Source organism: Oenanthe melanoleuca, chromosome 20, assembly GCF_029582105.1.
Source record: "Oenanthe melanoleuca isolate GR-GAL-2019-014 chromosome 20, OMel1.0, whole genome shotgun sequence".
Classification (NCBI taxonomy): Eukaryota; Metazoa; Chordata; class Aves; order Passeriformes; family Muscicapidae; genus Oenanthe; species Oenanthe melanoleuca.
This window is the reverse complement of record NC_079353.1, coordinates 10,147,301-10,291,479: the sequence shown is the minus strand read 5'-3', so window position 1 is coordinate 10,291,479 and position 144,179 is coordinate 10,147,301. Positions and strand designations below refer to the sequence as shown.

The 144,179-nt window shown below is 42.4% G+C and overlaps 1 long non-coding RNA gene across 1 annotated transcript; it reads left to right on the top strand.

The window, feature by feature from the left end:
• The first annotated feature begins 57,779 nt into the window (after positions 1 to 57,779).
• On the top strand, positions 57,780 to 113,206 carry LOC130261478 (uncharacterized). The gene is made up of 3 exons (XR_008841991.1): positions 57,780 to 57,934; positions 58,331 to 58,446; positions 113,126 to 113,206. It is a non-coding gene; the product is annotated as an uncharacterized LOC130261478 (long non-coding RNA).
• The last annotated feature ends 30,973 nt before the right edge of the window (positions 113,207 to 144,179 follow it).

Here is a 144,179-nt window from a genome sequence, read left to right as displayed (position 1 = left end):
TATGTACCACTTAAATCCTAATTAACTCCAGTTTGGGGCCTTTCAGTGGGATTTAATAAATAGGCTTGTGGAGAACCTCTGCACAGGGTTGAATTTCAACCTTAGCAGGGAAAACAGGAGGAGGTTAGCTTACATTAGGCATCTGTGTATTTTGTTCCCAAAGTAGCATTTAGGAAAACGGCCACAAACAGCACATGCTGTGTTATAGCTGGCAATTTAATCTGCAGGCAGGAACATATAAAATCCATGATAGGATGAAGTTTGTGTTGCTGTGAGTGTTTTATAATGGAAGTACTCAACAAAAGCCAGAAGGCTGAGCAACAAGTGGCATTTCAAACCTCTGGCTTTACCACAGGCTCATGGATTTTGCAGGATGGATATTGTGCTTAGGTTTCCAGTATTCCAAATGCTCAAACTTGTCATGGAAACAATGGGGCTGCATTAGCAGGGGTGGAGCCAAGTGGTGTTACTACAATGCAGGAAAAAAAATCAATTTATTCTGTGGCTTACAATTTATTTCATGGTTGGGGAAATATCAGTTTAAGTGATGATTATGTTCCCCAAGCATGTGGTACACTAGCTCTGTGTTTAATGTAAACAATTACTGGATATGGGTTGCATGTGTGGTTATGATGTGGTGGTGTGGTGTGGTACTGAGATTTTATCAGGTCTGGGCTTGTCACATTCCTCACCAATTCAAACTTTCCCTTCAGTCAAATTCTTGCTATCTGTGCAGGTCATCCCAAGTGGATGTGAGCAAAACCTTTACACTGCCAGTTTCTCATCATGAATTCCACTGTTGGCACATCCTGAGTATTACAAATTCAGTGTCTGATGAGTCCTTAGAAGCACCTGTGGGACTCTACCTGGAAGGGTTGGCTTCTTCATTGTCAAAATCCCATGGAATAAACTGTTAGAAAAAAAGAAAAATATCATTTTTTTAAGACTCTCAGGATATTATTTCTTTATAATGTGATTCTCTGTGGCATCTCAAGATTTTTGGCAATGCAGGGACAAGTGGTTTAAGCTCCTTGAAAGGGCCCAGGGAATTGCACTGTTCCACAGCACACTGTACTTGTTACCAGTTTCTGGGTTAGTCCAGCCATCCTTATCATCTGTTTTCTGAATTTGCAAAGCAGAAAAATCAGTTTCAGTGTTTCAAAATGTGGGAAATAGAAGCACTGCTCATTTCAGCCTCACCCCTGGATCCTGGTGATGCATTTGGAGTTGCTGGGTAGGAGCCTCTGTGCCTCATTTGTCAAGGCAGGGAGAAGAGTCAAGCCCTGCCCGTGGTTTTGTGCCCCCAAAGCTCTTCCCTCCCCTGTGCAGCATTGGGCAGGTGAGGAAGCAGGCAGGATAACCCTGACAGGAGATGTGGGTCAGGCATGAAAGAGGCCCTGGCACAAAGTGTGAAAATAGCCAAAGCTCTGCTTGTGGCCAGCTGGGAGCAGGAGGAAAGAGGAAGGGACAGGACAGTGCTCCCTTGCCAGCAGGCAGGTAAGAGTTTCTGTCTCAGCCTGGCACTTCAGCCTTGCCTCTTACTCCATCCCCTCCCCCCAGCCTCCCTTCAGCTTTAATATCTAGGTTTGTCTGATTTTTAAACCGGGTTATTTGAATGTCAAACTTTCAATAACACTTTAACAGAGGTGTCCATTAACCCATGCTAAATTACAGCAGAACATCTCTGGAAATACATGTGACATCCACATGAATACCAAATGAATTCATTAGGATCAGTGCTATTACAATGAATACCAAATGAAACCCACAATGATGGGGACATCATCTCTCTGGGAATAATCCACAGCGCTCCTTTGGCTCCAGTCAAACACATCAGCTGTTTGTTTCCACTGATGAGAGGTGGCAGTCTAGGTTTTGGTTAGATAAACAAATGATGACACCAATAATCACTTAGTTGGTGGCTGTAATGCTTAATAATCACATCCTGATATCATGCACACTAGAAGCAGTGCTGCATTTCTTATGCATAATGAATCCCAAACACTTCATAAAAGGTGATAACTTTCTTTGACCACTGAATATATTATTTATAAAAGTGCTCCCTGCCCCTCCCCCTTCCACCCTTGGAGATCCTTTTACTTTTTTTTTTTTTTATCATGTAGAATACACTGGTAGCATATCTTAGACTATGAGGTCTCTTCTTATACATAATTTATAAAACAATTTACAAGTGATTTATTTTTAGCAATGAGATAAAACATGGTGTGAAGGGTTTTACCAACAGAGATATAGACGGTTTGGGAGTAATACTTGTGGAGGAGCCTGGGATCAAGTGAAAATTATTTTTCCATTTTTCCCTGAGGTGTGAACTTTAAGGAGCCTCCTCTTGCACCCATTTGTGCAGTGCACTAAATACACAGACTTTGCTAAAACTGCATGAAATTGCATGGCACCGTGCTTCAGCTGGCCTTGAGGAATATCCTTTCAGCAAACATTGTGGTGGCAGGTAGATCTTTTTGGGAGACACAGTGAGAGTGTCCTTTCCAGGTGTTGTCTGGTTTAGTGGCTGGCTCTGTCTGGCCCTGCTGAGTGCTGGAGCTGCTGATGCCCACAGAGGAGATCCAAGCCCAAGTGTGTAATTAAGGGCTGGCTGATGAAGAGGAGGGGCTGTGCTGCCTCCCCTGCCCCAGGAGATGGCAGTGTTTAAGAGCAGGAGCAGAGCATTGTGCATGACAGGAGCCTCCTGTCCTTGCACCAACCCTGGCCCTCATCCACCAGGAATTCACAAGTATGCTGGTGGTAGCCTGATGGGAGAAGAAACATGGGTTGACCCAAGGATGGAGAGAGGGCTGTGTTGCAGCAGAACCTCTTTATGCCAGTTATGGTGGTCTTTGATTTGAATTACTGTTTTGGGCTTGTGTGTAGCAAGATGCTCAAAGATGTTGACCTTGCAGTTGCCAGATCCCAGCCTGCAGCTGTGTGTATTGCACTAGGAAAACCCATCTCACTGGCTTTCTCTCATAACAAATATTATTTCATATCAGCCATGATTTTTCACAAAACTAAGAAGTCCATTTCTACAGGAGCCCTGGTAACCAGCACAGCATAAAATACAGTCAGCATCATGGACAACATGTGCTCATCCACTAAACACTGGTTGAGGTTCAGGCCTTCTCTTTCCAAGCCCCTTCAAAGAGATGTCAGGAAAATTTCCTGTTCTCACTGGCTGTGTAGAAACACCAGTCAGAAGTGATCCCTACCTGCTGTGGTCACCAACTGGTAGTTTGGAAATTGAAGCAACAGCTTGGGTTCTCCAGCATCACAGGTGGCACAGCCATTTGTGACCATGCAATGTGCACCTAATAAACACACTGGTGCTCTGCTGATGTGCTTTGAGCTTTACAACTTTGTACATGACTGTGTAAGAGAACAGAGGACAAGACTTCCAGTTTCCAGCTTTTCAGGTACAAGATTGAGCAGGTTCTGACTTCTGGCATTTGTGTGTCAGAGCTGGGGAAATGCACAGCTTTTGTGGGTGTCCAGGTAGAAGCAGGGCACCAGGACTTGTGTGCCTGGAGGAAACTTCTTCCTGAAAGGCCATCTGAAAGGGTAAACCTGCCACAACTGACCTAAAAACTTAATCAGAACGATGTCTGTAGTCATGTTGTGTCCAGAGACTGAAATTCCTGTGGCATGAGAATCCAGAAACTGGGGATGTACAGCCATTTTGGGGGCATTTTCAAAAAACCTGAGGAAGAAACTGGAAGCACAGTCTGGGCTGTTCTGGGTCACCTTGCTGAACTCCTTTTGCATGTTCCTCTCCTCTGTGTCTCTCCCTGCACTCCTGCACTGTCTCTGAGCTCTCCATTGTGCAGTCCTGGCCTTGAAAGGGTTCAGCCTTCCAACTCCTAGGAAACTAATTTCCTACTAATCTATTTGTTTAAAATCAGCATCTACAAAGATAACTCTGTGAGCAGCCTGGACTTTGATTTGGGGAGACTGGGAATGTATACCCCAGAAAACTGTAAAGGCAAGCACTGCTTTCCTTGCATCCAGAATTCAACAGAGCTGTCAGATAACACATGAGAGATGGTTAATAATAAATTAAAAACATCGCAGCCACAGGGAAACTGCATCTCTCCCCTCCCCCCAAACTCCCCCTCTCTTTTGCTTTTTTCTACCCCATGGGCTTAATCAGCATCAAAGAGTAACAAATCCAATAAAATGCTTCCCTGAGCCAGGAACCAGCCTGAACTGGATACACACACACACCAGCCTCTCTCCTCTCCCCCTGACTGCCAGCCCCTTTGCAAAACAGCTGACAGTCGAGGTGGAGATAGAACAAAGGAAGAGATGGGGAATGGTAAATCACAGAGACCCCCCCATCTCTCATCTGGCACTGGAAAGCTCTAACAGGCCTCCCGTGCTTTTAGGCTACCAGTGCAGAAAGAGCTTTTCTTGCTCCTGACTTGGTTTTTATCCCAGTAAGATCAGAGATTCAGGGGGAGGGAAAGGAAGGGGAAAGCACACATACATTTCTACTGATTTCTGCCCTTTTAAAACTGAATTCAGACAACAGCAGCTCCATCAAATTGCAGTAGGCCCTCTGCAGGCCTTTGGTGGGTTTATGGCCATGGTGCTCCTCAAATTCCTGCCAGTGCCTTGCTTGGCTGAGAGCAGGTGATGCTGTGCCAGGAGGGTCCCCAGAGAGGGTCCATGCAGTGGCCCCCTCCCCATCCTGCACCTGCAGCTTTCTCCTGTCCAGCAACATCTCTTTTCAGAGCTGGGGGGAGATATCCATCAGTCCTGAGCAGGAGGACAATGTGGTGGGCTCATCTTCAGGGGTGAAAATAGATGAGGGTCTGTTTGAAGTCAATGGGCTGACATTGTTTTTCTACAGCTGAAGATTCTGCCTGAGGGATCACCTGCCTAGCAGCAGTGTGCAAGTTCTCCAGTAGTGCTTATGGCACCAGGAGATTGGAAAAACATTAAAAAGGGGTTAGCAGGAAGAACTAAGGAGAGCACAGCCTCAGCAACTTCTTCTTTCTGTCTTGCTTTTTGTGGATTACTTCTAGGGGAATGTCTGTGTCCCCTGAAGCTGCAATATCTAAGCACTTCCTAGTCATTAATATGGTGAGTGCATCTTCTCCATAGCCTTGGAGAGAGAGTTGCCATCATTTCTGTCTTAGAGATGAAAACTGGAGCAACAGAGGAAAGAAGCTTTGCTCATGGCCATGCAGAAAAGCCTATGCAGAGTCAAGAAATGAATCCCCATAACTCAAAATCTGCTATATCAGATCATAGCTGGAAGAAAATCCTTGCCTTTGGCCTGTCTGAGCTGTAACACTTTCAGGTGAGTTCAGACATCAAATCTGTGCTGTGCTGAGTCCAGCTTTCTAAATCTATGCTAGAGAATAACCATGCTAAAGGTAGAGATTCCAAGTAGCTGACAAACAGCTCCGTCTGCCTGGCTAATGGACATCTGGACAGCAAGCACTTTGAAACTTGAAAATCCTGTGTCAATTAGCTTTGCACTTTGCCTGTGCACACCTCTTTCAAATGGGAGCCCCAAAGCCTGCTAAGGTTTGATGCACATTGCCAGAAAAATCCCTCGGCGTTTTTCACAAGAATATTTCTTTCCATTTCCTGTTCTGTAAGAATCCTTCCTGTGTGCTGCAGTGCTGTGGGTGCTGTCACTCTACCTGAGAGCTGGATTTCCAGAGACACTCTGTGGGTGTTGTGTGGGCAGAGCAGGTGTAGGGTGAGAGGAGTCTGTGGCTCCTGTGCTGCCAGCTGTACAGGACTGGATCACCCTGAATCCAGCATTAGTCATGAGAGGAGGTTGAGGTGGTGTGCTGAAGGAATTCTGTCACAACACTAGAAGATACTGACTTTTTTAGAGAGCAGAGTTCTTTGGATTCACTTTCTCAGGAGAAGGTGTAGCACTGTGAACTAGCCAGGCTTTAATGAATGAATTCAGAAACTACCAAAAAATTCCTATGGAAATAGAGATGACATCTGCATTACAGCCATAATTAATTAGCCAATCAATTATCATGATGAATGCTATTTTAATGAATCAGTTGCAAATAATTTTTGGTTCTTATGGTTTTCATTCAGAGCACATTAATCATGGCAGGCTCTCTGGGCTGCAGAGGAATGCAGGATGTGAATCCAAGACCTTAGTACATCTTTAACAGAGGTGAGCCAGGTTCTCAGCAATCAGATCCAGATGCAGGTATGAAAAGCTCTCCTCTGAAGGTCAGAGGAACTTCAAATCTGGTAAAATCATGCTGGCATAATATAGACTTTGGCCCAGAGCACGAAAGAAGCAAGTGAGAAATGGCCCAGGACTGGGATGGGCTTTCAAACACTTTCAGATTTGGACTTTGCTGCTAATTCCACTTATACTGGGAAGCAGGTAAAAGAACGTTTTTGAAATGTTGGAAAAACCACACTGGTCTGGGGGTTTGCTTGGTTTGGATTTTTCCTGATATTAGATTGGAATTCTTATCAATTTCTGTAAATTCAATTGGCTTTGCAGTTCTGCACAGGGACAGGAGCTGTCTGAGTGGAACCAGTTGAGGGACTCAGGTTAATGTTGTTCTTCAATGTTTATCTGGACACTGCACTTATTTTCAGTGTAATTTTCAGTTACTCCTGGGGAGAGCTTGCATGGTTCTACCATCTCTGAAGAATTCCAGAGAGTGTGACTCAAGAAACACCAATTTGAATAAATTACTGCTTCAACCCTTGGATATAACCCATCTTTATTTATCTGAGGTGTTGCCAAAACTCACTGCTTGCTCCTGGAATCAGTCAGAAGATGCAGTGACTGAGCTGGGGTGTTTTGTACAGCTGTGCCCAAGGTTCCTTGGAGCTGGAGCTGCTACAGAGAAGTTCAGCAGGTACTGCACAGCACTTCTGGCACTGACCTGGAATGACACAGGGAACACAGGCTTTTCTTCTGCAGGAAACAGTAGATTTGTGATGTGGAGGGGAATTTTATTTCTATTTTTTAATATTTATTTTAGAGTAGAGATGGCTGGGAAAAGAAGGGGTAGTAGAGAGATGGAGTCTTGGATAAAAAGGGTTCTGAACCAGTCTGAGGAGAATTATTGGCTCTTTATTTCAGGGCACTGTGTCGGATGAGGAGAATCAAAATAGAACAAAACCCTAAACCAGCTAGAAAATATGTGATTTCAGCCACAATGTCAGGCTTGAGCCTGAGGTAGTTTTATAGTGCATGTAGCCACATAAGCATTAATTTAGGAATTGATCTCTGCAGTGTACCTGTTATGAATAGCTTATTTCACCTGCAGCTAGGAAATGCATAGATATCCTCCCTGCACAGCTGAGGGAACATCATGGGGTGCACTTTGGATATTTAATCCATGATTTCTGCTCACCCTGTTGGTGTAGCAGCTCAGAATGCAGTAAGAAGAGGTATCTTTAGTGAGTTTAATGGTTTGGGTAGATAACACTGGAAACCTTTTTGGAGACACAGGTATTATTTATATTATTAGTTCTGATAATATGTTTTCTTTCAATGTTTATTATATGTTACACTCTAAAAGGCACAGTTTTGGCAAATGGGAGCTTCATATTTTTTCATAAAGCTATACAAAAGTATCTATTGACTTCTGGAAACCCTTTGAAACTTTTTTTGATGGGATGTGGGCACCCAATTCATGCAACAAATACAAAAGCTTACAAATAGTCCTGACATGGCTGTATTAAAAAATGTGGGGAAATATTTGTGGGATATTTTTTGGAGTCTTTATACTGCTTTACTGGCAATCACATGAATTTTATATCTGTCATGAAATCTCCTGACATTTCCACCAATATGTTGCAAGGAGATCATTAGAACAATTACTGAGATGTGGGAAAAGAAGTAGCATTCCATAGCATCAGTTGCCAGCACTGCCATCTCTAAGCAAATAAAAACCATGAGAACAAAAATTTGACATTTTTCTGGCCTTTGTATCAGGAGGGTGCACCCACATTTGTTTTTGAGGTTTTCAGCATTGCTATAGTACTGGATGTACATTCCTGAAAGAGATGAAGCTTCTTGGGGAAAAAAAATTCAAGTCAAATGAAAAAAAATCATGGAAACTCTTCATTTCATCTATTAGAAATCACAGACTTGATATACATTAAGATTTTATAGAAACTATTAAATTTTGAGGACTTCCCATGGGAGTCAAACAAGTTTTGGTAGAAAGTTTGTTTTTCTGAGGTTCCATCAAATTTTGTTTCAATTGTTTGTGAACCTGAAGCAAAGAGTTGGTCCAATCCAGTAGTCACAGTTGCCCAGAGCCACTTCATCCCTGAGCCTGGCCAGTTCTGGTGGGCTGAAGAGGGACAAGTGAATTTGGGAATATCACACTGGAGTAAGGCCCTGGGGCTGGGGGAATGCTGTTTCTGGGCTCCCATTTCCTCTGGAGACTCAGGCATGTAGTGATGGGAAAAGGCCTGAAGGAGGAGGGAGGGAATGTTTGGATTAGATATTAGGAAGAAACTCTTTACTATAAGGGTAGAAAGGAACCAGCAGGTTCTGCATTCTCTATCCCTGGAAATGCTCAAGGCCAGCTTGGATGAGGTTCTAGTGGAAGGTATCCCTGCCATGGCAGGGGGCTGGAATGAGCTGGTTTTTGAGCTCTCTTCCAACCCAAACCACTCCACAATATCTGTGATTTTAACCTGTTCCCAGTGCCCTGTGGTTCTCACAGGCCTTTGGATCTCAGGGCTCTTTAATTGCCAAATGGCTGTGACAGATTTGAAAATGAATGTGACACTCTTCAACATGGAGTGGTAATGGCAAAATTACTGAGATGCTATTTCACCCTTGCTTGGCAGGGATGGGAGATGCTGAAGCCAACAAAAATTTTGTCAGGCTTGGGCTGGAGCGACCAAGGCTGTTTGATTTGCTGTAATCCTGTAGGAAGGTATTTGGACATCTGAGGGGTTGTAATCCATTCTGGAAATGACATATTTCAATATTAAAGTTGAATTTCACTTCCATGACATGAAGCTGATTTCTGAATCCAGATGGAAAAATTTCCGAAACTTAAATAATTGATACCTGGTTTCCTGACCAGCTCTATTTCTCCTGTGGCAATAAGCTAGAGTTCTTGAGAAAATCATCAAGGATTGAAAGAACTGAGAACTGGGTGTATCAAAAGGCTCAGCCAGTCTCCCACTGTCAATAAGGCACGTAGGATTATTTCCCTGGAGACTCAGAGTGAGCCTTCTGACAGTGTGGCTGTTAATAAAACAGGAAAAGAATATTAGTGAGGTTTGTCCAAGACCTGCTTTGAGTTTGTGGAAACACTTCCTAGTCTTCTTGGATCCAAATATGTGATTTATTCCCCTTAAATCCTAAATTTAGCAGAAAATGAACCAAACTGGGCTTTCCTCACTTGGGAGATGTTATGTTGCTGGACTTTGTTTTTGGGCTGTAGGGACAGGGATTGGTTTGTTGATCACCCAGACTGCATCTTCCTCGCCATGCCTTTGAGGAAAGCCAGGTTTGCCCTCTCTCTTCCAGCAGGGTTTCTTCCCTCAGGTGGGAGCATTAAGTTGGTGGTTTGGACAGATGATCAATCTGCACAGGAGAGGGTCTGGGATGGGTCTGGTACCTCCTGCTGGGTGGGCTCTTGGGCTGGGGGCTGCTGGGTGAGAGGCTGTGTGAGAACACCTGTCTGTGTCTGAGCCAGCCCTGAGCCTTCAGACCAAGCTCTGGGGACTGCAGTGCTGCTGCAGAGGTGATGGCTTGCACTTTCCCAAACAAAGCACAGCGATGTTTCCTGTAATTCGAACCAAAGACACAACTTGCTGCTTTGTAATCTGTGGGTGGGGGAGGCACTGTTGAGTCAGGAAGCCCCCAGAGGGTGCTGGCTTTACTGGTTTCAGCTGTGAAATCAAAACACATGCATGAGTCAGGCCAGTGGTTAAGTTCTGCTCACTTTGAGTCCCTGGCTTTGATTAAATTCATGTGTCATTTTCAAAGGTCCATGTTTAGCTTGGTTTTAGATCATGCTCGCATAATTAGTTTATTTAAACTATGTCTCATGTTAAATCAGATTTTGCCTGTGGACTTAAGTACAACTATGTAATAAGATATACCTATTAAACAGATGTTTAATCTTAATGACTATGTTCTTGACAATCAATTGGAATTGAACATCTAATAACTACATTGCAACTAGGCATATCTCTTTGCATTTAATAAGATACTATAGTAATGTAATTATAGTAATATAGGATATTATAAATAACATATTCATGGCAATATACCAAAGTTTGTATAATACATGCTATATATATATATATATATATATATATATATATGTATATATATATAAATCATCTGAAAAATGAGGAGGCTTTAGCTCAGCTCATCATTTCCCTGAAGGAAGAGAACCAAAAAACCCCAACCCCCCAAGATGTTATCCCCTTGCAGAGGAAACAATTTGTACTGGCACTTTGCTCTGTGTGTCCTGTAATACCCAGTGTCCCCAGGTCATCACCCCAAGTAAAATCCAGAGCAGTGGTGTCACAGAGCAAAACTCCACCTTATGTTCATGTATTTGGTGACTGGTGGGATACTTTTGTCAGACTCAATAGAAAGAAAGAGGACTATGAAAAATAAGGGGAACAATTAGAACAGAGATGTGGAAACACTTGTTGGAAAATGAGTCAGCCAACCCCATCAATCCTTATTGGAACTGTGCTTCTAGCTGAGTGTAAACACAATATTTCTGCATTTGTGCACCCCAGTTTCTGATTTTTGGTTGTGACCAATAAATGAGTCATTTCATTAACAGGTCCCACAGAATATCTGATTGTTCCACAAATTTGATCTGATAGTCCCAACTCCAGAACTTTATATTCTGCTGCCAAGATGTGGACAAATGTATTTGGATAATACATTTTTGTCATGCTTCTGTTCTGAAACTGTACACTGATAAACATTTAAGTATAAAACCGAATAACTTCATAATGTTTTTTTCAAAATTAGCAAGTAAGTATGTGTCAAATAGCCTGTTGATACAGTTGAATATTTGGTAGTTGTGCAGTATTTTAGGATTTTATATTTTTTTAGGCTGTAGCTTGAGGAGGCCTTTAAGCCCTATTTAAATCTATCTTTTCAGCAAATCTGTTGCACATGTGTTCACTATTAAGTGCATGCTAACTAGAAATAAGCTGATTAACTTTTGTCTTATGGTTGGACCTACTCTTCATTGAACTGTGTAGAAAACTTTCCATTGAATCCAATGAGCCCTGAGCTAAACACTTTAAAAACGTGATGGGAAGGCAAAGAGGGAGGGTGGGAAACAGGTGGGTTAAAATTAGCCTGGAATATGTGGTGTCTTTTGGGCTATTGAATATGTATGGAATGGAGGTCTTGTTAATGCAAATTACAAACATGTTTCAGAGTCTGTTTTGTGGCACATGCACAGTGCAGTGATGGACTAGAAACATATGAAAGACATATTGATGATAGTAAACACTAGCTTGGCATTCTGGTTTGCAGCATTGCTCAGAACTGGGGGAAATAAAAAAAGTCTTCAAACTTTTCATGTTCCATAAAAATAGTTATCAAGGTCTCTTTTTGCTCTGCCTTCCAGATTCCTCTTTAAAAACTAGCCTGGCTTCCCTGAGCATCTCTTTACCAGTGTATTATATTTTTCCCATGCCTCCCTGCATTAATTTTTGTTAATATTTTTGTTGCCATCTTTGCACTAAAAAATGCATGAAGGGGAGAGAATTGTCTATATGTTTGTGTTCTCCCTTCCTCTTTTCCTCAGCTAACTCAGAGCTGGGGGGAGAAGACACTTAAAAACTTCCTTCCTTCATGTGCCAGGTTTGCAGTGAGCAGGCAGTGAATCCTCCTGAGGAAAAACCTATTTTGGGGCCTTCTTGTAGCTGTATTACTGGAGGGCACCTCTAACTGACAATGCACTGGGTTAAATTAAGCCTAGAACTTCTCAAGAGACTATGTTTACTGTTGACTTTATTTAACCCCCTTTACCCCCTATTTAGGCTGGGAGAGGATGATGCCCTGTATTTTACTTTGGGTCTTTCTTTTTTTAATTTCCCCATTCTGTTGGTAATTTTTCCACACACCTTTATTAAAGACAGTGATTGCAAACACATTTGACTTAATATTCCACTCACACTCCAAGTTAACAAGTAGTTCAAAGATTAATTACCATGTACCTTGCAGTTCATAGATTCCATTATGATATAGCCCAAGCAAAGGGAGCAGGGGGAGAATCCAGCTGATTAGCCTGTGATTATGTGTTAGCCTGTGCTTGTGGTCTTTGGTTGGTTGTCACTGTGTGATGCAAGAGCTTCTAAATGGTTACACTTTCCCATCTGTATCTATTTTGATGCAGTTGGGGAGTTTCTAAGACTTAAAAAAAAATAGGGGCAATATTTGTCAGGTTAGTAGCATTTCAATTGCTAATGCTGTAATGGGTGAAGTGGATCTCAGGGGTGGATGAGGGCAGCTGTTAGCTGTGTTTCACACGTGGCTCTGTGCAGGGCGGCTCAGCTCTGGCTGGCAATAGTCACACACTTCCCCATCACCCAGGGTGCAGACTGGAGTGTGATCTGCAGAGGGAGGGCTCTTCCCCTGACAAGTTCACCAGACTGAGGGGTGGAAGCCCCTCTTTTCCTCCCAGCCTGCAGGCTCCAGGAGGGACTGTGTGATTTTGGACCTGCACAGTGAGGCCACATCACACTGGTAACCTGGCCATGGTGTCCCTGCCCACAGCTCAGTCTGGAACTAGGTTATCTTGAAGGAGCTTTCCAACTCAAACCATTCAACCCTCTGATTCTATGCCATACAGATACCCAGCTAAGTTAGCTTTGTGTCTGGGCACGCCTGATTTGGTAGTACTGCACCTAAAACTACATTTATACCTCCTCAGACTGCAGCATCTTCTAAGAGTGGGTTTAGCAGTGTGCAGAAAGCCCCAGATGAAGAGTTCATCCCCTTGTCCCCCTGTTAATAGCTGGAGTTCTGTAGTTTAAGATTTGCAAAGTGAGACCTGTCAAAGCTGTGATTAGAATTTTCTTTGCACTCTGTTCTCACTGCAAGCAGCTCACTGTTCCCCTTATTCTAGAGTAAATCGATGAGGACTCAATAAAAAGCACGGGCAGAACCTGCTTGTCACTTCTTAAATGTCTCAGCCTGTTTGGAGACTGTGCCTGAATCCCTGAGCAAGTGGGAGCTCTTCTGGTGTGAATTCCCCACACAGAGTTTCCCTGGCTAACAAGGGAAGGCAATATACATAGGACAGAACAGGTTTCTATTCAGCCGTGGAGAAAGCACTTGTGAATGTTGCAGGAAATGAGATCTTAAGTCAGTGCATGAAACAATCTAATCCATCACAGCCCCTAGAATGGCCTCTCATAACTCAGGGGCTGTCATACCCCTTTGTGTGCATGAAGGCAGTTGTGGAAGAAGTGACGAACTGCACACATATTCTGCTAAATCTGTTCTGGCAGCTGAGGTAATATATTTTCAATGCCAAGTCACATAATTTTACTTTAGCTCATTTGACTCCAGGCTACAAAGCTATTCCAGAAAACAAAGGGATGGTGTTTGAATAATGAATAATAATGAATTTAATTCTGTGGGCTTGTGCTGGGGTGAAGCCTCTAGGAGGTTAAATGCAGATAAAGTAATGGAAAGGAAAAGTTTTACCTTACAAAATGGTGTTGTTTTACTCTAGTTGCCTTGACTTCATTAGACATTGATACATTTGGATAGATGCAGCTGGCACATCATTTTAATATGTTATTAAGTGTGATTTACAGATTTACACCTACAAAACATCATAGAATTACTCTCAGCATCTTTTTCCTGCTCTCTAGTTGGGTTTTTTGTTTTTTGTTTTTTTTTTTCCTTTTTCCTGTCCTGTTATTTTCTCTTGCTTTTGATAGCTGTAGATCTTCACAGTAGTAAGGAAATCTGAGTGTATGATAGATACATATGCACTCTTTTTTTGGTGTTACCAAACATCCTCAGCTGACAATTCAATGCTTTTCAGGAAATGAAGAAGGCAATATTCCATGGACAGAAGTGATGCCTGCCTCTGCCTATACAGCTTGAACATGCACTAGTCCTGGCACTGTTTGACACTTCTGGAATCAGTTTAGTTCCAATGGCAGGTGGGCAGACAAGGAGAGGGGATTCCCCCACAGGGAAATCCTGGAAGGAAGACTTTTGTCTCTGTTAATTTGCCACAGACAGGATTAATTAAATACCACTGTGGCTTAAGAGACTACAGAGCTCTGGGTGCTTAATTGTACCTCATCCCTTTGAAAATCCCCCTTTCCTTTAGTGTTTTGAGGAAGCATGAATTTATTTGCAGACTATCTAGGTTTTTGTAAAGTTGCTCAAGAGTCTCAAAGCTTTACTTGGGTGGATCCAGGAGAGCAGGGCTGTGGAGAAGTGCTGCAGGTGTTTGTCTGGGAGAGCCTCACCCCATCTGGAGGGGAAAGGGAGAAGGGGAAGCTGGAGAACATGTGCACGGGGATGTCATTGGGGTTCCTTAGCACCTCACAGGCTTGTGTTGGGTCAGAGATGCTGTTCCAGCCCAGGTGGAACTGTTCTGTTGCAGGTGTGGCTTTCACTGCAGGTGGGTTGTCAGACCCCAGGGAGGACAGGAGGTACCTGCCCAGGTGCTGCTGTGGGGAAGGGGAACTGAAAGAGGGAAGGCAGAGCAGTAGCTCACACTGAGGCAGTGGCTGTGTGTGACCACACGCCTTGAGAGCAGCAGGGAAGCCCTGCTGAAGGTGGGAAGAGCCCATGGCCAGGGAAAGAGGAAGACTCATTTCTTGCTGGTGCTGGGGTGTGCTAAAGGGTGTCTGGCAGGTCTGGGGGATGTGCTGCTCCCATCTTTCCATCTAATTTGACAGCAGTCATTTCCAACATAAATGATTCCATGCAATGGAAATCACTGTGATACCAAAGGTTCAACATCATTGTTAATTCACAGCAGAAGATGAGATACACCAGGAACGGGAAGTCACCTCTAGAAACAATTTGGTAAGTATTAAAAAGGAAAAAATCCAGAGGCTTGATAGGCAAAGTGGGCAGTGGGGACTCATAACATAAGCAGAGATCTCTGATCCTATTTGAGACAATTTATAGAACAGCTATGTGTGGGATGTTCATTCTTTATCTGCAGCCTGAACGTGGCAATACTTTGTTAATTGTGAGAATGAGAAAGTGAAGCTGATTATAAACAGAAATGAAATACTCATTCAGGCACCATGTGCATGGGACTTCCAGTGAGCTCCATTGGAGGTCCAGGCACTGAATATTTGCAGGATTATGTGTCATCTCGTGGATCTGTTTTCACTGTCCAAGCCATCTGGCATACAGGAGTAAACAAACAGCAGAAAAGATAAAATATAAACTGGTTTTTTTAACTATTTTTCCACCAGTCTAAATACTAGAAGAGCTAAGGAATTTTGATTCCTGAAACAGATTAATTTTATATTACATTTTATATTACATTTTATATTAAATGAAATATAAACGTAACTTTTCCACCTGGCAGGAAGAAGTGCCCTGTTTTTGTTCAGAAGGCTGTGCACATGTTTTCTCCCAGCTCAGTGAGGAAATGGGTGAGCTCAGCCCTTCCAAGGTTACTGTCAGGCCTCTGAACTGATGCTGATGTAGCCCTGAATACCAAGGACTTGTTCAGGGAGCTCTGGGCACAATTTTTGGGGTTAGTTGGACAAGTTATAATCATTTTACTGAAGAATGTCCATTGGTCACCTCTGCAGCATTTCACTGGTGTTGTTTCATAACACTAAGCACAGAATTTCACTACAGGGAGGGAAATCACATTGATCCAAACTTGTTTCTTTCCTGCTATTGCTGATGAGAGTCTGGCAGAAGGGTTACAGCACCCACTTGCTTGAACTCCTGGTGTTGTTCCAGAGAAATAGTATCTCAAAGTAGCTAGAAAGGTTCTGCATTTCATCAAAAAGTCTTTAAAAATTTCTATTATGATTGATTAACAGTACATTTGATTTCATAGAATCAGAGCTCTATTAAAGTAATCCAAATGTGTTTAGTCAAGATCCACCGTTGGAGCTCATACCATTTAATTGAGTACTGCATTATTTAATGATTTTCCTTTTACCATAATCTCATTTTGCAAGAAATTTCACTCAAAAGAGAAAGGGAGTTTCTAGTTTTCCTGTCTATAGAGGAAACCCAGAACATGTCATCATACAGGCTTCCCAATAAAATAAATTAACTTAATAAACTTCAGTTCCCCTATTTTATGGTGGAGAGAGGAGCTCCATCATGTCCATGAAATTACAGCAGACAAGTATTGCTTCTTGCTGTGGCAGCTTTGGAAAGCTCCAGTCTACAAATGGCTGTGCTGAGCTTATCACTTCTTCAGAATTACTTCAAACCCAGCTGAGTTTGGGCTATAAGAGAACAAGGGGGGTTAGCTCAGGTTATGAGAGTGATATTCTAATCCCAGCTCCAACCAAAGGAGTCAGCCCTGCCATCCTTATCCCCACCTGCCCATCCTTGCCCCATTTTTGGTGTACACTGGCATTTCTGGGAGGCAGAAGCCAGGCCAAGGAGGTAAACTGGCTGAGGAATACTGTAGGGAAAAGACCAGTTCCCTATCAGTTTAGCCCTTTGGATCCAAAAGAGGAAATTTATCTACCTTAAGGTATACAAAACTAATTAAAATGGAAATGTTGTCTGCTTGAAAGTGGAAATTTTGTAGCTAAGGTACAGTGAGAAAAACTAACAGTCCTTTCCCTCTGCTCAGTAAAGATTTTCAGGAAATTGTCTTAGTTTTTAGACACTGTGTGAAGTATCCTCCCATCCTAGATGTTTGTCAGAGTTTAAACCTCCTGTAGAACAGGAAAAAGACCAAGTCTTTCAGAGGTTCTTGGTGGTAACTTTGTCCTATCTGTAAGGTGTGTAATGGCTTTCAATATTTGAAAGTAATCAGAAATATTAAAGAGCAGGAATAAGCTCAGGGGGCAGGACTTTTCTTGATACTCTTGGGTTCTCAGGTGCCTTTTTTGTTCCTTGTGTAAGTTGGTGTTTATGCTGTTTGATCTCATTTCCCAAAAGTATTTCCCAAGCTGTGCTCAGACAGAGGCTATGGGAAGGAACCTTCAGTGAAATGGAATCCCTCATTCAAGATGAAATAGGCCTTTTTTTTTTTTTTTTTTTTTTTTTTTTTTAAAGCTGTTTCCTGGCAAGGTTTTCCTGTGACATTTGCTGGGAGGGTAACCCATTAATTTGAATCCAAGCTCCAGCAGGAGCTAATCTGGATGACACTAGATCATGCTTGGCATTTGTTTCCACACTGGTTAGGTGCCATGTGAAATATTTCCAGAGTTGACCCATGTTTCCAGCTTTGGAAGCTGTGCTGGAAAGTGCAGAAGAGTTGTCTGATGATTTGATTTTATTTTTATGAAAAGTCCAGTGGAAATATTGACTAGCTCACAGAAAACTCAGGTGCAAGCACAGTTCCACACCTGTGTCAGTACCAGAATGAGGAACTGGCCCACAGTTGCTGTCACTGTTATTTATTATATTTATTGAGGAAATACTTAACTTCCCCACTGAAGATGAGGATTTCACTCTGTTGTGTCTACAGACACAGCTTAACCTGCTCTTGAACCTCACAGAATTCCTCACCATAGCCTGTTTCAGCATGTAAAGGGCTCCCAGAACTCCCAGAATGAGCTGCTTGAGTTGCAGACCTCAGGGAATGCTGCAGAGCCATGCCTGGAAATAGCGGGTCATGCTCAGAGCTGGCACTCCATGTACTGGTGGGTAGACTTAAGAAGTAGCCAAGATTTAAATACTGAGCAGGAAAATATTTTTAATCACTCTGTTCACGTCAGCAAATAGCTGCTGGTCCACTTCCCATTGAGCTTAAGTGTTCTTCCCATCACAGAGTCAGGGTATGTGATGAGAGAAAGCTGTGAAATTACATGGTTGTGGTTATTACATGGTACCAGTTTCGTGCTTATTCAGGTACAAGCCAGGCTGGTTTGGTTTTAATGACATGATGTTAAGTGTTTTTATGTCTTCTAATTTTTATTCAAATAAATAAACAATTATCAGCAATTTCCTGGGGTGATAAAGGAGGGATGGAGGAATAAATGGCTAAAGCAAAAAAAACGACAAGAAATTTGAATTCTTATATGGAGAGTTGAATATGTGTTGAGCTGGAAAAGGTGAAGAAAAAATATTGGGATTCCAAATTGTTCTTGCATCATGGCATAATTTTCTGTGCAGAATCTTAGAATTACCCAGTGCCAGTTCTGATGTATGGGAAATCAGCCCCCTCAGTTCTGGGTGATTAGCCCAAAGAATGGCCAAGATTTTGAATGAGCAGGTGAACATGCTAGTTAGTTTTGGAAGATCCCTGAAGTATGAATAGAAAAGAACTTGTTTTTACTCAAATAAAGGGAGGCAGGCAAACTGGTTTCCTTTGTATTGCTCCAGTTTGGAATTCATCCTCAGTTATAATCAATGGATTCCCAACACTAGCAGCTAGATTAATTGTAAATTTTTTATTTTTTTTTTTCCAACCAGATTTGGTTGTTTCAGGCCCTGCTTTTTGATATTAGTGGGACTTTTTCAGTTTATTTGGGTAGAAGTTGGGTCAGCCCCATATTAGATGCCTGTCACACTGGTGCCCAAGTGATCTGTAATTCCAATGAGATCTTAGGTTTGATGAAGAAATCTTTAATAAGATTGTTTTTGTGCTTAAACAGCCCATTTGCAAAGGCTTCTTTCCCCACAATAGTAGTTGGATTCCTCAGTATTCAGTTATTTCATTGCAAGATGTTTCACTCTAAGAAAATAATTTCCAACCCGTGTTTCTTTTCTTCTTTTAACTTAAAAGAGCCTCTTGTCTTCTTTGTGGTCAGTGCAGCCCATTTGTAACTGCCTGCTGCAAGCTGAAATCTGTACATTCTTATCTCCCTTGCTTTGTTTTTCTGTACCAAACTGTAAGCAAGCTCTGAATTTTGTTCCGATTTGGGATCAAACACTGAATTTTTATTTCTTTTCCTCGCAAATTCCTAGGGGGGAAAGAATCAATATGCTAATGCTGTTGCATCAAGCTTTCAAATCTATGCAGACATCAATAGGCAGCTGTTCTGTGCTTTTTAGCATTTTGGGCCAAGTTTCTGATTTCAAACAGATTGATGTAAAACCAGAGGAACTTCATAGGAACTTCTCTGGATTTACACCACTGGCTCAGACTAGGTCAAGCTTTTAAATTAATTCAGGAACCAGATTTTGATTTTCGCTGACTATTTATATAATAATTAGAATTTTATTAGGAGTAGGACATCTGTACCTTCATAGCTACTCCCTCAGGAAATTAAGCCATAATTTTGTGACATTGTGTGCTGCCCAATATCTATAGCTGCTGTTACTTGGTAAATGTATATCAAATAGCATTTGCTACTTCGCCAATTTAATACAAAATAAAATCCTTTCGAGTCAGAGTAATGTCCTCTGCTTTATATTTGAAAAAACAAATTAATCCCATGATAGGCTGTGCTTTGCAATAAAGTTGATCAATGGGATCTACCTCCACAAATTGCAGAACATACCATTCACATTGTTTTGAGTAATACTGTTGTTTTACCTTGAAGTACATTGCTGTTGCTCCCTGTGTTCAGTATAGCATCTTAAGACTTTTTAATAGAAAGAAACTAAATGAAAATTGATTGATAAAAGCTCCATCAAGGTGTTTATTGTTTTTTGCCCAGGGGTAAAGCAGAAACTTTTGAAAGCCAAGTCATTTGTATTAGATTCTGTTTTTCAAAGTGCATGGGCAATGGAGATGTGAACATAAAGGTCGGAAATTGCTTTTAATCATTAATAACTTGCACAGGGATCTTGTAGTACAAGGTGGAGTGTCCACCTTCGTGCTGGATAATGAGGATTTGTTGCAAAAATTGGGTGCAGAGGTGTAGTGGAGGATTGTGTATGCAGCTGTAGTACTGACACTGGCATCCAGAGCAGCTTGAAGCATATGGAAATGAAAGAGAAATACCTGATTTACAAGGGAGCTGTGTTATTGTCAGGCACTTTACCAGAAGTGCATCAGTAGGGACAGGATGTGCTTCAGCAGCAGTTGCCTGTAGGGCCTTTAAAGTTCTTAACCCTTTGGAACAGGGCCTGAAACAACTCATCCTCCCCTGGCTCATGGAGTATTCTGGTTTGAGGGGGGCAGAATCCAGATTTTCACCAGCAAGAGAATATCCATTTTCACCAGTAAGAGAATTTTAGTGAGGTTAGGAGCTGTACACTCTTCTATTGTGTAGGGAATTTATACCCAAAGTAAGAATATGGAGTAAGTAACAGGAAAGTTGATGTGAATGGAAGAGTCTTCTGAGAATTGTGGCAGGACATTTGTTTTTTGATATAGTGAAGGGACAACCCACTCCAGCCAGGAGTTTGCTGCATGACTGCCTTTAACCCCAGGCAGGCTGAGCACCCAGCTCAGCTGTGTGTGAGTGAGCAGCCTTGGGCTGCACAAGGGGGCTTGGGGTTTATTTTTTTGCCATACAGAGGTAATTTTTCCCCAAAGTAACCCAAACTGAAATGTCCCCAATTCTGAAGGTACATTAATGTGTATGATCAGAAACTTAGTTCCTGCTCCCCATCACTCTTAGATGAGAAAAGCCCAGTGACTTGCTTCTTTGGCTGCCCAAAATAATTTTGCATTCTCAGGTGTCCATGGGCCTTTTAGGATCATTAAACCATCTTCAAGATCATTAAATGATTTGGTCTGTGCCCACTCATCACATGTTAAAGGTAATTATTTGAAAAGAATATAATTTGAAGAGGGTCTGGCCTCTCTGTGACCAGATAAGAAGGCAGTGGGATGTTGGTGTGGGGCCATGCTTGTCCCAACAAGTGGAGCCCTGGTGGAGAGCTGCCCCTTGGTAGTGGTAAACTGGTTTGTCATGACATCCACTTCCTGACTTGGAAAACCACCAATCTAAACAGAAAATCAAAGCCCCAACTGGAATAGGTTTGGGGAAATGGCAGCTGATGAGACTTGCTCGAGACCTTGCAGCAGCACTGGTGGCAGATCCAGAACTGAGTGCTGGAGCCTGGTGCAGAGGAGATTGCAATGGATTAATCTGCTCCTTACTCAAAAGAGTGCAGTTGAATTTCTCTACTGGTTCTGCTGTGATTTTTCCAGATTGAGAATGAAGAATTCTGTACATGGGCTCCTGGTGGTTGGGGTTGTTTTGTTCTCTTTGTGCAGTAGAGACACATTAGAAATGGCATTCACACCAAGGCTGGCTCTTATTGGGAAGGTAACCATGAAAACCAAGTGGAAAGTGTCTCTGCTTTGCCTTTCACCTAAGATGAAATTCGATTTCTCTTCTTAGGCTGAAGGAAAAAAAAATTGTTGAATTTTGCTAGAAAAAATGAAAAATAAGAATTGTATGGAATAACGTTCTGCTTTTTGTTTGAATATGCTGTAGTTCATCAGATAAATAATTTATGTAAAAAGCACCAAGCTTTGGTTTTAGAAAAGATACTTGCAGTCAGAAGACAATTTAACGAAACTCCATAATCTAAAAGTGAAAACATGAATTCGTTTCCACACACTATATAAATCCATGTAAACTAATAAGATTTATTTCTTTTACATTTGGAGAAGGAAGGAACTATGTAATTGGAGAAAGTTCAAACCCTGCAGTGATAAAACCCACGTTGCTGTGTACATGAGTAGTGTGTGTATGTATAATGTTGTACTGCTTTCCCTGTAGGTAGTTTCTGTGCTCCTTACTCAATGTTCATATATTCTTTAAAAAGAATAAAAGAGAATTAACAAACTTTCATAGCTGTGTTGTACAGCATATCCTATATGACGGGATTTCACTTACTGGATTTCACTTATTAGATATTTTCAGGCACAGTTGCTCAGTGCTTACAAACAGTTGCAGTGGCTGTGCCCAAATTAAACAGAAATGCACAGCTAAGACTAAACTCTTTCAAGGTCAGGCCCTACAAATCCCCTGCACATCAGCTGTGCTAAGAGTTGGCAATGGGACTTGAATGAAACATGTGACAAACATATGGAAAATATATTCCTTTGTTTTGAACGTTTAAAAAATGGATTATGCTCAACGTGCTACTGCCTTTGAGGGCTATAAGATAAAACATTGCAAGGTTCATTGACTTCAAGATGGGAATCCTGGGTACAGCCCAGATGGAAGCCTGATACCAAAAGCTGCTCTTGTCTTTGAACATTATTAGCCCCAAAGAACTGAAATTCCTTTTAGGTTTCTCCCCACCACTTTAAAGCAATATGTGTGTAAAGAGTTTCCACTTTGTTTCGTTTCTGGGCCGACCTGCACTTCAAGCACTGAGGAAAATGGGGTTTAGAAGATTGGCTTACAAGTCCTCTTAATGGCAGGGACACTGAAGGGTTTTGGGAGGAGTAAAAAGCCCATCTTAAACTGCTCCAGGGTAGGTGTTCTGGTACTCCTAGAGAAGATGGTTTAAGGAGGTTGTGTCCCCCAGGGCCCCATTCTCACTGACACCTGGATAATTCTCTTTCCTCACTCTGGCTGAGCTGGCAGTGATTGTTGGATCTGATCCCTGAGTTAGATATTTGAGGTGACCATGTCTAACACCTGCATTCCACTCACCTCTTCGTTTTATGAAGTTTATTTATGTGTGGCATCATTTCGTAGTGATTTCTTAGAAATACAAGTGTGGATGGGAGGGAAGGTGAGTGTGGGCAGTGGTGGTGCTGGTACCAGAATCAACCCTCAAATTACACCTTCAGTATTTTGTGGCATATTTGGAGTCCTAAATCAGCTGTTAACCAGGCTGGTGTTTGAACAGTGGGGTATTCCTGGGTGATGATGAGTATCTCTGGGGGCATGGCAGGGATACACTGAGCTCTGGCAGCCCCAGGAAGTGTCACTGTCACAGGCAGTAGGGTACCCATGGCATTGCAACCCAGGAGACACAGCAGCTTGCTGGCACCCACAGCAACATCCCCTCTGCATCCCCTCTCCTGCCCTTCCTTTGGGAAGCTCCCACTTCCTCCACTGGAATCCTGAGTGGAGGTAATTCAGGCAGGAAAATACTTTATTAAGCTTATTTTCATATTGATTGTGCTCCCTGAAGTGCTGATTGAAGGGGTTCTGCAGTTCATTCAGGTCACCTCACAACTTGCAGAGAAGTGGGACCTCCCTTTTTGGGGTCTGGGTTAAACCACACGTGGGGAGGATTAGGTCAAGTTGCTAAATTGTTCTTAGCTGATCTGGTGGTGAGCACACAAGGTGAAAAGATGCCTTAAACTTCACTTTTTCTTTCCTCCTCGCAGACTCGTGCCAAACAGAGAATGGGGAAATTGGCTCAAAAACCTTTGTTTATTCCTACTCATTTTCTGTTATTTGTTCTTTTTCTTTTCAAGTAGACTTCCAGGCTGAATGCAGTTTCCCTGTGGGAGTAGATGCCGTGTTCTGTCTGTGTTTTCATCTCCATAGTTGACAATAATAAAAATTCCAAACAACTTCCCCCCACATTCCCTGCTTTGCTGCTGTCATGTTTTCTGCTGGTTGACAAAGTCACCTCTGTGGCCTCTAATATCTGAGTACATTTGTTTTGCAAAGTGCTGGGAGCTGCATGGCTTGTTGATGTTTTCAAAAGCTGTTGATACACTGCATGTTGCACGGGTAAGAATTTAGGAATTTTCCACTCCCACTCCCCAACTGTTTTTTTGGATTAGTGTTTATGTTTCTCCAAAGCACCCTGCAAACACCTCCTGCCAGGAGGGGATGGGAGAGAGGCTGAGGATATCAGGAAGGCAGCCTGTCTTTCCCTGGAATATTACTTGTCTACTAGGAACCTAAAGGAAAATCATCCCAGGAATTTTTTACATGTGCACGACCCTTTCAATTGAAGTGAAATCCTAAACCTCTTAGAATGGTTTATTTTGTGGAGTCTAATCCTCTTTTCCTACTCTTCCCTTGCCTATTTCCTCCTTCCACCTCTAGGCATTTCAAAGTATGACTTGCCTGATCACTAATTTGTTTTAACTTTTTGAAGAGGGAAAAAAAAATACCCAAGAGCAGAAAAAAAAAAAGTCACTTGAGAGGTATTTTTTGAGGAATAACTGAGAAAACAAGAACAGGGTTCGCTTGATCCTGCAGCAGATGTGTGGCTGGAAGAGGAGCAAAGTCTCCTCTGGCCAAAGAAGGAAGGAATAGAGTTTGCTCTGACAGTTTATTCTCATGGTGCTGCTGGGACACTGCAGCAGCAAATCACCTGTGAATAAGGAGGGAAAGGAAGACAAACCACTTTACTTTAGAGCACCATCATGTTTTTCATGTGGCCTTTGTTTGTTCAACTGCTTTTTCATGGATATTGGTCTCCTTACCCCACAGTGTTATGTGTAAGTTTTCATCTTGGTCATCTGCTCTTACACACTGTGTAAGGTGCTTTTGATGCTGGAAGAGGAAAGACAAGAGATTGGCTGCATCTTGAGGAGCCAAATAACACAGATCCCTCTAAACATTAACTTCTGTGCTCCCAAGTCCTGATTTTAAAAGATTGCATCTTGCAGAACTGCCAGACCATGAAACTTGCCAAGCATGAGCTTCTACACGTTTCCAAAATAACAAGAAAAATAAAATTGGCTGAATTAACCAATGAACCAGCTTCCCCCTTACTATTGTCAAGTAATAGCAGTAAACATCATTAAAACCATTCACTTTTAGTCAAATATTGTGTGACTAAAAGATATTTTAGACCACAAAATACATTCTGATAAATGGAGTTCCAGGCTGGATGCATATAATGTAGTAGTTCAGAAATTCCCTGGCCTTCATTTCAACCCTGTGCTGTACAAATCAAATTGCAAATGAAGCCTGCTTCTGTTGGATGGTGCCAACCATCTGATAAGGAGATCTTGGCTGACTACTCCTCATATGTCTTAAGGGGATATAAGAAATGAATATTTTTAATTTTTATTACTCTTTGAAAATACCATCTTTTTATGCCTTGTAAAAACTACTTGATCAATTTTCATCTTAAATCAATTATCACATGGCCTTTCTCTTTTCTGCAGAAGGCTTTTGTCTCTCAGAGTTTATCTTAATAACCACAAAAAATCCAATGACCCATAACAGGATTTACATTGTTCCTCATAACATTTTACTCTGTGTACAATTTGGAGATGTGATTGAGAGTCATTTTGGATGGTTGGGGCTTGAGGAATATGAGCAGAAAGTCGGTGGAATCTCTTCATTTCCAACCAGGTCAGCATTTTTCCTTGCTCCAGACCCTAAGCTGCAGTTTCATTTTATGTTTCCCCTGGTGGCTGTTCTGCTTGGACTTCTGTTGTAAAAAGCAAATAAATAGAGGGAATTTTGTTATTTTAAACTTGGCCTGGCAGTGTACCAGTGCAGGGGTGAGGGGATGCTGGGCAGGGGAAGGTGGGTGTTGCCTGTGCTGACTGCACCCTGGGGAATGGAGTGTGAAATGGAGAGAATCATGCCTCCAAATGTTCTTGCTCTTCATACTTTGGGCTCAAGAATCTTTTCTGAGTTGGAAATCAACCCCATTCATGCTGCACTGATTTCTGTGTGGTGTTAATGAGTGTGAATTAGCACAATGCTGAAAGACATATAGTTTGCATCATGTATTTGTTAAATTTCTACTTGGCTTGTATCAGGAAGAGAGATTATTTAGTAAAAAATGCTTTATTAAAAATGTTATTTTAGAACCAAATATTTCAATTTCATAAATGGATAACTGCACTGATTATTAAATTTATATATCAATTCTATTAATGGATAGTTACACTAATTATTAAACGTTTACTTAGTGTCAAAGTTTTCTCAAAGTGTGTGCCTGCCATATGCTAATGGCAGGCTGGTTAATATTATTTATTCCAGCCTACATGTTCTCCAATATGAATTCATAGAAGGAATTTTGTGTGCATGAAAAGTGATGTGTATTCAGAGCAAGTAATTTTTCAGTTTCCCATCATGTGTTGGAACCTGGTTTTGAGAACTGTGTTTGCTTACTGCGACTGCAATCCCAAATTACTGAGTTCCTCACAGCTCCAGAATCCTGGGTTACATAAAGGGCTGTGCATGAAACCTTCAGTCAAGCAGAGCTGGGTCCTTTGGGGGTTTGACACTGCATTTTCTACCACAAGGAATCAAGTGAGAGGGGAAGTAACAAGCAAAGTTCTGAACAGCAGAATTATGGGACAGGATGTCTCCTCAATGATTATCATCATTACCAAAGTGTAATTTATCCAATTAGCCAATTCCATTAAACAAGTTCAGCTGACTCTTTTTCTCCTGCCACGTTTTAATGTGTTTATATCTCAAATGAGTGAAGGATGTATTGTTTGACATGACAGCTTGCTTTGTGTGCAGTTATCTCTTTATTTCAATCCACTGACTGACAATAGGTAGGAGTGAGTCTTTTTGATGTAGTGTAGGGAATTATTTCCTGATTTGACATGCTAATTGATTGGGGATTTCTTATTATATTAAGGAGCATTCATCCTGACTTGCTCAGCAGAACAGCATTGGTGCATTGCAACAGGAGGATAAAAATGAGGGATCAAACAAAAAGGAGACATATATAAGTATAAATTTCTGTGCTGTGATTATTACACATGATTAATAATCTTTTTGCCCTCTCCTCTCGTTACCTTCAACCTTGTGCTTCTGTTTTCTGAAGTGGCTTCAGAGCTTCTGTTGAGAGATAGTTGAACTTCTAAAAACAATTTTAAAGTAGTGACAGTTGAAAGATATGAAGCATATTCATGTAAAAAGTTGACAATCTGCATGTTTTCACTACAAAACTGGAGTAATGATATGAATTTTAGATTTTCCCGTCTCTTTTCAATGCCAAATAACAAACGGTTGATAAAGGAAGAGAGGAGGGACACTGGAGAAGCTCTTTGGTAGCAAAGATCCTGATTTCAGCTGAGAGAAATCTGGTGTTGTAGCATTACTGCAGGTTTAAACTGTGTGATCTGGGCACAGCTTGAAATGAAGATCATGGAATCATAGACTGATTTGGTTTGGGAGGGACCTTAGAGGCTGTTTCATTCCACCCCTGCCATGGCAGGGACACCTCCCACTGTCCCAGGCTGCTTCCAGCCCTGTCCAGCCTGGCCTTGGGCACTGCCAGGGATCCAGGGCAGCCACAGCTGTGCCAGGGCCTGCCCACCCTCCCAGGGAACAACTCTTTTCTAATATCTAGTCTAAACAGAGACTGACAGTTTTAAGCTGTTCCCCCTTGTCTCTTGAAGCCCTTTTAGGCACTGGAAAGTGCTCTAAGGCTCCCTGAAGCTTTCTCTTCTCCAGGCTGTACATCCCTAACTCTCTGTCTCCATAGATGTGGTATTCCAGCCCTTGGAGAATCTTCATGGCATCCTCTGGACACACCAAGTATTCTACTGTATTCTACTGTTGGGTAGAAATAGGAATACCAATGAAGACTAGAGCTGTCAAGATTGCAGGCAGGGGGCAAGCACAGGCTTAGCATAGCATTTAGGGAAAAAAAAAAAAAAAAAAAAAAAAAAAAAGAACAAATGAAGTGAGTTGATTCTTTTCATGGAAATTTTTCTTTAGGGAGGATGTTGCTCTGACTTCTGGAAGGAGCTGGATATTCCATCACATTCCTGTGTTTCAATAAATGGAAAATACAGTGATGATGACGCTGATTGTTTTTAAAATGAAACTGTCTGTAGTTATCTCTAGAGATAATAATCCCCTGCTGGTTTAGTGCTTCCTTGATTTCGTTTGTATAAATCTGGAGGATGAGACATTTCAAGGCTGTGTCAGCTCCCCCATGTCACCTCCCTGAGCAGTCTCACTCACCCACCTTTCAAAATATATTCTCTAAATTAATCCTATAAGGTTTTGCTGGTCTGCTTTAGCTCTCTGATTGTCCAATACTGGACCAAAAGCTTGAACATAGCAAACTTTTCTCCCACTATGTCTTTACTGGAAATTAATTCTGATTTGCATTGCACAGGAGAGTCTGTGGCATGTCTGAATATTGGGAGTTTTAGCATCTCAGAAGGGAAAACAGTGCTCAGGTAGTGCTGTGCAAAGTGGGTGGAGTGGATGGATGGATGGATGGATGGATGGATGGATGGTTACTATTTCTTACCTTTTCTTTCATTTGCCTGAGTGCTCGTGGCTATGTGTCAAGGAGAAGATTCAGAATTTGTAGGTTTATGTTGTTTTTGCATATAGGAGCCTGGATAAAGCAGTTTTTAGTGATGTAACAATTATTCCTTTCTAGCAGCAGTTTGGTCTTGCATTATCTTTTAATTTTTTTAATCAAAATTTCTGATAGTACTTTTCAACCATTTAGATTCATTATTTGCATTTTAACAATATAGGAAATGGGAAAGAAAGTGGGGAGAGGCTAAACATATAAGTCTGTTGCTTATACTGTCACTAGGATCTAAACTGTATTTGCCTAACTCCCATTCTTCCTAGTTACCTTGAGACAATTGTTTTTTGTGCATTTATTTCAGGCATGCATCATGGTTTACCTATGATAATTTTTTTGTAGAAGTTCAGACCGTGGATTGGGAATGGCTGAGAACCTCTGGAATGGGATTTGTAGAGCCCAGATAGAGCTCTTTTATCCAAATTCTGTCAGTATAACAGCTCATTTCAGAGCCTAAATATGACAGTGCTTCATTGGAAAAATATATTACCAAGTATCAGGTTGAAAAGGGTGTAAAGTGTAATGTGGGGGACAGTCAGGAGGAGCAAACCCCCCAGCAGTGAGATGTGTGATCTTGGCAGGGTATGAAAAACCACCAAGGGGTTAATCATCCCCCACTCCATATGAAATGACAACAAGCTCTTGGCAGCTTTCCCCATTCTTTATATAACACTTCCAAACGCTGAAGCTTGTATCCTCCTAGTAATGCTTTTAATTTGTGCTCTGCTGGGGAGAGGCCAAGATTTAATCGAAATCATTAGAATGTCTTTGCTTGAAGTAGCTGAGGGCTTGTAGTGAGCTGGAGGAGGTTACTTCAGAGTAATTAAAAGAAATACATAAGGTCATCATTGGTGTCTGAGCTACTCCAGACACCAGGTTCAAGGGGGAAAGGTTGAGTTTAATGACAACTCCTCTTAACTTAAGTAGGATGCTTGCACAGCCACATAGTTTAATTATTAAACTTTGCCTTTTTCCCTTCCCACACACCTGCCCAAGTGACTTTGTTTCTAGCTTCATCTCAGTACAGCAAGGATGGACTCAAACCAAAATCCAGGAGCCAAATTTCTCAGAGATTCAGGGCTTTGGGGGCTCCACTACCTCAATCCAAATCTCAATTTTCTGGTTTATCTTTTATCTCTAAAATGAGATGAATTTCAATGTGTCTGTAAGCGTGCACATATATGTGTGTGAGAGAATGTGGTGGTGTCTGTGTGAATATGTGTGTGTTTATTCACAGCCTCAGCTGAGATCTGCTCTTGAATTTTGACTCCATTTCAGTGGGACTATCAGAGCACAAGTGCTGCTGCTTTCAGTATATATTGGTGTCCACACATGGATTTTAGTCCTGTGTGTGCCTGAAAGACACTGCCATGCTCAGGAAAACAAACTGCTGGGGTAATTTTGAGGCACAATACATGTGCTAATTGCTTAGTGTAAATTAGAACACACATTTTCTTTGTTGGTTGTATATTAGGCACAAAAAGTACTCAAAGGAAAGTTTAAGAGGGTTCATATTTCTTGCACTGTACAATCCTATTGTACAGACAGAGATGGAGTGAACTGGAAAGTGATGAATTTGTGTGAGAAACTGTCTTTTTTGAGTGACTCTTTATGCCTACATTTGAATACAGCCTCTTACAGCAGAGTAGGTTCAAATAATGAACTAATAGTGAATGTTAAAGATTTAGGGAATTGTCTGTGAACTTTTGACCCTGGGAATATAAGGAGGTTTGCTTTTCAGGAGAATTAGTCTAGCTGGGCTAATGGGTGCCAATAAGGGCTGTAAGCACTGTGTCAGGGACCAAATCTTTTAATTAACCGCTGAGTGAAAAGTAGTTTGGGAAATGCAATAAGTCAGATTCAGGTCAGATCAAGCAGAATAATATGTGGGCAAAGATGAAATTAACATACTAGGAAATGCAAGCTGAAAATCTCCAAACTTTCCTTATTAGACTGATAGAAAATGGGATTTACTTTGATTGCCTCAAGGAAATGTGGCACCTACTTTTATTGACTCATTCTAGCACGGTTTAGATTCTCCTGGCCAGCAACACCTGTAGATGGAAAAGATTAACCTGGAGACACACCATGATCCAGCTTTGAAATTACTGTGATTGTGGGAAGGTTGGCTTGGCATTGGTCTGTGCTCCAGTGGTTTTGCTCAAGTCTGGGATGCCCCACAGAGTTACAAGGAGGATTAAATTGCTGGTGAGCTACTGACTCTTGTCTTTCTTGACAAATAGTGTTGCCTCTGAGCTTCTTTGCATTCTCCATTTTTCTGGGTCTACTGTCTGTTGCTTTGACAGTGACATTTTAACTTCTCCTGGAGCAGTTTGTCTTTCTGCCCTGTGGTTGTATCTTCCCTGTGTCATGAAATCATAGAATTGTTCAGGTTGGGAAAGATCTTTGAGATCATCAAGTCCAACCCAGCAGTGCCAAGTCACCACTACAGCATGGCCCCAGGTACCAGCACATCCACACCACTTCTAAATCCCTCCAGGGATGGTGAGCTCCACTAATTATTAACACAACATGGATAATTACATTCTGTATTGTCTTGTAGATGGAAGGATCTCACTTTTAATTATACCTTATTAACAAAATTAGTAGGATCAGAACTACATCTAGAGAGTTTAGAAGGTAAACCAGTGCCTGTCAACGTATCATTACAGAGCAAGGTTTAAATTATTAGATTAATTCACATCTAATGGGATTTTAATCCTATTCTGATTGTTCACAGAAAGTATTATTTTATAGGAGGGCTGTGCCTTAAATTTTGGTGTAGAAAGCTTTGAAATTAATGGGAAAACTCCAAGTAAGTGTAATGAGCTTTGAATTGATCCATTTTGAGTCTTTTCCATCAACACTAAAATTCAGATATGCTTTGACAACTGTGGTTGTGGGTCCTTAATTTCCTAAGTATCATTATCAACAATGGTAATGTGGCATCTGATCTGTCAAATAACTTATTCAGACCTCCACTTATGTCTCAGTCATCACAAACTACTTAAGTAATTTATTTAATTGGAACCTACACACACTGCAGAGTAGTGAGGGATTCCATAAGATCAGAAACAACTTCCCAAGCCCCATTGCATTTCCTCCTTGCTTTCTGACTGCCTTGAGAGTTGCAAAGGTTAGCTAGGATAATATTTTTTTTTCTTTGCAATTGTTGCAAGGTGCACTTCTTGCCAAAAAATCAAAGGGCTAAATTCAATTCACTGACTTAAAATCAGTCCTGCTGTCAGCTACGACACATGTATAATTGCTCTGTCTCTATGTTGTGGGGCTGGAACAGTTTCAAACAATCTACCAATCATGAGCAGGAAAAAAAAATCAATAGAAAATCAATTTCTGCTTAATTGAAGATCTTTCTTCCAAATGGGAATGAAGCAAGATTTATAACCTCGGATTCACTGACTGTATAATGATGGCACTTGAGCTTGTCAAGGATTTTGTTTGGTGGCTGTGGCATGGACAGGATTTACTTTTGCACCTGCTGTGGGTCAGCACAGTGAGCACCCTGTGAGCAAAGGGCTGAGGTATGAACTGGGTGAAGCACAAGAGGCTGTTTGCAAATCCAGGGTGGGAAGTAAGGCATCATACAGGGAGGAAGCATAACAGCAGAAGGGGATTTCAAATACATGATTTATTTATATATTTACCCTAAGTGCTGTGGAAATTGCATTGACTGACTCTTGGAGACATCCCCTTGGCATCTGACTGCTGATGCCAGCTGTGAGGAATCCTGCATCCCAGTGCCCTTGGGGTGGCTCATTCTCTGCCCCAGAACAAAGGTTCACAAACTCCTGTCACTATTCTGGATGAGACCTTTGCCACTGATTTCAGGAGGATCAGCATTTCACACTATGGAAACTCATTTTCTTCTGTTGAAAACTGAGAAAAATCACAATGTGGTTAGATGGCAGCAGGCAAGGAAAGCATAGGAAAATGAAAAACTGATAGGAAAACTAGACTTGTGATTGTAGATCCTTTCCCCTTCCTGGTTTCTCCTGCTGAACTGGGAAAATGCAGCTCCAATCTCATTTAAGTCCAAAATGAGTGGAAGAGAGTCATGGTGTAAATACCAAGCAATAGCTAAAAGTGAATTTACCAAAGTTCAATAAACATAAAAATGATGAATTTAGATGTCATATAATTAACTCAGAATTACATGAGCAATAACCAAGTAATTACACCTTTAATAATGCATTAAACTTGTCAGGAATACTTAGTCATTCAACTAGAATTTAACAAGATAGCCTATAGCAAGTTACAGTAATTAGATATCACTACTGAAAACATTGACAGTTCCTAATTGATACCTTTTATTATCAAGTTAAATGCCAAACATTTCTTTTGAGTGTATTAAGGAGTAATATTAGCTGTGTTTAAGACCATACTGCCTACTCTAATAAATTATATACAGGTAAAAAAAAAAAAAAAAAAACCAAAACAAAAAAAACAACAAAACAAAAACCAGCAACAAACAAAACCCTAAGAAAAATTATATGCCAGCTAAACCTATCAGTCACTTACACAAATGTGGTTCAGGTTCTCAGTCCTGTAATTTAAAGTACAGCCCAAGAGTGTCTGTTCCCTGGCAGGTCTGTCAGCAGCAAAGGGAAAAGAGAGGTGGAAGAAAAAAATTTGTGAAACAGGTAAAGAAATAACATTTACATCACCTGAAGGATGCAGGTCTTCATGGGAATCAGGAACTCTGCAGCCTTTGCTAGAGTAGAGCAGGGAAAATAAACAACCTCAGGACTTTGAAAATTAGCTTTAAAAGCAGAACTTGGGCTTACTGAGTACTAAATCAGATTGTTTAGACTACAGGAGAAAGGGTTTTGGAGAAAGAGATGGAATAGAATTGAAACTATGTGTTTACTTGCTGCTTCTAAATGTGGGAGATGTTTCTGCTGGTTTTATGTTGTTCAGTCTATACAGTTGGCAAATATCATTGTAACCATGCCAAAAAGGAAATTTTTTCCAAGGGAAATGGAAAGAAAAATGCAAAGAGAAAGTAAAAAAGAAAAAAAAAAATTCAACTTTAAATTTAGTTTTTCTGAAAGTAAAACGTATTGGTTTTTTTGTATAAAAAATCCCTTTTTTAATTTACAATTTTCATATTTACAACACTAATACCTACATTTTGCCTGAATTAATTATGATTTTTGTTTTTCTAATGTTCACCTCTTGTAAATTTCTGAAGAGACAAACTATGCAATCTTATTCTGGATATGTACTGGAATGGCTGGTGCTTATGGACCCATGTGTACTTTAAACCAAACTGAGCAGAGATTGATGGTGTCTGTGTGAAGCAGTAGAGATCAGCTGGAATCATCACATACATCTTTTGTCATTTCTTTTTTTCATCTGTATAATTACAAAGTCTTATCAAGCTGCATGCTGAGCTATGGCTGATTGTCAATAAGACCTGTCTTGATTGCATGGTACATAAATATTCCATGTCAGTCTCTCAGGATGCAATTCCAGGGGCCAAACAATTGCACCTTAGTCCGTGGATACAAGGTCCTGGCCTTTTTTGTTACACTGATAGTAAAATTAATTAATACCTAAAAGGGAGGCTCACAGATACCAAGTGGTTAATTCCCCTGCACCTTAATGCTGCTCCTCTGCTTGGGTCTGTGGTGGCTCTGCTGAGCCCCTCTCTCCAGATACATAAGATTATTCATGAAAATGAAAGTACTGCATTTATGTTTACATGATCCTCAGCCAGTTGCATGGCAACTGGAATTGTCTTTACTTTTATGCATATTAAAAACACTCAATAGATACCCTTTCAATAATTAATTGGTAATGAATGTAAAGGCTGTAGAATGCTTTATCCAATGTGTTTAGGCTTTATCCAGTGGTTAAACTGGATAAACAAGCTTTGTTTTCCTTGTTAGGGCTTCTTTCACAAAAGATGCCATTCACTGTCCTCAAAAATACCAGGCAATAAACAAAACCCAGGAGGAGCAGAGTGACCTGGGCAGTGTCAAGGCCAGCCAAGTGTGTGTTTGCAGGGCACAGGACAGAAACTCTGGGGCAGAGCAGACTGCAAAATCTACTGTGAGGGAGGCAGCAGCGATTTCCAATCCATTTTCACCACTTCTGATGCTCCTGACACCCACCCAGTGCCTGTCTCTCTCCTTGGACTCCCCCAGTGTGCAGGTTCCTCCTCAAAACTGTTGACACCAGAGCAGAGATGCTGAGGCTTGAAATAGCTCTGCAGGGTTTTCTCTCCTCTCCTCACTGACTGTGACATAAAGGGTTTCCATTGCATGGAGAAAGGCAGCATTTGTAGACTCAATAAATATTTGTCTTGTTCCTTCTTGCTTTTTTCCTGGCCTGTTCCAAAGGAAAAGAAAATAAAAGGTCAACTCAGCTGTGTCTGCATCACTTGGCAATTTCACCTCCCCATCATACCTTTGGGCTCCTCTAGCTAGAAATTTGGGATTCCAAAAACTGCACTGGCTGCAACTGGACAACCTTTCCTCCTTGTTGGGAATGTGGGCAGGACTTTTTCTAAAAACAAGACAGAGGCAAGCATCTGGTTTCTGCACGGTTTTTACACTTGATTTAACATAAGATGAAGTAGGAGGTTTCTTCACTCTCTGAAAGTCTCCATTTAATGGGACCAGATGGATGCCTGTGCTTTGAGGAAGAGTTGTGCTCCTGCTTGTTTGGCCTTGCCAGTGCTTCCTGAATTCCCAGTGGCATCAGGCACTGCCTTGCTTGTCCCCTTGTCTAGAGCATAGCTGGAGTTCCCCCTTTGTCCTGCTGAGGATCTGCTCATAGATCTGCACATGGGGAGTGGGGTCACAGAGGAGTCCTTGCTGACTGTGAGCAGCAACAGCAGCACGTGCAAAATATTCAGCTGATGCTTCTTCCTTCCTGTCACCACTAATGGAACAGAAGAAGTCAATCCCATTGTCTAGTTTACATAGAAATACTCTCATGTGTGCATTTATATCCTGTAACACACACAAACCCCTTGGCTGCCATGGAGACTCTTCTGTCAAATGTGACTTTGGGGGTTGAGGTTTTGAGGTGCTCTCAGCAGCTGGGATGGGAACCCACCAGGAAATCTGCACATCTGTTCCTGCAGCCCCTCAGGTGGGGGCACAGTTACCATGGCTGCAGGATGCAATCATGGCAAGTCAGATAAATGAAGGACACTATTGATTGTTCATTTTTGCACACACCATTACATGCACACACTTCTGAAAATAAGGCTCGGGGCATAATTGGTTGCCAATGGAGCTTCACCAAGTTGGCTGCATACATTTGGTTTCCCTTATTTTTACATTTTAGTGAGCTGTTCATGCTGATTCACAGAACCTGTTCTTAGGACCTTGAATTTCCTCCTGGATATTTCTCTCTGCATAGCTCTTGTGTTATGTACCTAAAATAGATGATGTGGTGAGCATTTTAGATATGCTGGCAGTGCTCTGCTTTATCTCTATAAAGCAAGGAATCAAGTGTTCCCCAAAAGGCTCCCAAGTTTGTTCCCAGAAACAAAAACACAGGAATTTTTTGAAAGCTTGAGACAAGATACGTGTGGAGGCAAATTTGACAAAGTAGTCGATGAGATTACTACTGAACAAGTTTCTGGGGAAAAAACGCAGCTCCTCTCTGGAAAGCCAAAGATTACACAGCATATTGAGGACTCTAGTGTTGATCCTGAGGGTGGGCAGCTGCCCTGGGTGATCTCCTGGGCTCTTCATCAACGTGAGCAGCCTGGAGCACAGAGGCACCTGTGCTGTTGCAGTTGTCCCAGCTGCCAGCTGATGAAGTGACAATGGGGTGTGATAATTTGCCAGCTAGTGCTGGATTTACAGAGCCACTGCAGCCCATTAACACTTCCTGACAATCCTGCATGGCTCTGCTTTGCTGACCTGAAAGGCATTAGAGTAAGGACTTAAGAAAGCTGAAGCCCACGTGAAGTCATGAGTGTTCCTGGAGGCTTTCAGATATTTTTTTGAGCCAGTTTGAGGCTGGGAGACACATGTCTAAAGGATTTTGTGCATGAAAACCCAGCACATTGTGTATGGGCTTTGCTGAGGGGAGAACCTCTGGGCTGCTGCATGAGTGACCTGCTCATCTTCCCTGATGTAGAGAGGAGAAGGTGTACAGTGAACATGGGAGTGATCCAAAGGAATTAAGAGACAATGGGGGACAGAATGTCTTAATTAAGACATCCTTCCACTTCTATCGTTGCAGTCAAGAAAACGGTGCATAGAAGAGTTTCTCTAGAGCTACCAAAGTTAGTCCATAATTTCTGTCATATATTACCTGTATTCTAGCTGCTGCATGAATTATCCTTTAATGATGTGCACTGTATAATAACCTAGATAGATAGATACACCTTAACTATTATCTTTTCCAAATGGTGCAGGAGCACTGGACCGGTGCATTACACCACAGCTGAAGCAATCAGGCTGTAGATGTTTAGTCTGGAAAGGTCCAGAGAATGTATTTCCCATACCACCTACTCACCACAAAATGTTTCCAGTGACTTACTTAAGATATAATTAAAAAGATCAAAAGGCTGTGATACACTAGAAGAAAAGAGCAGGAGAAGTCAAAGTCATCAGCAGTGTCCTAAAGCTTGGGAACTGCAAGTAACTTGCTGAAATTCTCAGGAAATCATGGGATGCTGGTAGTGCAATTAAAAAATCTTGAGTGATTGCTATCAGTAGGGCTTGGAGGAAAGCTCTGTCCTTAATCCAAGATCTTGTGATAAACTGAGCTCACTGCACACAGGTAAGATATATGAATGAGTAAACAGCGGCTTTAATGTTACTGTTGGTCCTGATTTGCTTGTCTTGGTGTCCTGTTCTAGTTAGGGATCAGGAGAAAGCAGTAAAAATCCTGAGTCAGTTTTCTCTCCTTTGTGATCTTGTGATCAGCAAAGCAGTGGAAGACTTGAAAGATGGTTTAACCCAAAGTTAAGATGAGGTGGGCATGCTGTGCAAAGATTTAAAGTAGCATATTTATTATGTCCTGATTGAAAATATTAACCTTTTGTGATAGGATGAGAGAAGTGAAGATGACCTGGCTGGTTTATAGCTGTGTAAGTACACAGTCTGTACAGATATCCCTGCTTTGGATAACAATGGGAGTTTTCAGAGTCCACCAAAATCTAAATTTCAGTCTTTGTTTTATTAAAGCCCTGACTCAGCAGATCCCTTCAGCATTGCTTTGCTTTCAGTTACATTATGCACAAACTGGCTTAAATGCTTTGGACTCCCCAGTTTGATTCCAAGCGAGATACAAAATGGCAAAATGTAGAACATGGAACCAATAGGTGCCCTAATCCCCTGATGTCTTTGGTGCCAAGTTGCGTTTCAAATCTGGCCCATGTGCAAAATATCCTCTTCCCTTTTTATAGTTCATTTAGTCAGGGGTGTTTTTGACAAAAACCAGCAAAATATCCTGGAATTACCTAACGTGCTTGCAAGGGATTGTCCAATGGTTTGTGCAGCGTTCCCATGCAGGAGTTATATAAAAATGTTCTGTTGCTATGTGAACTGGAGGTTTGTTTTGATGTAGCATCAATACCCAGGAGGGGAGAAAGGGGTGGGGGGAAGGAGGAGAAGGGAAGACACTGGCGTGGTGCCAATCTCTGGAGTTTTTTGTCATGATAAATGGCTCACAAGGAGTCAGCATGACCCGCCAAGTAAAGCCAAAAGCTCTGGAAGAGCCGTGGGCTTCAGATACTGCTGACAGACAAGTACTCCTTATCAGCCTTCTTGTTTAAACACACAGGCACACGTAGGTCTGCAGCAGCCAGGAGAGCCAGGCCAGCAGAGAGAACTGCCCTGGCAGATGATGTCCACCCAGATGTCCACAGCTGACTTCCAGCTTGGACTCCTGCAGAAGCTTTGCATTTCCCCTCAGCTACAGACAGGTCACAGCAGATCCCCTCTGCTGCTGCTGCCTGTGGTGGATGAGTTGTGGAGCACAGCAAGGGCTTCTCTGGTTTCTGAAGGGAGGAATTCACATTCAGAGCGTTTCTCTTGTACCTGCATCAGCAGCAGAGCTTCTCTGCACTTGGGTTGGTTTCTGTTTTGTCCTGCTTTTCGGTTTTCCGTGTATTTGACTCAAGTGAAAGGTTTGGGATGTACAGCTTTGAAAATGGATTTCATATTTATTACTGATTTTTTTTTTTTTCCCTTATCCACTCTCTCCTAGAAAATGTCAATTTGTTCTGATGGGCAGGTCAAGGCATGAGCTCAGTGGTGGTTTGGGGAATGCTTGTGCACCACTTAAATCTCCTGCCTGATTTTATGGAAATCTGTTGTGTAAGTGCAGCAGTGCATCAAGCAGTCTTTTGCTAACAGAGACTGTAATGCACTCAATTTACACTTGCAGGAAACAACTACAAGGACAACCAAAGGTATAATTAATGTGAAAGAAGGATTCCCCAGCAGAATGGTCTTAGGGAATTGATGAAGCTGAAGAAAACTACTTTTCTCTAGTTACTCTCAGAGGGAATTTCCAGCAATGGAAAATGTTCAGGAGAGTATTCAAATATAAGAAGACACATTAGAAAGATCCTACCCTTAGCTGAAAGTGAACCATTCAAATCCTCTAAACCTAAGGAGAATGAAACAAGATAGATTGAGAAATTAAAAATGTCAACCAGAGACAAAAGATAAAGGGATTGAATCATGAGTCTTCTGCTGTTTGGGTGAGTGTAATTGTCTCTCCCTTATCCACTTTGCTGTGTATACAAAGCACAGGCGACGGGGGAAATAGGAAGGACATTATGAAGCATAAGTAGTCACAGGACATTTGAAAATATGAAGTATTTTAATAGTAGCAACTGTGAGCAGAGTGGATTGAATAGGTGCTTTGGTGAATAGCTGAGTTAAATGATCTGCAAGCCCAGAGCAGCAAAGACAGAGCCCAGGGCTCTGTGGGCAGCAGTGAGATGGGGTGAGCTGGCAGCAGACATCTCTCAGGGGAGGGAGGGCAGCAGAAGAGACTCTTGGAACAAGCTGTGCCCCTGAGACAGCTGGGGTGAGCTGGGGCCTGCACAGTGCAGTGAAGCTGTGGGGAGCAATGCTGGTGTGGGCTGCAGGACTGGTGTAGCTACACCAGCTTTGTGCCAGGATGGATTGCCCAGTGAGCCACTGGGGTGGTTAGCATGGGCTGGGGAGGCTCTTCTCTTCCTGGGCTGCAGTGAGCTTTGGCAGAGGTAGTGAGGGGGTTTGTGCTGTCCTTTGCTAGTAAGGTGTTGGTGGGTCTTGAGGGCTTGGCCATAAACTTGTGCTCAGGCTGAGTCCTGTGTGGTTCCCATAAAGCACATGGAGTTAATGGACAAGTACACTGTACTTGTGGCAAGTACAATGCAGACATGAGAGTTAATGCTTGCAGTCTGTGCCTGGCTTTGACTTGACTGACTTTGTTGTGACACTTTATTTATTGCCTTGTGCATCTGCAAAATGAGGAGAGGTGGCAGCAGGTATCACCTTTCTGCATGATTGGAGAGATATGGAAAAGGAGAGTCTAGGAAACAGGTTGACATGAGTGGGTGAGGCTTCCAGGGATGAGGAGGTGGCTTATCTGATGGGATAACCAATTGCTTCCTCTCTACTTAATTATTGTTGCCATCAATGTGAAGACCCAACAGCTGAAATACATATTTGATTTTGTGAGTGGGGCTTAAGTAGACAGAAAATCAAATTGGAGCCAAGAACTAGCCTGAAGGCAAGCACATCCTAATGCAAAAAAATTTTTAAAGGGATTTGAGCATTCCCTGTGGCACAGCTTCCTTGTCCCGCTGCTGCTGATGCAGCATGGACTGGTTTCCCCCAATTTCCAGGAGACCAAAGAAATAAAATACTGTTCTGTCAAAACCAAAGTGCCTCTGGGCAGCAGATGAGGAGGGTTTGGAGCTCTCTATCTTTTATTGTTTTTTTTTTTTTTTCCTTTTCCATCCTGCATTTGCTCTTTAAGAAATTGTCATTGAGGGGGGAGAAGACAAACAAAAGTTGACTTTTGTTAAGCGGTGGAGACTTGGCAGTTGTGTGGAGGTCATGGTGCTCAGTCAGTGTCAGCCTCCATTCCCCAGAGTTGTATCCTGTAATGTATTTATTTATCATTACAGACGGCCAAATTTTTTTTTCCCCCTTTCAGTTTGTTCTGTCCAAGGCCGCAGGGTTCCGACAGAGATCAACAGCATTCCCGCAGTGATGAAGCAGCTCGTCAAAAGCTGAATTAGATGTTAAATCTTTCTGAAGTGGGGAGGAGGAGGAAGGAGGGGAATCACATTGTGCTAAGAATTTATCATGTGTTGTTTCCTGTGAGATAATGTATAGGAGAAGATTTGTTATGGTGCAAGTTTCAAACTGCTGTTTCAGGGCTACAGTGTCTGCCAAGCTTATGATGTATTTGATCTTTTCTGAAAGTCCTTCTTTTCCTTTACTACCTTTTAAGCAGACTGTCTTCCAGGTAGGTAAACACTTAAAATGCTCCATCTACTGTAACATGTACGGGTAAACACCAAAATTTGCATGGGTAAGAGGAATAAGCAGAAATAAACTAGATTAGACTGTGAGGCACAGTGAGGCTCCAGCTCTGGACAGAAGGCTGGGTGCTCAAGTCATCCTGAGCTTTGCAGGTGGATGAGTTAGACAAGCTGTGCAGGTGTGCCTTCTTGTGGAAACCTATGAATTGTGGTACAGACCCTGAGGAAAGCAAGGTTTGATTTGCAAAGGTGCTGCAAAATGTGCCCAGCATTACTTAGAGCCTGAAGATGCAACAGCCTGATGGTGCTTCTGAAAACATTTATTGAGCCATTGTGCATCAGTGACCATCTCTGACACTGCAGGTCACTTTCTTGAGCCTGTGTACTTGTTACCTGGTGGAAATACTCTTTGTGTTCTTTCTTCATGCTCCTTTTATCCTCAGAAGGACACAGAGCTGAGCCTCATTTATGTTTTCTGATATAATAGTGCTTGCTATGTGCAGTTGATGAAAGGGCAGTTTGTGTCCCTTATTAATGGACTCTAAAATACACCCTTTTAAATCTAAATTGAGAGGGGAAAAGTGCCCAGAAGATTTTTCTCTCTGAGTAAGTACACTGGTGTAAGAACATTTGAGGTAAAATAGCTTTGCTCCAATTCCTCAATAAAATGTCAAGTGCAATGATAGATGAACAGGCAATCCTGAAGTTTGCTCAATATTGTTTTGTTCCCAGTATCTGGGTCAAGATATTTCTGGTTTGTTTGAATCAGAGTTTCTACAGGTCTTAAATGACACTGTTAATATTATGAGTGGTTTAGTTATCAGGCAGGAAGGAAGCTTATTGATCAGCAGGAAAAGCACTGTGTGCATATGAGCCATCTCTTCCTGCCTGGCTTTAATGAATCTGAAATCCAACAATCCAAGGGAAGTCCCTGGTGCTGAGGGGTGTGGGAAGGAAGTTTGTAACACACTTGCCTCAGCTGCTTGCCTGGTCTTCACCAGAAACACCTGAATTACCTTTAATGAAACTTTTCCATAAAGCAATCCTGAAAGTATGATCTACTCTGTGCTTTGCTTAGGAGGGAGTGAGGTACAGGGGGAAGTCAAAAATTCACCCAGTGTTGAATGAATCTGGGCTCTGACTTTGGGTTTGGACCCAATTTTTCTGCTATAGAAGTGTTGGTTTGGCCTCTGGGCTGTGAATGTGCTTGTCAGATGCTGGTTCCCTCCTGAACATCCACATGGGGAAAACACATGGCTGGTTTAAGCCACTAGGCTCAGGAAACATGAGAAGATACCAAAAGTGTCAAGGGTGAACAATACTTTGTCCTAACTTCATCCAGGGTTTGGGACCTCAATCAGCAATTCAGGTTGCTCAATTTCAGTACAAAGGACTTGAAGGAAAAATCCAGGGGAAAAAAATGTTCTGACTTTCCTAGGCTGACCTAGAAGGAGCTTTAGTCCATCCTAGTTTTTGGAGGTTTGTGATGTTGCCAAAGAAGTTCAGAGTAACCTGTCTTTGCTCAAAGCAGAAAGGTACATAAGTTGTGACATCATTTTTCTTAAGAATGGCTCCCATCTTTCACATTATATTATTTAGAGAAAATAAGGTAGTAGCAGGAATCCCTGAGTGAGCATCATCATCATGAGATGAAAGAAGATCATGGTGATTCCACTGCCCATTCACTCATTGAAACCTGCACCCTTCCTTTGAAAACAGCAAGGCTTTGACAGGAGGAGAGGTGAAGAGCAGGCAGGCAGGGAATTGCAGCATCATTCTGGGATATGGGAAATATTAATTTGAAGCCCTCTGGTTGAGAAGTGGAATTTCTGTGGGAGTACAGGAGCTGCTGGGAAATTGAGTGAAGCAGCAGTGGCAATTCTGTGGTGTGGTTTGGCCTCAGAGGAGGCTGCAGCACTGGGCTCTGAGAGGAGCACAGCCCACCTGGGAGTGCTTGGTGCTCACCTGCAGCTCCTGCAAAGCACTGAGGGAGATGAACACGAGCTTTGTGGAGTCCAAGCAGAGCTGGGCTGAGCTTGGTGTGCAGCCCAGCTCAAGTGGGGACATGCCCAGATGCTGAGCTGCTCAGGGAGCACTGCTGATGGAAACAAGGATGCATAAAGGGTTGGGGATTGGGAGCATTGCCTGCTCCAATGGGAAGGTTGTGCAAAGGGCTCAGCTCACTCCTGTCAAGGAAGAAGTCTCTCTGTAGCACCCAGCTCTTGGTGGAGCTCTGCTGAGCCAGCTCACCACTCTGAGTGCAGGAATGGGGAGCTATCAGAGCAAGCATCTCGTGGGACTTCATCCTGCCAGGTGTTTGCAGGTCACAATGAATCAGAAAAATGAATCCTCCTCCTCCAAGCAGTTTTATTTACCATGTGTTCCTCTTTGCAGTTTCTGAAGGATCTGGAAGAAATTACAAGAGTGACAGTTGTGAGAGGGACGTACTCCAGATTGGCAGGGTTGGTTTTGCTGTGTTACCACATTGCCTCTTCCTAGCAAAATGGATGTGCTGGTGGTATTCCCGGATTTCTTCAGCTCTCATGCTAACTCTGGCAAGTGTGTAGAAAGGGAATAATGAGCATCATACAGGAAATAGCAGTTTAGGGGTTTTTTGTTGTTGTTGTTTGTTTTGGTTTTTTGATTTTTTCAGATCTGTGTTTCAGGCTGGAAAATGCCCACTTGGATAGGAGTGTTGTATTGCTTTTCCTGGTTCTTTATTTGTTCCATATTCCCTTCTGTTGTATCAAGCTGCCCAGCCTGTGCTTTTGGGAAGGATCTGGTCCTGGCTGTGGCACTGCAGGTCACACAGCAAAGCCTCCCAGTAAAGGAGTGCAACTGTCACAAGAATGTGTTTCCAGTGCACAGAAAAGAAATCCAATAGAAAAGTGACATGATAAAAGATAAGCTGTGTTAAACAAAGATGTTTTCTGTGTATCACACCCAAACATAATGTATTTCATAATACAGCAGAGCATACTTCATCAGAATCCCAGGGAAGAAGCAGACCTGCTAAAAGAATAACATTTTGGTGCCAGGGAAATTATACATTTAATAGATCTCCACTGTATTTTATAGAGAGGTTTCCATCTACATTCAGTCTTGGCTAAAATGTGATGGCAACATGTTGTAGGAGCCAGTTCCTCCTCAGGGCTTCCTGTTACAAGAGTGGAGCTGTAAATGGTGTTTTGGAAGGGGCAGTGTCAGAAGGCAGCAGGATGTCACTGCAGCTGGGAGGTGCTTTTGATGAACTGGCCCATTCCAATGCTGAGTTGTCCAGGAGAAAATCTGGTCAGGTGGATTTTTAGATGCTTGGAGGGGAGGAAGTCTGACTGTGCTCTACATGCCTTGTTGCACTGGATCCTGACCCTGGTCCTTATCCAAATCTACTCTGGCCAGAGCAGAGCCTCAGGGTTAGAGCTCTTTTTCCTGCATGCAGCCTCCCTTCACCCCAGGCAGCTGCTGATGGGATGCAGCTCTTGCTGAGAGGCTGGATGGATGGAAGGGACAGGATTGTTGGTCTTCCTTCAACCCATCCCCTACTGGCAGTTCCTGTCCAAGAGAAACCTCAGCTCAATCTACTGAACAGAAACTTTCCCAAAAGTTGCCAGTTTTGAGTGAAAAACCATGGATGTGGTGTTTTGGTTTTGCATAGAGGATTTGAAAAATATCACCTACAGCAGGTCAGAGTGACAGCTGTTTGCAACCTTTTGGGCACTTCTTTCTGCTTCATTCAGAAGAGCAAAGAGCTCATCCTCTGTCACTTCTGTGTTTACTTTGGAAGGGATGTTCCTCTAGGAGAACTGGGACTTCTCTGAAGAGACCAAGCTGTCACTGAAAGATTTGTGCATTCTGGCTACATGAGGAGAAAAGCCATTTTTACAAAGATTTGTCTCACTCCTCTGTCCCTGCCTTCCCACACATACCTGTCCCCACTCCCAAAGGAGACTGAAAGGAAAGAGGCTGCTGAGTGGGACAGTGGATGATGCTCTTGGCTGATGCCAGCAGTAGAAAGACACACCTGGTCTGCAGGGACCATCTACCTTGTGGTAGAAAATCCTAATGGATTCATTTTAATTTAGGCTTCAAAGCCAATAGGTTGCTTTACTTTTCCACATTCTACTCTTTGAGTGATAATTTTACTATTTTCTGACCATGAAAAGAGGAACAGGTTGGATGAAATGACTTCACAATGTGTGAGTGGGAGAAATCCCTGTGCCAGGGCTGGGGGGCAGGTGCAGTGTGAGGAGGGGGGCACTGGGCAGGGTGGATGCTCTGAGCCCATGGGGTGATGAGGGCGAGTTTCCACCCCCAGCAGTCTCCACTGGTGCTGCAGGACCTGCCCTGTGTCTGCAGGCTTGTGGGGGAGGCTGAAACAGATTCTTGGCATCAAGTCTTGGATCTTGGAACCTCTTTGCTTAATAGATTGCTCTGTCTCCCTAGTGATACTGCTGCAGCTGCAAGCCACAGAGGCATTTTGGCTGAAGTCCTCCTGGTTTAAAGGAAGGAATACTGGATAGATCTGCTCATCAGCAGCAGGACTGAATGCTCTTTCCACCCTGGCCTGGGAGAGTCCCAATTCTGCTGACCTGAGGGACACATCTCTTCATGTCCCAGGCTCTGGAGATGAGAGAAACAGTGTCTGAAAAAGTTTTTGGTTTATATAGAAAGATTTGAGGTCTTTGCCCAAGAGATTTTTTTTGTGCCTTTTTTTTTCTTTTGAAAGTTACTAAGTTTATTTTTGTCTGTGTGAGTTGGCCTGGTTTTTTTTAATATATGGTAAAGGTGGCTAGAGTCCTGCATAGACACTTTTTTATATTTTATATAAACCTAAACAAATACACTCAATAAAGGTCTTTTCACCTTCAGCTTGATGGTTCAAATCCAATCGTGCTTGGGAACAGATATGTTCAAGCAGTAAAAATAAAACATCTCCTGATTTATGAATAGAAGTGTCAAGCTTTGACTTGCTGTGATTACTGGCATCACATTATTTGTGAACATTCAGACAACTGCCAGAAATCCATGAAACACATTTGTGAATCCCAGAAGTTTCATAAACTTCAGCCTGAGTGTTTATTTGCTTTCTGGTGGATAAGTGGGCTGGCTAGAGTTGTGTAAGGAGGCCAGCTAACTAATGCCCAGGTCTCAGAGAAATAATAATGAGTGCAGAGCTCTTGTTCCTGTTACCCAGCAGAAGGTAACAATTCTGCTCCAGTTTACAGCAGACAATTGCCATTTGCTCTGGGGAGATGTTTGGTTTGAGGAAGCCAAGGAAGAGGGGATGCAACCTGACTTTCAAACCTTACATTGTTTGCTGGGCCAGCTGTTGGGGAAGAAAAAATCAGTTACTTGCTTCAAGGCTGAATTGTTCCATTGGAGAAACCACAGCAGTGGCAATGCCAGATAATGCTGCAGAGAGCAGGAGGTGGGAAATGGGGCTGTGGTTCAGGGCTCTGTGCAAGGCAGAGAACATCAGCCCCTCTCTATATTTGTACCAGTGTTCAAGTGCCTTAACAAGCATGAGAATTTGGCAAACCCATATGGATTTGACACTGGGAGAAGAGATTCCACTATTGAAGCCTAAACTCAAGGCAAAGCTATGCTAAGGTGACTCTCCCCAGCAGCCCCTGCCATGCACCTATTTGCTGGGCATCCAAAAGCAGTGAGTGAACCCCAGGCTGTGGAATCTTGGCTCAAAGCAATGGCAGTATTGCAGAACTACTCTGGGACTAATTGTACATGATATTTTAAACAGTTTTAAAGTGTTCTTTTCCTTTATGTGAGTCTTTACATTCTCCCACTGCTTTCTCTCCATCTGCAGAAAGTAAAATTTAGAAAAGGTTATTATAGCAGCTTTGTCACAATATATGGTACCTGCTTGGGGAAGTGACAGGTTAGGGACAACATGGTATAGTTGGCTTCTGCTACTGCTCTGCATATGTGAGACTTTCAAACATTATTTGCAGTTTCTGTTGGTATTATAAATAATAGATCAGGTCCACAGTTTATTTGCTGGAAGTTCCAGCAGTGTAATTAACAGACTGTAGTCATTAGGTTTTGGAGAGAGGGTGACATATCAATTTTTAACTGTTTTTCCGCTCAGAAACACATCCAAGTAGTGTTGCCTCCAGAGGGATCTGCACATGGATGGATGCACTTTGTGCATGCCATTTTCTATACATTCTCACTTTGCTTTCCAAGTATGAACATGTGTAAATCCCTTTGGCATGTGCAGATACGTGCAAGTGGGCTCTGCATCCATAGCATTTATTTGCATATGGGATAAGTCATATGTGGAATTGTGTGCACTGAGTTACACTTGCACTGAAGCCCTCGGAGTGTTTGACCTTACAAAATATCTCTTCAAACCTGCAACACAGCAATTTGGTTGCTTTTGCCTCAAAAATAAAGGCAGGGTGACTTTGGGGAGGAATCATGATGTTATTTTAAGAAATAAACCTTTTGAGGTGTACTGCTCAGCTGCCTTCCCTTTAATAGAGTAATATGAAAACCCCAGAAGTGGAGAAACCAGTCTTGGTGGGACAAGTGCAGGTGTAGCTCAGTGGTGCAGGTGTTGAGCTGGTACCCAGATTGGGGAGATTGTTCTTTCTACCCACACAAACAGTCCTGTGGCTGCATCACAACACCACGAGCTCTTTGCTGCTGTAGCTCTCATCTGCTCAGCAGACTTGTCCAACAAGGGTTGTAAAACAAGAGGGAGACTGCAGTGCTGTGGTGCCCATTCCCCACAGCAATGCAGGACATGGCCCACAGGGGTGAATCTCACAGAGGTGATCCAGGACCAGAATTATAACCAGCTTCTGGAAATATTAATACATGCATTTGAGTTTTGAGGCTGGTTGAAACAGAGAAAAAAAGTTTTGAGAACTGCTTTTGCTTTACATTTTAACAGGGCTTCTAGTGATTTTGTCCAGTAGCTCCTAACTTCTGCCAATAGTTCTATTCTTCGTGCATGGATGTAAAGGTGATTACAATATCTGAGACCATCTCCTTGAAATGCCAGTTCAAAAAACCTGAAAAATTTTACCGGGGATACTGATGAGAACCTTTTGGCAAACTGTTGGGTTTTCTACCTCTAAACACCTACCACTGATCACTTAAATGATGGGGTTTTTTTAATGATGACTAAATGAGAGTACTCCTGATTTCCCCCATGTAGGCTGTCTTGCCCACGTGGATTTTTTTTCTATTCTTTTGGAGAAATCAAATATTTCATTCTGTGTCATATAGAGGCTCTAATTCAGGTTCCCTACTGTTATATCACTTTATTTAAGGACAGTGCAGGAGGCAGGAATCTGAACTGACTGCCTGATGCTTAAGAAGGTGAAAAATGACTTGGAGAAGACCTTGTGTGTATCTTTTGATCTTTGGGCTTCAGACACCCCTTCACCCATAATTAACTCGTGTGTTGACTGATCACCTGAGTGATCAAGGGAGACTCAGCATGTCAGTGGGAACCAGGGAACTATTACTCTATGGCAAAACAGCAATCAAGCCAGCTCTTCTATGATACAAATCAGATACCTGCAAGAACAAGCCACGTAATGGCAAGCTGTACTGGAGATGGATGATATCCTAAATCATTATCTTCAACAGCATCAATTATGTTTACAGGGTAAGCCCATGCTATCTTCATGGCAAGCCTTGTATCCAGATAGCAGCAGCAGCAACAACAAAAATTAAAATTACAGCATGAATTTCGGGAGGGGCAGTGCACTATGCACGACTGGCTAATAAATCAAGACCATCCATGGATTAGATGGAGGGGAATGGGAATGGTTATCATTCTGTTGTATAAAATGCACAGCTTAGGCTCTGTAGATCATTTAAAATATATATGAATTTGAAATCAGCCAAAAGATATGTCAGGCATTTTTCTTCTTAGAATAATGGCATGTTTTTAAAGCCTAAGTGCTTTTCAGTACTAATTTTAGCATGTTTTGCATTCAAATGAAACATCTACTCTACGTGTGAAGCCCTTGCACACACTGCCTGTAGAGGTGGAGGAAATCACTGGATTTATAGGTTCTTTTGCACATTCTGTCAAAGTCAGTTCTGCCTAATGGAGCCCATGGAACAGGAAAGGCTTTCATTGCACAACTTTCCATGAAAGAGATAATGTTTGCTGCCTGACACACTGCAATGCCTAAACAAAGACCCAAAATCAGTTTGTGTTAAAAGAAGGAACCTCAGCTGGGAAGGGATTCAGTTAATAACATTTTCTGTAATGTCTTTATCAGCATTTCTTTGGCCAGTTTGTGACAATAAACAGGGAAAAAAAAAAGCTCATGCTGGAGATGGAAGTAAATTTCAGGCTGATATGAGTGATGTACCTCATAACCAGTTATAATTAGAAGGGAGGCTTCTTACAGCACTGCTCCTCAATAAATCACAGCAGATATTACCCCAACTTGTACAACAACTATGAAATATGCTGTGAAATTTGAAACTCATGAAAAATAGGTTCTTTTGTTGTGATTTCATTCTCAGAAAAGCTCTCATTTGATACAATCTTGTGCCTTTTTTGACTGGTTTCTTAAAACTAAGACAACGAGCCTTGATTTCCTAGAGAACTGTTAAAATTTAAATTTAGTAAAGCTTTTTGTTTCTTTTTTTTTTTGTTTTTTTGTTTTTTTGTTTTTAATAATTGCGGTTTGTGCAAGATGAAAGCATTGAATGTTTTTGCTACAGAGTCCTTACTTGGAATAGTCAATCAAAAATATTTAAGCAAAAGTTTTCTATAGCAGAAGCTTCTTATCAAGCACAATTTTACTCTAAAGCAATCAGAAGTACTGGGTGATAACTAATAGATGTGTATTTTCCTCTTCTCTTCTGACAAAGTCAGTTTTGACCTGGCCAGGTGCCCACCTGCATTATTCCAAATGTGACCATGGAAAGCCCACAGTGAAAGCAAGCCTAGGGAAGAAGGTCTTACAGGATTGATGCTTAAAAACAAGCTAAAAATCAAGTAATCTCTTGCACTAAGGTTTAAGTCCTTTTCCTCTGATATTTTAAGAGAAAATGGATGAGTTTATTTTAGAAATGTGTTCTCTGAAAACTTATGAACCATTCAGGACTGTTGGCATGGTGGGGCTGTAGCTGTTTCTATTGATCCTAATTTAAAGCTGTAATTGCAAATAAAAACATCATTATATCCCCCAGATACCTTAACTGAAAGGATTGATTCACAGGAGCAAAGCATGGTGAGAACTTTTATATGGGCCAAGTGCTTATGGCCATTTTAACACCCTTGTTTTGGCATGGCCTGGGTTTATTCTCTTCCAATGTCTGAACTCATTTTCTGGGCTCCACCTGAAATAAAGCAGGAGACTGCACTGGACTCTGTGGGCAGCAGGAGGGTCCCTGACTTGGCCTCCCAGGTGTCAGAGTTGCCTGGAGAAGCCAGAAGTGTCCCTGGTGTGTGCTCTAGTTGTGTGAAAAAAGGCTGTGACAAGAAACTGTGACTGGCTGTGACAAGAGTGAGATGTCTTTGCTCAAGGGAATATATTGTCAGGCTGGGTTCAAACATGTGGGACATGCTCAAAAATAAATTAGCATTTATAAAGAATTAAACACAACTCTTGCTTATTAGGTGAAATTATCAATTGTATTGTCTTCCAGAGGTAAACAAAGAGCTGAGGGAGTCTCAGTCTCTCAATCTTATGACCTTATGGTTACTGTCCAAAATAGCAGCAGTGACGTTCCACACTGGAGAGCTAAGGAGAAGAAAAGCAGATACTCAGCAGGGTTAGCCCAGTGTCTTTCCAAGTAATCCCTTATTTTTACAAAACATTTCCATATGGGAAACTTTATCACTGAGCAGATGCACTGAAAACAGTGTGGTCAGTGTTTTGTGTCGATGCTGATATGGGCTGTTGAATACCCAGAACAGTTGAGAGGCTTCAGCAGAGCTGCTCTGCATGTCTCAATGTAAAACTGATGCCTGGGGCTGAAAATTGATCTGTAACATTAAACTCCAACCACAGAATGGGCATCACCACTTGGAAGGAAGCAGATAACTGGTATTAGCTCATCTGGTAAAGATGAGTAGCTGGACGGGGTCTGAAGAATTCTTGCAGATATGAAACCCTTACCCTGAACTTTGTGGAAAATTGGTTCAAATCACAAATTTGTAGCAGATACTTATTTATATAATATGCCTGAGATGTAGCCCTGAATCTAAATCCTTATTTGCAGGGCAGAGTTGAGATCTGGCTCTCCACTGACCCTGCAGGACAGCCTGTCTGCAGTTCACTAATCCTAGAAAGCAGACAGATATACTCTTAAAAAAAGCCTTGCTTTCCCCTTCCCCTTCTTTTTTTTTATTTTTTTCTTCTCTTTCTCACTCCCTCTTTCTCTTTCTCTTCCTTTTTTTTAAGGGAAAATTTGTTGCAATAATACAAAGCCATCATGCTCTCTCCAGTCACAGCCGAGTGACACTACATCAGCAGCAGAATACGTACAAATTAAACTGTAACAACGCACCAAGGAGAGGCACAGCAATATCATAAAAATTATCCACAGTGCAATATGACTAATGTTGTGTGAAATGCATTCATTGGCCAAATGATGTCTAGGTGTTTCTTAAGGAGTTATGCTGATGGAGATAATGGTTATAGAAGAGAGATAAAGGAAGGAAAGGCGAGTGAAAGACAAAAGGTTGCAGCAAGGGCAGCCTGGCTGGGGAGGATGCTCAAGCAGGTGAGATGGAACAGGAAAGCTGAGCTGCTCTGGAATGCAGAACGATGTGAGAAGAACTCAGTGGCACCTTTCCTCCTCACATGTCTGATGTGGAGGTGTGCTGCTGTTTCAGGCACACACACACATTCCCGTGCTCCTTCTCACCTCTTTTTATGTGGGCTTTTGCAAACATTTATCTAGAAGCACAAGCTGCATATACATTAAATATTCTCTAGCTCTGTTGCCTTTGTTTCCCCTTTCTAGACACTAAATACCCACCAAAAATCCAAAGAGAAGGGACTGATTTTATTAGCATGTCCAAAACCAAGAAATGAACTCAGTCATGGCCAGAGGATGGCTAGAGTAAACACATCATTAAGGTGCACTCAGAAGTTGTCATCTCATTTCTTAATCTGAGAGCCCTTGTGAAATGAATAAATGTTTTGCCTGAATAAGAAACTTGGCTATTAGTAAGTCAATGTGATTTTCCTTTTTGTTAAACATAGATTTAGAAAAAAATATCTGCCCGGTGACCCATTGTGCCATCATGCTTATCCAGAGATGTTTATCTAGACATCAACATTCTGTTTTCAAAGGAACTTAGGGATTACCTAAGTAAATCTTATTTTATATCTAAATTGCATTTTCCAAAACATCTCAAGTGAGCCCCTACCTCACTGAGTGTCTCTTAAAAACCTAAGTTCTTCTTAAAATTGGCAAACTGGTCAGCAAAGTGGACTTGCCTGAAATAAAATCAATCTCTGTGCAGTTAGTTGCTGAAGTTCAGGGCCTGATGCAGTCACAGCCTCTCAAATTACTAGAAAAATAGAGTATTTTCATGGTATTCCTGATTATTTGTTACCTAGTTGGTTACAAAGAGATACCCTAGGCCAAAATCATGCAACAGTTTTTTCTTATGTGTGGGAGCCATGTTAGCCAGGTTTTTTTGTTTTTTTTTTTTTCCTCATTTATTGATATGTACAAGGATGGGAGGTAGACTCAGCCAAAAATGCTGGGATCCAACTATTTTCAAAGTCCTGAGATATCCAGAATGGGGAGTTAATTTTGTTTTTTGCAGATAGGGGGTCCCCATGGAATATTTCAATGGGAGGCAAAGCTCTCCATGGACATGGGGTATGCTGGGCTGAGCATTGCTGTTCTGCTTCAAAGGCAAAGGAGGGAGCGCTGCGATAAAATCCGTGTTTTCAGCCCTAAACCCGACTTGGATCTGGGGGTTCTTTGTGAACCTTACAAAGCTTTTTCTCCAGCCAGCCACCTCCACTCACCGCTGAGCACGAGCCAGGAATTCCCTAGCAAAGGCAGCTGCCAAAAGGCAGGAGTTGAGATAGCTCCGTGCTATCACATCCATAAACCTCAGCCAAGGCTGCTCTTCCCCGGGCGGGAGGGGGCACGGCGTGGCCAGAGCCGATAGCCCAGCCTCTGCTATTGTATTCCCTCTCTGTGCTGCAGCTTTGTGTTTTCACAGAAGAATTTCTGCATTCCCTCTTCATCTGGGAACAAACTTGAGCCATGTACTCCGGGGGCAGGAAAGCACTTCTCTTCTCTCTGGCAGGAGGGTGTGCAGAACACAGCAAGCTCAGCCTTGAGAAGGGGGAGAGGCACTCCGGGACCCAGGCTGGTTTATATCTCAGCTGATTCTCCTCTTTCCCTCTTCCATATCCCCTTAATAGCTTGACAGGAGAAATATAGGGAAGATACAGCCATCTGATTAACAGTGCCGGGGGCTGGGGATGGATGACAAGCAAAGGGAGCGCAGCGTGGCTACCAGCCAAGTTCCAGCAAGAAACAGAATATCTGGCTTCCTCTAATCTCTGGAGGAAAATTAAGTTACAAAAACCTTTAGTGGAAACTTTGCATACATTCAGTACCATTGCCATGGCTGACAGAGAAGGAAAAAAAAAACAAAACGCTGATATATTATTTAGTTTATAGTTACAGTATTAAAGGTGCAAGCTTTCCCACGAGGAATAAAGAAAAAAAATCCTCTCAAAAACTAAAGACAAAACCCTGTAAAACCCCTTGAATGTTTTGTGCTGTCAGAGTTCTTGAGAAAATCTCCTTTTTGTGTTAATGGATGGTTATGTGAATTGTGTGAAGATGTCTGCACCTCTTCCCAATGAATTTTTGCACTCACATGTAGATCTCTTCTTGTTTTCTGAGCTGTTTGCTCTGCCTCCTGCAGGAGCAGTGAAGAGGAGGAGAAGGTGGAGGTGAGGAAAAGGCTCCAAATTGCCCTGGGCAGACACCACTGCCCTAGGAAAGGGCTTGGGCTGTTCCTGCCACACTGAGCCCAGGAGCCACAGCCTTGCTGTTCATCAAAGGTGTGTGTTACACACAGGGAGGAATTCCTCCCCCACCTCCGTGTCTGTCATAGATGTGTTGATGAAAAATAGTGGAGTTTGATTTTAAAAAAATAGCTTAGGTGTTAAGTGAGCAGCAAGCTGGGACCTGTGCATATGAGAGAGAGTGCTGATTAAAATGAAATAGCCTATTTATTGACTGTTACATCTAAAGCACTTGGAGTAACCATGATGAAAGTATTGCATGTTACTCAGCTTTATGTGAGGGGGAAAAAAAGTTAGATTGGCTAGTTAGAGCTTTTCTTCATTAAGTCTTACACTATGCTGATATATGTACAAAGTGCAATTTTTTCATGTCAGAAACATGAACCAAGGCTCTGAACAGCCATAGCCTGGCTCAGCACCATGCCCTCCCCCAGCTGGCTGTGCTCTCCTCTTGCTGGCTATCCAAGCTAGTGGGAACCTGCCTCTGCTTCCTCCAAGAGGAGAAAGCACAGATAATTCTGTAGTATTTCCCTCCACCTTGGTGCAAGCAGCTTGCTCCCAGCCTTCCTCATGTGATTCCTTGTGTGAAGGGAACACTTTCCATGCAGAGGAACCTAAGAGCCGTGTTTACATGCCATTTCCCTTCTGAGGGTTTTATTTCTCTTCAGCCTCAGGGACCTCAACAGCAGCCAAAACTCAATATGGGGCTGAAATTGTACCCTGGCTGTCCCAGCCCTGGGCAGCCCTGCTGGGGACAGAGGGGTGTGTTTGTGTAAGTGTGCACGTGTGTTGTGTGCACACAAAAACAGATGTGTGCCGTCCAGAATAAATGAGCCTATTCAGAGTGTCACAAAATGGACAATTTATGGCCAGTTTCAGCAATTAGTCAGACCTAAGGAGTGAGGTGGGTCAGTATTAAAACCCTTACTGTGTTGTTTATTTTAAAAAAGCAACAGGGAGTTCCAGCTGATGAGTAAAGATACTGAGAAAGGGTAATTAAAGAGAAACAATCTTTGATGTTTCTCTTATTACAGTTTCTCCTCATTTTGTTGTGCTCCCCTTACATGGTCTTGAGAAACAGAGCTGCTGCTTTCTTTTGGGGAGGATGGTGTGGGGGTGGCTGCATGGGCAGTTCTGCAGCAGGAATTCACCATTTGCTTCCTGCCAGCCTCTTGCACCTTGCAGTGAATTCAGGTACTTCCTGCAGAAGTGCTGGCACCTAGCAGAAATTCTAGGTATCAGCCTACAGGGCCATCCACTTGTGGGACTATTTTTGTTGTGCTAATGGGGGACAAAGTTCCCCTGAGAAATATTGACAGCTTCTAAAATACTCCACCAGCCCAAGCAGCTTAAACTGTGTAAATCAAACCTTGAGCATGACCTGCCCCCATAGTTCCCCACCTCTATTAGTATAAATATTCTGTTCCATTTGGAATAAATATTTTTTTTCTTACTTACTTCTTACTTTTCTTTTCTACTCAGGTCTCAGTTCCTCTGCTTCCAGCACTTTGCTTTGTGCCACAGTCATAAGATTATGCGTTTCAAATATGTTGTTGAAAACTCCTGAGCAACCCAAATCTTTGTCCTGTATGGAAGGTTTTTAAGTTCAGGTTGTACAGTAAGAAGGTAAATTTTGCAGGATTTTTTGTATTTCCTGGCCCATGGGCAGCCTTTTCTGATTTGTGCATCGTGACTGTGCTCAGTTGCAACATGGTGAAGCTGGCTGCTGCTCATGGATGCTCTTTCATTTATGGCATGACAGTGAAAGATGAAAAGTGCAGTGGAATGGTTGGGAGTTATTTAATCAAAGTCTTTCAATGAAATAAAAGATATTTTAATATGTGGTTTGATTCACTGCAAATTTTTGGCAGTAGATGGGGCCCTTACTGTAATAAAATTCCATCGAGTTGGGAAGTCTCTTGGAGGTGGTGCCCAGATGCAGAATATTGGAGCTGACTCCTGGAACATCATCCCTGACCTAACTCTTTGTTTTCTCTATGTAAATTCTCATGAGAAAAAACCAAAAAGGTGGGGAAGGGGAAACAATGTTCTTATTCCTCTGAGCCCCAACTTTTCCCTGCACTCTGTCCTAATGTTTTCTTTTACTGTCTTTCTTTCCAAAAAGCTGCAAACCCACGGGCTCCCTGATCCTGACCACACTCAGGACACTGCCTGAGATCAGGATGAGCAGGAAGGGGAGCACACCCGTGGAAGAGCATGGGGCAGAACCAGAACCCCACCTGCTGCCACTGTGAATTCAACATTCACTCAAGCAAACCTGCATTTCCTGGCAGAGCTGGGGCTGGCCTGGAATCCAGACCTGGTCTGCTCAAGGTAGAGCCATTATCCTAAAGTGCTTTTATTGATCTGTTGACTTTCTGTCTCCCTCCTTCTCTTCCTCTCTTCACCCTGCCAGCCTCTTAGAGACTCATATCTTGTCTCATACAACCAAGGTATTTTAAGGGGTGAACAATGATTTTGAAGTCACATTAGACAAACTACATCTGACCAGTAAAAGCAGATATCCCCTGAATGATATCTGAAGAAGGATCTGTCTACATTTACAAATGAGTTCCTCTTTCTCTTCCCTTTTATTTTTTCTCCCTCTGTCTATGTCCTGGTGTTCTTCAAACAATCAATTCCAAGGGCTCATACATCTCCTTTGTAGCAGCCTATCCCCCAAAGTGGCAATGCCACATTGTCATGCTTTATTTTCTGTTGGTTAAAGAGACCTATAGTAGTAAATCTATATCTGTGCTGTGATATCCAGCAGTATTAAAGGCTGAGATTTAAAGACAGGCCTGAAAGACTTAGTAGTTGATGCCTGTAGAAAGCCAAGAAGAGCTGTGTGCCTTACTGGAAATTTCAGACACAACGTGTTAGAGTGCAATATATTGCAGTGACCTGAGCTGCAAATCCTTCTGAGATGGAGATAAAGAGAGAAAGAATAATACTGGAGAAAATGTTAACAACACTGCGTGTTACCAAATACTAAGAAAGGGCCTGAAGTTGGTTGATCTCTTCCTTATTTCTCATTTCAGAGTTTTCTCATAGTTTGTCAGGTTTTTGGAAAACTTCAATTTCTAATAATATTGCTCATTAACTAATTGGATAAAGTATGAACACTTAGTCAAAGGTCTGAAAAATACACAGGTAGATACAGAACAATCAGAAAAGGCTAAATTTGACTATAGAAATGCATTAATGTTTTAAAAATATGAAGTGCAGTGTCTTTCATACAGCTGAGTACATCATTGTTCATGAATGCAGTATTTGAAAAAGAAAGAAGTTATCAATAGTTCATAGTCAGGTAAGCATAAATATGCATACATGCTTTATAATGCACTCTGATTTTTAATGTTAAAACAACATAAAGCATATTTGAGTAAAAAACAAATTCACATTGAACTCTTTTGATAGGCTGGATAGTACTACAGTGAAAATAGCATGAGTGTTTTCACTGGGAAATAATGGGATTAAGGACAAAAGCTTCTGTAGTCACATCCCTTTTCTATTTTATTCATATCAGCATTAGTTTTCTTTTAATGGAAATTCACAGAAAGAAGATAAATTAATTTGCTCTGGTCAGTAGCTGTCTGTGCATTATCAAAACTCTCCTTCCAAGAGTAGCTACAGTTCTTGCAAACCAGGAGCAGGAACAGCCCTGTGTGTCTCAGGTTTGTGCAGGACCTGTCATGGGTCACGCCTGGTGCTTTGGTCAATAATCCATCTGGAGGGTTTGGAAGAAACCTGCTGGCTGAAATATGCTCGTGTAAAGAATTTATCTAAGGAATACAATTATAGTGAAATGTGAAGGCAAAAGAAATAAATGAGGAAATGAAAAAAAAAATTGGTAGTCACCTTCACAGGCCATGGGATCGCCACTTAAAGACACAGGGAGTGACCCTTGATCAGTTTTAGGATTTGTGTGATGAGAAGCAGTTCACAGTTCAGTGCATTGCAGATGACTTGGCTAATTATAATACTGTGTTAGTAACAGCAAACTTTCCTTTTGAATCACAGACAGGGAAAAGGGAGTCCTGGGTGGAGAGAATGCCTTGGCAAGCACCCCAGACATTCACCTTTCTGGAGAAACTACAGCAGGACCACAGCTACAGCCTGATGTGCCCTGAGCTGCATCTCTGGAGAGGGAACAGCAAATACTCTGTGTCCTGCAGTGAGCTGGAGGTAAGAGCCAGAGTTGTATTTCCTTCCAGAGCTTGCATTGATGCTGCTGATGGCAAAAAACATAACCCAGTGCATTCTGAGCCAGGCACAAATCTGCATTTCCCGATCAAAACTTACAGATTTTAAAGCAATATGTTTTTGGGGAGATATGTTTGCCCAGTTCTATAGAAATCTTGATCAGAAAAGCATTGGCTCAGCCTGTGAGATGCTCCTAACTACTGCTATATGTAGACTTTGAAGTTTGTTTCTGTGTTTCAAAACCTAATTGCTCGGTGAAACTACCTGAGTGAACTGGTTTCAGGGCCAGAAAAGGCTCATAACTATGTTTGTCTGGTAAGAGATCATACAAAGACAAAGCTGGCATTCATTCTAAAAGGTAAATTTGTCTTTTTACAGAGCAAGGTGAATTTGTGGACTTTTCTCCTGGGAGATGCTATCAGGACAAGCTGTGAAGTTGGATATCTGAAACAGATCAAGCCAATTTTCTAAACACCAGTACACAAGTAAGCACTGTAAGTAATTTGCAAGCTAGAGAAAGTGAGCCAAAAATCACTTCTTGAGACATACACTAGTCTGAGCAGAATTATGTGAAACTCTGCCTCTTCTGACAGCAACACTGAATGTGTGTCACATCCTGAGGTGTCTCCTTAGACCCGAGATCACCTCTGGAGGACATGCAGGTGGTCTGGAACCCAGCTCTTTCCAATGCCCATCAATGAGAGACTGCAGGAGGCTGTTCTTAGAGGTTTTCATGGTTGTTTATTGTTGCTTATCTCAGGAATGCTTTGTCCAGCGAACAGCAGTCTGCTCGCCAGACGTCCATGGCAGAATCTGCCTGGCAGAGGCAGGACTTATCTTTTATAGTCTAAACTACGTACTAGGTATTTACAAATGACCCCCAATACAATACAATCTTGTTACATGGTCCAGATTTGTTCTCATCCAATCTAAGAGTGCCAGCATGTCACCCAGCATGGATGACACGGAGAAGGAGGAAGAATATCCACACCCCCAATTCTCCATGTTGGCCACGTGTCCCTTATCACAAACATTTTAGAAATCTGCTAATTCTACATTCTAACAGTCCAATTTACACTCCATTTACTTTTGTGGCTTGCATTTCTTCTCTCAATGTTGGCAAACTGCTCCAAGGAGCCAAATCCAGCCCCCGAGACACCTGGGTCCCATTCCAGGGTCCTTGGGGACCCCACCAGGGGGGTCTTAAACCTTCCAAGGAAGCCAGAGGAATACTCTGGACCCCCACAAATGTGGACAAGTGCATTTGTGATGTGGCACTGCTGAGCATGAGGCTGTTGGGAGGCAGGAGCTCAGGCAGGTGAGCTGATCTGCTGGGGAAATTCTTTACCAATAGCAGTACTGTCCTTGTAGTCTCCAGGCTTTGCATTAGAGAACTGTCCTGTGTGTTAGAATGTCACATTTGGTGTGTTGAACTGCACAGGAATGAAGGCAGTCCCAGGGAAGGGGATAATGAACTGGCTGTTTCCAGTGAGTACCTGCCAGCCAGGGGAGCCAGGAGCTGCAAGGCTGGTCTGTGGGACAGCAGATAAAGCAAGAGGAAGCAGGAAGGGAAATATTCTCTGGTAATTCAGGGGAAGGAGAGAGGCAGAAGGAGCCCCATGCACCTTTCAGCAGAACAGTTGTGAGCTGTTAGGTGTGAATCCCACTGAAGCCTGCTGTAATTAAGCATCCTGTAAAGGTGAGGAGGGGGGTGAGCACTGCAATAAGCTCAGCAGCAGCATCTGTACTGACTCTGCCCCCTCTGGATACCCTTTGGAAACCTTCAGCGTGTTTTGTGCTTGTTTCAGAGCCAGAAACAAATGCTGGCAAATGCAAAGGTGTGAAATGTTGGCCAGCCCATCCTGGTGTGCCCTACAAGGCACTGGAGGGAGGCTGCTCTAAGTGGATGATGAGATCAGCTCAGAGGATGTTAAGTTAAAGCTTATTACCCTCATTAAGAGATGTGTGCAATGTGGTTTTGGGCTCATGTTATGGTAAAACCAACATTTTCCAAATGTTTTGTTGTCCTGTCTGTTATGCTTGGAGGGGATACAGTTTCTGTTTCACACTGGGTCAAATTTGGTGTGGAGATGAGATTTCCTCACGGAGTTTAGAATTTGGGATTGCCTCTGTGGAGGCTGAGGCTGTGTGGGCAATGTGCTTTGTCAGAACCAGGAGGGAACAGAGGGAAAGGAGGAGCAGGGTGCAGAGAGGCTGATGCCTCTGCTGAGAACCAGGGCTGTGCTGAGAGCACTGGGGATGAAAGTTCCAGCCATGCAGGTGTCCTGGCTGTGCTCCCTGCATGGCAGGAGATCAGGCTGTGCTGCTCCCAGCAGGGTGTAAATGAAGAAGGATGGCTCAGGTTTAGCTTTCCATGCAATGTAATAAGCTCTGGGGAGCACCGAGGTGGGGTGGAGTAGGATCAGGGAGCAGTTTGGATTCACCAGGTACCATTACCTCGAGCTCAGGGCTGACCCTGCAGGACTGGCCTGGTTTGCACAGTAAGATCTGAGTGTCTCTGCCATGTGCTCCTCATCATTTCCATTATCTGTGTGCTGCCTTTATCTGGGGTACCACAGCTCCTCCCTATGATGCAGCACTGGCTCTCCAAGCAGCTTTAATCTCTGGCTGTCTTGGGAGGGTCAGGTTGGGAGAGATTTGAGGTCCTCAGCCCTGAAGTGAAGCCCTCCCTGCTTTAGACAGGCCTGCAATTGAAACCAGCTGATCCCAAGTCCTTTGCAAACATTTCCATTTCAAACCACTGAAGTTTTATGTCTTTCTAATAAATTTTTTTTCTTGAGCCTCATAAATCTCATAAAGATCTTGAACAGCTAGTAAATTTGGCCATTCAGATGCACGTTTTCCAGTAAAGAGGATAATGGTTGCTGTTCCTGATGCCACCTCCCCTCCCCACCCTTCAGCTGTAGGAATTCACCTCTTGCTGCCTGCACACAGCTTGGGCCATGCTGAGAAAGGTGCAGGTCCTGTTTGCAGGAGGGATCAGGGTCTCTGCCAGCTTGGCCACTGCCCCTACCTGTGACCTGAGCAAAGTCATTCATTCCCCCACAGGAGAGGAGTGTTGTCCTCTCCCCTGCTCAAGGGGTTGGGAATCTTGCTCTCTTCAGGCTGGAGAAAATGTTCTAGCCACTCTCTTAGGCTTGGATTTCCAGGTGGGCTTGAAAGGACAACATAAACCCAACACTCCTCAGACTTTGTTTGGAAACACCAGGCAGAAGTGCTGAAGTTTTCTAGAAAAATATGCTAAAGAAATAGAAAATTGCAAGCATATTTTCCCCTTCATTTGTTGTCTCCCAAATTCAAACAAGCTTATTTCCTTTCCTGCAACGCTGTTTTTGATAATCTTGTGCCAAAGGCACTGAATCTGTTCTTATTGCTGTCAATAGCAAGATGCCTGTTGCTTTTAATGGTTCAGCTATTAAAACACCACATCCCAGTTGTCTGGCTGTGAGCAATCCCAAGCTATTGCAGTGACAATATGGAACCTTTTTCCTCTCTGAATGTTTCTCTGCAAAGTTTGACCATTTTGGCTGGGGTAAAACATGTGTCTATCTGGGATTCTTTCCAAGGATGAGATTTTGACAGCTGTGCTCATGTTGGCAAAAATCCTGACATCTTGTGCTTCGTTGAAATAGCAGATTCTTAGTGGAGAGGGGTGGGAATCCGATTTCATAGATGAACACTTATGAATTGAGGACTGTGAGCCTGGCTGAGCTCTTTTCACTTGGGGGAAAAGGTTGAAGGCATCCTTTGGGAGCAGGGTGGAGCCTGCCTTTCTCCCATCCCCACCTGTGGGCACAGATGGCCGCTGGGCAGTGGGGTGGGAGCTCCCTGTGCTGCTGCCAGCTTTGTGCAGCAGTGTGGGACATGCCTTGGACTGCACCCACGGAAGAGGGAGTCAGCCTGCTCACAGCCCATGCATAATGATTTTCATTTACACTTTGGATGTGGTGGGTGGTACTGGTGTGCTTGCAGGGAAAATCCACCTTTGCAGCCCTGGTCAAAACTTGGCCTGATATTTCTGCCAGAGAGCTGGTGAAAAACAAAGCCTTCTATACTCTGAAATAGCCTGTTTTGGGGGTTTTGTTGTCACTATTGTGATAAAGTTGATTGAGTGTTTTTTGTTTGGTTTTTTCCCACTGGAATCTCCATCTTGAACTGGAGAAATATTTCCCACAAACACTGTAATTATTCAACGCTGATATATTTTTGCAGTAATGTTCAATCTGATGAAGTGTCACTTTTCTGAGGAAGAATCACTTATTTGGAGACTAGAATTCCTATTATCTCGACAAATAGGGAGTGGTGGCACAGAAAATTGTGTCACGAGGTCAACCAAGAACTCCACATCAGAGGCAAGGATAAACTGGAATGAGTCTGGTGGAAGGTCATAAAAAATTTTTCAGAATGTATATTGCAAATATTCAGTTTATTTCAAACTTTCCAGTGGCCAGACAGTTCCTTTATATTTTACCAAGAAAAAGAAATTTTAAAAAATCACAAGGTTTTAAAATTATGTCAACAATTATTTTCTATGTCTGGTATTTCATTGGAAATTAAGGAAAAATACTTTTAAAAATGCAAACAAGATAACAGTCAAACACAAAACCCCAAATAAAACATGCCTCCTGTTGAAAACAATTCAAACAGTTTTGCTCAGGAAAGGATTTAGCTTAGGGTTAGGCACACAGAGTCAGGCATTCCTGCCTGCATCCATGGCAAATGTGAGCTCTTTTATGCAACAGTTAAAGGAAAAGCAGCCAGTCAGTCTCACATTCATCCTTGCTGTGCATTAAGTGATGTATACAGAGATTTATCATCCATCAGCCTTCTCATGAGTTTAATCCCTCAAGCCTTTTCTAAGGATTTGGGAAGCTGCTGAAGGACAGAGGAGTCAGGTTTGAATTTGTAAAATTTGGGACAGTCCCAGAACAAGAAAACGTGGATGTTTGGGGTGCTGCACAACAATCAGGTGAGCTGAAATGAGCTCTGGGCATGGATTATTTATCTTTGCACAGCCTGGCCTTGTCAGCTGAGTGGCCAAAACAGTGATCAGGAGGTACAAAATTAAATGGGGAAAGCTGCACCTCCTAGAGTTTGTTTATGGGACAAAGGACACTGTTAATGTGTGGGAGGCTTGGTCAGCAGGACTGACCCATGGCCTTAGAGGCCCTTCCAAAGCCAGGCCTTAATGACAAGCTCCTCCTCTCCCACTTGTTTTTTTTGGAAACTGGGGCAAATATTAGCACAACTAATGTTGGGCTGTTGTGTTGGAGTGCTTGTAACCCGTGTTAGCTTGATTAAAACTAACCTCACTGTTTCTATGCTGAGAAATTCCAGTGGCGTGCCTGCCATAAATTAAACTGAAATTCCAACTTTAAGTTGTCTTCTAGTTCTGCAGCAGATCTGTTTACTCAGGAATAGCATAAGGCAGATGTCTTCATCTTCGCTGATTCTTAACAGGTCACAGGCATTGACTTTAAATAGCTAAAAGCCTTTAAAATAATTTAAAAACAGGCTTCCCCCTCCCTTACAGACCTTAACCTTTAGTTGTCCTTAGCTAGAAATGCCCAGGATAACATGATCCTAAAACAGACCATATAAACCAAGGAGCAGCTTTAAATATATGATGTGATCATTACCTGAAACCAGCAAAGAGGTTGGAATAATTATTGCTCATGTTTACACTTCTGCATTTCAGTGGGTTGTGTTCAATCCTTTAATGATGATGATTAAAAACATACTGGAAACACGCAGTAATTAAAGAGAGCACTTAACCGTCATTCTGAACAGAGGCAGCTTTGAAGTGGAACTGGACACAATGTCTGTTGCCAAAACATTGCAGGAGTTGGAGCACCAGGTAATTGCAGGTACCACACCACATCTGTTTTGGCACCTGCAACATCCTCCTGCAGCAGCAACCTCAGAATCCTTCTTGTACGTCAGCGAGGCTCCTGCAGCCTCAGAAAGGGCTGGTTGATGGTGGCTGAGGGAGCAGGCAAATACTCTGCTTTTTGATTTTTGCAAAGCCAAAGCTGAATTTGGGCTTGTTTCTTCACTTTCTGAAGGTGAGGCAATGCCTAGGCAGAGGGCAGGAGGAGGAAATTTGGGGTGACAGCAGAGAGTGGGCGCTGGTTCAGGAGCTCTGCCCTGCCAAGGCTTCACTGTGGGTACTGACATCAAAGGGAGCTCTCAAGCCACAAGCTCCAAACCTTGTGTTTTAGGAGTGATTCTGTGGGTGAGGGAGAGGGGCATGTATTGCAGAATGGATTCCTTTGTTTGTTTTGCCCATTTAAAACAGCAAAAATACTCTTATTATGATGGGTGCAGAAGGATGAGTGATGAGGCTTGTGCTGTAAAATCATGTTTGCTGGAAAAGTTGTCCTGTTTTCCATTTCTTAATTTAATCTGAGAAAGGAGGGCATGGAGGCTGGGGAGAACACAGCCACTTTCTTGGAAGTATTTCCCAGGAGGAAGCAGTTTAACTCTGTGTAAAGAGAACAGAGCTCAGAACAGCTCCTAATGTTTCTTTGGGGCTGAAAGGGATTCACTTTTGGTCATTGTCCTTAATTCTATACTCCATATCTTTTTTCTCTGCAAACCCAAATTCAGTTTCTGCCCTTGTGCTGGTGCCACAGACACCACCTGCTTGCACCATGTGAGTCCCACTCCCGTGGTGCCCCTGTCCTCCCCAATGTCCCCTTGAAGAAGACCAGCTAGCAGCTAACTCTCAACGTGCCTCAAACAAGTTTTCCCCCAGATCTCTCAAGCAATATGGACATTATTATGATCACTCAGACCCATGGGTGTTATCTTAGACTCTTGTTTCTAGATTCATACCTGCAGGCAGTGTTGAACTCTGGCTAAATTTTTCTCTGTAGCCTCTCTCAAATATTGCCATTTCTGTCCCCCCTCCTGGCTGACATGCTTGCCCAGTTTGTCATTACTGTGCTGCTCAATCACTGGAACAACACTGCTGATTCTGGCCCTGGCAAATCCAGTCTCACCCTGTTCACACATGTTCTTTCTGCTCTAAAACAAATCACTCGCCTCTCCTGCCCATCACCCCTCTCTCTTCATATCTCTTGCACATGTCTGCTCTGGGTCATATCAAACATCATCTGTTTGGTTTCTCCCCCCAAAAATGGGACCTTTTTCCACCCAATAAAATATTTTTGTTTTATGGTTAAGATGCCAGTTTTGGACACTGTGCCACTCTGTGTCCCCACATGTTAAAATCTAAAAGCACCCTCATGTGTTTCCCTGTGCTGTCAAGGCAGCTGCATCACTCTCTTCCCAGTTTCTCCTCAAAACCTCTTTTTCTTAGCTGGCTGTAAACCCTTCAGAGCAGTGGGGCTGTTGGTGTGATGAGCTCTGATGGCTGTGTAAGCAGAGATGGGGCCCATCAGCTGCCAGGTTTTGGGCTTGGTGTGAAGGCTCCCTGGCTCAGAACCATCTGTTTGTGCTGGCTTTGTGTGGTGTCTGCCCCACAGAGGGGCTCCACAAGTGCTGTGCTATTATGAGATAATAATAATTTAAAAAGCAAGTATTAATAGCACTGTATTTGTTGTTGCCCCTGCAACACTGAGCAATCATTGGTCCTGAAGGAAGTTGTTGGATTTTACTTTTTTTGGGAAAAAATGTGGTGGGGAGAATTCCCACCCCTACTCCACACCTCTTTCACAGACCCTTTTCATTGCTCCATCAACCACTGAATGAAGGACAAGGCTTAAAAAGCAAGATTAGAGGTGGTAGGACCAGCACTATGCAATTCTTCTTCTGTGTCTTCTGTACCCTCTGTTCACAAATCATTGCTGGGGCCTTTCAGAAAGTGACTTGGAGTTTGTTTGTGAGAAGAGACAGGGGAATGTCATTGATCCACAGCTGATTCCATTCCTTTTTTCTTGTTGGGGTGTTCCTTGGAGAAGCCTGACATGGTACATGGAGTGCCCAGGACCTTGGGCTGTGTAGGACAGGAACAAATGCACACTGCTGGGGCTTTACAGCACCTTCTGCAGCTGCATTCCAGCTCAGAGTCTCCTGAAGATGCCAGCCAGGTGAAACCAGAACAAACAATGCTTTTGCCTGTGAAAAATAAAAAAAAAATCAGATGCCAAAATGTCAGGCTGCAAACCCAGACTGCCAAGCAGTTGTTCTTCCTGTGAGAAGGGAGAACTCTGAAGAAAACAAAAAAAAGAGAAAAATCCAGCCCTGTATGGGGAACAAAGGTCGCTGCCTCTGCAGCAGCCAAGTTTGTAGCCCAAGGCCAGCCAACATCTTGAGCCTTCTCCGTGGCTTTGGGGCCTTTTACAAAAGCTGGGCATCCTTCCAGCCCTGAGCTAGGAAGGACAGTTGACCCAGGTTGCACCTGGGCCACCTCAGCCTTATTTCATTTTCACATAAAGCTTTGTCTAGGTTTATTTTATTTAATGGGCTGTTTGCTTTTTGTTTCTTGTTTTTTTTTTTTTTCTGGTTATACTGTCACAGGAAATTCTCACTGTTCTATTACCTTTTTCCTGTTGGAACCAGCCTTAAAATAAATTGAATAAATAAATACATATACATACATATAAAAATATGCAGACAGGAAAGCCATTCAGATCTGCAGAGGCCTTGATAACGCTGCTGATGAGGTTGCCAGCTTTCCCCATGTCTGAGCTGAACAATTCCCCACCACCTCCCCAGCCCCTGGGAACTCAAGGGGAGGTAGTTGTGAAGTTTCTAATTCTGACTACAGGTGTCTGGTTTGAAAGACACCACATGCCTTGCTGTAACCTCATTTAGGAAAAGGGCAATTAAATACAAATACAGATGTGTTACAGTCACAGTTCCTGAACATCTGAAATGCCCGTTGGTTTTAAAACAGTAAGGGATAAATCTCTCTAGAGGAGCACTATCCTCTCATCTGTTGTGGTATTATTCAGTATTAGTATTTTAAATAAGAAAAATGGTTTTGAATGTCAACATCTGCTCTTAACCATCTCTTTACAGCAGGAACATTGTGTTTGAAAACAAACAAGATTGGAATGCCTAAACTCCCCTCCTTCTTCTGCTCTGCTTATCCAAATATTCCTGCCAGTGTTTATTTGTTGCACATTCTGCTCCATCATTTGGTGTTTTTAAGGTGCTGTAGATTATCAAAACCAAAGGAGTTATTAAATCTCTCAGCTTTGTCATAACAAATCAGATAGCCACTGATCTTACCCTTTGGAATCATTAGCTTGAGAAGTGTAAATGCCACTATATTCTGGATAAATTGCTTGAAAAGATTATTTTGAAAAAGATTAGCCAGCTTTAGGATGGACTGTTCCCTGCTCAGCAGTAGTGATGATGATAGTAATGATAACAATAAACTAACTGCAGAATTCAGCTGGTCTCAATCCAGTAAAATATTTAACCCCAAGCTTAACTTTGCAAGTGTGTGTGCACCTCTGCAGCAGGGCTGAGCACAGGCTGCAGCTCTTTGCTCTATTGCTGCTTAACTCCAGCATGTGCTGCTCCTGTTGTTTATTGGAGTTGGGCTGTTCCTGGCTTTGTCTGTGGAATAAACCTTTGGGATTAGCAAATACTGAAGAATTGCTTATATATTAAATATCCAGCATATTCAGGGGGCTGCCACAAGAGCTGAGTGGTGTTACTGTCCTTTACTCTTGTGCTGCCTGAGGGAAGGAGATCCACAGGAGAATTATGGAGGTACCAAGCCTGGTAGTACTACTGTGAATCTTACTGTGAGCCTTCCCAGAACTGCAGGGGGTTTTCCTACAGCCTGAATAGTTGTGCTTTTTCTTTGAACTCTCACTTTTATTATACCAAAAATATACCCCAGTACCTTGCTTCTCTAGAGAGGTGCAAACCCACACTAATTTCCTAACCATTTCTAGTTCTAAAAACAATTTCTAGTTTTCATGGTATGGTGGAAAAGAGGTTGAAACACAATGTGGTTATTTTGTCTTAAATAAAAAAACCCACATAAAAATCTTCTGTATTTCTTAATAATTTTTCAGGAATTTCAAGCCAATTTCAATCCTTTCTGGGGTCTGACAGGTCCTGAGCACTTAGTGCCTGGCAATTCCTTCAGCCTCTGAAGCTTAGCTTATGGGGAATCTCTATTGAACTTCACAGAAAGTTCATCCTTCCTTGCTGTGCTGAAACACCACAGGAGAATGGGTCAGGGCTTCCAAGTCTTTGCCATTGAAATGACAGCCAGAGACCAGGAACTTCAACTGCAACAGGTTTCATCAGCTCAGGCCCCACTTTGTAGAAGCAGAGCCCTAAAGCAGAGATGCTGCCAGTCTGAGCTTCAAGGCTGTTGGGGGATTTCTCCAGGCTTAGTCCTCCACCCCTCTATTTGCAGCCATCTGAGAGCACCAGCAAGCAGGAGGGAGCAGAGATCCCCTGAGAGTACTGGCTTTCCAACTGCACTCCTTGGGATATTCTGAAGCACCTACAAAGTACATGAGAAGCTCTTAAACAGAGGATATGCCATTCTTCTTTTTTTCCACACTCCCAGAATGCTCTTAAAAGAAAAGGAAGGCAAAAAAACCCCCAAGTAAAACCCAGACTTAAAGTGTGCTGTCCACTTTACCCCAACAGCCAGAGGTGGAAGGGATGGCCAGCCAAGATTAGAATCCTAAGCTTTATGATTTCTCTCTGAGTTACAGCTGCTTGTCAGTAGCAGTAAGTAAAGCAAAATGCAGTAGCTTGACTGGTGCTCTGTTCAATTGCCTGGGGCCCCAACTGAAATTTAATAAGCAAATGTAAGATTTTAGTGCTCTGGAATGGAAACTTTATGGTAACTTCTTTCTGCAGCCCCTGTTTAAGTGATGTATCACATGTATGGCTTGTGCAGTGCACCTTGGGTGAATCCAGCTCTGCTGTTGTGCTGCTCCTCTCCCAAGCTGCAGCCAGGTAAATCTTCAGGTCACAGAGCAAGTACTGAATACAGTTATGGCTGGGATATCCTCCCTGCAGCTCCATTCACAGAGACTAGGAGAATCCTAATGTCTGTGGCAGGTGGGAAAACCTGGACTGATTTTTTTGAAGTCAGATATTGTCTAGTCATATTTCGGGTTGGCTTATAGAGCATAGATATTTAGGTAATTCTTCAGATTTGAAAACACAAAAATCTTCTTTGGGATCCTCTGAAAATATCATTCTTTTAAATTATTTTTTGAGACACAAATATTTATCAACTCACTAGTGAGGATGGAGAACCCTCTCACGGGAAAACGAGAAAAGTTCCTTATTTTAAATATCCATCACTTCTGTTTCCCTGCTCAGGAATGGGTGAGCAGTGCATGCTCTCCTCTGCTGCCAGTTTCTGTTTTGCTGTATCTGTTATTTTACAGTTTCTTCATTATGATGGCTCACAGAGACTTGTCAGCTGTTCCTCATCTCTCTCCAAGCATGAAAATCTAGTCTTGAGGGGTGTGTTTAGAATCAGATCATATCAGGAGCTGTTGGCAGGAATGCACTGGGATGGCAAGGGGAGCTTTACCCTTTCCCAGCTCCCTGCTACTGTTTCCCATTAGTACCAGCTGGCACAGCCCATTTGTCAGGGATTTTCTGCATGTTACTCAATACCTCCAGTATCCATGGCTGTCTTTAGGAGATGAGAAGGCTGAACAACTCTCAAGAAGTGGTGAATTCAGTCTAACCAGGTAAAAATAAAAGGATTCTCTTAACCTCACACAATTGACTATCCCAGCTTTGTCCTTCCAGCACGTGCAGAGGATGTGCAAAGGGCCAGAAAAACATGGAGACCTCTCCCTAGGGAAACACATCAAAACTAGCCATGGTCTTTGTGCTCCCTGGTACCTCTAGCATGGTTTTCCTGGCATAGGGCCCGAGTTGAGGCTCACTGTGCATGCACCGCCACTGAGGGCAGAAATTACACAAACTCTTTCAAAACCCATGTCTCTGTTTCAGCAAAGTCTTTCAAGTTCAGTCTCTGAAAGGTCCCCCACGATAATAAACCCCTGTTCATTCCTTTTGCCTTCTCTTGTCTGTGTTTATTTCTGTTTGCTCCTTTCTTTTTCGCAGATGGCAGATAAATCTTGTCACTGCTTTTTTGGCTTTGCAGCCTTTTCTCAATCATCTTTCCTTTTGTATCTCCAGCAATGTGCAAATCTGGTGGTTTGCTATTTCTGCTAAGTGTATTCCTTTTCCAGCCTGTCTCATTGTCTCAGTCTTGTGCTTTTTTGCTGGGTGAAAGAAGAGACAAATTTCCAGTAGGCAAAAAATAAACCAGCCCCAGCTCATGAAAAAAAATGAACCCTTTTTAATCACTGCTATAAAATGTAATGATTTGATGCAAGTTCCTTGTCAAGGTTGGAAGACTGACCAATAGGTCCCAGAGAAACATCTTTTGATCTGTCTCCTGGATCAATTGGAATTTTATTGCACATGAGGAGAACAATACTGCACGAGCCCTTGAAGTGAAGCGAACACAGATGACATTTTTATTCATTCTCAGCCAGATTGCCTGGTATTGTGTACCTTCTGTGAAAAATGACACTCTGGCAACAGGCCACTGACTGCAAAGCATCTTGGCATGGGCCTCCTGTTTGTCTCAGCCTGAGCTGAGCATCACCAGAGATGCCAGACTGTTGGCCACGAGCTGAGGGTGTTAAAGCACCATCTCTATCAGCACCTCACTGCCATTTTTGGTGGGAAATACTTGAGGGAGGAGGGGTAGTTCCTGGCTGTTTAGATATTTGGTGGCATCAGCAATGGTTGGACGAGCAGCTCTCCTGGCTGGCAGTGACCAGCACACTTGTCACAGTCCAGCCAACCCTAAAAAAATAATCCTCAGAGTTTTTCTGAGTCTGTTCTTCCCATCCTCTTTTTCTTTCCTGAGCTCTCAAGTGGAATGTCTAAAAGCCTTCAAGTGATTAGGAAGACAAATCTGATTGACTTCCAGTTTTGTCTGAGCCATCACAGTTACTGCAAGAGCCAAACCCTCATGGATTTCTCTGGCTTTTCAGAGGGGAATCCCTCAGTTTGCCTGATGGAGGTGTCGTGGAATGTCTGGGGACAGGTGACACTGAGCTGTGGGCTCTATTGTAGCAGGACTCTTGGCTGTCAAAACTGCTGAGGCATTTCCATCATTATAGCATAGTCCATATCATAAATAATTTTTCTGATGTCCCAGTTGAGTCTTTCTGCCCTCTGAGAAAGGAGTTTAAATGGGAAAAGTGGAGGAAGATGTTCTTCTTCCAAGCACAATAGTTTAGCCCACCTGGACACATTCCTCTGTAACCTGCTCCAGGTTAGCCAGCGCTGGCATGGGCATTGGACTGGCTGATCTCCTTCCAACCCAACTATTCTGTGATTCTGTGAACTATTAATTCTGTAGGGTCCCCAGATTTTTATACAATTTAAATATTTTTTGTTCCATCCAAGTAGGAGTGTGGCAAGGTGTGCAACAGCCACACTAAGAGACACTGGACTGAAAACTGGGTATGAATTTGTCCTGCCTGCTGGAACCAGGCTCCCTCTGTGCCTACTGCTGTGGAATGGGTATCTCCCTAACTAAATATTTGCATTTTTCTGAAGGAAGGACAGTATCTTTGCCTTCAGCTCTGATGCAGTGTGACATGTACCGTAGGACCTGTCATCATTCATGAAGTCAGTTCTGTTTCAATGTTAATAAGTCCTTAATCAAGTCATTTGTTTCATACAGGATGTCACATTTAGCAGGGAATTGTCAAATGCTTGTGGAATCATAGGAGCACTGTTTAATGCTAAATGGTATCTGCATCATATCTGAAGCTGGAACATGCCAGGAAAACATCCTTCACATTCTGCACTAATATTTCCAAGCTCTCAGGACCAATCACGGGCTGGCTGGGTATGTACATTATTTCTCTCTGTTTATGTGTGGCATATGATTATATCCTATATTTAGTATCTCATTCTCACAATGCTTATCTGTTCCTTTTGGTTTTTTTTGTCTGGTTCTTTTGCTTTTTTAAATAATACTGTGCAGCATTGGACCAGTCACTTGAAACCAAGATTGACACTCTCAGTCCAATAGAAAATAACTGAAATTTAAAAGTGGTGCTCCTCATTCTAGTCTGTTTGTGATATGTAAAGAAAATGAAGAGGCTTGAGCCAAGCAGCTGCTGGGGGGATTAAGTGGGAAGCTGTCCAGAGAGACCAGGTTTATGGTTATCATCTCCTGTTCTTGATGTTGTCTTCAAGAGGAACAGAGCTAAGGGCTAAAATTGTATCTCTGATATTTAGTTCCTGTAAGTCCTTTCCACTTGAAAAGAAGAAGAGGAAGTTATAGTGAACTCATGGCAAATATTGTCCCAATGAATTTTCCTTCTTTTATTTAAATCACATTTAATAATGTGCCTGTTTCTGTCTGCAAATAGGTACATCCCAGTGTCAGTGGTAATAGGAAACACACCTGTACATGCCCCATCTGTTGCTAAAAAGCAGTATCATTATGTACAAAATATCTGCAAAGTGGAAGATTGAAAAGTCTTTTTTTTTTGCCTTAGGAAACCGTTTGTATTTATATTTTAACTCTGCTGTGCTGTTGTATTCTTGTGAGCCAGACCCCTTGTGGTAGTTCTGTGAAGAGACAAAAGGAGTTCTGGTTGTGTCTGTGGGCAAAAGAGTTTGGTTTGGGGTTTTCCCCAGTTTCTGTCCTGAAATACTCAGTAAAGAATAGTTTAAAAAAAGAATTATAAAATACTCCTGCTGATTATATTTAGTGTTTCCACAGTCATTCCTGGTTCCAATCAGTTGATAAAAAATTCTGAATGTATTAAGGCTCCATATTTTCTTTCAAAAAATGTTGTGTTCTCCTAAAAGCTCTTTTTTCCCTATAAAATGTTCTATTTGAATTTAGTCCAAGTCATAATGAATGCTGGAGCAATTAAAGTATCAGCCACTATAAGGAGTCTTGGGAGCACAGGAGACAGATAGGATCAGGGTTTAAGCTACTTAAATACCTTTTATGAGAAATAAAGATTTCACAAACCTCAGTTTCAAACAAAATAGTTGACATATGCTAAGCTCAAAGCACTAAACTTCTTCTCCTGCCCTCTCCCACTAAACAAATAATGATCTATGAAATATTTAAACTTTATATCTGCAGGAAGAAAGAAAACACTTTATTTCTATTTTAAAATTTTTTGGCAGGTGCTCAGATATTTATGATAATGGGATCATAAAATGACGTGGAAAGGTTAGTGGGAAGGTGCAGTGGGAATTCTGAGTGTGACTTTGTAAAATGTCACATTTGTTAGATCTTACTCATGTTGTAGCCAGGGTGTTTGTTCATTTACGTGCCCTAGTATGGTTTTTGTGCATTAAGAAACTCTTAAATCAACAAAGTGTTTGTGTGTAGGGCTGGATCATGCCTTCACATGCTGCAATCAGTTAAATTCCTTTGATTTAATTCTTGTAACCATTACCCTTAAAAAAAAAAAAAAAGAAATAAAGAAAAAGCCTTTTAAATATTTTTCATTAACACATACTATTAAGTGGGTAAGTGCCCTAAGTATATTTTAATTTAATTTAGATTTAGCAGCAACATTTTTCCCATACTAATTAAATGCCAGTTTGTTATTAAGAAAATATTTATTGAAGTTGAACTTGGTGATAGATACATATCTATCACATCACTGTTAAACCTCATTAAATAGTGTTTTAATTGCAATTTGTTTTTAATTACCATTCATTAAGCATATTATTAAATCTAAATTGCATGCTTATGAAAGACGGGTTTGCCAATACAAGTGGCTGAGGCCCTTAACTACTGCCTTGCTTTTAGGTTCCCATAATTTGAAGTATGTAGGGTGAAAGTTTGATCTATTTATATTGTTTCTATTATTATCTCCCTCACTGCCCGTGTCTCCCATCTTTATTAACAGAATTAATAACATCTAAGACAGTCAACAGATATAACAGGAAAACAGAGTATGGAAGTGGTGACAGAACAGGTCTCTGGGCAAGGAAGCACGAGGAAGCAACAGCAAAGAGGGAGCACAGGCAGGGAAAACAGTTAAAGCAATTATCTAAATTGGGAGAAGGAGAGGATGGGACTGGGAGCCTGAAGGATGCAGAGGGATGCTGTTAATGGCTGGAAGAGCTCTTTCTCTTTGGCTTGCCATGGGTGGTGTGGGCAGGGTCAGTCTGAGACAGCCCAATGGCTTCTCAGCTAAAAGGTTTGCTGCTCCCAGCCTGGACCTGGCACAGCTGCAGTGTGGGAAAGGCTCATCCTCAAGATGAGGACGGAGCATTGTGCTGGTGGCTGTACAGCATCAGCTCACAAACTGTAGTTACAAAGAAAACCCTTTCAAATTTTCCAAATTTTTGCCCATAGGCAGCACTGTCCCCCTTTGGAAATGCCACCCACAGGAACAACCACATGGGCTGTGTGAACTTGCTTTTCTTAAACATGTTTGCCAGATTTCTTAGTAGTAGTCCATGAACCTAAGGTAAGCTGAAAAAAATCCTGAGATAAGAGGCTTTCCTTTCTAAGGACATCAGCTTTTTCAACAAAAAGACCCCACTGAGTTTGGTTTTTAAAAACCGGGTTTTTTTTTAAATCTGAAAATAAAAGAGTCTTTTGGGGCCTTTCATCTCGGAATGACACTTGATTTTTGCCAACAGGGAGGAAAGGCTGGGAAGAAAGGTGTGAGGTTGTTGTTCTGCTGGAGACCAGCTCAACATAACCACTTAGCAGGCTGGAGAACCATTCCCAAGGGAGAAGGAGAGGCAGAACTGATAAAAGCATGGGGTGCAGTGTTGGCATCCTCTATTATATCAGTGCCTGACCCTACCAGAGCACTCAGGCAGGAATTAATGGGAATGGGGGCTGCTGGACAGTGCCACAGGGGAGAAATTGTACATGGAAGCAGCAGAAGCAACCTGATGTATTGCCAGCTTTCCCATGGGCTGGATACAGAAGGACAGTAAAACTCTGCACATGGACACTCTCTGGCTCTGGCTCTGCCTGCATTGAGGATGGTTTTGTGCCAGGTTATCTCCATTGACTCCAACAGATTATCTCCAATTCACAGTGCAGTTTAAATCAGAGGCAGGACATCCTTTCTTCTCTTTCCAATTCATGAATCTCTTTCAAAACCTTCTGTACCAGATGTTACAACTGTAAGCAAATTATCCTGGCAAACCAAAGCATCTCCTCATGAGTCTGTGTCACAGTAGGCCCTGGTGCCTCTGTCTGCCTCTGGATCTTCTGCCCATAAACCATTAGTTATACGCTTTTTTTGGCAGATGGGTATCTCCCATGAAAAAGCCATTTCCATTCCAATGCAACAGTGCTTTCATATGGCCTCTTTCAGTCCCTCTTGCACAACCTTTTTTGCACAATGATTCATTATTCTGTCTTTCTTCTTGATATGCTGAATCATGGGATGACACTTTGCCAGCTGCCTTGTATGCCAACAATAACTTGCTCGTGTTTCAAAGATAGAGCAGGCTGCAAAATCACAAATCACTGCAGCACAGGGAGCCTGGACACTTGGCTGAGGGAAGTTCTCAGCAGGCAATCAACTCCACGAGGATGGGGGAGTTACCTCTCAGCTCCTGCTCTCTTTGGATGGCTGTAGGGAGGTGCATCTGCCTTCACTGGTCTTTACAAAGCTGGAGAAGGCTCCTGTTGCCTCTAAACTGATGGCAGCCAGCCTCTCCTGCACTGTGGCTCCTTAGCTGAGAGGACATAAATCAGTCCACATCTCCATGGAGCATCTGCACTCAAAGGCTTGGCTAAGCAGAAATGTGGAATGGTGGAGATGACTTCAGAATTCCCCATGCAGACACATCAGGTGTCTCTGTGGGATTTCCTGACACCATCTCCGACATGTTGATGTGAGGAGGCAGCTAAAATGATCCCTTTCCTGCTGCAGCAGCCTCAGGAGTGCACATTGCCCATGTCCCTCCATGGCTCCTGGGCACAGGGGTGCTGGGCTGCAGCACAGCTGCTCGCCCTCCAGAATTCAGGACTTGAGTAATGATTTTTAACTTCTATTTAAAAATTAATTTGCTTTTGCCAGTGATGCACAGGATCCTTGCAGAGGCAAATAATGCTTTCCCTTGGCCATTTTAAAGTTCTTTCTGATTTGTCTTTGCTAGGAGATTTTAACTGTACCTATTTATCTGATCACAGAGAATTCAGAGTCCGTTGGGTATATTCACAGCTGTTCTGAGAAAAGTGACAAGATTTTGGTCAGAAAGGAATATATTGAACTTTTTGAAAGCAGGGATTTTAAAGGAAATGCTCTTGTGTTTTTAATTTTTTTTTTATTTGAACTCTATATTATAATTCTCACAGCATACTACTATAGACCTTATGCACTTCAGACAGTCATTTGAAACACCCTTGGCTTTCTTCTGAAAACAGTAAACCAATGAAAAAGTCTAGATTAGGAAGGTGCTGTCCCAAAAGACCTTGAGGGTACATTTGCACATCTATTTTTAGGTGTAATCATTACCAAAATTTCATATACAAAAGTACCCACTATTTTCAGGTGTTTTAACCTGAGATTTCTATTTTCCTCCCCCTGTGCTTATTGCATGCTCCTATTCCATGAGAATCTGTCCAAGGGCTTTGATGTGAGATACAATAAAGTTCACATTTTAAGAGCAGTGTGTACATAATTGTCTGACACATGGATGTATAGAAAATGTCAAGGGACTTAGTGTTTTTATTCAGGGTATGGGAAACATGGAAACACTCTTCTGATGGATACTACATTTCTATAATATAGTAATATAGGATTTTAATTTTTTTTTTCTTTGCTACTCGTCTCAGCCTCAAGCATCCCGCATTATTATTCCATGTATTTATGAGTTTATTAGCTTGTGTCTTTACTCCCTGTGCGTCACCTCCCAGCCTTCTCTCATCCCCAAGTGGCTCTGTGGGGCTGCCCTGCCACAGAAGTGGGTCAGCCCAGCTCCAAGGGCTGCAGAGTGCTTGGATGGGGATCCACCTAGCAACACCACCACACTAATGCCACATTGGGAAATTTGCCCTACAGGAGTTTGTCTTGATTAAAGGCTTCGGTCTGTCTTTGCAACACAAACACAGGAGCCCCCATGCTGCTCTCTGAAATTTACAGCGTATTTTCTTTTTACTCAAGCATATTGAAGCAGAACAGAAGAAAGGATCAAAGGTACCGTAATGTTTCTATAAACAAGTACTACTTAGTTTGGTTTTTTTTATCTTGGGTTTATTTTTTTCCAAACAAATCTTCTAGGCACATTAGGCTCAGATTACATTTTATTGCCAAATCACCAGCTGGCAACAAAATCACATATGTCTGTGTAAATACAGTGGATGAGAAGCTGAACAGGAGATGGGGAGATGATTCAAGCAGTCACATTGGCTTCTACACCTTAAAATTTGACTGTTTTATCTGTCTATTCAGCAATGTCCTGTACATACCCCATTTCAGCATGAAATACTAAAGTCTCAGCTTGGGGTAATTCTGTCTGTGGTTTTCCTCTCTTCTAGTGAATTTACAGGAAAACAGATAATTCTCTGGGACTATAACTCAGAAATTCATTTTTTGTTTGCTCACCAAGTGATGACTAATCCACTCCCTGTTACTCAAATATAGGTGTAACTCTTGTGATGACATTATTATGAAGCATTTTCACTTTGAGGGCCAGATGATCCTTTGAAGGTAATGCAGTTTTGCAATTTGCTTAAGGGCTCTGTTGCTGCCTTTTGGGTACATTTGGATTCACTTGGCAATGGAGCCTCAACATTGATTAATTTATCATTAAGGTCAGTGTTGCTGTACAGCCCTTCTTTATTTGTAGTTAGTCATTGGCATGGCCACTTCAATTTGCAAATTCAGTTTCTTGACCATTATTAGGCAAACATATAAAAAAGTTAGTAATCATCAGTTTGCTTCTAAAAGCAGATGAACTAGAACACCTTTCTGGACCTGAGGTATGATACAGAGTTTTCCCCGTGCAGTCATGAATAATGGGTTTGTTTTGGCTAAAATTATGCTCCTTTTGGGTCCCAGGTGTAAAGAATATTTGAGTCTCATCAAGGGAAGATGTTCCTTGACAGAGCTGGGTAACAGGACTCCCTTTGTCAAAACAGCAGCACAGAAACACTCAGCAGCTCTCAAGGATCTGTTTGAAGGGGCAATCTTGCCTTCAGTCCATAAACTCTAAAAGACTTTAATTAATGAGCAAGGAATGAGCTCCATTATCTGGGAGGTGAGCACAGAAATTAAAGGGGTTAAAGAATAAATGGGTTTTGTTTCTTGCTAAAACTTTTTAACCTTTGTTCTCTAACATCCTTCTCTTAGGAGATTTTGATCCCAACTGACTTCTGGAAGCTCTCAGCCCTACTACAAGTTGTGTTTTTTTGTCAAGGGATCCTAGTCTGATCTTTTTTTCCCAGTGTTTACCTTTAGTTTGTAATGCACCCTGGGCTGTAATGTGGGGGAGAGGGGCTCCAGTTTTGGAAATAACTCCACTAGCTGATGCTTTTCCCAAATTGGCCAGAATAGAGAATACTTCCTGCCCCATTCAGAATCATCTGCATAGAAAGATAAAACAGGAGTTAACAAGGGTCAGGTTTATGACAGGGAAAGAAGGCTGCTAATGACCATTATCTATGCCACAGGTTTAACTTCATTACTTTTGCATTAAGTTCTTAATGCCCAAAGCAATAAGCAAACTGAGTCCTGTTGAACTGTAGTAACCTAATCTTCTCTCCAAATGAAATAGAGGGGAAAGCAGAGTCATTTGGCATGGCCTTTATTTTGTCTTCTCTTTCCCCATCCCCCAGTCACATATTAGGCCTGTTGTGTGTTTTCCTTCCTTCTCACAGCCTTTTTCTTTTATCTCTTTTATTTCTTTCTGAGTTTTTCTGAGTGTCTGAAGTGGTATTTTGTGCAGAATTTCATGAGAGGATTTAGGCCTTCCATAAAGTGTGTCTGGGGCTTGTCACAGGGATAAGTCTCTCTTGAATATTTTTGAAGTACAGAATAATGCAAACTGTGTCCAGAATAAAAAGCTTTTAATTCACAGTTAACAAACTTGAGCTGGCCATGACATTGGGGGTCCCAGTGAGTCAGATCTAGGAGAGAACATTTGCTGGGTGTTTTGAAGCGTCATCACACTTTTGGATGACAAGGACAGTGCTGGATGATTATAACCCAGTGTGACTAGTTGGCACATATCAGCCTGGACTCCAAACATTAGTTCATGTTCTGCCCATTCTCCATTTGACATTCTCCTGATGACAATGATGAAGTGTCCAAGGCCAGGCTGGATGGAGCTCTGAGCAACTTGGTCTAGCAGAAGGTGTCCCTTTCCACAGCAGGGGGGCTGGAACTAGATGATATTTAAGGTCTCTTCCAATTCAAGCTGTTCCATGATTTCATGATTTATGGCTCTGAAGTTGTACCACCAAATGTGTGAATATTTTAGGCTCAGTGAGCAGAGAACAAACACCAACAAAGAATTAAATGTTATTTGTGATTTAGAATGAGATCAGCATTTCTGTCATTTCAGTTAATTTCCTACTCACCCTCAAATCTGACAAATAAAAAATAATGAATTTCCCTCTTCTGGTATGACCTGCAGACCCTTACTCTGTAGCCAGGAAAGGAAATGCTCTGAGTAAGAAGAGGGAGCAAAACTGGATTTCCTAATATGTGAGATTCCCAGGCCAACAGCCTCAGCTTTTGGCAGAGGGTGAAATCAACAGTTCATCTTTTTAGGATTCCCCACCAGAATGAGAGGGAGCTAACCTGTGCTGGCAGGTAACTGGTGCATCTGTCCAGTGTGTAGGAAAAAACTACTGCTCCTAGAAAAAGGATCCCAAAGTGAGAAGTGCCTGAGAAACATGCTGGATTGGATGGATAGATAGAAGAAAATAATATAAACTAATATAAACTATGTGAACACCTGTGTAAAAACTCTATCAGGAACACAAGGTGATATCTTACACTAATCCAGTATTAGATGGTGACCTCCATAGGAGAACCTTGCACTCTGAGAAATAATGCTGAAAGCTGAACATTTATCTTATAAGTTGCTCCCTGTTTGGAACAATCAGGGTTACCAGATACTTGGGACTCTGAGAAAATTGTCCCTCTGTAATAACATTTCCCTGGCATGCAGTACAACAGGGTTTCATTTCCTTGCCCCTTTCTGACTTGGCAAGGACTTATCAATGTGATTTTTCTGTATCCAGGCAGCTGTGGCTACAGTAAGGTCCATGGCATTACAGCTAGGCTTGATGAATCAGTCTGACAGCCAAAATCTGTTTCAAGAAGTGGTATCTCCTTTCCTCATGTCTGCTTCATGAATGCTTGACTTGACTCTACAGCTGCTTTTTTGGCTTTTACTGGGTACAGGTTCTCCTTTAAATCAACAGATTTCTCACTATTCTCCCAAATGAGATATTTCCTGTCCTTTTAAAATGAGAGTCAAGCTACAAGGCACATCAATTCAAGCTGCTGGGAGTGCCAGAGGTAGGAAGGAGGGAATGGTGATACCTCAGGTACGTGTAAATGGGAGCAAATGAAATGGTCTCTGCTGTGTCTTAGATACTGACTTACAAAGCTTTGATGGGAGGGAAGGGAATGCACTTCATCCCTGCATGGGATAAGGAACTCCAGTGTCTCCCACTTGGATAAGATTCTAGCCTCTCCCACCTCACATTTTCTTTGTGTTTTTTTCTGATCAGGGTCTCCTTTTGGACATGGGAAACAACTTTGTTGGATGCCAAAGTGTGTATTTACTCACTAAACACCTATTTTTTGAAAAAACAAGCTGCCATAATCTGAAGTCCAGGGTGAAGAGGGCTTAGGGAGAAGCAAAACTATTTTCTAGTCGCGCAGAACAGATCAGGAGCCCCTGTGCAGTGAACTATATCTGAACCAACACAGCCCACAAAATTAAATCTTGTTCAGCTTAAGCATTTAATTACTGCAGATGTTCAGGAGATACTCTGAGAAGCATCACCTACTGGGGCCTTTTGGACAGATGCTGTTTGCTTTGACACTCCATCTGTCACTTTAAAATAATCCCTGAAGCTTCAGCTGGCATAACCCTGCAGGGCTGGCATCAAGGCATGGCATGGAAGAGGTTAAAAATGAGGCCAAGGTCACGGCATGCCATGTGTGGGAGAAGGTCAGTGGGTGATGATTCCCAGCTCTTGCTCTCCTTGATTTTCAGCAGAGCACTGTCTCTGCAGCATTACACAAGGACTTGGGTTTTGTTTCTGGAGGATATGTTAATACCAACAGCATCCCCTTGGCTTTTTACATCCTTATATCCAGAGTGTACTTTGGAGGTGAGCAAGATATAGCAGCAAATAATGGGTATGGCCTAAACCAAATTAAAAACTTGGTTGTTTTATATCAACAGAGATTTGGGATACCACTGGGACCTACCAAAAGAACATATTTATTAACCAGCCTCAGAGAAGCATAGTGCCTTGGGAAGGTTTATTAGATTCCTGCAATTTGTTAGTGTGGATCAGTTATTTGGCCAGTACCATCTCTCCTCTTGGCTGGTGGGTTGTGGCAATGTGGAGTTTTTGGCAGGATATTCACAAACAAATCCTGGTCACATTTGGGCAGTGAGATGTTTTCACCCATCTGAATTTCCCATAACACTGTCAGAAAGCTGAGAGCTTTTCAGGGCACCAAGTTTATGTCATTACTAGTTTAGATAGTTTGGTATTGCTGCCTCTAACAAGACTCATAATTAATTGTACTTATGGTTGTTGCCTTGTTGTCAAGACTATGTTGGTAGAGGTTTTCCCCAGCCTGGTAACTTCTCTGCCACCTTGACACATTTACAGCAGGGATATTTTGCAGTTCTAAAAGGATTTAGAAATGACCTCTTGTGAGGGACACCTTGAGGTTAGATTGTCTTTTCATTCTACACCTGACAAATAACCAGTTTTTGTATTAGTCACCCTGGTTTCCAGCAGGATGGGAGGGAATAACAACTAATATCTCATTTTGCTGCTTTATCCAGGTCATCAGTAGGAAACATTTAGGCTTTTTTGTTTTTTAATTGTCCATTACTTGGTTATAGGTAAATATATCTTTTCCACTCCTCATTTTCTTCTAAGATCTAGGCCCTGTCTAAGTAGATTATAAACATTGATTTAAACATTCAGTCATGCAAATCATTCTACGAGGCTCAGTAATAGCAGCTAGGTCAAATTAGTGCACATAAATGACTAATTCTATTTCCTCTTGTTTATTACCCAGGCTTTTGGCATTGTTGTATAGTTAATTAAATAATTTCTTCTTCTCATCATCTCTTTGCATTCAGTGCCTTCCTGACCATAGTCTCCAACAGAAATCTATCAAGGGCAGGGTGCACTGGTGCAGCAGTTTGTAAATGGTGTTTGGGCTCTCCTCACCTGCCTGGGTCCTTCTGAGTGAGACTGAGCATTACAGCACCAGCAGCTGTTGCCACCTCTGCTATTCCCCTCCTGCATCCAAACAGAGATGAGGGATGGAGCTCAAGGGCTCCCTTTTTGTCCTGTAACAAAGAATCCTGTCTCTGTCTCTTCTCTGTTCTTCAGAATTGACACATTATTGTTCTTTGTAATTTTTTTGTCCCTACCCCTGATTGAAAGTGATGTCTGACTTCAAGGGATGTGCTTTGTGTCAGGAGATCAATTAGGTTTGTTCTGTGTCTCTTCTGGAGCTTCTTTTTTTTTTTTTTTAGTATCCCTTTTTATGCTCCCAGGTCTGATTTCTGTTGCTGCTTATCCTTTATATAGATTTTGTTCCCTTCCTCATCTGAAGGAGAATCTTTTCCCTATTAAGTGGCGGCTGCTGCTACTTCTCATCCCAGGATTTAAATAACCAGCATTTTTCCCTGTTTTGCCAGCACTAAATTCACACAATATAACAGAAAACCAAGCCCTTAGACTGTCAAACAGAGACACTCCCACAGAGTGGTGACCCTCTTTCTGTCACCTGCCATATTTTTCATGCTCAACCTACAGCTGTGAAAGTGTTTTTCCCCCTTCTCTTTGAACAACAAAGTCCAAAGAGCACTCCTCAGTTTGATGCCTGTCACAATTTGCAGAACATCCTCAGACAGAGATGATACTGCTAATAGTGAGGGAAGAGTTGTTCTGAAAGCAGCAGCAGCAGCTTTTCATCACCAGCTCTTCCAGTGGGTCTGAGCTAATAAGAGCCATGCTGCAAACTTTATTTAATTTGTATGGGCCTGGTCCAGAGCCTTCCTCTTGACTCCAGGGCCATTGGATCAGGCTGCATGGTAGCTACAGCTTTGCTTTATGACTCAGTATCACTGTCTTGGCTCAGTCTCTGCCAAATCAGTCAGTTTTTCCATTAAAACCTTCTCCAAGGAGAAAAATGAGTGTTCAGCTAGCTGTCTGCTAACAGAAAAGTCTGATTTTTCACTTGTGTGTTTTTCCTAAATAACTTTCTCCTCCTCTATGAGAAACTTCTGGGCTTCAGGTGAGACAATTCTTTGAATGTCTCATAGACAGCTGAGAATATCTGCCTGAATCTTTACCAGCTTGTTTAAATGTTCCATTTTGCTTTCATTACATTTCCATGTTTTACCTGAGAGGAAACTAATTTTTTAGGAGTAAAATGTGCAGACCATACTTCCTATTAATCTTCTGTGACAGCAGTTGCTGTTGTGTGACTAACTGACTGTGACTAAATAACTACAATAGTAAAATAATTTCAGCCTAACACCATAAAAACAAAGCTAAAACTCTGACTCTGTAAAGAAGTATTTTTTATGAGCTGAGTGTATACTCCATTAGGAAAAGGAGACTTTTTGCATTTCCCTGCTACACCATATACCTGCCTCTTTCCATGTGAGTGAACTCCAAAGATGACTTGTTTAAGCTTGTCCTTTTAGGCTTGTTTTTTTGCTTTGCTTTTATTTTTTTATTTTTTTTCCCCGAGGGAGAACTAGACCTGGATTTTGTAGTTGGATTTGTGTTTTATTTCAGTTGTTCTGTTGCTGGAAATGATGAGGGCTGTGAAGTTAATCCACCCAAATAACACACCTACAGCCATTCTGATTCAGTTCTTTACCTGCTTTCAGAATTTAGTTGCTGCTCCATCCATACCCCACTCAAGGCAGTTTCAGGCCCAGGAAGGAAGGGATTTAATTTTTCTATATGCAGATATGATACAATTTAATTCCAGCCTCTTGCTTTTTAACAAGCAGGGACATGTGCAGACCTTTAGAAGGACTTCAGCCAGCTGGTGAAAATGTGGTTGTGGATGTAAGAGCAGTGACTGGAGATACACAAATGCACAGAGAAGTTATAGAAGGAAATAACTGCTCCTGGAAATTCTTGAGTCATCTGATATCCATCTGACTATCTTGCCCCCTAATGTAGGGACAGATAAACACAGGAAATTATATACATGAACATATCTTTATTGTTTTCATGGGAATCATGAAGCCCCCTAGAATGCAAAATTTCATTTCTGAGATGGAGCTGGGTATGAATAGAGGAAAGTTGAGATGGATGGACTGAAGTTACAGAGGAAACCACCACACACCATGATCAGAAGAAGAAAAAAGAAGTAAACCAAAAACTATTGGCAGTTTACAATTTTGCTGTTGTCTGTTTGTTGTGTTGGTTTTCTTTGTCTCTGTTCGAGGAATTCCATAGCAGTGCTATAAAGAATAATCAATTAATGCTTAGAAAGCAATTATAATGATTCCCAGTTTACACATGAATAAACAGAATGAAGCTTAGGTGACTGAGTCACAATCATTTTTGGAGTCTGATAGGGCACGGGCAGCAACAAAGAGCCAGCTCAGCACTCGTGCTCTAATTGCTATTTTGCCAGAAAAGTTGGGGCTGGAGATCAAACAGACAGAAATGAGTTGTAAAGCTCCCTGAATGTAAATGGTTGTGCAGTGTTTTAAAAAACACTAAAAAAAAAAAAAAAAAAAAAAAAAATCACTGCATGCTGTAATGATTTCATAACTGCTACACAGCTAAGACAAGACTTGCCTGAGGTCTCACAGGATGACCATGGGTCATACCAAGGACAGGATCCAGATGTGATTCTAGTGCTGTGCTTAAGCATGAGACCTTATTTTCTTCTTCTAAAAATTTGATATTTGATTATAGAGTTCCTTACCATGCAAGCTCATATGTGATACTTTTTCATGTGTTCAGCCTAAAACATGGTTAATATAGAAATATCCTTTTTCTGTGCATCATAGCTCATGATGTCTTGCTTTTATGGGCAGGTTCACAGCTTAGCTCAGACGTGTGGCCTGGTGCAGGGATTGCTCACTGATGTTACTCACAGCCCTGTGTGTGTGCACTGAGCCTGTGGAACTGTGTGTTCAGCACAGGAGATGAGGATCACTCTTTTCTCTTCCAGGCATGAAGGTGTTACCATGATGTAAAACCAGGTCATGGTGAAGTTCTCCTTCACATCTGGGGATGTATTTTGTTACTTGAAAACCCACAGAGCCCATATAACTGCAGAAGAACAAGCACAAGCCTTGCTATCCTACTTCATACACTATCAGCCAAACGAGCAAGCCAGCTTTGAGTCCTCCAGGGTCATTTTATTTTTAGGGCTGTTGCCTCAAGCAGGAAGAAAACAGCTTGAGCTGTAGGCTCTGCTTTGAGCTTCCAGTGCTGGCAGCAAAAAGCAGGTTCTTTGACATGCAGGCTGAGTTGAACCAGTGGAACAGTCTGTATGGGCCAGGGAGTCACCGTGTTTTGAGTGGTCCTGTTCCGAGGCACAGCACATCTCCTTGTCTGTCACAGAGCTGATTTACTTTTGGTCTCTTCAGCCCATGGTGACATTCCAGCTGGTTTGCTGTCTCTTTATTTAATGGCAGGCTTTTTCTCCCCATGCTTTTCCAGGTTTTTCATCTTTCCTTGTTTGTCTGAAATCCATCTTGGAGACACTTGTTGCCCTGTTCTCTGATCTGTTTTGAGCCTCTGCCAGCTGCTGCTTCTGCTGCCAGTGGATAAAATGACTGAGTCACCACTTTGTGAATTTTGCATTTGCTTGTAGGGTGGCAGAGCCAAGGCCATCATGACCATATCAAGGAACCACAACAAACGTGCAAAACACAAACACTGGGACTTAACCTCAAAGCTTGTTCTGGAGCCTGATGAGGTGACAGCCAGCAAGACTCACACGAGGGATCTCAAAGCCTCACCAGCCTCAGCCTGACTTTAACCACATCACAGGTGCACCTCACACAGCTCTGGATCAGGGGAGGGGGTATAAGGGAAAGGTAGAAGTGACAAAAGGACTGTTTTCCTCTTCCCACAGTAGATGTATCACAGCAGATGTAAAGAACAGAAAAAGAAAAATATGCCCAGGGTTATCGAATCAGCAGAGCTGCAGTGGAAGAGAGCAGCACTAAGTGCACAAGGGAAGGCAGACTGGCTCCCTCCCTAAACCATCTTGTGTGTCTGAGCCAAAATGCCTGTTTTGCCTTGTTTCAGCTGGTCAGGATGATTGGCAGCTCATTCCCCACACCAGCACCATCTCTGTGGTGAAGGCAGTGTCACCACACACTGCCTGGGCTTTGAGCTGTGCCTGCTCTCATGGAATGGTGCCAGCACGTGCTGTCAGTGACTGCATTGCCCTGCTTCTCATACATTCTAAACATTCTGCTTTTTAGCCTCAGAAACTTTCTATCAGGAAGAGAACTGTCTCTGGTTGACCAGAAGGACCACTGTGTTTGGGCTTTTCACACCTCTGTCTTTGGGAAAGAGCTTGCCAAAAGGTCATTTATACCCAGTTTGGTGATTAGCTAAACACCAGGTGATCACAAGCATGGTGATGCTGATGCTGGTGGAAGTTTTGCTGCTTAATTTTAGTTTGATCAGGGTCATCCCTATGCTGTCAGAAGAGGCATGGGGGTATTAAACACGACTTGGGCATCAGAGCTCTGTGGCTACCTCCAGATTTGTTTGGCTGCCTCTGGGTTTGTTCACTTTGGCTAATGGCATGGGTTTATTTTAGGGATAGACAGCAGAAAGGCTGAAATGCACTCATCCAATCTTCAAGCAGAGGACGGGACTGTATCAGCATGTCTCTTAAAATATCCTGGCCTGTTTGGCTTGTAATAGCCTTGTAGTAAAAAGATTTTTCATTCTTGGCCCTGATGCAAAAGGGAAATGGGTTCCTATTTGCATTATCCCCACAGTGTTTGTGTAATTAATGTGTGTAGGGGTTCTCCCTCCCCCACACTCTCCCAAGGTAAAAAATGACCTTGTCAAAACTTAGATTACAAAATCTTAGTAACTAAGCAATGGGTAGGGCCCCACTGGGATGGCATCCCGGCTCCTGAAATGGTATGTATAGTAAAAACTAATAAAAATGGTGTCAGAGGCTCTCAGGCTTCCAAGTCCCCTGCTGTGTGACCCCCTGATCCCAATTTATTAGCTGAACCCAGGGAAGCAGACAAACCTTTCTGGCTCCAGACTGTAGGCTCCAAGAAATCAAATAATGTGAGCTCCAGAGCAGTGGCTCCAGAGCAGGAGGGAAGGAAATCCTCATGGAAAACAGGGCTGAGAGCAGGGCTGGAGGGAGCTGCTGACAGGAGCCATCTGAGCGGGGAAGGAAAGGGAAACCCTGTGATATCTCAGTACCTCGGCACTCGGATGCTTTGAACATGTCAGGGAGGAGGAGAGGAAGGGGGTGGGGGGAGCAGGGCTTGTAGGGAGGCACCCAGCCAAAGTTGTTTCCTTTCATGTGCTAGCAGTGCCTTTGCTCCGAGATCACCTTGTGCTGGCGACGGAGGATTTAGCAGCTGGGGGTGGCAGATGGATGTGGCAAAGAATGTGCCCTGTGGGGCAGAGGGGGATGCACCTTCCCCCTTCTCCCCAGCTGCAAGAATTTTCTCTTGAAAGCAATAAAGGTGGTGCAGCTCATCATGCTGCTGCTACCCCGCTGGATTTCCTCTTCCGTGTGTGATACACATAGCAATTAAAGCGTGTTGCACAGGGGGACTGGGATTTTTTTTCCTTTTTTTTCATCCTGAAGAGCTGCCAAAGTAAAGTGATATTGATGAGAAGGGCTTGCTTCGATTAGCGGAGGCTGGCTGAGGAACAGCCACCTCCAGCCTGTTTCTCTCCCCCTCTTCTGCCTTGCACAAGAAACTTCAGTATTTTCTCTGCTTTCTGCTGTTGTCTGTCTGTTCTGCACCTCTAATCTCTGTCCAAATCGAGCTCAGGTAGGGGTAAGAAGTGTAACAATAACTCTCCTTGTTTAACACCAGCCACAGCGTTTGGAGTGCTTTGGCTTCTTGAGGGTGATGTTATCGGGAGAAGGCACTGCACTTCTGTAAAAAATGATTATTCAATAAAACAGCTAATGATGGAAAGGAAGGGATGAAGACCATGTGGCAGTAGAGCAGGCTTGTCCCATTTGCCAACTCTTTATTCAGGTGCAATTTGCTGTTTGGAAATGTGTTCTGGGGCTCCTGAGCAGAGACTGACCCACTGTTTCTCCTACTCAGTGACCTAAATGTTTGTGTCTAAGAGCAGAGTAAAAGACAGGCCCATAGCTTTATCTGCCTTCATGGTCTCAGGCTGGCAGGAAAAGGGCTTGTGGTTTTATTCCTGCTTACCTGGAGATATCTTGGAGAAATACTTTCTGATGTAAGACCAGTACAGATAACAAATTTGGGGGCTGGAAAAACACGTGCGTACAGGCAGGTTTTCTCCTTCATGCTAGGAAATAAGGCTGCAGCTCTATAAATCTGGGGTTTCCTGGCTCTGTGTAGTTTCTTTTTAAATCACTGCCAGGGTGATCAGTTTAAACACCCACATAATTTATGTTTTCCATAGTCAAACACAGGGATTTTTGGAGCATTGTCTAAAGGAAAAAAATATAACATGCTCTTCCTCTCACTCCTTAGCTGTGATCAGTGTGAGTCTGAGAGCAAGCAGAAGTCCTTGGTAGAGGATCAAGAAATGCTTTTTCCCCTGGATACACACTACAGCCCAAAGCTTTCTTCAGGCTTGGCTCAGGTTTTGCTGTTGATCCATAAAGGAACCTGAAATGTCCTTGGTGATCTGGACCTTGGTGTCTGCCTCTGCTGTGCAGTGAAATAGGTGGGATTGTATTGAGGGAAAGGTGGGTGGTGGGGGGCTGCTGCCCAGGAGCAGAGCCTGGGCTGAAAGATGCTGCACCTGCCCTTCCTGGGCTGGGGTTTCCTCTCTTCCCAGTGAGGCTTTGCATGCTGTATCTCCTACATCCATGTGTCTATGTGACTGAAAGTAGAGGACAGTCCCAGAGAGGCTGACTTCCCTCCTGCACAGGCTGCAGTAAGAAGCAGTCTCAAACCTGGACTAAGAAGAGTCACTCTGCTTCAGGGCTCGTGTTGGTGATGGTGTGAGGCATCATCTGGCTGCTCTGGGGCAGTTGCACAGCACAGCCATGTCCTAAAAATGCTTTCTGAGGCTTGGGAAGGGGAAGGGAGTTCCTTTGGATGAGGACTATTGTGCAGTTTGGTTGTGTGGGTACTCAGTATCCACAGTTTAGGACAACAGATCTTTTGCCTCCTTCACCTGTGTGCTGAACCAGCCTAGGGGTGGAGAGTGAGTTGTCCATAATGTGGATCCCCCATAACCTTGGGCAAGTTGTCCTCACTGACAGCCCTCACCATTTGTGGCTGAGCTATCACTTTTCTCAAGATAAGCTGGAATTGTGTGTGTTGTTGGATGTCTTTTATCTTGCCATCACAGCCAGTGTGCACTTTCAGTGTCAAAGGAACTGCTTTGCTTTATAACTTGCATGTGAGGAGGGATTATTTTGCAAGAGGTCATGGGAGAATGAGAGAAGGTATGATCAAGTTGTGCCCTCTGGAATATGCTGTGGGATGAAGATTTGGAGAGTGATATTTTCACTTTTCTTCCTTTCCCTTTTTTGATGTTGATTCAGAGAAGAAATGACCTTGGTCATGTTATGTCAGCAAAGATGCTGAGCAGATCTGAAACAAAAGGAGAAAAGCAAGTCAGTGTTTCAAGTGCACTTGTGGTTCAGTTGAACAAAAGCCAGTCTTGCCAACTCATGATTTGATCATCAGTGCTGCAATGCATAGTCCTTTCCTATAGCTCCAGGTCTTGAGTTACAGAAGGTCTTAAAATATATTCTACTCACCACCATCCCCCCCTTTCCCTGTAGGTTTCATGATTTCAAAGAAAATATAGGAAACATGACCTCAGTGCACCCTCAGGACTGAGGTGGTGGAAGGCAATGGATTAAAAACTGGCTCAGACTGTGAAGTGAAGAGATGGTGATATACAGGTCATAAAAAAAGATTTTTTTAGCAGGTCAAACTTTCAGCAAAAAGAATTTCATGGATCTGGGATCTGAAAAGGAGCTTCAGGTCACCCATTTGTATCTCCATGGATTGTGCTGTGTGGGTGGGAGTTGAGTTTGCAGAAGTGTCATGGGATCTGCAAGGCAGATGTGAAGGCAGGAGAGCAGCTTTTGTAAATTTTTACCAGCACTGTGGTCTTGGCCACATTTGTATGAATCCAGAAGAATACAGTTTCCTTGTGTAAACCAATGATTACTTACTATTACCAAATCAAAAAATGTGAAAAGAGATCTTGTGTTTGCCTCTAACTTAAAATGACAGTAAGATTTTTGGATTTTCTCTCATATTTTCCTAATTTCTTTTTGATTAAGCAGGGAAGGGAAACCTTTAAATCTCTGTGCATAGTGGGACACTGAATTGTCCTTGCTGACACCAAATTTGGTCTATGTATAAATGTAGGGAATATTTTGCTTGATACTATCAATGCTGTTGGATATTTGTGAGCACAATGAACATCCCCACATAGAAAATGTTAATTGATACATCAGTTACTACTTAAAGAATTTTGAAAATTGCACATGGATTTGGAACTACAGCAAATGCTGTAGTCAGTCCTACAAAGCCAGTGAACAAACTCCAGTGGGATTGAAAAATTTCCTACTCCCATTCTCGACCTTGAGAACAGGTTTGGGAGCTGGAAAGTTGTTTTGTCTTTTCCTGCTATGTCAGTTAGTCCAGTAAAGAGATTTCCTTGGGAAGGAAAAAGACAAATTCTGTAGCCAGTAAGTTATGGGCTGGTTTCTGGAGGGCAGTGAAGGGCAAGGCTGGGTTAGACTCTATCAGGGATACTTGCCAGGCTACATTTGCTGACAGTGATTGGAGCTGTCAATGAGAATGACACTGGGGAGTGCCCACCAGTATGTTTAAAACATGCTCTATGAATTCAGATGTGAAGGAGGCCAGAGGAGATGTAAAAGATGTGGAGGGGACATGGGAGCTCCTCCCTAAGGTGAGATTTTTGGATGCAATGACCTGTTTCTGTCAGGCTGTGTTAAAGTAACTAGGTTAATAACTGGTTTTGGTTTTGCCATTAATCCTGCCTTTGATTAGCACTTACATTTACCATATAGTTAGTAACCAGTTAGTTACCATATAGTTAGTTACCAAAGGACTGGTCAGAGGTGAATTTAACAAAGAAAAATAATTATTTGGTGAATCCACCCTAATTTCAGTGTAACCTGATAGATTTTGCAGGAATGTTGTTGCCACTGCAGGGCCAAGATAGGGTTGATCCCTCCTGCCAGGGTGTGAGGCAATGATTTGGGATGTGGAACAATCAGGTGTGGTGCTCCTGTGATGATGGGGTTGGCTCCCAAGTGCTGCTGAGTTCCTGCAGAGCACATCCTGCTTTGTGGATGCCAAACACACTCTTTTGCTTTGGGGTGAGTGGGCAAAGGGCTCTACCCTGTGCTGGGGAGTTTGTTTCTGCTGCATTTTTAGTAAGTCTAAATTTCTCTGTTTTAAGAGAGAACAACTGTCTTGCTTTAGTTGGCTGGGTTCTCTTATATTGAACCTAATTTACATGGAGATAAGGAATCCCTGGCCTATGCAGCTCCCTCTAGTTCAAACATAAGGGATAAAGCCAAAAGGCAAAGCTGAGCTTGGGGAAGGCAGAAAAGCAGTTTCAATGCCATCATGTTATCTCCACAAACATTGCACTTCGTAGTCCCAGTCAGAGCCCACCACCTTCCTAAAGGAAAGAGAGGCAGAGAGCTGCAAAGGTGAGAGGGGCAGAAAAACCCAAAACAGGGCAAGAAGAAATACTGGGTATTCAAAGCCTGAAGGGGATGGAGCATGTAGTGGTTGGATTATCAAGCCTTGGATCTATAAATAAAGGTGCCATGTTTATTCCCTTTGGGGCCCCATTGTCAAAGAGACCTTTTCCCCCCTTGTCAGCCAGAGGAGATGGACGTGGTTTGTCTGGGAATAAAGTATGTGCCCCTTTCCCAGGGCCTGACACAGCTGTGGGGATGTGGGTAGGACAGGGAAAGGTGCACTTCAAATGGGCTTTTTCAGGAGGTGAGCTCATTGTCACTTCAAAGAATCAGATGATTTACTGTGTCTGTTTATGGGCAGAAAGTAACATCTTTATCTTTTTGTGGTGTGCTTAGGAGAGACATAACAGCCTGGTCATGTGCTGGAAAGAAATGACTCATTTCATATTGGGTCTAAGTGAAACTAATGTATTACTCATTTTTATGCAACTCTAGTAAATTGTACTTATTAAAAAGGAGGGGGAGCTGGAGGAGGGACTGTTACCTAAAGCCTAACCAAGATGTACTAGAAAATTAATTTAGAAATATGGTTGACCTCAGCTTCCTCATAATGAAAATCTGCTGACAAATCTTGTGATTTTGTTACTCTTTTTAAAGCAGCCCTTGGGATTTTTGGTAGTTCAGGTGTCAGGACCAGTTACTCATTCAGATCCCGGCTGGATGATTTTTCCATTGTTCTTCCAAAGAAAGACTTCATACTCAGTCATCCTTTGGGCTTTCTGCACTGCCTGTTGCTAAAGTGTCTGAGTTCAGCCCCACTGCTGAGGTCTGCTGGTGGGGTGTGAGAGCTCTGGAGGCTGCTGAGCTGTGGGCACAGCTTCCCAACGTGGTGGCTGCTGCCCTGATGATGCTGAAATCCTGTGATGTGCCTGTGTGCCAGCTCAGGCTGATCTCTGCCTCACAGCCCCTCATGGATTTTTTGCTGACTGTCCTCTGCTTAGAGCAAATAAAACCCATTCTCCTTCCCAGCACTATTTATCATTGAATTCTGATTAACTGCAGTGCCATATCCAGAGGAGGCAGGAAAATGGCAGCACTTTTCAATTAGAGTACCCAGAACAACCTTGTCACCTCTTTCACAATCATTGCTTTCATTTGCAAAGGTTAGGATCATTTTTAGCAGCACTGAGAGCCCTTTTCCTTCAGTGCATAAGCACAGAAGCCCCTCACACACTGCTGAGACTCAGGTCACCAAGAGTGATCTCTGTTCTCTGCTGTCCTGTTTCTCCATCAGTGGTTTCCATCTGTATCTGCTGAGTTCTCAGACTGGCAGGGCTGTGCTCCCTGGGAAGGGCACACTGCTGGCTAGTTTAACCCCTCCTGCTCCTCCCTCTCTCTCCATGCAGTTTATGGAGTTGGGATGGAGCTGGTGGCTTGGTCACAGGGTATGAATTAGGCTGGCATCTCTTCTGCTCTCAGCAGCTACACCACAAGGTCGCTGTTTTAGGAGCAACCAAACATTATCTGATGTGGGTTTTGGTCAAAATTGAACTTGTCAAGGGATTGAGAAGAGTGGATATGGTGTTTTATACTGGGGAATTGGTCTTATCTGTGCTTTTTTTTAATGGGATTTGTGTGGTTATGTTCCAAATCACTATTTTCACAATTGTAAAGGAGGAGCCTGGGAGCAAGCAGGGCTATTGAAGAATTGGAGTGATTCTTACTAGTTTATGGAGTGGGCAAACACTTTTCTGAAACTGAAGAGATCTAATCCTAGCCCTTCAGTCAGGTTGGCTGTAAAAAGCACTTGAGCTTCTGGAAACAAGGACTGAAAGCAAACCTAAGCAGAGGCCACAGAGCCCTCCAGCTCAAGGAGTTTCAATATATTTTTCTTAGTGGCTGTGTAAGAGAGACTGGTTAGGAAGCACCTGGAAACTTATCTAATTTTCCCAGCCATTCCGGTTCATCTAATGAAAGATCTTATTTCTGCCTACACACACTGCTGTGCCTTGGTCCTTAGACCCTCAGTGTTGAAGCAAAGCAGTGCAAGAAAAATATTTATGAGACAAAATGGAAATATGGTTTCCTCCTGTTGTCAGTCCCAACTTTACCCTAGTTCTCAGAGGACTATGAAATGTTGTGCTTTATTAATGCTTAAGTAATGATGGAAAAAACACATTTTAATTTTTCAGGATTTTGTATTCACTTTACACTTTGTCAGTTAAAAAAATGGCTGAGGTTTGCTGGCAGAGAAACTGGTGTGTTTTCAAAGGTCATGGTGTATAGCATAGTGCTTCTGGTATATATTTTTTTAAAAATCCAATTTTCATTGTTGCATTTCTAATTAAAAGCTCAGTGAAATGCAGGAGGTTTTACAGCAGAAAATAGATGTAAGAAAAGCATTATAGCCATAGAAAGCAGCTGTGGAGACCTAAGCAAAGTGAAACCATAGTTCAACAAATTCCCTGCGTCTTTATGAAAATCCCATCTTTGAGTCAGCAAAACAAGCTGGTCTCTGATGTAAAAACGCTCATCCTGGCGCTGCTGGCAGCTGGTGGGGGGAGGCGCAGGGCTGGGACTGGGCACACGCTGCCCTCGACGCCTGCCTGGAGCCGTGCTGGGCACGGAGCTCTCTGCTCCCCTGCCGCTGAGCCATCGCAGCTGCTCTGCACTCCTCCAAGCCCTGGCACAGACCCTGCCCAGCCCTCGCTCACCCTCGCTCCTGCACACAAACAGGGGCAGCTCTGGCAGTCGGAGCTGTGGCTGGCTGGTGCTCACATCAGTGCCATTTTGCATTCTGGTTGTGGCTAGAATTGCACCAGCCCTTTGTAAATTTATTTATTTTTAATTTTTATTTTTTTATAACATTGTGGAATTACTCCAGGCATCTGACTTCTTCTTGGCAAAGCAGCCTCACCTCCCCAGCAGCGTGACTCAGGATGCTTGTCTTGCTGGCTAAGGCTTTCTCTCCCTTACTCCATGTCACCATACACCCTTTCCCTCCCTCCTAGCTGCTGGTCCCTGGCATGTTCAGCAGCAGAGCTCGTTGAAAAACACAGCCATGCTCTTCAGTGTTGATCTGCCTTTGGCATTCCCTGACCTGCTCCACCGAGCAGAATCCCAAACAAGCTCCTTCACTGCTAATGCAGTGTTAAGACCATGAGCACTCAAATCCCTGAGATCTCTCCTTCCTCACAGAGGTTAAAGAGAATCGTTTCTGAGAACTTGAGCTTTCTGCCAAGTTAAAAGGGAGGAGATCAATGGGATCTGTGCAGTCCTGACACAGTGCCCCAGAGGTCACCAGCCCTTCCAGCACTGCCTGAATCACAGAGCTGGTGAGGTTGGAAAAGAACTCTAAAATCACAGAGCCCAACTGTTAATCTAGCACTGCCAATTACACCATTAAACCATGTCCCCAAGTGCCACAGGTCCCATCTGGAAAGAGTCAGGGAAAACCATGTGGGTGGGAAATGCAGGACTGCCTCAGGTAGGAGGAGTTGCAGGAAATTTTTTTGCAGGGAAGCTGCTGGTCCAGGGTGGCTGTCTGGCTGCATTCCAGAGTCGATGCCATCTGAAGATAACCAGGCATGAATTTCTTATCCTTTTCCATTCTCATGCATCCTGGGCATGGAGCAGACCACCTGGGGGCTGTGAGCTGTGGGCAGGGTACTCACTGGGAGCTTGGCCAAGGGCTCCTCCAGCAGCTCAGCTGCAGGCAGGGCTGGGCAGGGTCTCACCCAGCCTGCCTGTGCTTCCCAGGGCTCCCATGGCTCTCTCTACCTCTGTGGTCCCCTCTCCTGATCAGCCCTCAGTGAAACCTTCAGCCCATTGTCTTCCCAGGACAGCACCTGGGTGGTGTCCCAGATAACCAGGGCCTGGATATCAGCAGTGGAGAAACCCTTGGGAATGAGGCCATGGAGTGTGAGGTGCAGCCTGGGAGACAATGAGCTCCTTCCTGTGCTTCTTTTTGGTTTTGTTACCAGCAATCTAACTACAAATAGGTTGTAGTTAAGAAGACAAACAGCAGACATTAAATGTAGTTTAAGCTAGCCAATGGTAACAAAAATAGGAGGATTTATTGAAGTTGGACTTAATTTGAAAGTCCATTTTAATCTGGTCCCTGTGCTCCATTCATCATGTGGCTCTCTGGTCATTTTTTTTGGGGCTGCTGACCCCTGAGGATGCAGAGGTTTGTGCAGCACTGGAGATGCATTTCCACCATGCTTGTGCAGGCATTCCTGTTAAAGTCAGGGGTGAACTCCTCAGGAAAAGGGAGTTAAAGGGGCTAAGGAGCCCCACCAGCTGTGTTTGGGGTGATTCATGGGCTCTCTGAGGGTACAGTGGGGTTGGGCACACCTTTCCACCCCTGTCTTTTCTGCTCAGATTAAGGCCAGGCCTTAGTAGAGGCTAAGACAGGGTCTTGAAAGGCAAAAATCTGGTTTCTATTTCAGGTAGTGCCACTGCAACATGCTTTTTAAGAGGGCTGGTGGAATATGCTTTTCCCACAACCAAAGGGAAATGCAGTCAAAGGGAGTGTTAAGAGGCAGCCAAGGGGAAGAGGAAAGGGGTGATGTGATCTGATACCCGCTGACCTCCCTTGTCTAGGCATATCTCCCCTTCTCCTGGGTACCCTGAGAAACACTCAGCCCTCTGCAGAACGGATGTTCTCTGACTATTCTCCCCCACACCCTTTTCCCCCTTTCCTTTAGCCCTTGATCTGTTTAGAAATTCCCACTTGTTTGCCTCTCTGGTTTCCATAACCTCACTGACACTGAGGCCCTGAGGAGAGCCCAGCTCGTGGCTTAGCCATGCAAGTTCAGCTCAGTCCAGCTGTGGGCAGTTCAGCGTTCACCCTTCCTTTGTTTTTGGGTTTGGGATTTTTTTTTTTTTTTTTTTTTCCACTACCATGTCCATTTCTTCAGAAGCAGCTGACACTTTAGTCACAAGGCCAGAGTCACAGATCTACCAAAGCTCTTAATACCCAGTTGTATGTTTGTGTGTGCATTTTCTTTTTCAGGGTAAGTACATCTTTTAGGGATGGAATAACAGTTTGTCCAAGAATCAACAGTCTCAGGGAGCCAAATAGTCCTGCAGCCAAGGTTTGTGCTCTTTCCTTGAGGTTTTGGGGATGAGTTGCTTGCCTGTCCTCTTACATAAAAGAGGAGCAAATTGTCAGAATAAACACATTTTTAAATATACAACACCATCAGTCAGAGCTTAAGAGGAGCTCATTGGCTGGAAAAGAGATCAAGGCAACCGGGAATTTGGATGGCCTGACTGAGGAGTTTGGACTAAAAGGCTCTTTTTCATTCACTGGAGCTAGTAATTTTTTTTTCTCTCTCTCTACTTTTTTTTCTTTAGGTAATCAGCCAGGAAAGGGAAAAAAATACTTCTCCTTCCTGCAGGCAGTGAGTCTGGACGCAGAATCCTCTTTTACTGTTTTTTTTGTGGTTTTTTTTTTTTTTTTTTTTTTTTTTTTTTTTTTTTTTTTTTTTTCCCCCCCACAAAAACAGATTGCTACTGGATATGAGTCCTTGCCTTGGAGCACACTAGAGAAGCAGCCAGCATGCAGCTCTGCTGTCTGGGGAGGTTCTTTGCTCTCTGATTCATAAGTCAGTGACTAATTCAGGTTAACTATGGTCATCTGAAAATCAGACCCTCAGTTTTACAGTCAGGGTTAGGTCAGCTTTAATCAGCCCTGCCCAGGGAGGGAGCTCTGGTAGAAATTGGACTGCATAGAAAATCCTGGTGCACTAGTTTTTGGTGAGCTGCAGGACATTTCTGTACAATTGGCTGCCCATGTAGGGAGGAGAGGTCCTTGCAGCTGTTCTTTCTCAAGGTGCCATCAGGACTCTTCCAGGACAAATTCCTGCTTTCTGGGCATAGCTAGGTGTAATGACAGGGAAACCTGTGATTCCACCAGGACAGGGGGAGAGGCAAGGTGGGACAGCTTTCCTGTGAGTGCTCAGAGCAGCAGGGCACTGTCTGCAGCATCAACACAAAGCAGTTGTCTGTGAAATTTCATTAAATTTACAGGCAGCGATTGTTATTCCAGAGCAAGGAGAGGAGGTGGAAAGAGGCTGAGGTCCAGCTAGGAGTTGGCTAGCCTAGTTCTTGGATTGTTTTCCACACTGTGGTTATCCTTATCTGCATCTGGAAACTGGAGTGTGTTGTATGTGTTTGTAAGAGCAAGCGGATGTGTGAAGTGTTCTGGCAAAGTCAGAGACCTCATTTTCCCTTCAGTATAATGCAGCCTGATTAGATTGTTATTGACATGCTGAGAACCTGCTAGGGTTGTTACATCTCTGTGGAAAGGCATCTGCCTGTTCCTTTTCTCCCTTCTGCCTGGAAGGATTGCAGAGCTGGCAATGGGAAGGACCTTTCAGATGGCAAATCCAGCTGTGCAAGAAATCTGCTGGGAAAGCACGGTGTGCCCGCCAGCTGACCAGCACTCTGACAATGTACGTGGAGCTGTGAGCCAGTTAACACCAGTTTGGAACCATTAGTAATTCCCTAATGGGCAAAAAATTAAGGAAAGGGGAAAAGAACCCACAGTAAACCCCTCTAAACTGCTGTATTTTGCTGGGTGTTTTTCATCCTGTAGATCATTGCTAACCAGAGTTACTGGCACTGTTTGGGTGATCAGATTTGTGGGACTTTTTGCACCATGTCAGAAATGAGCAGTGCTCCACAAGCTGCTGCAGCTTTGACTGCTGAGGCTAAAGCAGAGAGAGTGCAGAGTCCAGAGGAGGCTGTGGATGTCCAGAGGAGGCTGTGGATGTCCAGAGGAGGCTGTGGATGTCCAGAGGAGGCTGTGCAGCCCTGAGCTGCCCCCACTGCAGTGGGTGGTGGTGGGGATCTCCACCTGATGGCTCTGGCAGCTGGGTGTGTCTGTGCTGCTCTCTCTGCTGGATTAGCTCAGGTGTCTCTGCCTAGTGCTGCACAGGGACTTCTAAAAAAGAGCAGGAGAGGATGTGGATAACTGGCTTTAAAAACATTTTCCTTCCCAAAAAATGGCTCTTGTGAACATGGCACCGTGAGATGGTCAGATAATGGCAATTCTCATCTGCAGGATTTGCCATTGCAGGATGAGGACAGACTCACTCTAAATATCAGGGATGTTGCTCCCTTTGATCACAGCTGATGCAACCTCAAAAATCCTCATCCTGAAAGCTCTCTGAAGACAGATTTGTCTCCAAGAATGATTTTGGGTTCAGCAAAATTGCATGTTTCAGTGAAATGATATTTCTTTTCGCCAGCTTATTTATATTCATCATAATTGTCTCACTGTGATGCCTCCTATTCATTTGCTGGATCCACTTGTCTTGCATCTTGTTCTGACTCGGAGTGCTTTTTAGGGTAAGCCTGCCTTTTGAGAATGTGCATGATTGGTACCATTGGAATAGTTTTCATGTGCTTGCAAGAAGTGCATTGCTAAGCAAAGCAAGCAGAGAAGCTGGGAGAGATGAGTGGAAAATGACTACATGAAGAAGAGGGAAGAATTAAAATACATGGCAAGGAGTTAATCAAATAAACAAAGGTTCATTAAAAAAAAAAACCAAAAAAACCAACAACCTCTGGCTCCTTTTTTTTCTTTCTTTGAATAATCTTAATCTGACAATGATTGCACTGGCAACTCTTGATACCTTTCTGTAGTGGTAGTAATGAGTTACCACATATTACTGGCAGTGTAAACTAATGCCCCTCATTAAATTAAAAAGGGCAGGGATTGGAATATTTTCAGGTTATCCCTTGCTTATAATTATTTATTTTAAAAGATTTTTTTGAAAATTTACCAGAATGTCGTTGTCCTGAAAAGGAAAGCTCTTTAGTTTTGATGGTTTTTTTCATTTTTTTTCCCCTTCTTCTATAAATTCATGCTTTCAGGAGAGTTAATTTACCACTCAAAGAATAATTGAAGGTCATGCTCAGTGCCATTAGCACTGTACAGAGGTCTTTGAGAGCAGTAGTTTGTCTGTGCAGGTATTTCTGTTGTTCTGTGTTGCTCTGTGAACCAGATGCCATTTACCTACCAAAAGAGTGGGCACCTTTCTGGCCACTGTGTGCAGATACCAGAGATGAATTTACTGTACATCAAAACACAAAGAGCAGAAAGGACCTGCCAGTTTGCCCAGTCCTGGCTTGCAAAGCTCCAAAGGAGGCCATTTAGATGTGGGTGGAGAAGGATCCTCCAGAAAGGCTGGATCTGTGAAGGAATTATTGCTTGTGTGAGTTTAGCAGAAATATGATCCTGCTGCACTGGCTTCATCTGTCATCCTGCAAGAGTTTGGGGGAATTGATGTTTCTGCATTTACTGTAGAGGAGGACTTTTCTCAAAGATGCAGACCCATAAGCTGGCAGATCCAATGATGGGGAAAAGTAGTTTGCTTACACCTAACATAGGAGTAGAAACTATGCAAAAAGCCCTTTAATGACTCTGAAAGGTTTCTCACAGGATAAGAGCTTTTGTCCTGGGGTTGCTTTAGGCCTTTTAGTACTGTGGATCCTCCCCTCCATGACCACAGATCCTGTAAATTACACAGAGGAACAGCATAAAAATCTGGTGTTCTTCACAGGAGTAAAGCTGCGGGGGAATACACTGAGGACAGCTCCAGTCCCCTACATTTTTGGCTATTATATGTAATGTGGTTAAAACAGAAGATTTCCAGATTATCTATAAGTGTGGGATGCAGACAACAGAAGGTGCCAAATACTTCCCCCAACCCTTGAAAGAAAGGTGATGTAAAGAAAAAAAGGCAGGCTAGAGTTACTTTTGGGCACTGTATGAGCAACAGAGTGGGATATAAGAACATCTAGTTTCTATTTTAGGTCTTCTCTGAATGCACTTTGTGTCGAGAACAGGTTTTTCCTCTCCCATCAGACAACCTGTCACATGTGCTCCACATTGATGAATACCAGCTCTGCCACGTGTTTCCTGGAAAACAGCACATTATGTTACTCCTCATTGTAACTTTTCTTAAAATCAAGTATGAACTATGTGTCAGCCACCACAAATACATAGAAAAAGCTCTGAGACTGGAATCATCTGTGTGCTGTAGAGGGGAAAGATCCTCTTCCAGTGTCTCCTACAGCTGCCCTTGCTCCTTTACTTTCACAAACCATATTTATTTAAGAGTATGGCTGCCCAGAGGAATAGTCTGGTGACATGTTTTCCTTTAATCAGTCTTTTCACTGGGATAGGTGAGCTTCCTTGTGGTACTTGACTGACTCCCCCTGTGTGATTACATTTAGATGGTCAAAGTCCCAGCACAGCCAGGTAAGGCTGAGGGAAGGACCAGGGGAGATGGTCAGTGTGTGCCTTATTTATCCAGTACACTGTGAGATACTGGCAATATTTCTCCATCATGCCCCAAGCCCTGGAACTCAGAGATCTCACAGAATTTCAGAGCTGATTCCTTCATGAGGTTTACTTGTGTGGCACTCATGTTATCCCCATTTCAGGTTCTTATACTTGCTTACAGTTCATCTGCTCCATTCCTGCAGCTTGTTCTTGCTCCTCAGATGTGGATCCATGCAGCTTGTGGCTGCCTTCACCTGCCCAAAGCATGTGTGAGAAGTGCTTGCCCCTGTGGTGAGATCTGACCATCACCTGCAATCTGCTGTGCCAGAGCTTACAGAATGTGGTTGTGGGAAGAGGTAGCTATGGAAATTGTTCCTTAGTAGTAAACATTGCTGAGGGACCTTGTATGGCTGTTTTTCAGTGTGTGGCTTGTGTGAGGCAGCACAAAGCCTGTCACCCAGTGGAGCTGGTTGGTGCTTTGGTGCTGATCACCAACCACTGGGCCTTCTCAAATATGAAATGCTGCAAATGCTCCATCTGCAGAAGCCATAAAGTGACTGCTGGGCTTCAGTGCTCTGAAGACATTGAGTGGAGCCAGATGAGTGTAACCTGAGATCCTCACTGTGAGCCTTTGGATTCAGAACCCCACTTGATCCAAGTTTACACTTGAAGTGTAGTGGAAATAAGGAATGCCATGACTCTCTTCAGCTGCTGGCATCAGGATGTGTGGTTGAGACTTACAGTCTTCTTGCATCAGCTCTGCTGCCTCTAAATGAGCTGAAGGAGAAGTCTATGGAGAACCTCTCTGACTTTGTTCTGTTTTAAACAAGGCACTCAGAATTATAAATATTCTTGACTCCTCTTGGTGTTTCACATCAAATTGTCACAAGGTTCAAATATGATATCTTGCAGTCTACTGGTGGGGGAAGAATTCCAGCTTCTAGTCTCAGTATCTTTACTATTCATTTTAGCAAAAAAAATAGAACAAACAACAAGAATTACAACAACTCAGAAGAAAACAACTGTTTTATTTCTTAGTAGTAGTAGATAGTTGGGCAATACCTAGAAAAGAAGTCATTAGAGCTTCTTTCCTTTGGAAAATACATTCTTCTGCCTCAGAAATATCTGTATTCCCGACTGCTTTTCTGTCTGTTAAATAATGTGGGCGTGTGATTTGAGTCCTGAGACATAAAGGATGTAAGCATGTACCTGAAATTAGGCATGTGTGTGCTTTCTGCTGAGTAAGTGTGTCCTAGTCAGGTATTTAAATTTTGAATGCACTGGGGCCCTCACTCATAAAGTAAGCAAATTTCAGCCTAGACAGCAGTGGGAGGAATAAACATTAAGCTCAAAACAAACTGTTATCAAAGTAGCTCTTCAGACTATGTAGAATTACACTTTAAGATGGGCAGAGTATCTTTAAAATTCTTTTGCAGTAGCTAAGAGCTTATACATTAGCTTTCATGAGAGGCATTACAGATGTCTGTGAATATTATATAAACACCAGCCTGTTTGCAACAGTTTATAAACTTAAATATTTTATAAGAAAATACTGAACATTTAACTCGCCCTGTATTTTTTATACAGCAATAAAAACACCATTTTTATCAAAAGTTGCTGGGAAGCCTGACTAATAATGTAACACTTTGTTATAAACTAGGAGGAAAGTTCACTGGTCTAGAATTAATAAGGTGTATAATCTGTTCAGGAATTTTTACACTACAGAGGGAAGCAGCTAACTTTGGCTTTGCTTCTGCATAAAGTTGCATGTAATTTGTGAGAATATTCTCTGGTGATTCCTTTTGAATCCATATTTTGTTGTAAGCTCAGTTTTAAATTTTATGTCTCTAGTGCTGATTATTGTCATTGATCTGATTTTACTGATTGATTTGATTATTTTCATAGTTTTTATTGCCCAAATATCTTTATCAAGATTGACCTTTAATGGAAACATTCACTTGGCTTTCAATAAAAATTCAACTTCTAATTTTGTAGATATTTAAGTGGTTGCTTCCTTTCTATACTCTATACTAACAGTGTTGTTCCATTAAAGACATCTATTCCTCAAGAAAAATCCTTCTTCAGCAAGTGCTATAGGCCAAGGTGGGATGACACAGTAGTAGAAATTCTTGGCCCTCTTTAATTGTCACTCTTGATGAGATGAATATGTGTAATAGCAGGAGAAAACTCTCCATGCTTAGTAAATTCTTATTCTTTGTTTTCTCCAGAACACAGCAACCCATCTAGGATGTAATTCCATTTGCAAGCCCAAATCCATATTTCTTACTCTAAAATTTGCATAGCTCTTGGTCAGTTATAGCAGAATAATAAATAGCATCTGAGATTTTGAATTATTTAGGAATTTACCTTTACTCAAGAAGTGATAAGACTGTCCCTAAATGATCCACCAGCACTAGATGTGAAAGAATTAACTTCTTGTCCCTTAAAAGGAGACCAAAGCATTAACTGCAAGGCTCCAGAGTTACAGGGTGTTTGTACCTCTTAATTCTTCCAAGAATCATGGAACTGGCTTTGCTTAATGGAAGATCATGTGTGTTGAAAGGGAAATTCCTTTCAGATCTACACAGACATCAGGTCAAAAATTTGTACTGGCCAAAAATGTTATTGCAGTTGACTAAGGTAGACTGAAAAATGGTGGCCAGGAAAATGCATGCTCTGGAATAAATGATAGTATTGATGTGGCCAGATGTGGCACATATGTATGTCAGGATCAATTCCTATGGTTGTTTCCACTTTACATTGGCATAAACATTGTAGAAAATAAGGTTAGCACTTGTGCCATCTACAGAGCAAATGCCAGTGCCAGCCAGAGCTGTGCAATGTTTTGTGTATTTTTCCTATAGCTAGAACAGGAGTGTGGCTTCCTTAGAGCATGGAAATATTGGAAGATCTCTAACCAGGCTTGTCCCTAGAGCTTGAAGTATTCTGCAGGCAGTTATTTTCTATAATTTTATATCTGTGTTTTTATTTGGAATAATTCAGTAAGCCATCCAGTCTCCTTTGTTTAATGGTTATATCAAGCCACCTCTAAACTGTGAGGATGCAGCGTGTGGGGGATAATCCTTCATCCCTACAAGTGTTCTTATTTTTTAACAAGGTTTATGAGCTCCATTTGAGTCGTTGGAAGCTGAGGCACTAGATGACTTGGCCAAGGTCATACAGGAAATTTGGGATGGAGAACCAAACATATGATTGCTGCTGGTTTCCAAGCCAGTGCTCAAACCACTGGGCATCCTTCTTAATTTCCAGTCTTTTCTGGCATTGCTACCAACTTTCTGGTCCAAATCCTCAACCACATCGTGCCTCTCCTTCACTCCTGTTGCACATAAATCCAACCTCACAAGGTAACATATCAAAGCAATCAATAGGTACATAGCAATTTCCTCAGCCAGTTTCACTTCTTCACTTCATGACTTGCCCACCAACAAATTTATTTCTTGCTTGGAGCATTTCACTGAACTATTTCTATTCAAAAGTATCTGTTAGCACTTTGCTAAGCCTCAGACTGAAGATCTTTGATCCACCCATTTCAAGATTAGATGGATGACAGAACCCAAACTCTAGCTCCAAAAACATCCATGTTTTGGAGGTGTATTCAAAGCCCAAGCTTGGATTTGGCTCTCAGTGTGGTTACTTTGATCTGTCTTCAGATCTGAATGCCGTGTCCTGTGACATCTCTGTTTCTAGCACAGAATCTCGTGTTCCTATCTGAGACCTGCTGGGTGCCTCTGTGCACCTCGTGTGGGAAACGGCACCGATGGATCCTCTCAAATTCCATCCAGGTTGTGTCCGTGTGCAGTGGGGTTTTTCACAGCTGTTGTTCTGTTACTCACCTGCAGGCACAGGGAATTTGGCCCTTTGACAGAAGCAAAAGTGCAAGAAATCCCACTGTTGCATGGTGTTCCTGTTGTGCTCTCCCTCTTGCCTGTTTTCCATGCAGCTGCTTCCCACTTCCTAGAAATCACGTCACCACTGCTCCTCCCTCTTTATCTCCTGTCCCCACACAATGAGAACATGGTCTGGTTGTTTTTCCCCATGGATGGGAAAGCCAGGGCAAGCTTGGTACTGTGGTCTTCTGCATTAACAGAATTTCTGTGCAATTCACTCTTTCCAGGGAATTATTCTAGATTTATTCACCACAAAGTATCCAACCATAACAACTCAGTAATTTTAAGGCCTAAGGAAAAAATGTAACAAGATGTTCAAAAATTTTGGTTTGGGATAATTGGGAGTTGTTTATATCCTTGTGCTGCTGATTATGTTGTCATATACCACCACTACTGGTGTCCTCAGGAACAGGATTATCTTTGCTTGGAAACAAAACCTCCATTTTAACCACTTAAATGCTGGTTAATGTAGCTGAAAAATGGGAAGAAAAATACTCCCCTGCTGTTACTGGATATATGAGATGCTCAAAAATCATAGTAATGAGGGTTGAATAAACAGATAGATGGACAAGTGAAATATAATCACTGTAATTTTTCTGATAAAATGATCAGGACACCACCATTTTTCTTTAGAGTATTTAGGGCAGAGTCTCCCACTGCTCAGTAGAATCAGTTCTTGCTCTTCCTCAGTTTGAAAATAACTTTCTGTGCATTCAGATCATACCAAGCTTTCCAAGCTGTATCTTCCTGGGGTTTTGTACCCTCTAATTATTTCTGCATGCATCTGGAATTCACATCTCTGGGTCATGGTTATTCCCCTGGCTCACTGAAATGCCAGCGTTACCCATGAAGTCCGGTGGATAATTACAGTAGTGGAAATGTGTTGTAGAAGGTATGGGGCTTGTCAGTCCTGCTTCTCCTCAGCTTTCCTGGGACAGCTGGAACTGTTAGCAGGAAATTCCTATTCTTCCTAATAGTATTTCCTATTATTCCACTGGAAAAAATTGTACAGAATGGACTGGGGCTAAATATTCTTTGCAGTGCTTTGAGAGTTTTAAAGAAGTTTAAGTATAAATTACATTTACAATAATTTTTTAGATTCCCAGGGTGACATATGCAAGCTTTCTTATGATTTTTTAAAATTATTATCATTTTGTTGTGTGTTTTCTGTTTGTTTGCTTTAAGGTGCTATCAATAATACAGTATCAATAGTACAGTAAATTCTAAAGTTTGGTACCAATTTCCAGCAAATCTGAGGTTTTCAGCAGTCATTTTAGTCTGCTTTCATGGAATCTGGGACCTGGAATGCAGCACCCTACATGTACTTTGTCAAGTCTTTGCATTCAGAGTTTTCATAACATCTAATTTAAAATGCATCTTGGATTTTTTTGGAGGAAAAAAAAGTCTCAGAGACTGTAGAGAGGAAAATGAGCCCTTTCCTTAGCTTGAACCTGCATGAATTAGTGGTGAAGTGTTGATCTCTAAACTTGCAGTTTCTGAACCATAAAATCTGTTTATTTCACCCTATAAAAGAACATTTTAACTTATATGGCTATTTAAGTTAAAAAGCTATTAGAGAAGTGGGTGGGGAGAGGCAAAGAAGCAGCTTGAATCAGTAATTCAAGCTAGCAATACAATCTTCATCTGCTGCATTGCTTGCATAGAAATCCCCTTCAATGTGGGTTTTCCGTGCTTGTAGCAGTCCCACCGTACAGGAAATATACAGTATATATTTCCAACATTATCCATAATTGTAGTAAAGCTTATAAAGCAACCCATTCCTTGTGTGTTCCTGGTGATCTGCAATAACTGGATATTCTCAAGTATGCATTTAGAGGAGAGAAAAACATAGCAAGAGCTGGCAGAAGTCATCTGCAGTGACTTTCCAAAGGGAGTTTGGGGAAGGTCTTTATTGACTTGCCCTTACTGCAGGAGCAGCAGTGGCTTTGATGGAAAACCTCTGTACCTGTGCTTTCTTTTGTATCTGAATTTCAGGGTTGTGTTTCTCTGTAGATTGAAAGTGCTGGGGCTAAACTGTGTCCATCCAGCCCGTCCTTGGGTGGCAGGACAAGGTCACAGCACCCTGGCAGAGATGGGGTGACAGGGAGGGGCTGCTCCTGCTGTAGGCAAGGCAGGGATGGAGGGACCTGGGCTCTGCACCCTGCTGCTACCCTGTGCCATGGAGAATCCTGAAGAAAGCAGAGAGGGTGTGTGCTGACTCAAGTGCAGGGTGAGTGTTTGTCCTTTGTCCCAGCTGGGGCACAGGGAGGGATGGCTTTGCACAGCCCCTGGTGCTCATTCACACACACACAAAGCAGCTACAGCACTCACCTTCAGCAAAAGGGAAGAGAGGTTTTGATTCTCTCCCTGCAAATTTAGTAACAAATTGCTGGTGCTTTGAGAGGCTGTGCTTTGCTTGAGCTGTGCAGGCCTTTTCCATCTAACTACCCCTGAACTTGCAGTACCTTGCTAAAAATAGTTCAAAGCATAACCATGAGTTCCCTGAACTGTGATCCTACCAGTTCTCTATTATTCAGTTCACCATTCCTTTGAAAGTATTCATCCTTCCCCTCATAAAACTTAAGTCAGCTTGTTCTTTGGTCCAAGACTTGACATCATTATGATGCTACATCCTATGTAATGGTGTGAGAGCTGGAAAAGCATTCACAGCAAAACCACGCCGTGAATTGAATCTGCAGTGCCTCAGCCCTTGCAGCCTGAGCTGCCTCCTGCCCTCCTCATTTACTTGTGCTTTCAAAACCTTGGAAATACCCCTCGATAACAGCAGCACAGCCCTGAGTATTTATCAAGGGTCTTTTTTAGTGTTTCTACTTTTCTTTCCATGACCCCACTTGTTTTACAATGTTTGGGAGAGCAAAAGTGATTGTTTTACCAAATTAAGCTAGATTTCTTGCCAGGAATAGTGGATAGAATCTTGTTGACAGATTTGGAAAAGATTATTCTTTCAGTACCTTTTGAATTATTTTTTTAAGTGTGTCTGCCATGTACTGTTTCCAAAATCAGCCCACATTTAACTGTTTAATATTATACGGTGACAGGGACAAATTAGCACCTTTCATTTGCCTATCAAAATTAACACATCCCAAGAAGACATTTCAAGAGCTACACATCTCTTATTTAGAAATAAATGTAGGAGCCTACTTAAATGTGTTCGCCTCAAAATCTTGGCACAAATAAATTTTGAGGGATTTGTCATTGATTTCAAACACCTCAGAATTTTGCCTGTTTTCATAGAATCATAGAAAGGCTTTAGTTGGAATAGGTCATCTAGTTCCAACCCCCTGCCAGTTTGCTTACATGTGTTTGGAGTTACCTTTTCCCCTCCTGTGTTTTTTTTTTTTTTATATGGTGATGTTTTTCTTTTTTGGTGGAAAGCTCTTTTTAGAGTCTGAAACACATCTCATGCCTTTGCTCGAGGGCTTCCTCACAGGCATGAGAGGGTGTTTTGTTTTATTTTTTCCTCTCCCTTTTCATGCCTAACTTGCCCTCTGGGTTTGTTTGTTCTTCTCTCTTCCTCTGGAGCATCTGGAATGGGCCACAGCTGACACTGGGCAGGGTGCAGAGGTGCTTCTGGTGATAGAAGGAAGCTGCTCCAGCTCCTGGGTGGTGTGTATTGCCCCTGGTCACATTGGCAGGGATTGCTGCCATTTGCTTTATTGCTGTGCCTCTCTCCAGCAAAGGACACAACTTCCTCCCCAGGCACTGCTGGCATTCAAGGCTTTTTGTATTTTGTGTTAAAAGTCTGAAGTTTGTTATAAAGTGTTGGATCTTCCTGGGTGGCTTGTGTTTAGGTGGATGTTGGAGTTCTGGCTGTGGCACCAAGATTGCTGCCATGGCAGGGGGCAAATGAAGTAGACAGTGTTTTGAATTGTGTGCTGTTGGGGAATGTGATACTAAAAATAAAGAAAATACAATATTAAAATGTTCAGGAAATGTTTAGATGCATACTCCAGGATATAACTTAGTGGTGGACGTGACAGTGCTGGGTTAATGGTTGCACTCCATGATCTTGGAGGTCTTTTCCAACCTTTATGATTCTACAGGGCTGATTTTGCTGTCATAGGAAGTGACTCTCTAATCATTTGTGCTCACTGAAGTGCTATGCACTGGAGGTACAGATTCATATTCTTCCTGCCAGATCTGGTCCGTGCAGATACCCTGGGTTAACAGAACAGAGCACACGAATCCAAGTCAATATGTCTGTGTATTTCACTTTTCTCTTTGAGAATATTAAGGCCAGATTCTCATTTATACTAAGCCCACTAGCAATATTCTGGCAACAGAAAGGCTCCTTAGCAGGAATGTAAATTAAAGCCTCTTTATAATTTTAATAGTGTTTGTAGTTTCACTTGGCTGCGGTACAGGAATGACACATGTCTATTCAAATGGCATTTGCCATCCTGTTGATGGTTGCTGATATTCTTTGTGCCTCTACCCCCTAACTAACTAGACCATGAGTCTGATGCAGTCACAGATTTCCAATTTCCTTAAAATGTGGGGTTTTTTTTCTTGAAACATCTAAACCAGGATTTAAGATTAAGGTGTTTTTTTCTGTCCTTCCCTCACTATGTGATGACCCTGTTTGTGTCTTCATGAATCTCTACTAAATGTCCAGTTCTGCAGTGTCCAGACAGATTATTCTTGCCATGTCTGTTGCTTAAATTGAGGAGATTCTTCATCTCACTATGCCTTGTACAATGCAGAACACATTTTTATTTGTTGGGTTAGGAAAAATAAAACCTGTATTAGGAATAAAACCTATCTTTTCAGCTGTTAGAGCAAGCACCTCAAGTTTTTTACATTAAATCATCCCAGCTTATACATGTTCAGGTCCATTTTAATTTCTGTCCATTTATATCCTGTCTAAAAGTGCCTCAACTTTCAAATGGGAAATTATCCTCCAAAAAACTCAACAATTTAAGGAACAAAGTGAGACCTTAAGTACAAGGCTTGTAGAGAAGCTGCATGTGAACCATACAGACTTAGGAAAAAATGTCAATATCAGCATCTACTTAATATATTTCAGTAAAATACTGCTTTTACAATGTCTGAAAGCATTGTAGAAGTGTTTTATTAGATCTACAACTGTAGATCTGGCTATAAGGTCTTCACCACACATTCAACAATGCTGGCTCCAGAGGGCTTTGGAAAAAAAACCTCTAAGACAAATCCAAAGTGATTCTTTGCTAATTTGGAATTTTTGCTTTTTTAAAAATTAATTTTGGTAAGGGATCACTGAAAATCCCATTGTCTAGAAAAAAAAATATAATGCTCTTCTCTCTTATAGAAATCAGGAGCTCTCAAGTGATTTAAGTCTCCCATTCCTTCCTTTTAACTTCTGAAGGACTTAGTCCAAAACTTGTCTGCAGCCTAAGACTGAGAGCTGACTTGTCAGTCTCTGTTCCTATTGATATTGAGAAAATTGTGCACAAAGTAAATAGAAAAGAAAGACATGTCTCCATCAAACTAAAATGACCATACTTAGAGCTGCTAAAGAGGCAGATTCTAGAACAATTTATGTTGCTGAGAAAGCTTAAGGGTCTCATTGTACATAAATTGGCATAAGGCATAAGAAACACAAATGTTTATAGGATTCTCTAATTTAGTAAATGGATTCTTAAAAACCAAGAGCTGAGTAGCCTCCCCATGTATATAAAACATATGACAGCACTCTGCAGACCTCACAGAGCATGACATGTAGTGCAAAGCACTTCTGCAGAAAGCTCTTATCTCCCTGATGCTCTTAAGTCCTCCTGAAATCTTCCCAGGGTGTTGCAAGTCTTCACCACAACACTTTCCACCCAGATGAGCTGTTCCCCCTATTTCTCCTTCATCTGAAAATATATTTTTCTGCATTTCTAGATTAAATGTTCTTATGTTGATGGATGACTGGAGGAATTTTCTGAGTGACTGATAAGATAAAGATGTCTCTTTTTGGGGGCAGCTTGCATGAGGATCTGTGTGCAGCTGAACAGGACTGCTGGAATTTAATGTCTTGTTCTGCCACCAAGGCTCAGTCATTTAAACCAGTTGTTTACCTATCACGCTGCATTGCTGTTTTCTGGAGGATAAAATATTCACAGAATTCACAGAATCACCAGCTTGGAAGAGACCTTCAAGATCAGAGTCCAACCCATGCCCCAACACCTCAACTAGACCATGGCCCCGAGTGCCACATCCAGTCTTTTGTTAAACACATCCAGGGATGGTGACTCCACCACCTCCCTGGGCAGACCATGCCAGTACTTGATCACTCTTTCCATGAAAAACTTTTCCCTAATATCCAACCTATATCTCCAGTATTCCAGACCTGAGAGGATTGTTACATTTGTCTTTACAAACAAGCTGTAGATCTGTTGGTAGATAGAGTTAGCACCTAGAGATAAAAGAAACAATGGGATGGATACCACTGATTGATGAATGGAAAAAGAGATTTGCCTTTACAAACAAACTGTAGGTTTGCTGGTAAATGAAACTGGATATTGGAAGATGAAAGAAGCAATGGGGGGGTGGGGGGTGGGGGGGGGAAACTATGAATTGGATAAGAATTAAAAATTAAAAGGGAGGGTTATACACTAGAGGGGAATCTCAGGTATCAGGTGTTCTGGGCAGTCTGTGCCTGTCAAGTACCTCAGCCCATGGGGAAAGACAGAGGGAAATGCAGCCAGGAAATTGGGATAAAAAGGGAGGCTGTGTCCTCCAAAATTTGAGAGATCCCAGGGGAATGCCCCATGGCCTCTCCCTTTATTTGAATAAAGCAAAAAGGACTCCTCTTCTCCTCTTTGGACATAAACCTCTGGTGTTTGTGGATTAATTTTCCTTACACTAGGGGCTGTTAAATCCCCCAGAGCATCTCTTCACCTGGTAGGATGTTGCCTTCCTTACCTCAGAAATCCCCCTGATCTCCCAGGACGAGTCCCCTTTCAGCTATCACCTCTCCTTTCCTATTCCCTCTCTACCCACCAAGATTACATTTCTGCTTTGGCCTGGGTTATGCTTTCCAGGACAATATATTATGCCACTTTCACACTCCCCTCCCTGCCCCATCTGGCTTCCATCCTACCCCCATAAAGATTATTAATATCGCCTGTTTCCAAGCAATTTATTAGCAGGGGCCTAACTGGTGCCATTTCCCATTTTAGTAGAGCACTGAAAATAATCCTGAGGAGTGTGCCCAGCTATAAAAATGTACTTATACTGTCATATTTGCAGTTTCAAACATGCACCACTTGATAGTCTCAAAAGTGCTGTTTAATTGGGGTTTATGGGTTCTAATTAATTATACTATATAAAAAAATTACTTGTCCCATTACAGCTCTCTGTGGTTTACTCTGAAGAGCAATGTAATTTAGAGATAAATTGTCCTTCTCTATCCCCCTGCTCCCCCTCTTCCCAGCAAGTTCCAGAAGAGTTTCATTCTCCTCTAACCCAGAAATGAAGCAGAGAGAAAGCTACATTTTTTTCAAGGCATACAACTTTTCCCCATACCCATAAACAGCTTTAAATGTGACTCAAAATGGTTCCACGTTCTTTCTGCTGAATCAGGCTGGTGAAATTATGAATAATCCTGAGGCTTTGCACAGCTCAGGTCTGGAGGGGCTGGGATTTTGTGAAGACTTGAACATGATGGCTGCTTTGTGCATTGTGGATTATTCCTCTGATTATACAGAGGTAACAGTGAAGGAAGGGGAGAATGAGTGCAGGGTTTTTTGCTGGATGAAGGTCTAGGTTGAGATTTCTCTCCTTGAACTTGTATGAAAACAGGTAAAGGATCTGCCTGCCTTTATGGCATTTTGGTGACAAGCAGCAGAGGAAACTTCTCAAGTTCGCTTTCTCTTCTCTCTTGCAGAATAATGAAGCCTGAATTACCCAAACAAATTTTGGGGCAGTCTTTTAAATGCTTCCTGGAAAGACTTTGTGAAAAATGAGCAGCCAAGTAGGTACACTCTTGGTTGTTTGAAATGTGCTATTAAATTGCATCCCTCACTGTAATAAATTTGGTCTCATGAGGCAAAACATGAAATATAGTAGAGCTGAAGTAGAAAACATTGTATCTTATGGCAAAAGGGGATGACTTTACACTGAAAGAGAGTAAGTTTAGATTGGATATTAGGAATAAAATTCTTCACTATGAGGATGGGGAGGCCTTGGCACAGGGTGCCCAGAGCAGCTGCGGCTGCCTCTGGATCCCTGGAAGTGTCCAAGGCTGGACAGGGCTTGGAGCAGCCTGGCATAGTGGAAGGTGTCTCTGCCCATGGCAGGGGGTTGAAATGAGAGAATCTTCAAGGTCTCTTCCACCCCAAACCATTCTGTGACCTTATTACTTTATCTGGAAGTTAGGGAGTCAGAATGTTAATTAATGAAAAACGACAGGGCAAAGAAACATCTTTAATTTGCCTTTTAAAGGCAAATACTATTTATTTTAGAAATTTTGTGTAATTTCAAACTTTTGTGTGTGACAGATACCTCCAAAATTATACCCCCAGCCCTAGGAAGGAAACTTGGTGACCTCTCCATGTCCCTGCTGTTACTCTCTGCACTAAAAAGTTATGATTCCTAGTGTCACTGCTCAAATGAGTGGTCACTGGATCAAAAAAAGTTTGTTAGTCATGCTTCACTAAGTTGCTTATTTTATAAAATTAGCAACCAGCATGTCAGTTGCTGGAAACTTGGATCATCCTGGGTGTCCGGATCAGTCTGCTTCATGTGCTGGAGCAGAAGCTGTGAGAACTGCCAAAGAAAGAAAGAAAAAAAAAAAGAAAAAGAAAAAAAAGAAACACCACAGTCACACACATTACTCATCAATCTGAAAAGTAACAAGATTTATACTAAGATTTGTTTTTTTAAAATAATCCTTTTGTGCAGTAAAGTTAGTTAAAAGTAATTTTAGTGCATATATCTAGTTGATTATATTAAGACTAACTACAACCTGCAATGTTTTATGGAATGAGTTAATAAAACAGAGCCCAAACCTGAATAAACCTGAAAACTTCTGGGTGGTATTTGGATAAATTCAAACAAACCTGAATATCTCGGTGTTTGTAGTGTTTATGTTTGCTTTTACATGGCTTTTACTGCCTCAGAAATCCATTTATGGAGAGGAAACACTGTGAAACCTGCTCTTCTCATGTGATTTTCATCATGCAGAGATTTAAATAAGTGGAATCTGCTCTTTCCGTGCTATTCTGTCCCCATAAATTACTCCTGGAGGCATTAAAAGGGCTTGTGAAAAACACAGTAATAAATAGCCAGAGAACCAATACAAATGTTGCAAACTGCTCTTGCTGCTGTGGCAGCAGCTCTGCTGAGAATTTATTGAGCAAAGCTGATGAGGGATCTCCATACCTGTGTCAGCTCTGCTCTGTGTGGAGCCTCATTTTACACCTCTAAAACCCATGCTAAAACCCCCTTTTTTTTATGGCATGATTTTTACAGCAGTATTGTGCTTGCTCAGGAGCTGACTGGGTTACTCTGGTTTCTCCAGAGGAGCAGAGGGTTAAGGAGGATGAAGAGAGAAAGGAAATACCAGCTGCACCAGGATTTTGTAGCCCGTGGCACCTGCAGGAGCTGCGTGCCTCGCTCTTACACAGAGCTTGTGCAACAGAGCAGAGCTCTGCCAGCTCCTTTCTCTGACACATCCCAGACCACAGGCATGGCCCCACATCTGAGAGAGGAGCAGCAGGGCCACGTGTGACTCATGGTCCTCATGACAGGGGAATTCCTCGCTGGCTGCTGGCAGGGCCACGCTGAGCCTTCCCACTGCCGCAGCCTGACAGAGAGAGCCCTTCTCTACCCAGGGCTCACCTCCCTCCAAAACAGGAGATCCTGACATAGGGCTTGGTTTTTTGTTTTGTTTTGTTTTGTTGTTGTTTTTTTTTTTTTTTTTTTTTTTTTTTTTGTTTGTTTGTTTGTTTGTTTTTTTGGTGTTTTTATTTTTTATTAGACAGTTCTCATGACTGCTCCTTTGAGCTGGGAGAATTCCAGGTACACGCAAACCCCAGCGAGTCAAATTGCCTGTCCCCTCGATCAGAAAACAATGAGCAAAATATGAATCAGTGAAACTGCCAGCTTGCCTAACTTTCTATGGCATTAATTAACCCAAACCTGGGGTTCATCTCTTGAGAGTCCCCTTGACCTGCCTGTGGGTTTGTGTTCTGTGCTGGGAGCTGAGCTGGGCTCTGCCCAGTGCCTGCATGGAAAACCCAGAGCTGTGCCCCTTCTCACACCAGCTGCTGCTCAGTCCTTCAGGTTAAAAAAGCTCAGACTTTTTTCATGAGTGTATAAACTGAGACAGAGCTGTGTGTGAGGAAAGAGCAGAGCTCCACTCCTCGTTCTGCTCTAAGTAAAAGTACCTGGAAAATGAGGATACATTCTTGAGTATCACTGTATTGAAAATAACATATAGCACATTTAATAAGTTTTTTTATTACAAAATGTAGATGCTACTGCAGTGGTATTTTAGAAATAGCTGGTGTTGTACCTGTAACAAGGATTGCTTGAAATTTTCCAGGCTTCTTTATTTCCTTGTAACTCTGTCAAGCTCCAAATATTCACATTAAAATTTCCAGTGCTGGTATCAGCTCTGGTTGATTTATTTAGAACAATTTAAACACAACACAAATAAAATTTTAAGAGAATTTGGAAGTTTGAGGCAAGGGAGGCATAGGTGTTCTCTTGATTCAGAATGAAATGAAATTAAGAAATAACTGAATTTCCTGAATACTAGAAATTTGGAGCTCTGCTTCTACATACTCCTTCAGCAGAAATGTTATAAAATACAAGTGGTTCTGATTTGCCCAGGCACATGTATCCTGATTTCCTGAAACAGAAAGACACAGTCAGAAGGCTGAACTGAAACATATTGAGCAGATTTTGTTCTCCTTTAATTTTAAACTTTAATTGTTTGGGCATAATATACCATGCCAGGTATCTTTTCCAGTCTTTGGAAAATTTTGACTGATTATGAATCAGGAACAAGAGTATAAGTATACATAAGTTTATATCATTACATATATATAATAATATTTTATCTTATATACTATATTTATCATATATATAATACATTTATATTTTAGTTTTGAATTGCATTTGTATATAAAATTTATATTTTATATTTATACATATGTGTAAGGGAGACTGTTCTCCTTGAAAAGCTTATTATTTAGAAATGGGTATCGGGAAATCATGAAATTAGGGTTTCCTGCAGAGTGTTTATTTTGCTTCCTTTTGTACCTGTGCTTGGTCTAGTCTTTAATTACTTGACCATGTGCTATATTTAGCAGAGGACCCTGGTCTCATTCAATTCAGAAGGTGGAGCAGCTCAGGACATGAGTCAGCTGGGGAGAGGAGGAGGCAGATGCCTGATGGACTTTGCTGGATTTGCTGTGGAGGCAGGGAGAGCATAGTAAAAGGCAGAGACCTGAAAAGAAAAGGTGAGATCTCATGGTTCAAGCATCTGAATCCTGCAAAACTTTCACCCAGTCTCAGAGAAGTCGATTTGAACCAAATTCTTCCCAACTGGCTATTAATTTTATTTTGTTTTCCATGTTTCCATTTGCAGAGTACACTGCCAGTGCTATTTCTCCTGACATATGATGCTGTACAACGTTAAACATTCTGAGAAATCAATTCCCAGACATCTCAGTTTGGGGACTCAACTCTAGCAGAATGTTTTGACCTGAATCTCTTTGTGTTTCAGTTTCCCATCTGTTAAACAAGAATAATAATATCCTCTCGTCTTACAGGGTGTTGTTAGGAGGAACGAGGGCTGTGAAGCACTCATATGCCATACTGATAAGAGCCCTAGAAAAACTCACAAGAAAATTAGCAATTGTGTCTTCCAAGCAGGTTTGGAGTAGTATGTGGTAAATGAGGCCTCAAGCCACACACTGAATAATGACACTGGAACAAAATATTGAATATCTGCTTATTTAGTGAACACTGTCCATCCTGAGGTAGAATCTGGTGGAAAACAAGGCATAATCCTATATTTAAAGAATGACTCATAATGAAGACGAATAAGAAGTTACAGTTAACCTTAGTTCTGACGTTTTCATCACATGGTTTTGCAGATATAAGGGGTGCACGTGCAAAAGGATACCTGTGCCTAAAAAGAAACAAAATCTGGGTTGAAAAATTCTTGCTGTTCAATGAAATGTGCAGGATCTTCATTCTGGTCTCTGCAAAGGAAATGCTTCTTGGTGTCTGGTGGGTTTTGGAAAGACACTGCAGTTCTCCTGTTTGGGAAACAGTTTTCAAGCAAATGTTGAAGTGTAACTCATTGCCTCTCCTTTGTTTTTAAATGGTGAGAAAAGGTTTACAGCTGGGAGAGCTGGTAGTGGAAATAATTTTGAGATTGGTGCTTGGATTCTTGCACACACCTGGATGGGCTCCTGCAAAATTTGCATGGGCAACTCCAGCACATTCTGTTATTAACACTTCTTCCTATGGCATGTGGAAGAGGGAACTCCTAAGCTCTGTTTCAATCAAGTGCAGAGCTTTCACAGAGCCAGACAGAGTACTTATTAAAGATAGAAGAATATTTTGGCACCAGAACAGAAGGGTATTAATTGGCTATGAATAAATTCTGTCTGGAAAGTAAATGAAGGGTTTTTAACCATCACAGCAACAGGATTCTTGAGTATCTTCCCATTGGGAAGAAACATGGAGTTTCCTTTTTGCCTCACAAGATGTCTGGCAAAAATACAGACAGGGTTTGCAGATCTGAAGATCTGTGTGAGGGCAAATAGGGCTTAAGGCCCTAAGAAATCTGTTTCTGGTCTCATATCTGGTATTTCTTATTGCTAAAAGCAGTCCTCACAAGGTTGAAATTTCTTTTCTCCATAAAGGAGAACCTGGCACCTGGAGGGATGAAAGAATAACTCCAATCTCCTCAACTTTATTAATGAGGACTCATGAGCAGAGCAAGGAGTCAGAAAGGCATCTTTCCAAATGAGACAGGCCCTAGCTATGAAAAAGTAAAGTTCTCTGCCTCCTTGTGCCCCTCTACAAACCCTTCCCTGTGTTCTGAACGATGGAGAGCCCCCATGGGAGAGGGGTCCAGCTTGATGCTCTCTGTACCCCAGTGTTTGCTCTCCTCTTTCTTATTCTCTGCTGTTTGTGAAGTAGGGCTGAGTTGGCTTTGCTGATAAAGGATCCTTCCCAGACACAAAGAAGAGAAGAACAATTCCAGGCCACTTTGCAAGTCAAGAGGAGGAGGACATAGCTGCCCCTGCACCTTGAGAGGGGTGTAAAGTGTGTCTGATTGCTTAGCCATCAGCAGGAGGCAGCTTAGGGTGAACCATTCCTGCTGCTTTGCCACTATTGAGATCCTCACTGGCAATAATTTGCAGGATTAAATACTTCAAGCCACTCTAAAATTAGTTCCAGGAGGCATTTTTTGCTTTCATTTCAGAGCTCTCATGAGCCTTTCCTACTCTGTAAGTCTGCTACAGCTAATTACCTGATAGTTGCTGGGCTCTAGAAGATTTCAAATATCTGTCTTTTCCACTGCTCTAAAGACCCAGGTGGGGTTACAGCAAAGAACTTGTACCAGGAGTGTTTGCCAACAACTGTAACGAGCTCAGACAGCTTTGTGAGATGGGCAAATAAACCACTGCAAACAAAATTGCCTTTGTCCACTGTGTCCATTCAAGATTCAAAGGAAACTTATTTTTGAGCCTTTAAAAACATCTCAGAGAGACATTGAAAGTAATTCTTTTATGTCTTGAGCCCTCTCCATCTCTCTAGCCCACTGGAGAGCCTCCAGAATCACAGAATCACATTTTCAGCTTCCAGTGCTGTGGTTTAAGTTTGCAAGGTGTACTTGGTATTTTCTTTTGAGAACACCTGAAGTTCATGATGCTGCTGTTTGTCCTATGCAGGCATGTCACTATCAGAGTCAGAAGTAGAATAATTTTTGAAGAAGTGAGAAATCTTATCACATCAGCAAAAGAAAAAAAAGCACAGCTGGAAAAAAGCCCTCTGCACAAATCCACTGGCAGCAGATGATAAAGATTTCTAGAAGATATAGTTTACTCTGCTTGGTGTTTCTGGCCACTCTTTTTGACCCATGCTGACTACGGCCAGTCCTTTCTATTTTCTTCCCATCCTTCCCTGGCCCCCTTGAGATGATTCACTCTCTGAATATACATATGTGTCTAGTACAAGAATCTTACTCTCCTGACCACAGCAGAAATCCAGAGGGGATTATTTCTTTACTTATGATTTCAAAGGCTGATTTTTTTTTATACCTGGCACCATGCCCAAAATAAATTCTCTTCCTCTCTTCTCCCAGTCATTACTGCTGTTAGGATCTTTCAAAACCTGTTTGCTCATTGCTTCCTGAGGCATCAAGGCAGGCCCAGCTACATCCACCAGTTCCCAGTCATAATTTTTGAGTTTGGTGCTCATTATATTAAACCCATGGCAATTTGAAACTCATTTCATGCAGCCAGTACCAGGAGCAGATATTTTCACTCTTTGAGCCATCACTGAATAAACTGGAGTTGTTCTTCATTTGCTCTGAATAAAAGCTGCCCATCACTTCATGGAGATGCTTGGTGAAGCTGCCCACCACAATAACTCAGTATTTCTCCCATCAGCCATTTCTGGGAACCTCCAGCACAACATCTCACTGCCTGCAGTCACGTTTTTAACCATAGTGGCCTAATGTGAAACAAACTGTAGAAGCCAAGGCCTAGTAGCAGGGCTTGGCTGCTTCAGTGATTGTCAGTGTTTACACTCAGAAATGATGTTTGAAAACCAGGTTCTGAGAGTGAGACCCAGCTCCCTTTGATGTCAACAGGAGTTTCAGCCTCCACTTCCACAGCCCAGGGGTTGGGCTCTTTGTTCTTTTGTCTAGTGCAATTTGTGAGTAATTCCTACGACCCAAGTGATGGGCTGGATTTTCTAACATGTTTCCAAACTGTACTCCTTCTGAGACCAGATTCCTGTCCTGCCTCTCCCAAAATAAAATGCTGGAGGAGCATGGATGGAGGAAATCCGTTCAAACTGAGTAAACAGCTGGTGAGGGTAGGCCAGCAGGATTCATTCATGCTCATTCAGCCCAGGCTGGCTGGTTTGATTCCAGTTGGAGCACTCTCTTCATTACAGGCCCCCTGGGGAATGTTAATCTGTACAGTATAAACATTTATAAACATCTACTAAATCATTACATTTCAGCTGCCCCATAAACACTCCTGAATGCTTTCCTTAGGCAGCACTGGTTGGGTAACGTGTGGCTTTTTGGAATGAACTTACGGGTGTTTGGCACAGGTAGAAATATTGGGAGAGGGCATGGGGGGTTAAATAATATTGTTTAAGCTCCATGAGTGTTTTAGGATAAAGACAGAAGCTGTTTGTGCTGAATTAAAGTGGGCCTAGCTGGTGGATGCTGAGGACAAGCCCAGGTAGTAGAGGGACTAAGACAGCCTTTCAGCTTTCACACTGGATTTTAGTGATGCTATTGCCAGGAACATCCCAAAATGCACTTCCCACTAGTCCACTTGACATTTCTGGACCTGGCAATACATCATTATTCATCTGTGACTGCAACACAAAGTGCCTCTGAAAGAGCAAGGGAAGAGTGTAGATATAACTTCAGAAAACTGAGCCAGAACTAACTTAACCCCCAGAGCTGCAGGCCCAGGGCTCACTTGGATGTGTTTACAGCACACATAAGTGTATGTACATATATATGAACTGGCAAAAATAAATAAGGCTGTGGACCAAAATGAGCATTTATATATATTTGTGAAGTGAGCAGGAATCACTTTCAAGTGTAAGCATAGCAAAGCAAGCCTTGAACTCTATAAAGCTGAACTTCTCAATTCTTGTTTGGGATCTATTCCCTGACCTGAAGGTGCTGGCATGACTGAGCATTCCCAGGGCTGGGGTCAGAGTGACTCTCCCCCCACCTGTAGAAGTTGGATTGAACATAGAAATAGTATGTAAAAAGCAAACAAACTAACCAAGCCTTCCCATTCTCAAATGCATATAGCAAAATTCTCTCAATTGATATTTTTGTTTGTTTGCAGAGATCTGGAAAAGCTGGGAACTGAAAGAGGTGTCATTAATTACTGTGAGGATTGTGTTCAAGTAATGTAACCTGAGCAGAAGTTAAACATGTTGTGTGTGAGAGAGTTGTGTTTACTGACAGCCTGATGAATAAGTAACAACTTGATTTCTCAAAAGCATCTTAGGGAAAATGATTTAATTGGCTATAATTATATCATATCCTACACTTGAGTGAATATACCTGTGTGCACAGACCTGGTTTATTTGCACATATCACAGGTATGTGGCTGGACACAATGGCTCATCTTCTCCAGCTGCTAACAAGAGCCTCCTTTTCCATCTCCTCCCTCTTGCATTCAGAACATGCAGCCACTGCCTTCCAGCTACAGCCACACCTATCTGTGAAATGAGGGCACCAAACCCAGAAGATTTTTTCCTCAGTGGACCTAGATGCACAGTGCATCCTTTTCAGAGCTTCAGGGCCAAGGGACAGTGGCTGTGACATCTCCAGACCATGGTCCACTTTGCCCTGACCTGCAGCATCAGCATCAGGACAAAAATAGCTTGCAATGGGATAAGGAAACTGGTTTTACTATTCAAATTTACCAAAACCTCCCTAAAACATGAAATCAAACCATACCCATCATAGGCTAAAGGTGAATTTGCTATATCTACACTTCCAGCTTGCACACCTCCCTGTGTGTGAGAGTGTGTATATATACACATATATAATCAGTAGTTGAGGGTGATTTTCCCACAGCTTTTCTGTGGCATGTAATGAGGTGAGTAATTTAAAATCTTCTGTGTATGGTCAAGGTTTGAGCTCACGGAAAGCATTACACATTATTAGCTTCAATTGGTCTTTTAACATCCATCTTAAAGGGTCAATAAAGGAGATTGCCTAGAGGTAAAGCCATTGTTATCATGTGTAGGGTTACAGTCACAGCTGGAGGGCACAGGCAGGGACAGGCTGTCTGTCTGCCTGTGCAGGAGACTTCAGTCACCAGTCAGGGTTCTATTAATTTTATAGTGCCTTAAATTCATATTGTAATTATGAGGAATAAGTAGAGAGAAAGAGAGATCTCCTTTTAATATGTTTTTAAAAATCTGGAGCCTATTACCCCACTTAATTCTAATTATATTACAGCTGAACTTTTATCTCAATACACTGCAAATAAATTCAGGCCAAGGTCACTTGGATATATACTTCCTAACTTCAAAACAGGAACCTGTGGGTAGTAGACAGAAGAGAGTAGACAAACCAGAGTGGAGCCTCAGGAGTGTCACATTATGAATTTTAGTTTTTCTTCTTTGAATACCTGGGCTGAAATTTGGTGACCTAATTTAAAAGTAAAAGGGAATTCAGTGGTCTCACACAAGCCCCTAGTGGAAATCATTTATCCACTTGGAAAGATCACCATATGTTTTGCCATTATGAGGTCTTTGATGCCAAAGTAAGGCTTGGAATATCCTTAGCTAGGAGGACTGGAAGCTTTATAAGTGATGGGTGATGTACATCATCTCACTGCTGCCTGGGGTGAAATGTGATACAATACAGCAATTGCATAGATGTGGGCAACCCAGAGCTGAAAAGCTGAAAGAATTTGCATCTTGGCTTGATGAGTATTTACTGAAATGTTCTCAAAGTCTGAAACTGTGTCATTTGGATACTTCAGTTCTGGTTTAAATGCACAGTAAGGAAAGCTCACATGACATGGTGTAAGAGGCTTTTCCATTGTGTTAAAAATATTTAGAAGAGAGGACTGCAAACATCACTTTACAGGATGAGTCTTAGGTATCAATAACTTGAGGTGTTTTGCAAGCACAAGGCCAGTGCTTCCAGCCAGTGCTCATACTGCCCAGTGACCAAGAGTTTCTGTGGCAGTCCCTGGGTCCTTACAGGGAACATCTGGACATTTAAATGACTGGTGTTATGTAAACTCCGTTAGAGCCATTTAGTATTGCCTGGGCACGATCTGCTGCAGCCTTTGCCTTTATCTCTTCACAGCCCTGAGGGGTGGGATAGTGGTGGTGGGCACTGTTGCTCTAGAGGACTGAGCATCAGCTGCTTAAAAGCAGTTTGTATCAGGCCCTCTCAGTGAGGCTGTGAGAAGGTAAATTCACACTCTTTTCTTTCAGCTGTGAGGAAGAGGAGGGGCTGTACTGCAGCACCATCAATCTCAGGGCTGGGATATTTTCTGCTGGCTTGGCATGTCTTGAGAGCTGTCCCAGGGCAGCCACACAGTCTCCAGGGAGAAATGTGTGTCCTTTTGAGCTACTCCTGCCCTCTGCTCCTCTTCCCAGATGTCTGGGTTTCCCTTGACTAACCTTGTCCTTGTGAGCACACTTTAATCAGCACTCCCTTCTCTTTTTTCCCTGAATGTAAGTACCATTAAATGCTCACAGGAGGCACTGTTGTCATCCTGGGTGAGTATCTCTGCCCACACAGGTGATTCTTACATTGTTCCCATCAAATTAAGGACTCAAAACATGAAATTTTTATCCAAAAAAATCAGTTTCCATTTTGTCAATCCTCCTGTCTCCAGTCTTGTCTGCAAAGTGAAGTCTGGAAGTGCCTTTCACAAAAGATATTGGCCAAATGACTTCCAATAGCAAATGGGCATGAGAGAAATTAAAGATGGTTCATGAACAGCCAGAAACTGGGAAACGAGGCAAGGTCAGCTGAAGACAGCCTTATAATTTAGTTCCTGCTGAGGAGACAGATAAGCTGTACATAGTCCTTAGGTTGACCTGGTGCATAAAAACAAATCATGCAGCCAGCTTTAGAGATAAGCATGGCTTCAGAGTTCCCTGGACAGTGTTTTCCAACACTAATGTACAGTCCAACCCAGGGACTTCAACCAAATGAACAGACTTGGCTGTGGGAACAGTTCAGCTTCCTCCTTTCCTTGTAGTGTAAGTTTGTGCAGAGGGAAAAATTTACTCTTAAAGGTTTAATGATATTAGTGTAGTTTTGCTTAGTTTTTGTGTCTGTATCTCAGATTTTAGCAAGCACTATGTAGTAAAACATGAGCATGACACCTTCTCTAGCTTTGCCCCTGCCTTTTTATGCAAATGCTTTTAGAGGTGGTCAGAACTGTGTTTGGTACTGTCATGTGAAAGGCATAAGAGACTCAAAATCAGTCCCTCACAGGCTAAACTTGTCTCTATCACAAAATCTGTGCTGTGCTCAGCCTGGAGCAGGCAGAACACTTATAGCAGGAAAGGGAGTAACTGCACAAACCTCTGCCTGCTGGAAGGCTCCTTTCTCATGGCTGCCGTGGTTGTGTTTTGGAGAGAGGGACAAAGGCAAAGCACTGCAAACAATGCTTTTGCTAAAGTAATATAAGCTCTTCAACTTTTTCCAAAAGTGCCAATTTAGAGCCATTCCTTAAGAAGGGATGAGTAAAGGGTTTGATCCAAAGGCCAGTTGTCAGTAGCAGTCCTGCCCATTAGCTGCACTGGGGTTTGGATTTGGCCCTAAATCCTACAGCTGTGCCCATTAAAAATTAAGTAAAAAGCTTTGGCAAAGTATTCCAAGCACTGCAAACAAACATGTTCCCAATATGAAATGCATTTAATGGAGTTTTGCAGCATTGGTCTCCCGGGCAAGGTATTAGTCTCTGCTTTCCCTCCCTGTCCTAATGGCCACAGCCAGAGGGGGGCTGGTTTGAACTGTGAAGGAGGCTGGTTTTTATCCACATTGAGTGGAGAGGCATAAATTGGCATTCCATATCATCATAAAAAAAACTTCCCAGCAATTATTAAAAGATTCTTATCTCTTGCTCCCTACATGGATAATGAGATCCCTCTCTGCTGGACTGAGACAGCCTGTCTCTCAGCTCACTTAATGAAATGGACCCAAGTTTGCAAATTAGCATAGCCCTGACTCCAAACATAACCTCTTGTTGTCTAGTTGTACATCAAGGCCCCTGGCTTATGTCTTTTCTTATTAACACCCCGTAATCATGTCAACCCTCTTTATTTTTCATTTCCTGTTTCCTTTTACAAATTCACTTTTGAGTTTTGAGCAAGATGTTGTATGCCTTTGGATGCACTGAGATTTTATTTTTGTCTCATTTTTAACATTATTGCAGTACAAGTTTATCAGTGGGTCCTGGGGTGGATCAGAGAATCTGTTTTCTGTTCCATATTTTTGCTGGTTGGTTGCCATGTGATCTTAAAGCAGCTCCTTTTGTATGTCTGTGCTCATTTCCCTTCCACTTTTTAGGGGTTTTATTTTAGACTGTAAAATCTCAGCAACAGATATTTTGTCTTGGCCTATATTTGGTCGGTGCCTTGTGGAGTGTTTTTTTGTTTCTGCGGGGCTGTCTGTGTGATAGACTGTTAATAATCATAAAGAACAGTGATATTGGGCCCTAACAAACACAATATGCTAAAGGCTTTCTAAGAAGTCAAGAAGGATGAACGCTTTGAAACTCTTTTTCTTTCTCTCTCCCCTGATGTGAAACTTCATTGTTGGACCTTGAGAGTAATAAATCAAAGCAGCTGAAAGAAGAGAATCATGATTTCCTTTGCCTGTGTGCAGCTGACCCAACCTGCCTTTGATAAGGCAGTGGCCTTCCACTTTATCCACTACCCTACTAATTATCCTTCACTTTCATGAGCACTAAAATCCACTCACACATTAGAATAAAAAAAGAAACAGGGATGTGATTAGTTGTGTACAGATAAGAAGCAGCCCACAGTGTTAGCTGGGTAATAACATTCTCTAAGACTCCTTTTTTTTTCCCCCTGGAATTCATTTCCTCTCACATCCATTGCAAGTAAAAAGTACTTACAGTTTGTAACACAAAAGATAACTCTTCAATGCAAAGCTTTAGTGTGTGTCTTTAAAAGATTTACTCCTTTATCAACTACTAATTTAAGAAAAGGTGCCTTGTAGGTAAGGCAATGACATCAGTCATAGTCTTCAGGGCAGCAGATTTATTAATTTAATAGGTTTATCCATTTTACAGCTTGGATAATCATATTTCACCAAACTGGTACACAAGGAGCCCTCAGCCCATCTGACAGCTTTATTCTTGTGGAAGTTAACAAGCACATTTTGTACTCATGACCTTGTGAATTGTACAAGTGTGAGGAGCTAGAGAGGAATGACAGACCAAATCCAAGGAACGGGTCAGCATTTCAGTTTTCCTGAGTGAGATTTAGAAAGGCAGCAGGGAGGAACCCCAGCTGAAAAGAGAACTTAAACATTTGTTAATTTATTTGGTTTAAGGAAATATGCAGAACTTTAGAAAAAAAAATCAATAGAATGTTAATTTAGAAAATAAGGACCTAATATGTTTATCAAAGGCATCAGTTTAACAGTGGAATTGTTCCCCTGACTATAGAGGAGCTGTTCTTGAGCTGGAACAACTGGAAAAGAATTGGTCTGGGATTGTCTGAGGTAAATTCCTTTGGTGCATACTCGTGTTTACTCCTCGTGTTTATCTGTGTTTGCTGTGGCCAGTAAATTCACTCTATAAGTGTCTAAATTCTTCAAACTAGCTAGGAATTAGAAGATTAAGGCAAGAATGAAGCAAAGATTTTAAAATCACCTTGATAAAAACCATTTTATAGTTAAAACCCACAGGAATATGTGTTGCTTGAAAGCATTTCTTATTTGCAATATAAGAAAGATAGCAAGGACACACTTCTTTACTGCTTGACATTTCTTTTCCTATTGAAACTAGTGGGAGAAAAGGAAAATGATTCCCTATTTGTTTGAAAGCTTCACTTAAAACTGCACTTTGTAAAAACTGTGTTTCAGAGTCTTGTTTAAAAGATTACTTATTCAGGAAGAAGATATTTTCTGGGCAAAATAACATTCAGCTGAAGATTAACTTGTGTCAAAAAATTTTATATAAAAGTTGGGGCTAAACCTACTCTTTACTTTTTAATAAAAGTAAGAGCTGAGCTACTCACACTGTACTAACTGCAAGCTCTTCAAATAAAAGAGCAAATACCTGGGACCTCATCATAAAATGGTCCATTTGGCAGCAGGGAAAGGACTGAAAGAATTGTAGACCTCAGGGATTTGTTTTCATTTATATTCAAACTCCTTTACGCCATTCCTGACACACAAAGAGGAGTATTTTGTGCAAATCAGAATTAGGCCATGGAGACAGAAATTTCAAAAGCTTTGAGTATTGGTTGAACATGACAGGGCAGTGCTGAGATACAATGTGCCCTTAATTTACTCTTCTATGTCCCTCACTTGCATTTCACTCATTTTTGACAGCAGGTGATGCCTTTTAAGCTCCTCTTTTCAGGTGTTGATGTTTGTGTACCAACAAACATCACAGAGCTGTCAAACCCTTGCAATAAAAGTTTAGAAAACTTCATGTCCCCTTCCAGTCACTTGCACTTTCTGGTTTGTACACAGCAATAGTGTTTGTGCTTGAAGTGTTGTAGGAGGATACTTATGTTTGTTGGAGAATTCCTTTTAAAAGGAAATATTATTAATCACGTTGCATTTTGAGCTGTTGTATTTACAGCAATGTCTGAACTTTCACCATGAAGTACACAAACAAGTGTCACAGAGGGAAAACATTTCTCATGCTGCTAAAAATTTAGTGCTGCTGCTTGCTGTGGACTAGAAAGAAAGAAGAAAAATGGGTATTGTGTGAACTTCTGTTAGGCCCTTTTTTAATTTGCAGGGCCTGAAAAATCTAATTGTGTCCTGCCTTTAGCAGGTCTGGCAGGACTACTCTGAGAGATTTTTTTGGTTGTTTTTTTGGGGGGGATCCTGTGTTTATTTTCCCAACTGGAAGTCTGCAAATTGAGGTGACATTTCCGAGGTATTGCCATATAATTGAACCTCCCATTAATTTCTGACCATCTGAGGCACACCAAGAAGGTGGCCAGTCGTGCTAGAGGGACACTAAAGCCCATCTTGCCTAAAAATGGCAAAAAAAGGAACTTTTGATCATTCCCTTTTCTCTCCTCCCAAGCTGCATGTTCACAGGAACATGCTCAGTCACAGGGATGTGTTTTACTTGGCTGTGGATGCGTTACCGGTTGGGATCCCTAATTATTATCAATTTGCAGATTGCCTGGAATGTCTTATTAAAATTCGTGTGGAATGATTGATCATAATCAAAAAATTAATCACCAATCAGCCCTGGCAATTAACATTAGCAAGTCTATTTGCATATATCTGGTAATTTATGCTGCTGCTGCTGGAAGAAGGGACTTTTCCTGAATGTTATTGATTAGGGGAGAAGAGCCAGATGCTTCTTTCACTGGGATATGAATCTTTATTAATAGGGCTAGGAATGTGTGAGGAACTGAAATCTGCTCTGACATGGGCATCTTCAAGTGTCCGAAAGAATTTAAAATTAAAATTAAAAATTTTAATTAAATTAAATTAAAAATGCTATATTTTGCTTTAAGAAACCTTTGAGTTTTGGCTCATGTTTGCTGTAGGTGCTTTAAATCCATTAGGATAAAAACACACCGTGATATCACCCAGGCAATGAGATTTTCATTGCAAGAAGTTACTTACTTAATAGATGTAGTTATTTAATGTTATGAATAAGGAATTTGCAGGCTTGCAATTAATTTGATGGATTGTGGTATTTAAGCTATGAAAAATTGCATAACAAAGTCATAGCAGTGGATGACAATAGTCTGTTCTGTTCAGTCAGGGAATTTTTTTAAATCTTCTGCATTTTTTTTTCTTTTTAAACTTATATTTTTATTAATGTATTTGAGGTTTATTCTCTGATCATCAACGCTGATTTTTTTTTTTTAATTTGCTTGAAATTGCTTATGAGATAACACATCTGAGATTTGCTGAGTTTGGCCACATTTTCTGGTGTTTATAATCTTTTTTGCACTGTAACCTTTGGTTTTGCTTCAACACCTTTGGGTGTCTCTCATACCTGGTACTGTAACTACATAAAAATGCACAGTCTGCTATCATAAATTCAGATTCATCTCTCATTTATAGCTGCTTAAATATTAAGAACAAATTAATTTAAGCCAACAGGAAAACTGATAACAGTTTATCTTCTGGCCATTGTGATCTATTAGTGATAGCAGAATTAAACCTATTCCAATAACCATAGAGGGCCAACAATTTAAGTGACAAAATTATATTGAAAAAATAGGATTTTTCTCTCTAGCATCTGAATTTTAAAGGTTGAACAATGCAAAAGTTGTTTAATTTTAAAAATTTGCATTCTTTTGAGTGATATTAATTCTTAGTGGTAGCTTTGTTGTAAGCGAGAAATCTCTGTAGTTCTTAAGAGTATTTTTAAAAGAACCTCTTGTATTGAAACTCTGAAACTCCATGCTGATTTTAAAACTAAAAAGTGCTCTCTAAAATACATGAGTAAATAATGGGAAGCTTTATTCCTAACATAGCCAGATTGGTTTGTTCTCTGATGTCAGCTCTGTGCTTATCTTAGTCTTTCTTGAACAAATATCTTTTTTCTTGTTTATCTGACTGTTTACACTAATCTCTTTGCAAGCTTTGAATGCCTGTGTCCTTAATGCCATTCATATATTTGGGTCTCTTTGCTTAATTTTTCTCCCATTATTGATTTGAAATGAGAACAAATCAGACTCCAGCTCTGATACAACACTCAGACCCACAGTTACCCTTTCTGCTTTTGGTGAGCATTAAGTGATGTGAGAAGAGCCAACTGTACCCTGAGACCTTGGATTAACCAGTTATCACATCTGAAGTTAGTTGGTAACCATGAGCTCTTGTCACTGCAAAGTTCAGGGGTTAATTGAAATCAGAGAGGCATAACCCATTCAATTGTCCCATTAATTACACCTGGCTCCTGCCTCCCTCTGCAGCCCCCCTCCCACGGCCACAGGGGACAGCTGCCACCAGCCCCTGTCACCCAGCAGGATGGCTGGGAGAGAGCTGCAATGCCTCAGACACTGGGGACCATAAAAAATGCCTGTGAGAGGGGAGAGGGGCATGTGCAGGAGGGAGGGAGCTGGTGACATCCCCATACATCATCCCGAGCCACGGCGTTACCAGTTCGTGCTGAGAGCTGGTAGTGCTCTGGGATTTCTGGCAGGTGTGTGAGCTCAGTGCAGAGCTCTGCTTGGGGACAATGGGGGACCTTGGTTGGGATCCTGGGACACTGGCAGGGATTTCTGGCAGGTGTGTGAGCTCAGTGCAGAGCTCTGCTTGGGGAAAAAGGGGACCTTGGTTGGGATCCTGGGACACTGGCAGGGATTTCTGGCAGGTGTGTGAGCTCAGTGCAGAGCTCTGCTTGGGGAAAAAGGGGAGACCTTGGTTGGGATCCTGGGACACTGGCAGGGATTTCTGGCAGGTGTGTGTGCTCAGTGCAGGGCTCGGCTTGGGGAAAAAGCGGAGACCTTGTTTGGGATCCTGGGACACTGGCAGGGATTTCTGGCAGGTGTGTGAGCTCAGTGCAGGGCTCTGCTTGGGGACAATGGGGGACCTTGGTTGGGATCCTGGGACACTGGCAGGGATTTCTGGCAGGGGTTTGCAAGAATGGTTTTTATGCTGCAGGAGTTCATATTGCATTGGATGAGTAATAATTAATGGTTAAAATATATCAATTTCCCTTCTTCTTTCACCAAATCAATATGAACAATGGAACTTTGGTACTAACTATTAATTATCAAATGTTGTGATGGTAACTTTCTCCAAGGTTTCTGCAGTCAGCAGTTATGCACTATTTACCCAACAGTAACCAGAGAAGCATGGTAGATTTTAGAACTGAAGGGACAATGAAACTTTAAATTAGATCTCAGTCTTCTAAATCTATACTGACCTTGGGGAGAGAGAGGGTGAAAATCATTGCCTTCAGTGGGAATGGTGTGGTACAAAAAGAAGTCTTCCCACCTGGGGTGGTTTTGAAGTTCTGAGCATAAGGAAAATAACTATAAAACAGATTGGTTAGAGGTGGGTGGAATACAGGTATCCTAAAAGTTGTGATACTCAGATAAAGATTCTAAAAATCTCACCTTGCATGTTTGTCTATATTTACCTGATCTAAACCCCAATTTTAATGAATATTAAGCAGAAGCCTGCAAGATCCTTTCTTCTCTTATCTTCCCACAGCTGCCCCTCCCAGCCTGGATCTCCAGAACAATTTTTAATGAAAACTGAATTTTTTTTTTAATTTCACAGCTCTTATAAGTTTTCAAAAAAACAAAAACAAAAAAATCTCCTAAAAATTCTCCTGTTTTTGTAACCAGCAGCAGCATTTTCTGGTTGTTTCTTTAACTAAAAAAAAAAAATAAAATCAAAGTTACTTGGTTCTGCTTAATTTTAACACACAAATATTACTTTGAAATGTGACTTAGCTTCTGACAAGTAAATAAAAATTATCATTTCTATTCTGTGTACACTTAGAGCTAATACTTCATAAAAGCTTCTCCTCTGATGGGGTGACAACATATATAGTCTATACACAACCACAAAAGGTTTTCCCTCTGTAATTTATGTGCCCCAGCCACACACTGAGCCCATACACTGCCGAGGAGGAGAAGGTAAATCAATCAAGGGTGATTTCCAGTGAACAGCCATATCACATCTACCACCCATTTGCTCTTGGCTGCCTGAGAAATGAAGCAATTTAAACCTATTGGGTCACACTGAAATGGGGGCCAAAATCTTATCAGAGTGCTGCACACAACGGAGCCTCATTTCATCTTCATTTGCAGAGGTCCAGGGGCTGCAGCGTGTCCATCAGTGCCCCTGGCAGTGCAGCCAGCCCCTGGCTGCTCAGCTGATGCCAGAGGTGGGAAAAAACAACTCTTTGGTGTGAAAGGGGAGGGTCTAGATCGGAACCTTTGTGATCTACAGAAAAAAACATAGAAGAAAACACAACTGGTGTTCAGTTATAATGCAGATATGAAGATAAGTGAGAAATCCAGTATTGGGGTGGAGTATGAGATGGGGAAATAAATGTTCTCCATTCGCTTGCTTAATGTTTCATATAATCTTGGAAGTGTTCCACTGCCTGACCCTCAGATGTTTTCAGATTATTTCCACATCTGTCTCAAAGCCATACCCTCCTCAAATGGACCAAGCAGCTAGCTTCTTAGTTAAAATAATAAAAATAAAATGTAAGAGCACCCCAAGCGTGCTGAAGCTCCCCACAGCTCCTGCTCTGTGCAGAGGAGAGCACCTGGAAAGGCTCAGAGCCCATCCCAGGCCTGCAGGCAGGAGCAACACACAGCATGTGCTCGCCCCTGGGTTTTCCTGTTCCTTGTTGCTTCATATTAAAAATGAAATTCCATACGGACTTTCCAATGGTTGCTTGGAAATTGGATGTCTGGCACCGTGGAGGGACTTATTGGAATTCTGCACCTGATTGCATTTCTCCCTTCTCCCCCACAGGAGGAGTCAAAGGTTATGATCCAGAGGAGAGAGAGTTCATCTCATCAGCAGCAGGTTCTCCTCAAGCTGAGAGGAAGTTCTTCCCTTTAATAGTGTGGGTAGGCTCTGTGTGGATGTAAATGGATTTAGGAATCTGATCCAAAATAAACTGACATGAACAAGAAAGTTGAGGCTGACCCCAAAATAAATTGTTTTCATCCTAAATATTGGCAAGAGGAGTAAAACAAAGCAAGCAGAAATAAAGAGGCAGTTCAGAGCTAGGCACAAATCTTCCTCCAAATCTCTTTTGTTTTTTAACCTACTTAAAGAAGACAAAAAGGGCTTCTCTGAACTATAACACTTCTAAACAGCTTTTTGTAAATCCCAGAAATAAGAATATTTTAGTATCTCTTGCCATGTTGTTCTCTCCAGTGTGATGTTACCCTTCTCCCAAGGGACCTGGGCTTGTGTGTGCCAAGGTCACACAGGATGGTTCACAGCAAAATCTCTCACCTGAATCTTCCCAAACATTTCACAGTGCCCCTGGATGCCTGGCCTTGCAATGCCTGCAGGGATGTCAGCATGGGAATGGGCAGGGAGCCCCAGTGTCAGCATCTGCTATTGAACCTGGGCTGCTGGAGTATGGCTCTGCACATTATTTCAATAAATCTTCTCTCTCCCATTTAGTTAGGGAGACAGAAATCTGTCCTTGCGCCTGGGTGGAGTTATGTGGAACAATGACAAGCAGTTAACAGCAGTATTTGCAATTCCAGATATTTAGAAATCATGAATCAGTTATCCAAATCTTAAAAATAATGATGTATTCTTTTTTAAAGAGTATTTCAGGTTATATCTAATTTCTGCCTTGTCAACTCTTTTGGGTGCAGTTGGTTTACTTGTGAAGTATTTTAACAGAAATACATGGGTTTGAAGCTTGCTTTTAAAAATTACACTCAGCTTCTGACATATTCCTGTCTTCTAGATCTGAGCTTTAACAGCAAGACCAAACATTCTTGGTATATTTATAAGTGCTAATAAATGCAAGCTCCTTGCCAAAACCATATCCCCCACAATATGCAGAGAGCATCAGAAGTGAAAAGTAAATTAAATCTGTGACTGTTTCCTAGTTCTGTACTAGAGGTTGCACAAATTTAAAGCAAGTGTGGGTTATAGCCAATTTTTTTTTGCATGGGTTTCATTTGCAGTAACATTGCTGTTGTCAGCTAGCCAGTAACCTCTATTCTAGCCATCAAACATGAACAAATCATGAACATCATGAAAAATTCAAGATAGGTAAGAAATACTTAATATAATAATATTAATTTCAAATTGTCTTTTGCTTTTCTGTAGGGTTTACCTTACATTTTTCCCCTCTAAGTTTTGTTTTCATCATTTATTCGAATGGTGACAGCTAAAACTTTGAAAATGAAAGTTGAGATTCATAACAATCACCTAATGGCTGAGGCCAAGGTGGTAATGAAAGCATCAGTCATCTTGAGACCTGTAATATATTCACAGGGATTAACAAAATCACTTGAGCTGGCAATGGAGGAGAGTTTGTCTTGTCATCAGGTCGCTCTGCCTGTATGTGATTTTATTTTAAGACTGTTGCTGCATTCTCAGGGTGTTTAAAGTCTGATAGACTTTATATAGATTTTCTATTAAAATATGTTCTTTGTAATTATAGACAGGTTGTTTGCAAGCTGACAGGTCCAATCCAGCTCGAGCTTGGTGTTATTAGAACATGAACAGTCTTCATGCTGGAGCTGGTTCTCACCTGGCCAAAGGATTCCCCCAGCTGTCCTGTGCCTCACCCTGGGACATCTGTGTCCCACTGCCCAGCCCTTACAGACAGGTTCAGTCCTCAGTGCAGCAGATTGCTCCACCTCTGGTGATGGCAAAAAATTAAATTTCCTTGATTTCAGCTGTAGTTGTAAAACTTTCCAGACACTGAAGACTTCACTATTCTTTCTCTATGAGAATGCCTCAGAGTTTGATGGAGTTTGCCTGCTCCAAGGAACTATGCCAGTGTTTTCAGGAAGTGTTTTAAAAAAGTGTATATTCCAATTGTTACCCTTAATTGACATAATATTGCAAAAATCTGTGTAGCTTTTTGGCCTGAGAGAGCAAACAGCTTTTTGGAAGACTCCCATTATGTAATATTCCAGCCTTTGTAATGTTCTTGTACACAGAATACATGGAGAAAGTAAGCAATAAAATACCAGATGGATTTCCTTTGAAACATAATTACTATCCAGGTGCAATCTCCACCTTTCATAGTCAAAGATTTCCATCATTTTAATAGTATTCTTTTACGTTATAGTATCAGCATCCCCTGACCTGAGCTATGAGACAGTGCACCACACTGGGGACAAAAGAGAGACTTCATCTCTCAGTTCTCTTTTATCTCTGGATTTTGTCCTGAGAATGGGGATTGAGATGCCAGCTGGTGCCCACCTGGGCAGTGACTTTCAGTGAGGGGCACACCGGCCTGGGAGCTGTACTGAAACTTGTTTCTCCTCTCAGAGAGCCAAGCAAGAACATTTTCCCCCCTCCTCTTTTCTTTGCAAAGAGGCAGACCAATAAAATAGTAATAATAATAAAAGGCATAACCAGTCTCCCCTCTCATTCTGACATGTTGAGTGCCAAAACTCAGATCAAGTCTGTAAGGCAAGGTGAGAATGCAGTGAAAACAGGGGCTTTATTTAAAGGGCAGAGCTGTGAAGTTTTTAACCCTCTCAGTGCTGGCAGATGTGTCTCTCACACTGCACACAGCTGCTGAAGGCTTCCAGGGACTGTGGGTGGTGGGTGAGGAAAGGGGAAGCGGGAGTTGAGCTATGCACAATATTTCCCATAAGAAATAAAGCAACAGAGTCTCACCTCACTGCCTGTTTTTCCACATGTATTGAGACGGGAATGTATTTATATAACCCTATTAAAAGGGAACACTCAGTAGCTTGGTCTTTAAATAGCTACTGTTCTGCATATTCCCGTCTCCAAACTCCTCAATTTCAACTCACACCCACTTACATTCTTTTGACATACTCCTCAGGTTTGGGGTTTTTTGTGACTTTGGGGTCAAATCCAAAACTTATTGAAAGCAGTGGAAAGACACTCAGTGAATTCAGTGGAATTTGGATAATACTCTTAGAGCTCAGATACCATGGTGATAAATGCAATAAATTACACAGACAAAGGTGGCCCATTTTGGGCTAGCTCTGCTTCTACAGAAACAAATTAAACTGTTGCTATTGACTGCTTCAGGAATTGGTTCTGCCCCTTCTTTGGTGGCATTTAAGCAGCTCTCAAAACAGTTTGCATACAAGGGGAATATCTTTATCATCCATTTACAGAATAGAATAAACTGAGAGACGGAACCATGGCTAAACCTGGAAGTAAGGCAGTGTGAAAGAGCTGGAGTTAGATACCAGTCCCTGGACCATCCAGTGGAAAAAGAGTCTATTAGCTGCTAGCAGGCTCACAGACTCTCCTGGTGCTCCCAGGTCCCAGTGGTGCCAACAGCAGTGGAGAGGGCAACCAGATCGTCCTGTAAATGGCTGGGTGTTAATGAACTGCACAGCCCTGCAGAGGCCATTTGTTTTTACACCAAGATGCATTATTTCATCCTTCCCCCCACCTCAGTGTTCATTTTTTCCCTTTGACTCCTGTTATTTTGGTTCCATTTAGCAAGTACATTCTTGCGTTTTTTTCCCCTGTGTCCCTCCAGCCACCTTAGTTTGCCTTTTTTTCCCCTTCTTTCCCTTAAATTCTTTTTTTTTTTTTTTTTTCTCATTCAGTGCACTAAGTGGATTTACGACCCATTTAGGCAGCTTACAGTGGCATTGCTTTTACAGTTCAGAGGCAGAAGGGCCATAAAAAGATTTACAGTTACAGCAAGAGTCTGTTGCATGCAAGTTCGAGATCCAAATTAGACAAAGGGAGCGGGGCTGTGTGAGTGGCCAGTAAAAGAAGCTTGGAAACAAAAACAAATGAAACTTCTGTTAGAGGAGGAGATTGGGGTGGGGGCAGAGAGGAGGAGGAAAAGTTGCCTGCTAACTTCACATTACTATTGCAACAGCTCTGTTAATTCTGTTGCATAAAGCCCTTTTTCCTCCTTTTTTCCTCTCTCTATGTTGTTGTTGGACAGATTTCCTTTGCAAACACAAATCTCAAACTGAAGAGCAGCAGCTTCACACAGTAGTCGAGATTCCAAGGCAGATATTCCCAGGATGTTGGCAGCTGTTTTTGCTGCTGCTGGGACTGCAGGATGCAAACAGCAGAGAACAAGCCAAGAGGCTGGAGGAGCGTGGTCAGCGTGGAGGCCTTCAGGGTGCATTGCACGAGGATTGCCAGGCATTTAGTAGATGGAGACAGGGAAATAGATTGGATCCTCTCCCACACTAGATTTTTCCTGCTGATGTCAAAAGAAACATAACAAGTTGAGGTAAAAGGGAGATTTTTTGACATTGAAGGAACAGCTCTGGGCATAGAGCGAGCCCATGACTGGAGTCTGCAGAAGGTTGGGACTCAGCCCATGGGTTCTGTCAGAGCTGGGGTTAGAAAAGGAAAGCAAAGTGTCCCTTTTGGGACCTCTCAGGTGTGTGGGGCTGTGGGGGCAGGCTCTGGGTGCTGCTGGGACCTGCTGGGGGGTTTTGGGGCAGGTCAGCCATGGGTCAGGGGCTGTGCTGGCTGTGCACAGCACTGTCTGCCCCAGTGCTGACAGACCTTCCTGAGGGTTCTGAGCTCCACAGCTCAGGGAAGGGCTGTGCTGATACAGCTCCAGGGCTGGGCACTGGTTGGAATGCTGCTGGAGCCAGCACAGGTGGTCTGCACTTATCCACTGAGACCCCCTTCATTGGACTTCTTGCCATTGTGGACCTTGTTTTTTGGTGTCTTGCTATTTACCCACTGTGGACTCAGAGCCCTCCAGTAAAATTGGTGTTAGTGGTGGTGGAGATGCCACTGGGATCCTCTGGATGAAAAAATGCTCTATAAAGATGGACCTTTCATCCATGTTCTTTGCTCCCACACATTCTCATATGGATGTTAACACTCAAGTTTCTGGATTTCTGTAAGAGGAGAAAAGAAATCATAACGCCTTCCCTAAACCATTCTAGATCTTGTTCTTCCTCCTTCAGAAGAAAAATCTCCTTATAAGAGGAATTACCATATTTTAGAGAGTTTTTTCTTTTTAGAAGAAGAAGCAGTGAGAGAGAAGCTTCAGCCTAAACCAGAAACAACATATCACCCAGAGCCCTATTAAAATCTAACAGCTAATTGGCAATTGCCAGCTGGACATCTGCTCTCCCTTTTCCCCTGCCCAGCCCTGTTCCAATCCATAAGTGCAGCTGGACCCTCTCAGGCCACTCTTGGGGTGCCTGGTGCTGGTTTTGCTCCCTGCACGTTCCCAGTGCTGGGCCCAGCATCGCTGTGAGCTGACCTGGCTCCCTGCCCAGCTGCCCGTGTGTCCCAAACCCAGCTGGCCAGGCATGGGGACACTGATGGATTTGGGTGGCTCCCACTGGAGATTTCACCAGGACATGGAACCATTCCCAGTTCTGCTGTGTCAGGGCTGTTCCTCTCTCCTCCTTTTTCAATCGTGCTCGCTCTCGCTTCTGCCTCATTCCCTTTTTTCTTCCTCAGTGAGAAGGGCCTTGAACTTCTGGCAGAGACTTGACAGATGAGAGAAAGCACTGAAAAGGAGAAAAGGCTCTTTTATGAGTGATGGTTAAAATGTATTCTTGAAGTATAATTTTTTTAAGCTGAGTATAGTCGGGTGGACAATGCAGCAATTTCCATGAAAAATTCTTAGAGTAGTAAAAGGTTTCATTTTTCTGGGGGAAAAATATTTAAAATTAATATAGTCTTTTTACAGACTTGCCATTTCTGTACTTCTTGTTGATTTTTCCTATTCCCTCTTTTTACTCTTTTCATTTTTCTTTTATATTTATACAAGACATGTATCTCCCAGTTATAAAGTTTAAAAAAAAAAACAACTCAGACAACCAGTAAACCAGTAACTTTCAGACTTTGCTATGATTCTATGAATTTTAAAACCAAATCAGTGTTTGCAGTTTAAATCAAGCTGGCAAAAACATGAAAGCCATTATGGATCTATTTAGAAAAAAATCTTCTGTCCTTTATAGAAAAGAGTATGTATTTCTAGGAGAAGGCTGAAAGAGCATCCCTCTGTTTTTAGAAGAAAACAGGAATTTGAAAGCTAAGTTTTAATGGCCATCGATATCACAGGTCAAAGCAGCCAGAATCCAACACTGGCTGGGTCTGAGATCATCAGAAAAGGCAAATTAATTTTCCCCCAGCTGAAATTGTTTTGACTCCTTCCCCTTTTGTTTCACCTTCCCATCACCACCTGTTTCAGAACAGACAAAGGACAAGCACAGGGCTCAGCTCCCTCCCCACCCTCTCTGTGTCCCTGATGGATGGATCCCTGGGGCACTCCTGGGGAGCAGGAGGTTCTGCCATCCCCTACAGCCCTGCACACACATTCCCAGGGCCAACCCCACATCCCAGCACGGCTCAGGCTGCCCCAGGGAGCTGAGTATCAGCAACTACTTTTACTTACCCAAGGAGGGGCCCCCACATCCCCTCTGAGCTGTTTTGGGCTCAGAGAGGGCAATGTGCTCCATAAACAAATAACCTGTGTTTTTTTAACTGGGTCATTATGAGCTGAGTGCTACCTCAGGCACGGGACGTGGGGAGGAAGTGGTGGGATGGAGCAGGAGGGGAGACAGCAGCAGCCTCAGACCCAGAGGACTGCGAGGAAGCAGAATATGGACAGCTGCCAGAACAAATGCTGAGCCTTTTGGGAAACCATTCATGGAAAACCAGGGAACAAAGAGGTGCAGGAAGTGCAGGAAGGCACTGATGCTGCCAGACCTCCAGGAGAGCCCTTGGCCATGGGCAGGTAGCTCCAATCTGTGTGACCAGGTGGCACATCCCATCCTGCTCTGTTACCACAACTCTGCTGGGGCTCTCTGTGGACTTCTGTAGTCCAGGAGTGTGAAGCATTATAAAACTGAATGGGAAAAAAAAAAAAAAGAAAAAAAAAAAAAAAAAAAAAAAAAAAAAAAAAAAAAAAAAGAACTTGAAAATAGCAGCAAGTCTCTAAGTCTCTGTATGTGGTCTACCTTTTGGGGCTGGAATGAGTAGCCTCAAAGGCTCTTATGTGGCTGAAAGTCTGTGAGGCCTCATCAAAAGCACAATGTTGTGTTAGAGAGAGCAACATCTGGGGATATTCCTGGATGTGTTTCCTCCCAGGCTGATCTCCTTGAGTTTACGGCCCTCTGGCTTGTTTATTAGATTTTATTTTTGGGGTTTAAATCATTGTGAAGACTCATTGTGAGAATAAAATGCCCATCTTAGCTTCTGCTTACTCAAAACTGGTCCAAAAAACCTCTTCTTTTCAAGCCTTGATCTCTCTAGAATTTTTTTGCAATACGTCCCCTTTTTATTCCACTAGTGACTACATTCAGTGTGGGTTTGGAACCTGAAGTTCCAAAGCCTGCAGGCAGCACCCAAGAGCATGGAATATGACTTCTCCAAGCTTTCTGTGCTCCTTGGCCAGATTCTGATCTCTGTCACCTTACAAAACTTTGCTGGGTAGCAGAGACAAGGATCTGATCCCATATTTTAGTAAAATGAGGCTTCACTGATTTACAGCTGAAAAAAGAAGTAATATCTGCCACAGTTCCTTTCATCCCAGGGCTGATGAGTTGATTCTGTTGTTCAGTGGTCCATGGAAGGTTTTTTGAGTGCTGGCTTTTGGAACTGGTAATAAGGAGCTGGGGAGCTGCAGAGCCTCAGCCCATTGACAGGAGCAGAAATGACTCACAAACACACCAAAGCAAAATGGGCAGCTACAGGGATACAAGAGTGGTACAGTAAATAGAATATCCTGCCAAAACACCATCTAAGTGGCCATTAATGGACATCTGAGTTTTGCTAAATAATTAATGTGTCTGTTGTGTTTTTTTTTCTTATAGATCTTTCAAGGAATTTAGTTTCTGTTCCTTTGCATTTAGTTTCTGTTCCCTGAAATGTTGCTTTTGAGCCTGCCTTCTCAAGCATTTATAGGCATGGTCTGTGTCTAAGGCAGATTTCTAATAGCAGATCCTGTCTGAAATGGTCAAAAAGCATTTGTCCCTAGGTAAGGAGGCAGATAGCTCTCTTTGTTCTCCTGGTGGAGTTTGGAAACTGAGGTGTAACCAGCCAAAGAGGGATTGCCAAAGGGAAGCTATAGGTCTCTATAAAAGGCAAGAACAAGTCTTGTCCTTTGACTAATACAAATGAAAACACTAATAGAGCTCTAAAAACTACTGAAATGAGGTGTCTGAACCCTAGGCCTTCAGGGGTTCTAAACAATACTCTTTTGTCCATCTCCACACATAACAAAATGTCTATTCTGTTGTTGTCTGGACTGAAAATATCAGTGTGTTGCACTGGCTTTGCAATATCAGCTTGCTGACTCCCACAATGCAGAAATATCATAGAACCACTGAAAAGTTTGGGCTGGAAGGGAGCTTAACAATCATCTCATCCCACCCCCTGGGGCAGGGACACCTTCCACTGTCCCAGGCTGCTCCAAGCCCTGTCCAACCTGGCCCTGGAGCTTCCAGGGATGGAGCAGCCCCAGATTCTTTGGGCACCCTGTGCCAGGGCCTCCCCACCCTCACAAGGAACAATTTCTTCAAAACATCTAATCTAAACCTACTCTCTTTTGGTTTAAAAACCATTCCCTTTTGTCCTGTCACTACAGATATCATATAAACTACAATATCATATAAAGAGTTCAGGGAAGAACTACTGGTAAGAACTAGTACCTCTGAATATAAGCCTTTATGTCCTATTTCAGATTTTCCTTTGTGTCTTTGTGGTTGGGCTGGCTCCCCCAGATGGCTGGAGTAGGCTTTGTTTCTTTTTCATCACTGCACCTGAATATCTGGGCAGTTTTGCCACCTTCCTGCCACATCCTGGCTGTTGGTGTGAGGAGGATGTCAACTGTAACACAGCAACTCACTTTTTATCACCAGCTGTTTTCCTGAGTACCAACTGACCACTTTGGCTTCAGCTTGTATCCCTCCCTGAAGGGATGCAAACCAATATAATCCTAGCAGCAGTGGCTGGTTCAAACACAGCCCAGTGCTGGGGCAGTCGGCAAGGATGAAGTTTTGAGTTGGTCCTTGCTGAAGATGGGTTTCCACTGCAGATGTGGTTGTGGATCCAGGGAATTGTTGAGTATTAACCACACCAGCCCTAAAAAGTGGACATGACACTGAGTGCTCTTGTCTGCTCTTAAAAATAGCAGGTAGGTCACAAATGAAGGCATGAGCTTAGCTCCCAGTGATGGTCAATTCCCTGAAACAACCCAAACCTTTCACCATATCCGCTTAGGACAAGGTGTTCTTCCCCTTCTGAAGCACAAAGGAAGGAAATGTATCTTCAGGAAATGTTTATTTTACCCATGGATTGTCTGAAGCAAAGTTTGACAATACCCGGAAAAAAAAGTCCCCATAAAATTAATATAAAAATAGGTGGGGTTATTGACAAAATGCATGATTTTTATGAGCTAGAGAGAAGAAAATGTGCTGTAATGCTCTGTGCCAGCAGCTAAAGTGCAACTGGATGACTGTGGTGCAGCTGATGTGTGACCCAGGGACCCTCCCAGCTGCAGGCCAGGTGAGTCAGGGGACAGGTCCTGTCCTTGTCCTCAGCCCTCTTAACACAGCCATTCGAACAGAGAACCAGTGAGACACTGAATAATAAATATTTACATGCTGGATGGAGAGATGCTTCTCAACACCTAACCCTGAGGGATAATTTAACCCTCCAAATCTACAGGAAGCCTCTTTCTTTCATCAGACCCCAGGAGATGTGTTAGACACATTTCTTCTGAACACAGAGGCTCAACTCCCCCTCCTTTTTTACCACATTTCTTTATCCTAGCCCTGGAGAGCTGTAGCAGAAATTGTGAAGGCAGCTGGTCTCTGCAAATGAAACCTGTGCGATTTAATGCCTTGACTTAGAATGAAGGAGTTAAAAAGAAAATAAAAGAAATATTTAATTTAGTTCCCTACAACAGAGATCTGCCTTTCACAGAGACATCCCCCGAGAGGCTGCCCCGTCCCAGGCTGGCGTGTCCCTGCAGCCTGCACAGAGCTGTGACCTCCTGCTGCCCCAGGCTGGCTCCAGCCAGCCACGCTGGGGCTGAGCTGCCTGAAATGGGCACGGAGAGAGCCTTCCACAGAAACCTCTAAATGGGCTTTAATGTCTCCCCGCCGTAGGATTCCCAGAATTAATTTGTGTCTGGCTTTTGAAATCAGGGATGTTGTGTTGAAGAAGATGGATGCTCTAAGAAGTATTGGAAAGAATGAAGAGCTGACAGGGTGGTTTGTGCAGCGAGCCTGGCCATGGATGCAGAGTAGTAAATGTGGTTGGTTGATTGAGATCAGATTTTTTTCTTTTTTTCCCAGTGGCGACGCCCATGTAGTTTATTTATTTATTTCCTCATTTCACTTCAAGGCACCTAACAACAACACTGTATTTTATAAATCCCTGTGATTATAAATCTAGTGGGATGTCATTCTTGGTTTCCTCAGAGGCCAGGATTCTATACCCACAGGAGACGGATGGGAGAAGGAGCCAGCAAACCTTCTATATTATTGCAGAGAATTGCAGGAACTGGTTTTGGTTTACACCGCATGGGGAACACAGAGTCTGAACAGAGCATCTCCATTTACTGCTTCCTCTGCAAGCAGCCAAGGCAGGATTGCTGACACTCCCTCCACACAGTTCTGGGCAGGGAATGATGCCCTGCAAAAGATGCAAAGCCACAGATCTGCATCAACTCTTTCTGTTATCCTGCTTTGAGGATACAGCCTAGAAAATTCAGAAGTGCTTCATGCTACTGTGCAAAGCTCATGTGAAAGTCCAGGCTGGTTCAGCTCCTTTCTCCACTTCCACTCTGTGCCTTGTCCCAGCAGAATTGCTCCAAGAGCTGCATGAAAATAAAAAGCATCCCCTTGCTTCATCTTTCAGGCAGCAGTGGTAGATGAGACTTTGAGTCCCACGAGGTGTGGGTAGCAAAAAGAGATTGTTGCTGTAGGATGAGTCAGGTTGGGCTGCAACGTTAGGAAGTGGTTTTTTTTCCACAGTTAAGATGATTTTTAAAAGTAGGGGATTTAGTTTACATTTTTTCATGAGCTACAAGGTCAGTTGTGGAGTGAGAGCTGGATTTAGCTTTAGAGTCATGTCTCAGCTTTGAAGAATGAAAAAACAACAAGCATGTTTGATTTTGGTGCTTTGCTTCATTTTCTCGCTACCTTGGCCATGGGCTGCCTGTGGTGGTGTGGGGGCAGCCCCACAAGGTCTCTGGTCCTTCCCTCCTCTTCCTATCATCCACCTCCTCCCCTGCCCTACCAGAGTCAAATATAAACTTTCTTAAAATGAGCACAAGATTCATTCCACTTGACCAGGCCTGACTTCCCAGAAAATAAACAGAGAGCAGAGCCAGCCAGCCCCCTCTCCTGGAGCTGCCAGCCCC